This window comes from Taudactylus pleione, unplaced genomic scaffold, assembly GCF_031769625.1.
Source record: "Taudactylus pleione unplaced genomic scaffold, aTauple2 ptg002243l, whole genome shotgun sequence".
NCBI lineage: Eukaryota > Metazoa > Chordata > Amphibia > Anura > Myobatrachidae > Taudactylus > Taudactylus pleione.
The window spans coordinates 1-144,179 of record NW_028286635.1 but is presented as its reverse complement, the minus strand read 5'-3'; the positions used below and the strand labels follow the sequence as shown (position 1 = coordinate 144,179).

Genomic DNA, 144,179 nt, shown 5'->3' with positions numbered 1-144,179 from the left:
CCATCGTGTCCGGAAGATGTAAAGGATGCGGGCAGCGGGTGTCCGGCAGCAGCGGCTGAGGACGGAGATGCTGAGATCGCGGGAGGCAAGATGGCGGCGCCCAGTCCGTACATCGTGGATGCTAGCGGCGGCGTTATGGAGACGGAGGGCAGCGCTGATTTGCTAGCGGGTCCCATGACGGCGCCCGGCGGGGAGGCGGCCAGAGGATCAGGGCTGATGGTAACGGTGGCTGCGTCCAATAGGCAGGGGGAGGCGTCTCTCCTGGGGACGGTGACGGGCACTGACGGAGCCGGGGGCGTGGCGGTAACCATGGCAGCCGCTGACGCCGCTGCTGTGACAGCTGTCACGGATCCCGGCGGTCTATCTGCCAAGGTCCTGGACCCGAAGGTTGCGGAGGTAGGGCCGGCGCGGGCCGGCGGGGAGCGCACGGAGGCTGATCTATCCCACATACCTGCGGTGATGGGCTCCGGCTTTGTTCCCGTGGATGCGATGGGAGATCTGGCCAAAGGGGTGCAGGAGTGTGAAGAGCTGTCATCTGGCGGCGGCCATCTTGTTGGAGAGCAGGCCGGTGGGAAAAGCTGTAAACTGTCGGTGTCTGTCAAATGTAGCGGCAGCCATCTTGATGTGGTCCGCAGTAAAGTTAAAAGCTCTGCGAGCGGTCCAGTTTCCACAGGTAAAGAGGTGGAGAATAGTTCGGAGTCTCTGATGGTGGCGGCTGCTGAGGAGGCAGAATGTCGAGACCGAAGTGCTAAAAGACTGGGTGACAAGGCTGTTTCTGGCCCAGGGAAGGTGTCGAGCTTGGCACAAGGACTACCCAGTGTGGACAGATCTGTTCTAAGTGGGGAGCGTTTAACCTTGGTGGACACTATTTTTGGGGGTATCAATGTTCCTGCAAGGTCCATGGCCGCTGTGGATTTGATTATGTCAGATCAGGCCAGGAGGACAGGGTCAGGTGCTGGCGAAGGTGGTTCAGTTATGAGTAATGGTGTGGCTGTAGGGCAAGTGCCTTCTGCTCCAGGTATTGGTGTTCCTGGGGCCCAGGAGCAGGTCAGGCCGGGTCCGACATCATATGCAAATGTGGTGTCGGGCAGGACACCTGTGGTTCCAGTGTTTAGTGGTGGTGGTGGGGCCGCAATTAAAAGAAGGAATGTGGTCCAATTAAAATGGATAGGAGAAGGTGAGCCTCCGAGTAAGGCTACTTTTTTAGAGATGATATTTTCTCTGGGGTTCTCGCCGGGTGATTTGTTCGCCTGCATTCACCCGGTGAGGACCCCGGACTATGACGTAAGCTTTATGACATTAAGAGGGCTGCAGGCGTTTAGTACAAAATGGGAAAGCAAGAAAAAAGAGCACCCATTTTGTAAATTTAAGTCACTGATGGTGTCACGCCAGGATCGTGTGAAGATTACGATTCTGGTACGTAATGAATCCTTGCCAGAGGCGGACATATTGTTCTGGCTCTCAAGGCACTGTCTGATATTGTCCTCTGGTCTAGAAAAATTTGACCATACGAAGGGAGTATGGGGGGGGGCCTATGCAGCATTTGTTCGACTGCAGCAGGTAGGAATAGAAACAAGGCATATTCCTTCTGCTGCTTTCATTGGCCGGGATAGAATCCAGGTGTTCTATCCCGGTCAGCCCCGAGTCTGCCACAAATGCGGAAGTTTTCGGCACTTCTTGAACGACTGTTCAGTTGTGAAGTGTGCACTATGTAGCGAGTCGGGGCATAGCTCTAAAGAATGCAATAGGGTGAGGTGTAATCTGTGCGGGATGGTTGGCCACCCATACAGCCGTTGCCCATCAGCCTCCCACAATGCAGGGGTGGGGGTAGGTGTGCAGATGAGAGTTGAGTCAGAGGAGGCAGTAGGTGAAGAGCTGGTGACTGGGCAAGTGAGTGGGGAGGATGCTGGATTTGAGACAGCGGTAGAAAGGAATGGCGGGAGGAGTGAGAGTGAGTTGGAGGTGGAGCAGGAGCCGGTTAGACCTGTGAATAGCCCTGCGGTAGGTGGTCAGGCATCTAATGAGGTCAGCAAATTAGGCCCGAGCAGAGTGGTGGCTCCATTCACGCTAGTTGAGCAGAGGAAAAGGAGGAGAAGGAAGAAAAACAAGCAAAGTGATGGCGACCTGGTATTGTCAAACAGGTTTAAGTTTTCTACTTCAGATGAAGAAGATGATAAGGAGGAGGAGGGTGAAATAGTGAGGGATGGAGGTAAAAATTTAGTGTTTGTCCCTGATAAGGCCACGAGGAAAAAGGTTGGTAGAAAGTCTACCTTTGGGGAGGCTGCAGAAGGGGCTAAGCCTAGGGAATCTAGACAGGAAGGGGCCGGTGGAGGCAAGGTTCTGAGGAAGACTAGGAACCTGACTACAGAGTCCACTAGTGAAGGTCCAGAATGGGATCCGGCGGGAACGAGGTTGGGGGATAGAGTAGTGGTGGCAGGGGGAAAGTTGGTAGAGGGGCAGGGTGCGGGGTTTTCAGGTGAAGTGTCTGTGGTGGATGAAACCCCAGAGCCAGGGCCTGGGGGTGCTTGTTCTCAGGAGGTTCCCGAGAAGGCCCCTCCTGAAACCATGTTAGGGGGTTTGACGGCCCCAAAGCCTCCGGACCCGGGTACATCTCCTGAAAAGGTGTTGGGTGAGGTGGTGGGGGACGGGACTGAGAGGACTGGTGGGGCGGCTGGGTCCAGTGACCCACAGGTTGAGGCCATGGCCTCAGAGGCTCCTATCAGTACGAATGTGGTGGAGGGTGATATGATTGAGGTTGTCTTGCCGTGTGGTGAGGATATCCCGTTTGGGTTATCCTGTAAGCGGACAGGTTCCTCTGGGGAGGAATCTGTTCGGCAGACAAAGAAAAAGTAAGATGGAGTCCTACTTCTATAATTCTGAACTATGGCTCTGCATCCCATACGATGTGCCACCATTAATGTGGCTTCCGTTCTTTCCGATCATGCTCGTTACATGGCCTTTGATTTTTTTGACACGGTTGATGTTGATTTTTTGTTTTTGCAGGAGACCTGGGTGGGAGACTTGTCCACTCTCCATAGGGCGAAAGCCCAGTGGAGACGTGGTCAGTCTTTCTGGTCTCTTGCGGCCGAGCCATACGGTGGGGTGGCGGTGCTTTTTACCGGCATGGTAACCATACACCGAATTATAGAGCTGCAGGTAGGTAGATGCATGATTTTGGATGTTAACCTAAGAGGGCACGACTTGAGGCTGATTAATGTCTATGGACCACAATCGGCCTGGGATAGGAAATGCCTTTTTGGGTTGATAAAACCATTTCTTTTTACAGCTCAGCAGATTGTCTTTGGCGGCGACTTCAACACCGTCGTTAGGCCTAAAGACAGGGGAGGCACAAGGACAACCCTGAGCTATGATGCAAATTTTTTAGTGAGTATGATAAGAGAGGCTGGTCTGGTTGATGTGCACATTCGCCATTATCCAGACCTCACGGGTTACACTTATTATTGTGGTAGTCGTAGATCTAGAATAGATAGGTTTTTTGTTAAGGAGTCTTCAAAAACTTTGCCTCCAGAGGTGAAGCCAGTAGAATTCTCCGATCACGTTTTTCTGAGTGTGACTTTGAATGCTTCGAAAACCCCTCAGAAAGGACGGGGCCTTTGGTGCTTGAATTCTGAACTCCTAAGGGAGGAAAGGGTCAGTCAGTCCTTCAGAGACTTCTTTCAACTACAGGAGACACTTCTGGAGGCTGGTTGGAGTAGATCTGAGTGGTGGGAGGTATGTAAAAAGAGGACTCGGGTGTTCTTTCAGAGGCTGGTAGCCCGGAGAAACTTGAGAAAAAGGTGCATCATTCACAGATTGAGGAGGAAATTGGATTTCTTAATCTCTGAGCGTGGAGATGGTGGGGAAATCTCCCGGGTGAAGGCTCAGCTGAGGGAATTTCAGTATAATCGTCTGGCCTCTTTGATTCTGGAGAGGGATTATGGTAAATACCACTCGCCTGATCCTTACCAGAGTTGCAGGAGGTCAGTTGATTTGAGGGAGGTCAGAGGCCTGTATGATGACCAGGGTACTCTCTGTGAGGATAGGGAGGGTATCTTGGGAGTCATCGGGTCCTACTATTCCAACCTTCTGTCTGAGCAGCCGCTCATCGGAGAGAGGATGGAGACATTCCTGAGGGAAACACCGGGGCTCAAAGAACTTGATGCCTCTTTTGACTCCTTGGGTGGTGATGTGACGGTGGAGGAAGTCAAGAAAGCAATTGGTGGTTTGTCCATCAAGAAGTCCCCAGGACCAGATGGTTTGACATCTGAGTTTTATAAAGCCTTTGTTGACATCTTGGCTCCCCGTCTTATGGAGGTGTATAATGAGTGCCTGGGTGAGGGGTCGCTCCCGTCCTCCATGAGGTCCTCCGCCCTCATATTACTGTCCAAAGGAAAGGATCCATCCCGTATTGAAAACTGGCGCCCCATCGCCCTTCTTAATACGGACAGGAAGATTCTGGCGAAAATATTCTTCAATAGGCTGATGGAAATTTCCGGGCTGGTACTGTCTCCATCTCAGCATTGTACTGTGAAGGGCCGAAGCACATTTAGTGCTGTCCTTGGTGTCCGGGAGGCCATGGAACGATGCCGTGCTGAAAAGTGGGGCAAGTACTTACTGGCATTGGATCAGTCCAAGGCCTTTGATCGGGTGAGCCATAAGTACCTGTGGGCTGTACTGGAAAGGTATGGTCTTCCAGCAAGGGTTATTGATTGGCTTCGAGTGTTATATAATCAGGCCGAGAGTTTCCCACTTGTCAATGGTTGGGTAGGCCCTGCCTTTAGGGTTGACTCCGGTGTCCGTCAGGGATGCCCCCTGAGCCCTCTTCTATATGTGTTCGCAATTGATCCTTTCATAAGGAGGATTGATTGTGGCACTGTGGGAGGGGTGCAGCTGGGCCCGGAGACTCCTCTGAGGGTGGTGGCCTATGCAGATGATGTCACAGTTGTCCTGTCATCCGTGGCAGAGGCATGTGAAGTGGAACACCTTATCTCTGAGTACTCTGAAGCTTCGAGCTCTAGAGTGAACCACGATAAGTGTGAAGCTTTATGGATGGGGGAGGAAGGTGATGAGTTTGACCTTCCGGACAGCCTTCCCCGGGCCAGTCCTGAAATTAAGATCTTAGGCATTAGATTTGGCCGTGGTGACTATGCCACTCGAAACTGGGAGAGGAGGTTGGAAGATGCTGCCAAGAAGGTGCGGGCTTGGAGAAGGTGGAAGCTTTCTTTCAGGGAAAGGGTTCACTTGATCAAGACTTACCTGATTCCAGTTTTCTTGTATGTCAGTTACGTATGTTTTCTGCCGCAATCTTTATGGACCAGGATAAACTCCTTGTTCTTTCTTCTTTTGTGGGGGAACGGGATGAACATCGTCAAGAGGGGTATAACCTACAGGTTGAGGGAAGAGGGCGGGCTTGACATGGTCAGCCCCGTGGTGTTTTTTGCCACAACGTTCTTGAAGCTCAATCTTGGTAGTCTGCTTTCAGAGACTCCCCCTCAATGGGTAGAGAGTTTTAGAGCCTGGGTGCTTCCCTTTCTTGATCTGTGGGTAGATGGAGGCCATGTCAGAACTCTCAGAGTCAGAAGTGGGTACCTTCCAATCTATGTCATATTGTGCTTGAAGGTGACAAGGCGTTGGGGGCTGGAGGTGCGAGATGTCAAAACCTTCTCCAGGAAGCAGTTGGGGAGAAGCATTTTGCGCTCTCACTTTTATGCTCCGCTGTCACTGAGGGACTGCCCGGGCATAGTCTGCTCAAATGGGATCTCTTTGTTGTTGTCGGAGAGAGTCCCTTTGAAGTTTAGGGACATTGCTTGGCTTTCCTTTCAAGGGAGGCTCTATGTGAGGGGAAATATCAAGAGTAGAAGTGCTGATGACCGTGATTGTCCACGCGAGGATTGTCTAGGGGAGGAGGAGACCATGGACCACTTCCTCTTGAGATGTCCCTTCACTATAGAGGTGTGTAAGTCAGTCTCAAGGGCCTTACGCATCCCGTGCCTTTCGGGGCTTAGTTACCCTGAGTGGGTTTACGGTGCCTTCAAATGGTATGGAAGGTTTAATTTGACCACGATTTTTATAGTTAGTCTAGCGGTTAGGTACAACTTATGGAATGCACGGTGCTTACTTCCATTGAGACAAAAAGTCCTTCCCTGTGCAGAGGTGGTGGGCAGTATTCTACACGAGGTGAAGAGGTTGATGGATATGGACAGGGAGAGATTGGATGCTACCGGGTGGTCTAGAAGGTGGAGGCACCTGAAGACCCCTTGATAGGTGGTGGGCAATCTCTTTCTGTTTTCATTCTAAAAGGCTTTTCTGTTCTTTTGCACCCCTTCAGCTTGGTAGTATTTTGGTCATGTTTTTTTAAGGAATGGTTTGCGTGTATCTAAAAGCTCCTCTTACTTTCTCTTTGTTAAATGGAGTTAGTGTTGGTAGTTTAGTTTTAAATGGGTGATGGGATAGGTTAGGTTTAGTATGGTGTAATGTTGGTGATGGGTTAGTTATATATTGTCCTGTTTTTGGTGGTATGAGTGCGTGTCCTACATGTTACAGCGTTAGGCCTCAGGTGTAGGCCTTCTCTTTTTTTTCTTAAGGGGGGGTTAGTTGTTTATGTATTTACTTTGTACCAAAGATGGTTTATTTGTTAAGGCATGTTAAGCCTGATCCTTCTAAGTTAAGAATGGATTATTTTATCGTGTTCTGTATATACATTTGTTCAGAACTGCTTTTAAAAGTTTTTTACTATTTTGTATGTAAAAGGGTTATGCTTGTTGCATTTTTTTCCATTAAAGAGAATTGACCAAGACCCACAAATGTGATGTGAAATGTTTTTTCTCCCATGTTGCGTTTAAGAGAAAGCTGCAAATGCTCGTTTTTGGCCATAATGCATTGAAACCAATGGAAACAACAAAAGCACATACTTTGTGATATCTCCTCTTGTAGCAATCACAGACAGCTTAAAAATTCACATAATGTGTTGCAGACCAAGACCCACAAATGTTATGTGAAATGGTTGTTCTCCCATGTTGCATTTAAGAGAAAACAGCAAATGCTCGTTTTAGGCCAAAATGCATTGAAACCAATGGAAACAACAAAAGCGCATACTTTGTGATATCTCCTCTTGTAGCAAACACAGACAGCTCAAAATTTCCCAGAATGTGTTGAAGACCAAGACCCAGAAATGTGATGTGAAATGGTTTTTCTCCCATGTTGCGTTTAAGAGAAAACAGCAAATGCTCGTTTTTGGCCCAAATGCATTGAAACCAATGAAAACAACAAAAGCACATACTTTGTGATATCTCCTCTTGTAGCAAACACAGACAGCTCAAAATTTCACAGAATGTGTTGAAGACCAAGACCCACAAATGTGATGTGAAATGGTTTTTCTCCCATGTTGCGTTTAAGAGAAAACAGCAAATGCTCGTTTTTGGCCCAAATGCATTGAAACCAATGGAAACAACAAAAGCGCATACTTTGTGATATCTCCTCTTGTAGCAAACACAGACAGCTCAAAATTTCACAGAATGTGTTGAAGACCAAGACCCACAAATGTGATGTGAAATGGTTTTTCTCCCACGTTGCGTTTAAGAGAAAAAAGCAAATGCTCGTTTTAGGCCAAAATGCGTGGAAACCAATGGAAACAACAAAAGCGCATACTTTGTGATATCTCCTCTTATAGCAAAAAGACAGCTCAAAATTTCACAGAATGTGTTGAAGACCAAGACCCACAAATGTGATGTGAAATGTTTTTTCTCCCATGTTGCATTTAAGAGAAAACAGCAAATGCTCGTTTTAGGCCAAAATGCATTGAAACCAATGGAAACAACAAAATCACGTACTTTGTGATATCTCCTCTTGTAGCAAACACAGACAGCTCAAATATCTCACAGAATGTGTTGAAGACCAAGACCCAAAAAATGTGATGTGAAATGGTTTTTCTCCCATTTTGCATTGAAGAGAAAACAGCAAATGCTCGTTTTAGGCCAAAATGCATTGAAATCAATGGAACAACAAAAGGGCAAACTTTTTGATATCTCCTCTTGTAGCAAACACAGACAGCTCAAAATTTCACAGAATGTGTTGAAGACCAAGACCCACAAATGTTATGTGAAATGGTTTTTCTCCCATGTTGCGTTTAAGAGAAAACAGCAAATGCTAATTTTAGGCCAAAATGCATTGAACCAATGGAAACAACAAAAGCGCATACTTTGTGAAATCTCCTCTTGTATCAAACTCAGACAGCTCAAAATTTCACAGAATGTGTTGAAGACCAAGACCCACAAATGTTATGTGAAATGGTTTTTCTCCCATGTTGCATTTAAGAGAAAACACCAATTGCTTGTTTTTGGCCAAAATGCATTGAAACCAAAGGAAACAACAAAAGCGCATACTTTGTGATATCATCTCTTGTAGCAAACACAGACAGCTCAACATTTCACAGAATGTGTTGAAGACCAAGACCCACAAATGTTTTGTGAAATGACGGTCTCCCATGTTGTGTTTATGAGAAAACAGCAAATGCTTGTTTTATGCCAAAATGCATTGAAACCAATGGAAACAACAAAAGCGCATACTTTGTGCTATCTCCTCTTGTAGCAAACACAGACAGCTCAAAATTTCCCAGAATGTGTTGAAGACCAAGACCCAGAAATGTGATGTGAAATGGTTTTTCTCCCATGTTGCGTTTAAGAGAAAACAGCAAATGCTCGTTTTTGGCCCAAATGCAATGAAACCAATGAAAACAACAGAAGCACATACTTTGTGATATCTCCTCTTGTAGCAAACACAGACAGCTCAAAATTTCCCAGAATGTGTTGAAGACCAAGACCCATAAAGGTGATGTGAAATGGTTTTTCTCCCACATTGTGTTTAATAGAAAACAACAAATGCTCATTTTAGGCCAAAATGCTCGGAAACCTATGGAAACAACAAAAGTGCATACTTTGTGATATCTCCTCTTGTTGCAAACACAGACAGCTCAAAATTTCACAGAATGTGTTGAAGACCAAGACCCACAAATGTGATGTGAAATGGTTTTTCTCCCTTTTTGCGTTTAAGAGAAAACATCAAAAGCTCATTTTAGGCCAAAATGCATTGAAACCAATGGAAACAACAGAAGCGCATACTTTGTGATATCTCCTCTTGTAGCAAACACAGACAGCTCAAAATTTCACAGAATGTGTTGAAGACCAAGACCCCCAAATGTGATGTGAAATGGTTTTTCTCCCATGTTGCGTTTAAGAGAAAACAGCAAATGTTCTTTTTAGGCCAAAATGCATTGAAACCAATGGAAACAGCAAAAGCGCATATTTGTGATATCTCCTCTTGTAGCAAACACAGACAGCTCAAAATTTCACAGAATGTGTTGAAGACCAAGACCCACATATGTGATTTGAATTGGTTTTTCTACCATGTTGCATTTAAGAGAAAACAGCAAATGCTCGTTTTAGGCCAAAATGCATTGAAACCAATGAAAACATCAAAAGCGCATACTTTGTGATATCTCCTCTTGTAGCAAACACACACAGCTCAAAGTTTCACAGAATGTGTTGAAGACCAAGACCCACAAATGTGATGTGAAATGGTTTTTCTCCCATGTTGCGTTTAAGAGAAAGCTGCAAATGCTCGTTTTTGGCCATAATGCATTGAAACCAATGGAAACAACAAAGCGCATACTTTGTGATATCTTCTCTTGTAGCAAACACTGACAGCTCAACATTTCACAGAATGTGTTGAAGACCAAGACCCACCAATGTGATGTGAAATGGTTTTTCTCCCACATTGCGTTTAAGAGAAAACAGCAAATGCTCATTTTAGGCCAAAATGCTCGGAAACCTATGGAAACAACAAAAGTGCATACTTTGTGATATCTCCTCTTGTAGCAAACACAGACAGATCAAAATTTCACAGAATGTGTTGAAGACCAAGACCCACAAATGTGATGTGAAATGGTTTTTCTCCCTTGTTGTGTTTAAGAGAAAACATCAAAAGCTCATTTTAGGCCAAAATGCATTGAAACCAATGGAAACAACAAAAGTGCATACTTTGTGATATCTCCTCTTGTAGCAAACACAGACAGCTCAAAATTTCACAGAATGTGTTGAAGACCAAGACCCCCAAATGTGACATGAAATGGTTTTTCTCCCATGTTGCGTTTAAGAGAAAACAGCAAATGCTCGTTTTAGGCCAAAATGCATTGAAACCAATTGAAACAACAAAAGCTCATACTTTGTGATATCTCCTCTTGTAGCAAACACAGACAGCTCAAAATTTCACAGAATGTGTTGAAGACCAAGACCCACAAATGTGATGTGTAATGGTTTTTCTCCCACGTTGCGTTTAAGAGAAAACAGCAAATGCTCGTTTTAGGCCAAAATGCGTGGAAACCAATGGAAACAACAAAAGCGCATACTTTGTGATATCTCCTCTTATAGCAAAAAGACAGCTCAAAATTTCACAGAATGTGTTGAAGACCAAGACCCACAAATGTGATGTAAAATGGTTTTTCTCCCATGTTGCGTTTAAGAGAAAACAGCAAATGCTCGTTTTAGGCCAAAATGCATTGAAACCAATGGAAACAACAAAATCGCGTACTTTGTGATATCTCCTCTTGTAGCAAACACAGACAGCTCAAAATTTCAAAGAGTGTGTTGAAGACCAAGACCCACAAATGTGATGTGAAATGGTTTTTCTCCCATTTTGCATTTAAGAGAAAACAGCAAATGCTCGTTATAGGCCACAATGCATTGAAACCAATGAAAACAACAAAAGGGCAAACTTTGTGATATCTCCTCTTGTAGCAAACACAGACAGCTCAAAATTTCACAGAATGTGTTGAAGACCAAGACCCACAAATGTGATGTGTAATGGTTTTTCTCCCACGTTGCGTTTAAGAGAAAACAGCAAATGCTCGTTTTAGGCCAAAATGCGTCGAAACCAATGGAAACAACAAAAGCGCATACTTTGTGATATCTCCTCTTATAGCAAAAAGACAGCTCAAAATTTCACAGAATGTGTTGAAGACCAAGACCCACAAATGTGATGTAAAATGGTTTTTCTCCCATGTTGCATTTAAGAGAAAACAGCAAATGCTCGTTTTAGGCCAAAATGCATTGAAACCAATGGAAACAACAAAATCGCGTACTTTGTGATATCTCCTCTTGTAGCAAACACAGACAGCTCAAAATTTCACAGAGTGTGTTGAAGACCAAGACCCACAAATGTGATGTGAAATGGTTTTTCTCCCATTTTGCATTTAAGAGAAAACAGCAAATGCTCGTTTTAGGCCACAATGCATTGAAACCAATGAAAACAAGAAAAAAGGGCAAACTTTGTGATATCTCCTCTTGTAGCAAACACAGACAGCTCAAAATTTCACAGAATGTGTTGAAGACCAAGACCCACAAATGTTATGTGAAATGGTTTTTCTCCCATGTTGCGTTTAAGAGAAAACAGCAAATGCTCGTTTTAGCCAAAATGCATTGAACCAATGGAAACAACAAAAGCGCATACTTTGTGAAATCTCCTCTTGTAGCAAACACAGACAGCTCAAAATTTCACAGAAAGTGTTGAAGAACAAGACCCACAAAAGTGATGTGAAATGGTTTTTCTCCCACATTGCGTTTAAGAGAAAACAGCAAATGCTCGTTTTAGGCCAAAATGCATTGAAACCAATGGAAACAACAAAAGCGCATACTTTGTGATATCTCCTCTTGTAGCAAACACAGACTGCTCAAAATTTCACAGAATGTGTAGAAGACCAAGACCCATAAATGTTATGTGAAATTGTTTTTCTCCCATGTTGCATTTAAGAGAAAACACCAAATGCTTGTTTTAGGCCAAAATGCATTGAAACCAATGGAAACAACAAAAGCGCATACTTTGTGATATCATCTCTTGTAGCAAACACAGACAGCTCAACATTTCACAGAATGTGTTGAAGACCAAGACCCACAAATGTTTTGTGAAATGAAGGTCTCCCATGTTGTGTTTATGAGAAAACAGCAAATGCTCGTTTTAGGCCAAAATGCATTGAAACCAATGGAAACAACAAAAGCGCATACTTTGTGATAGCTCCTCTTGTAGCAAACACAGACAGCTCAAAATTTCCCAGAATGTGTTGAAGACCAAGACCCACAAATGTGATGTGAAATGGTTTTTCTCCCACATTGCCTTAAAGAGAAAACAGCAAATGCTCGTTTTAGGCCAAAATGCATTGAAACCAATGGAAACAAAAAAAACGCATGCTTTGTGATATCATCTCTTGTAGCAAACACAGACAGCTCAAAATTTCACAGAATGTGTTTCAGACTAAGACCCACAAATGTGATGTGAAATGGTTTTTCTACCATGTTGGATTTAAGAGAAAACAGCAAATGCTCGTTTTAGGCCAAAATGCATTCAAACCAATGAAAACAACAAAAGCGCATAGTTTGTGATATCTCCTCTTGTAGCAAACACAGACAGCTCAAAGTTTCACAGAATGTGTTGAAGACCAAGACCCACAAATGTGACATGAAATGGTTTTTCTAACATGTTGCATTTAAGAGAAAACAGCAAATGCTCGTTTTAGGCCAAAATGCATTTAAACCAATGGAAACAGCAAAAGCACATATTTGTGATATCTCCTGTTGTAGCAAACACAGACAGCTCAAAATTTCACAGAATGTGTTGAAGACCAAGACCCACATATGTGATTTAAAATGGTTTTTCTACCATGTTGCATTTAAGAGAAAACAGCAAATGCTCGTTTTAGGCCAAAATGCATTGAAACCAATGAAAACAACAAAAGCGCATACTTTGTGATATCTCCTCTTGTAGCAAACACACACAGCTCAAAGTTTCACAGAATGTGTTGAAGACCAAGACCCACAAATGTGATGTGAAATGGTTTTTCTCCCATGTTGCGTTTAAGAGAAAGCTGCAAATGCTCGTTTTTGGCCATAATGCATTGAAACCAATTGAAACAACAAAGCGCATACTTTGTGATATCTACTCTTGTAGCAAACACTGACAGCTCAACATTTCACAGAAAGTGTTGAAGACCAAGACCCACCAATGTGATGTGAAATGGTTTTTCTCCCATGTTGCGTTTAAGAGAAAACAGCAAATGCTCGTTTTACGCCAAAATGCATTGAATCCAATTGAAACAACAAAAGCTCATACTTTGTGATATCTCCTCTTGTAGCAAACACAGACAGCTCAAAATTTCACAGAATGTGTTGAAGACCAAGACCCACAAATGTGATGTGAAATGGTTTTTCTCCCACATTGCCTTAAATAGAAAACAGCAAATGCTCGTTTTAGGCCAAAATGCATTGAAACCAATGGAAACAAAAAAAACGCATGCTTTGTGATATCTCCTCTTGTAGCAAACACAGACAGCTCAAAATTTCACAGAATGTGTTTCAGACCAAGACCCACAAATGTGATGTGAAATGGTTTTTCTCCCACATTGCATTTAAGAGAAAACAGCAAATGCTCGTTTTAGGCCAAAATGCATTGAAACCAATGGAAACAGCAAAAGCGCATACTTTGTGATATATCCTCTTGTAGCAAACACACACAGCTCAAAGTTTCACAAAATGTGTTGAAGACCAAGACCCACAAATGTGATGTGAAATGGTTTTTCTCCCATGTTGCGTTTAAGAGAAAGCTGCAAATGCTCGTTTTTGGCCATAATGCATTGAAACCAATGGAAACAACAAAGTGCATACTTTGTGATATCTTCTCTTGTAGCAAACACTGACAGCTCAACATTTCACAGAATGTGTTGAAGACCAAGACCCACCAATGTGATGTGAAATGGTTTTTCTCCCACATTGCGTTTAAGAGAAAACAGCAAATGCTCATTTTAGGCCAAAATGCTCGGAAACCTATGGAAACAACAAAAGTGCATACTTTGTGATATCTCCTCTTGTAGCAAACACAGACAGATCAAAATTTCACAGAATGTGTTGAAGACCAAGACCCCCAAATGTGACATGAAATGGTTTTTCTCCCATGTTGTGTTTAAGAGAAAACAGCAAATGCTCGTTTTAGGCCAAAATGCATTGAAACCAATTGAAACAACAAAAGCTCATACTTTGTGATATCTCCTCTTGTAGCAAACACAGACAGCTCAAAATTTCACAGAATGTGTTGAAGACCAAGACCCACAAATGTGATGTGAAATGGTTTTTCTCCCACATTGCCTTAAATATAAAACAGCAAATGCTTGTTTTAGGCCAAAATGCATTGAAACCAATGGAAACAAAAAAAACGCATGCTTTGTGATATCTCCTCTTGTAGCAAACACAGACAGCTCAAAATTTCACAGAATGTGTTTCAGACCAAGACCCACAAATGTGATGTGAAATGGTTTTTCTCCCACATTGCATTTAAGAGAAAACAGCAAATGCTCGTTTTAGGCCAAAATGCATTGAAACCAATGGAAACAGCAAAAGCGCATACTTTGTGATATATCCTCTTGTAGCAAACACAGACAGCTCAAAATTTCACAGAATGTGTTGAAGACCAAGACCCACAAATGTGATGTGAAATGGTTTTTCTACCATGTTGGATTTAAGAGAAAACAGCAAATGCTCGTTTTAGGCCAAAATGCATTCAAACCAATGAAAACAACAAAGCGCATAGTTTGTGATATCTCCTCTTGTAGCAAACACAGACAGGTCAAAGTTTCACAGAATGTGTTGAAGACCAAGACCCACAAATGTGACATGAAATGGTTTTTCTAACATGTTGCATTTAAGAGAAAACAGCAAATGCTCGTTTTAGGCCAAAATGCATTGAAACCAATGGAAACAGCAAAAGCGCATATTTGGGATATCTTCTCTTGTAGCAAACACAGACAGCTCAAAATTTCACAGAATGTGTTGAAGACCAAGACCCACAAATGTGATGTGAAATGGTTTTTCTACCATGTTGGATTTAAGAGAAAACAGCAAATGCTCGTTTTAGGCCAAAATGCATTCAAACCAATGAAAACAACAAAAGCGCATAGTTTGGGATATCTCCTCTTGTAGCAAACACAGACAGCTCAAAGTTTCACAGAATGTGTTGAAGACCAAGACCCACAAATGTGACGTGAAATGGTTTTTCTAACATGTTGCATTTAAGAGAAAACAGCAAATGCTCGTTTTAGGCCAAAATGCATTGAAACCAATGGAAACAGCAAAAGCGCATATTTGTGATATCTCCTCTTGTAACAAACACAGACAGCTCAAAATTTCACAGAATGTGTTGAAGACCAAGACCCACATATGTGATTTGAAATGGTTTTTCTACCATGTTGCATTTAAGAGAAAGCTGCAAATGCTCATTTTTGACAATAATGCATTGAAACCAATGGAAACAACAAAGCGCATACTTTGTGATATCTTCTCTTGTAGCAAACACTGACAGCTCAACATTTCACAGAATGTGTTGAAGACCAAGACCCACCAATGTGATGTGAAATGGTTTTTCTCCCATGTTGCGTTTAAGAGAAAACAGCAAATGCTCATTTTAGGCCAAAATGCTCGGAAACCTATGGAAACAACAAAAGTGCATACTTTGTGATATCTCCTCTTGTAGAAAACACAGACAGATCAAAATTTCACAGAATGTGTTGAAGACCAAGACCCACAAATGTGATGTGAAATGGTTTTTCTCCCTTGTTGTGTTTAAGAGAAAACATTAAAAGCTCATTTTAGGCCAAAATGCATTGAAACCAGTGGAAACAACAAAAGTGCATACTTTTTGATATCTCCTCTTGTAGCAAACACAGACAGCTCAAAATTTCACAGAATGTGTTGAAGACCAAGACCCCCAAATGTGATATGAAATGGTTTTTCTCCCATGTTGCGTTTAAGAGAAAACAGCAAATGCTCGTTTTAGGCCAAAATGCATTGAAACCAATTGAAACAACAAAAGCTCATACTTTGTGATATCTCCTCTTGTAGCATACACAGACAGCTCAAAATTTCACAGAATGTGTTGTAGACCAAGACCCACAAATGTGATGTGAAATGGTTTTTCTCCCACGTTGCGTTTAAAAGAAAACAGCAAATGCTCGTTTTAGGCCAAAATGCGAGGAAACCAATGGAAACAACAAAAGCGCATACTTTGTGATATCTCCTCTTATAGCAAAAAGACAGCTCAAAATTTCACAGAATGTGTTGAAGACCAAGACCCACAAATGTGATGTAAAATGGTTTTTCTCCCATGTTGCGTTTAAGAGAAAACAGCAAATGCTCGTTTTAGGCCAAAATGCATTGAAACCAATGGAAACAACAAATTCGCGTACTTTGTGATATCTCCTCTTGTAGCAAACACAGACAGCTCAAAATTTCACAGTATGAGTTGAAGACCAAGACACACAAATGTGATGTGAAATGGTTTTTCTCCCATTTTGCATTTAAGAGAAAACAGCAAATGCTCGTTTTAGGCCACAATGCATTGAAACCAATGAAAACAACAAAAGGGCAAACTTTGTGATATCTCCTCTTGTAGCAAACACAGACAGCTCAAAATTTCCCAGAATGTGTTGAAGACCAAGACCCAGAAATGTTATGTGAAATGGTTTTTCTCCCATGTTGCGTTTAAGAGAAAACAGCAAATGCTCGTTTTAGCCAAAATGCATTGAACCATTGGAAACAACAAAAGCGCATACTTTGTGAAATCTCCTCTTGTAGCAAACACAGACAGCTCAAAATTTCACAGAAAGTGTTGAAGAAAAAGACCCACAAAAGTGATGTGAAATGGTTTTTCTCCCACGTTGCGTTTAAGAGAAAACAGCAAATGCTCGTTTTAGGCCATAATGCATTGAAACCAATGGAAACAAGAAAAGCGCATACTTTGTGATATCTCCTCTTGTAGCAAACACAGACTGCTCAAAATTTCACAGAATGTGTTGAAGACCAAGAGCCATAAATGTTATGTGAAATTGTTTTTGTCCCATGTTGCATTTAAGAGAAAACACCAAATGCTTGATTTTGGCCAAAATGCATTGAAACCAATGGAAACAACAAAAGCGCATACTTTGTGATATCATCTCTTGTAGCAAACACAGACAGCTCAACATTTCACAGAATGTGTTGAAGACCAAGACCCACAAATGTGATGTGAAATGATGGTCTCCCATGTTGTGTTTATGAGAAAACAGCAAATGCTCGTTTTAGGCCAAAATGCATGGAAACCAATGGAAACAACAAAAGCGCATACTTTGTGATAGCTCCTCTTGTAGCAAACACAGACAGCTCAAAATTTCCCAGAATGTGTTGAAGACCAAGACCCACAAATGTGATGTGAAATGGTTTTTCTCCCACATTGCCTTAAAGAGAAAACAGCAAATGCTCGTTTTAGGCCAAAATGCATTGAAACCAATGGAAACAAAAAAACGCATGCTTTGTGATATCTCCTCTTGTAGCAAATACAGACAGCTCAAAATTCACAGAATGTGTTTCAGACTAAGACCCACAAATGTGATGTGAAACGGTTTTTCTCCCACATTGCGTTTAAGAGAAAACAGCAAATGCTCGTTTTAGGCCAAAATGCATTGAAACCTATGGAAACAGCAAAAGAGCATACTTTGTGATATATCCTCTTGTAGCAAACACAGACAGCTCAAAATTTCACAGAATGTGTTGAAGACCAAGACCCACAAATGTGATGTGAAATGGTTTTTCTACCATGTTGGATTTAAGAGAAAACAGCAAATGCTCATTTTAGGCCAAAATGCATTCAAACCAATGAAAACAACAAAAGCACATAGTTTGTGATATCTCCTGTTGTAGCAAACACAGACAGCTCAAAGTTTCACAGAATGTGTTGAAGACCAAGACCCACAAATGTGACGTGAAATGGTTTTTCCAACATGTTGCATTTAAGAGAAAACAGCAAATGCTCGTTTTAGGCCAAAATGCATTGAAACCAATGGAAACAGCAAAAGCGCATATTTGTGATATCTCCTCTTGTAGCAAACACAGACAGCTCAAAATTTCACAGAATGTGTTGAAGACCAAGACCCACCAATGTGATGTGAAATGGTTTTTCTCCCACATTGCATTTAAGAGAAAACAGCAAATGCTCATTTTAGGACAAAATGCTCGGAAACCTATGGAAACAACAAAAGTGCATACTTTGTGATATCTCCTCTTGTAGCAAACACATACAGATCAAAATTTCACAGAATGTGTTGAAGACCAAGACCCACAAATGTGATGTGAAATGGTTTTTCTCCCTTGTTGTGTTTAAGAGAAAACATCAAAAGCTCATTTTAGGCCAAAATGCATTGAAACCAATGGAAACAACAAAAGCGCATACTTTGTGATATCTCCTCTTGTAGCAAACACAGACAGCTCAAAATTTCACAGAATGTGTTGAAGACCAAGACGCCCAAATGTGATATGAAATGGTTTTTCTCCCATGTTGCGTTTAAAAGAAAACAGCAAATGCTCGTTTTAGCCAAAATGCATTGAACCAATGGAAACAACAAAGCGCATACTTTGTGATATCTACTCTTGTAGCAAACACACACAGCTCAAAGTTTCACAGAATGTGTTGAAGACCAAGACCCACAAATATGATGTGAAATAGTTTTTCTCCCATGTTGCGATTAAGAGAAAGCTGCAAATGCTCGTTTTTGGCCATAATGCATTGAAACCAATGGAAACAACAAAGCGCATACTTTGTGATATCTACTCTTGTAGCAAACACTGACAGCTCAACATTTCACAGAATGTGTTGAAGACCAAGACCCACCAATGTGATGTGAAATGGTTTTTCTCCCACATTGCGTTTAAGAGAAAACAGCAAATGCTCATTTTAGGCCAAAATGCTCGGAAACTTATGGAAACAACAAAAGTGCATACTTTGTGATATCTCCTCTTGTAGCAAACACAGACAGATCAAAATTTCACAGAATGTGTTGAAGACCAAGACCCACCAATGTGATGTGAAATGGTTTTTCTCCCATGTTGCGTTTAAGAGAAAACAGCAAATGCTCGTTTTAGGCCAAAATGCATTGAAACCAATTGATACAACAAAAGCTCATACTTTGTGATATCTCCTCTTGTAGCAAACAGAGACAGCTCAAAATTTCACAGAATGTGTTTCAGACCAAGACCCACAAATGTGATGTGAAATGGTTTTTCTCCCACGTTGCGTTTAAGAGAAAACAGCAAATGCTCGTTTTAGGCCAAAATGCATTGAAACCAATGGAAACAGCAAAAGCGCATACTTTGTGATATCTCCTCTTGTAGCAAACACAGACAGCTCAAAATTTCACAGAATGTGTTGAAGACTAAGACCCACAAATGTGATGTGAAATGATTTTTCTCCCACATTGCCTTAAAGAGAAAACAGCAAATGCTCGTTTTAGGCCAAAATGCATTGAAACCAATGGAAACAAAAAAAAACGCATGCTTTGTGATATCTCCTCTTGTAGCAAACACAGACAGCTCAAAATTTCACAGAATGTGTTGAAGACCAAGACCCACATATGTGATTTGAAATGTTTTTTCTATCATGTTGCATTTAAGAGAAAACAGCAAATGCTCATTTTAGGCCAAAATGCATTGAAACCAATGAAAACAACAAAAGCACATACTTTGTGATATCTCCTCTTGTAGCAAACACACACAGCTCAAAGTTTTACAGAATGTGTTGAAGACAAAGACCCACAAATGTGATGTGAAATGGTTTTTCTCCCATGTTGCGTTTAAGAGAAAGCTGCAAATGCTCGTTTTTGGCCATAATGCATTGAAACCAATGAAAACAACAAAGCGCAAACTTTGTGATATCGACTCTTGTAGCAAACACAGACAGCTCAAAATTTCACAGAATGTGTTGAAGACCAAGACCCACAAATGTTATGTGAAATGGTTTTTCTCCCATGTTGCGTTTAAGAGAAAACAGCAAATGCTCGTTTTAGCCAAAATGCATTGAACCAATGGAAACAACAAAAGCGCATACTTTGTGAAATCTCCTCTTGTAGCAAACACAGACAGCTCAAAATTTCACAGAAAGTGTTGAAGAACAAGACCCACAAAAGTGATGTGAAATGGTTTTTCTCCCATGTTGCGTTTAAGAGAAAACAGCAAATGCTCATTTTAGGCCAAAATGCATTGAAACCAATGGAAACAACAAAAGCGCATACTTTGTGATATCTCCTCTTGTAGCAAACACAGACTGCTCAAAATTTCACAGAATGTATTGAAGACCAAGACCCATAAATGTTATGTGAAATTGTTTTTCTCCCATGTTGCATTTAAGAGAAAACACCAAATGCTTGTTTTAGGCCAAAATGCATTGAAACCAATGGAAACAACAAAAGCGCATACTTTGTGATATCATCTCTTGTAGCAAACACAGACAGCTCAACATTTCACAGAATGTGTTGAAGACCAAGACCCACAAATGTTTTGTGAAATGAAGGTCTCCCATGTTGTGTTTATGAGAAAACAGCAAATGCTCGTTTTAGGCCAAAATGCATTGAAACCAATGGAAACAACAAAAGCGCATACTTTGTGATAGCTCCTCTTGTAGCAAACACAGACAGCTCAAAATTTCCCAGAATGTGTTGAAGACCAAGACCCACAAATGTGATGTGAAATGGTTTTTCTCCCACATTGCCTTAAAGAGAAAACAGCAAATGCTCGTTTTAGGCCAAAATGCATTGAAAACAATGGAAACAAAAAAAACGCATGCTTTGTGATATCTCCTCTTGTAGCAAACACATACAGCTCAAAATTTCACAGAATGTGTTTCAGACTAAGACCCACAAATGTGATGTGAAATGGTTTTTCTCCCACATTGCGTTTAAGAGAAAACAGCAAATGCTCGTTTTAGGCCAAAATGCATTGAAACCAATGGAAACAGCAAAAGCGCATACTTTGTGATATATCCTCTTGTAGCAAACACAGACAGCTCAAAATTTCACAGAATGTGTTGAAGACCAAGACCCACAAATGTGACGTGAAATGGTTTTTCTAACATGTTGCATTTAAGAGAAAACAGCAAATGCTCGTTTTAGGCCAAAATGCATTGAAACCAATGGAAACAGCAAAAGCACATATTTGTGATATCTCCTCTTGTAGCAAACACAGACAGCTCAAAATTTCACAGAATGTGTTGAAGACCAAGACCCACATATGTGATTTAAAATGGTTTTTCTACCATGTTGCATTTAAGAGAAAACAGCAAATGCTCGTTTTAGGCCAAAATGCATTGAAACCAATGAAAACAACAAAAGCGCATACTTTGTGATATCTCCTCTTGTAGCAAACACACACAGCTCAAAGTTTCACAGAATGTGTTGAAGACCAAGACCCACAAATGTGATGTGAAATGGTTTTTCTCCCATGTTGCGTTTAAGAGAAAGCTGCAAATGCTCGTTTTTGGCCATAATGCATTGAAACCAATTGAAACAACAAAGCGCATACTTTGTGATATCTACTCTTGTAGCAAACACTGACAGCTCAACATTTCACAGAAAGTGTTGAAGACCAAGACCCACCAATGTGATGTGAAATGGTTTTTCTCCCATGTTGCGTTTAAGAGAAAACAGCAAATGCTCGTTTTACGCCAAAATGCATTGAAACCAATTGAAACAACAAAAGCTCATACTTTGTGATATCTCCTCTTGTAGCAAACACAGACAGCTCAAAATTTCACAGAATGTGTTGAAGACCAAGACCCACAAATGTGATGTGAAATGGTTTTTCTCCCACATTGCCTTAAATAGAAAACAGCAAATGCTCGTTTTAGGCCAAAATGCATTGAAACCAATGGAAACAAAAAAAACGCATGCTTTGTGATATCTCCTCTTGTAGCAAACACAGACAGCTCAAAATTTCACAGAATGTGTTTCAGACCAAGACCCACAAATGTGATGTGAAATGGTTTTTCTCCCACATTGCATTTAAGAGAAAACAGCAAATGCTCGTTTTAGGCCAAAATGCATTGAAACCAATGGAAACAGCAAAAGCGCATACTTTGTGATATATCCTCTTGTAGAAAACACAGACAGCTCAAAGTTTCACAGAATGTGTTGAAGACCAAGACCCACAAATGTGACATGAAATGGTTTTTCTAACATGTTGCATTTAAGAGAAAACAGCAAATGCTCGTTTTAGGCCAAAATGCATTGAAACCAATGGAAACAGCAAAAGCGCATATTTGGGATATCTCCTCTTGTAGCAAACACAGACAGCTCAAAATTTCACAGAATGTGTTGAAGACCAAGACCCACAAATGTGATGTGAAATGGTTTTTCTACCATGTTGGATTTAAGAGAAAACAGCAAATGCTCGTTTTAGGCCAAAATGCATTCAAACCAATGAAAACAACAAAAGCGCATAGTTTGGGATATCTCCTCTTGTAGCAAACACAGACAGCTCAAAGTTTCACAGAATGTGTTGAAGACCAAGACCCACATATGTGATTTGAAATGGTTTTTCTACCATGTTGCATTTAAGAGAAAGCTGCAAATGCTCATTTTTGACAATAATGCATTGAAACCAATGGAAACAACAAAGCGCATACTTTGTGATATCTTCTCTTGTAGCAAACACTGACAGCTCAACATTTCACAGAATGTGTTGAAGACCAAGACCCACCAATGTGATGTGAAATGATTTTTCTCCCACATTGCGTTTAAGAGAAAACAGCAAATGCTCATTTTAGGCCAAATTGCTCAGAAACCTATGGAAACAACAAAAGTGCATACTTTGTGATATCTCCTCTTGTAGAAAACACAGACAGATCAAAATTTCACAGAATGTGTTGAAGACCAAGACCCACAAATGTGATGTGAAATGGTTTTTCTCCCTTGTTGTGTTTAAGAGAAAACATCAAAAGCTCATTTTAGGCCAAAATGCATTGAAACCAGTGGAAACAACAAAAGTGCATACTTTTTGATATCTCCTCTTGTAGCAAACACAGACAGCTCAAAATTTCACAGAATGTGTTGAAGACCAAGACCCCCAAATGTGATATGAAATGGTTTTTCTCCCATGTTGCGTTTAAGAGAAAACAGCAAATGCTCGTTTTAGGCCAAAATGCATTGAAACCATTTGAAACAACAAAAGCTCATACTTTGTGATATCTCCTCTTGTAGCATAAACAGACAGCTCAAAATTTCACAGAATGTGTTGTAGACCAAGACCCACAAATGTGATGTGAAATGGTTTTTCTCCCACGTTGCGTTTAAAAGAAAACAGCAAATGCTCGTTTTAGGCCAAAATGCGAGGAAACCAATGGAAACAACAAAAGCGCATACTTTGTGATATCTCCTCTTATAGCAAAAAGACAGCTCAAAATTTCACAGAATGTGTTGAAGACCAAGACCCACAAATGTGATGTAAAATGGTTTTTCTCCCATGTTGCGTTTAAGAGAAAACAGCAAATGCTCGTTTTAGGCCAAAATGCATTGAAACCAATGGAAACAACAAATTCGCGTACTTTGTGATATCTCCTCTTGTAGCAAACACAGACAGCTCAAAATTTCACAGTATGAGTTGAAGACCAAGACACACAAATGTGATGTGAAATGGTTTTTCTCCCATTTTGCATTTAAGAGAAAACAGCAAATGCTCGTTTTAGGCCACAATGCATTGAAACCAATGAAAACAACAAAAGGGCAAACTTTGTGATATCTCCTCTTGTAGCAAACACAGACAGCTCAAAATTTCACAGAAAGTGTTGAAGAACAAGACCCACAAAAGTGATGTGAAATGGTTTTTCTCCCACGTTGCGTTTAAGAGAAAACAGCAAATGCTCGTTTTAGGCCAAAATGCATTGAAACCAATGGAAACAACAAAAGCGCATACTTTGTGATATCATCTCTTGTAACAAACACAGACAGCTCAACATTTCACAGAATGTGTTGAAGACCAAGACCCACAAATGTGATGTGAAATGATGGTCTCCCATGTTGTGTTTATGAGAAAACAGCAAATGCTCGTTTTAGGCCAAAATGCATGGAAACCAATGGAAACAACAAAAGCGCATACTTTGTGATAGCTCCTCTTGTAGCAAACACAGACAGCTCAAAATTTCCCAGAATGTGTTGAAGACCAAGACCCACAAATGTGATGTGAAATGGTTTTTCTCCCACATTGCCTTAAAGAGAAAACAGCAAATGCTCGTTTTAGGCCAAAATGCATTGAAACCAATGGAAACAAAAAAACGCATGCTTTGTGATATCTCCTCTTGTAGCAAATACAGACAGCTCAAAATTTCACAGAATGTGTTTCAGACCAAGACCCACAAATGTGATGTGAAACGGTTTTTCTCCCACATTGCGTTTAAGAGAAAACAGCAAATGCTCGTTTTAGGCCAAAATGCATTGAAACCAATGGAAACAGCAAAAGCGCATACTTTGTGATATATCCTCTTGTAGCAAACACAGACAGCTCAAAATTTCACAGAATGTGTTGAAGACCAAGACCCACAAATGTGATGTGAAATGGTTTTTCTACCATGTTGGATTTAAGAGAAAACAGCAAATGCTCGTTTTAGGCCAAAATGCATTCAAACCAATGAAAACAACAAAAGCACATAGTTTGTGATATCTCCTGTTGTAGCAAACATAGACAGCTCAAAGTTTCACAGAATGTGTTGAAGACCAAGACCCACAAATGTGACGTGAAATGGTTTTTCCAACATGTTGCATTTAAGAGAAAACAGCAAATGCTCGTTTTAGGCCAAAATGCATTGAAACCAATGGAAACAGCAAAAGCGCATATTTGTGATATCTCCTCTTGTAGCAAACACAGACAGCTCAAAATTTCACAGAATGTGTTGAAGACCAAGACCCACCAATGTGATGTGAAATGGTTTTTCTCCCACATTGCGTTTAAGAGAAAACAGCAAATGCTCATTTTAGGACAAAATGCTCGGAAACCTATGGAAACAACAAAAGTGCATACTTTGTGATATCTCCTCTTGTAGCAAACACATACAGATCAAAATTTCACAGAATGTGTTGAAGACCAAGACCCACAAATGTGATGTGAAATGGTTTTTCTCCCTTGTTGTGTTTAAGAGAAAACATCAAAAGCTCATTTTAGGCCAAAATGCATTGAAACCAATGGAAACAACAAAAGCGCATACTTTGTGATATCTCCTCTTGTAGCAAACACAGACAGCTAAAAATTTCACAGAATGTGTTGAAGACCAAGACGCCCAAATGTGATATGAAATGGTTTTTCTCCCATGTTGCGTTTAAGAGAAAACAGCAATTGCTCGTTTTAGGCCAAAATGCGTGGAAACCAATGGAAACAACAAAAGCGCATACTTTGTGATATCTCCTCTTATAGCAAAAAGACAGCTCAAAATTTCACAGAATGTATTGAAGACCAAGACCCACAAATGTGATGTAAAATGGTTTTTCTCCCATGTTGCGTTTAAGAGAAAACAGCAAATGCTCGTTTTAGCCAAAATGCATTGAAACAATGGAAACAACAAAGCGCATACTTTGTGATATCTACTCTTGTAGCAAACACACACAGCTCAAAGTTTCACAGAATGTGTTGAAGACCAAGACCCACAAATATGATGTGAAATAGTTTTTCTCCCATGTTGCGATTAAGAGAAAGCTGCAAATGCTCGTTTTTGGCCATAATGCATTGAAACCAATGGAAACAACAAAGCGCATACTTTGTGATATCTACTCTTGTAGCAAACACTGACAGCTCAACATTTCACAGAATGTGTTGAAGACCAAGACCCACCAATGTGATGTGAAATAGTTTTTCTCCCATGTTGCGATTAAGAGAAAGCTGCAAATGCTCGTTTTTGGCCATAATGCATTGAAACCAATGGAAACAACAAAGCGCATACTTTGTGATATCTACTCTTGTAGCAAACACTGACAGCTCAACATTTCACCGAATGTGTTGAAGACCAAGACCCACCAATGTGATGTGAAATGGTTTTTCTCCCACATTGCGTTTAAGAGAAAACAGCAAATGCTCATTTTAGGCCAATATGCTCGGAAACTTATGGAAACAACAAAAGTGCATACTTTGTGATATCTCCTCTTGTAGCAAACACAGACAGATCAAAATTTCACAGAATGTGTTGAAGACCAAGACCCACCAATGTGATGTGAAATGGTTTTTCTCCCATGTTGCATTTAAGAGAAAACAGCAAATGCTCGTTTTAGGCCAAAATGCATTGAAACCAATTGATACAACAAAAGCTCATACTTTGTGATATCTCCTCTTGTAGCAAACAGAGACAGCTCAAAATTTCACAGAATGTGTTTCAGACCAAGACCCACAAATGTGATGTGAAATGGTTTTTCTCCCACGTTGTGTTTAAGAGAAAACAGCAAATGCTCGTTTTAGGCCAAAATGCATTGAAACCAATGGAAACAGCAAAAGCGCATACTTTGTGATATCTCCTCTTGTAGCAAACACAGACTGCTCAAAATTTCACAGAATGTGTTGAAGACCAAGACCCATAAATGTTATGTGAAATTGTTTTTCTCCCATGTTGCATTTAAGAGAAAACACCAAATGCTTGTTTTAGGCCAAAATGCATTGAAACCAATGGAAACAACAAAAGTGCATACTTTGTGATATCATCTCTTGTAGCAAACACAGACAGCTCAACATTTCACAGAATGTGTTGAAGACCAAGACCCACCAATGTTTTGTGAAATGATGGTCTCCCATGTTGTGTTTATGAGAAAACAGCAAATGCTCGTTTTAGGCCAAAATGCTTTGAAACCAATGGAAACAGCAAAAGCGCATATTTGTGATATCTCCTCTTGTAGCAAACACAGACAGCTCAAAATTTCACAGAATGTGTTGAAGACCAAGACCCACATATGTGATTTGAAATGTTTTTTCTACCATGTTGCATTTAAGAGAAAACAGCAAATGCTCGTTTTAGGCCAAAATGCATTGAAACCAATGAAAACAACAAAAGCACATACTTTGTGATATCTCCTCTTGTAGCAAACACACACAGCTCAAAGTTTTACAGAATGTGTTGAAGACCAAGACCCACAAATGTGATGTGAAATGGTTTTTCTCCCATGTTGCGTTTAAGAGAAAGCTGCAAATGCTCGTTTTTGGCCATAATGCATTGAAACCAATGAAAACAACAAAGCGCATACTTTGTGATATCGACTCTTGTAGCAAACACTGACAGCTCAACATTTCACAGAAAGTGTTGAAGACCAAGACCCACCAATGTGATGTGAAATGGTTTTTCTCCCATTTTGCGTTTAAGAGAAAACAGCAAATGCTCGTTTTAGTCAAAAATGCATTGAAACCAATTGAAACAACAAAAGCTCATACTTTGTGATATCTCCTCTTGTAGCAAACACAGACAGCTCAAAATTTCACAGAATGTGTTGAAGACCAAGACCCACAAATGTGATATGAAATGGTTTTTCTCCCACATTGCCTTAAAGAGAAAACAGCAAATGCTCGTTTTAGGCCAAAATGCATTGAAACCAATGGAAACAAAAAAAACGCATGCTTTGTGATATCTCCTCTTGTAGCAAACACAGACAGCTCAAAACTTCACAGAATGTGTTTCAGACCAAGACCCACAAATGTGATGTGAAATGGTTTTTCTTCCACATTGCATTTAAGAGAAAACAGCTAATGCTCGTTTTAGGCCAAAATGCATTGAAACCAATGGAAACAGCAAAAGCGCATACTTTGTGATATATCCTCTTGTAGCAAACACAGACAGCTCAAAATTTCACAGAATGTGTTGCAGACCAAGACCCACATATGTGATTTGAAATGGTTTTTCTACCATGTTGCATTTAAGAGAAAACAGCAAATGCTCGTTTTAGGCCAAAATGCATTGAAACCAATGAAAACAACAAAAGCGCATACTTTGTGATATCTCCTCTTGTAGCAAACACACACAGCTCAACGTTTCACAGAATGTGTTGATGACCAAGACCCACAAATGTGATGTGAAATGGTTTTTCTCCCATGTTGCGTTTAAGAGAAAGCTGCAAATGCTCGTTTTTGGCCAAAATGCATTGAAACCAATGGAAACAACAAAAGCGCATACTTTGTGATATCTACTCTTGTAGCAAACACAGACTTTTTAAAATTTCACAGAATGTGTTGAAGACCAAGACCCATAAATGTTTTGTGAAATTGTTTTTCTTCCATGTTGCATTTAAGAGAAAACAGCAAATGCTCATTTTAGGCCAAAATGCTCGGAAACCTATGGAAACAACAAAAGTGCATACTTTGTGATATCATCTCTTGTAGCAAACACAGACAGCTCAACATTTCACAGAATGTGTTGAAGACCAAGACCCACAAATGTTTTGTGAAATGATGGTCTCCCATGTTGTGTTTATGAGAAAACAGCAAATGCTCGTTTTAGGCCAAAATGCATTGAAACCAATGGAAACAACAAAAGCGCATACGTTGTGTTATCTCCTCTTGTAGCAAACACAGACAGCTCAAAATTTCCCAGAATGTGTTGAAGACCAAGACCCACAAATGTGATGTGAAATGGTTTTTCTCCCACATTGCCTTAAAGAGAAAACAGCAAATGCTCGTTTTAGGCCAAAATGCATTGAAACCAATGGAAACAAAAAAAACGCATGCTTTGTGATATCGACTCTTGTAGCAAACACTGACAGCTCAACATTTCACAGAAAGTGTTGAAGACCAAGACCCACCAATGTGATGTGAAATGGTTTTTCTCCCATTTTGCGTTTAAGAGAAAACAGCAAATGCTCATTTTAGTCAAAAATGCATTGAAACCAATTGAAACAACAAAAGCTCATACTTTGTGATATCTCCTCTTGTAGCAAACACAGACAGCTCAAAATTTCACAGAATGTGTTGAAGACCAAGACCCACAAATGTGATATGAAATGGTTTTTCTCCCACATTGCCTTAAAGAGAAAACAGCAAATGCTCGTTTTAGGCCAAAATGCATTGAAACCAATGGAAACAAAAAAAACGCATGCTTTGTGATATCTCCTCTTGTAGCAAACACAGACAGCTCAAAACTTCACAGAATGTGTTTCAGACCAAGACCCACAAATGTGATGTGAAATGGTTTTTCTTCCACATTGCATTTAAGAGAAAACAGCTAATGCTCGTTTTAGGCCAAAATGCATTGAAACCAATGGAAACAGCAAAAGCGCATACTTTGTGATATATCCTCTTGTAGCAAACACAGACAGCTCAAAATTTCACAGAATGTGTTGCAGACCAAGACCCACATATGTGATTTGAAATGGTTTTTCTACCATGTTGCAGTTAAGAGAAAACAGCAAATGCTCGTTTTAGGCCAAAATGCATTGAAACCAATGAAAACAACAAAAGCGCATACTTTGTGATATCTCCTCTTGTAGCAAACACACACAGCTCAAAGTTTCACAGAATGTGTTGATGACCAAGACCCACAAATGTGATGTGAAATGGTTTTTCTCCCATGTTGCGTTTAAGAGAAAGCTGCAAATGCTCGTTTTTGGCCATAATGCATTGAAACTAATGGAAACAACAAAGTGCATACTTTGTGATATCTACTCTTGTAGCAAACACTGACAGCTCAACATTTCACAGAATGTGTTGAAGACCAAGACCCACCAATGTGATGTGAAATGGTTTTTCTCCCACATTGCATTTAAGAGAAAACAGCAAATGCTCATTTTAGGCCAAAATGCTCGGAAACCTATGGAAACAACAAAAGTGCATACTTTGTGATATCTCCTCTTGTAGCAAACACAGACAGATCAAAATTTCACAGAATGTGTTGAAGACCAAGACCCACAAATGTGATGTGAAATGGTTTTTCTCCCTTGTTGTGTTTAAGAGAAAACATCAAAAGCTCATTTTAGGCCAAAATGCATTGAAATCAATGGAAACAACAAAAGCGCATACTTTGTGATATCTCCTCTTGTAGCAAACACAGACAGCTCAAAATTTCACAGAATGTGTTGAAGACCAAGACCCCCAAATGTGATATAAAATGGTTTTTCTCTCATGTTGCGTTTAAGAGAAAACAGCAAATGCTCATTTTAGGACAAAATGCGTGGAAACCAATGGAAACAACAAAAGCGCATACTTTGTGACATCTCCTCTTATAGCAAAAAGACAGCTCAAAATTTCACAGAATGTGTTGAAGACCAAGACCCACAAATGTGATGTAAAATGGTTTTTCTCCCATGTTGCGTTTAAGAGAAAACAGCAAATGCTCGTTTTAGCCAAAATGCATTGAACCAATGGAAACAACAAAAGCGCATACTTTGTGATATCTCCTCTTGTAGCAAACACACACAGCTCAAAGTTTCACAGAATGTGTTGAAGACCAAGACCCACAAATATGATGTGAAATGGTTTTTCTCCAATGTTGCGTTTAAGAGAAAGCTGCAAATGCTCGTTTTTGGCCATAATGCATTGAAACCAATGGAAACAACAAAGCGCATACTTTGTGATATCTCCTCTTGTAGCAAACACAGACTGCTCAAAATTTCACAGAATGTGTTGAAGACCAAGACCCATAAATGTTATGTGAAATTGTTTTTCTCCCATGTTGCATTTAAGAGAAAACACCAAATGCTTGTTTTAGGCCAAAATGCATTGAAACCAATGGAAACAACAAAAGTGCATACTTTGTGATATCATCTCTTGTAGCAAACACAGACAGCTCAACATTTCACAGAATGTGTTGAAGACCAAGACCCACCAATGTTTTGTGAAATGATGGTCTCCCATGTTGTGTTTATGAGAAAACAGCAAATGCTCGTTTTAGGCCAAAATGCTTTGAAACCAATGGAAACAGCAAAAGCGCATATTTGTGATATCTCCTCTTGTAGCAAACACAGACAGCTCAAAATTTCACAGAATGTGTTGAAGACCAAGACCCACATATGTGATTTGAAATGTTTTTTCTACCATGTTGCATTTAAGAGAAAACAGCAAATGCTCGTTTTAGGCCAAAATGCATTGAAACCAATGAAAACAACAAAAGCACATACTTTGTGATATCTCCTCTTGTAGCAAACACACACAGCTCAAAGTTTTACAGAATGTGTTGAAGACCAAGACCCACAAATGTGATGTGAAATGGTTTTTCTCCCATGTTGCGTTTAAGAGAAAGCTGCAAATGCTCGTTTTTGGCCATAATGCATTGAAACCAATGAAAACAACAAAGCGCATACTTTGTGATATCGACTCTTGTAGCAAACACTGACAGCTCAACATTTCACAGAAAGTGTTGAAGACCAAGACCCACCAATGTGATGTGAAATGGTTTTTCTCCCATTTTGCATTTAAGAGAAAACAGCAAATGCTCGTTTTAGTCAAAAATGCATTGAAACCAATTGAAACAACAAAAGCTCATACTTTGTGATATCTCCTCTTGTAGCAAACACAGACAGCTCAAAATTTCACAGAATGTGTTGAAGACCAAGACCCACAAATGTGATATGAAATGGTTTTTCTCCCACATTGCCTTAAAGAGAAAACAGCAAATGCTCGTTTTAGGCCAAAATGCATTGAAACCAATGGAAACAAAAAAAATGCATGCTTTGTGATATCTCCTCTTGTAGCAAACACAGACAGCTCAAAACTTCACAGAATGTGTTTCAGACCAAGACCCACAAATGTGATGTGAAATGGTTTTTCTTCCACATTGCATTTAAGAGAAAACAGCTAATGCTCGTTTTAGGCCAAAATGCATTGAAACCAATGGAAACAGCAAAAGCGCATACTTTGTGATATATCCTCTTGTAGCAAACACAGACAGCTCAAAATTTCACAGAATGTGTTGCAGACCAAGACCCACATATGTGATTTGAAATGGTTTTTCTACCATGTTGCATTTAAGAGAAAACAGCAAATGCTCGTTTTAGGCCAAAATGCATTGAAACCAATGAAAACAACAAAAGCGCATACTTTGTGATATCTCCTCTTGTAGCAAACACACACAGCTCAACGTTTCACAGAATGTGTTGATGACCAAGACCCACAAATGTGATGTGAAATGGTTTTTCTCCCATGTTGCGTTTAAGAGAAAGCTGCAAATGCTCGTTTTTGGCCAAAATGCATTGAAACCAATGGAAACAACAAAAGCGCATACTTTGTGATATCTACTCTTGTAGCAAACACAGACTTTTTAAAATTTCACAGAATGTGTTGAAGACCAAGACCCATAAATGTTTTGTGAAATTGTTTTTCTTCCATGTTGCATTTAAGAGAAAACAGCAAATGCTCATTTTAGGCCAAAATGCTCGGAAACCTATGGAAACAACAAAAGTGCATACTTTGTGATATCATCTCTTGTAGCAAACACAGACAGCTCAACATTTCACAGAATGTGTTGAAGACCAAGACCCACAAATGTTTTGTGAAATGATGGTCTCCCATGTTGTGTTTATGAGAAAACAGCAAATGCTCGTTTTAGGCCAAAATGCATTGAAACCAATGGAAACAACAAAAGCGCATACGTTGTGTTATCTCCTCTTGTAGCAAACACAGACAGCTCAAAATTTCCCAGAATGTGTTGAAGACCAAGACCCACAAATGTGATGTGAAATGGTTTTTCTCCCACATTGCCTTAAAGAGAAAACAGCAAATGCTCGTTTTAGGCCAAAATGCATTGAAACCAATGGAAACAAAAAAAACGCATGCTTTGTGATATCGACTCTTGTAGCAAACACTGACAGCTCAACATTTCACAGAAAGTGTTGAAGACCAAGACCCACCAATGTGATGTGAAATGGTTTTTCTCCCATTTTGCGTTTAAGAGAAAACAGCAAATGCTCGTTTTAGTCAAAAATGCATTGAAACCAATTGAAACAACAAAAGCTCATACTTTGTGATATCTCCTCTTGTAGCAAACACAGACAGCTCAAAATTTCACAGAATGTGTTGAAGACCAAGACCCACAAATGTGATATGAAATGGTTTTTCTCCCACATTGCCTTAAAGAGAAAACAGCAAATGCTCGTTTTAGGCCAAAATGCATTGAAACCAATGGAAACAAAAAAAACGCATGCTTTGTGATATCTCCTCTTGTAGCAAACACAGACAGCTCAAAACTTCACAGAATGTGTTTCAGACCAAGACCCACAAATGTGATGTGAAATGGTTTTTCTTCCACATTGCATTTAAGAGAAAACAGCTAATGCTCGTTTTAGGCCAAAATGCATTGAAACCAATGGAAACAGCAAAAGCGCATACTTTGTGATATATCCTCTTGTAGCAAACACAGACAGCTCAAAATTTCACAGAATGTGTTGCAGACCAAGACTCACATATGTGATTTGAAATGGTTTTTCTACCATGTTGCAGTTAAGAGAAAACAGCAAATGCTCGTTTTAGGCCAAAATGCATTGAAACCAATGAAAACAACAAAAGCGCATACTTTGTGATATCTCCTCTTGTAGCAAACACACACAGCTCAAAGTTTCACAGAATGTGTTGATGACCAAGACCCACAAATGTGATGTGAAATGGTTTTTCTCCCATGTTGCGTTTAAGAGAAAGCTGCAAATGCTCGTTTTTGGCCATAATGCATTGAAACTAATGGAAACAACAAAGTGCATACTTTGTGATATCTACTCTTGTAGCAAACACTGACAGCTCAACATTTCACAGAATGTGTTGAAGACCAAGACCCACCAATGTGATGTGAAATGGTTTTTCTCCCACATTGCATTTAAGAGAAAACAGCAAATGCTCATTTTAGGCCAAAATGCTCGGAAACCTATGGAAACAACAAAAGTGCATACTTTGTGATATCTCCTCTTGTAGCAAACACAGACAGATCAAAATTTCACAGAATGTGTTGAAGACCAAGACCCACAAATGTGATGTGAAATGGTTTTTCTCCCTTGTTGTGTTTAAGAGAAAACATCAAAAGCTCATTTTAGGCCAAAATGCATTGAAATCAATGGAAACAACAAAAGCGCATACTTTGTGATATCTCCTCTTGTAGCAAACACAGACAGCTCAAAATTTCACAGAATGTGTTGAAGACCAAGACCCCCAAATGTGATATAAAATGGTTTTTCTCTCATGTTGCATTTAAGAGAAAACAGCAAATGCTCATTTTAGGACAAAATGCGTGGAAACCAATGGAAACAACAAAAGCGCATACTTTGTGACATCTCCTCTTATAGCAAAAAGACAGCTCAAAATTTCACAGAATGTGTTGAAGACCAAGACCCACAAATGTGATGTAAAATGGTTTTTCTCCCATGTTGCGTTTAAGAGAAAACAGCAAATGCTCGTTTTAGCCAAAATGCATTGAACCAATGGAAACAACAAAAGCGCATACTTTGTGATATCTCCTCTTGTAGCAAACACACACAGCTCAAAGTTTCACAGAATGTGTTGAAGACCAAGACCCACAAATATGATGTGAAATGGTTTTTCTCCAATGTTGCGTTTAAGAGAAAGCTGCAAATGCTCGTTTTTGGCCATAATGCATTGAAACCAATGGAAACAACAAAGCGCATACTTTGTGATATCTACTCTTGTAGCAAACACTGACAGCTCAACATTTCACAGAATGTGTTGAAGACCAAGACCCACCAATTTGATGTGAAATGGTTTTTCTCCCACATTGCGTTTAAGAGAAAACAGCAAATGCTCATTTTAGGCCAAAATGCTCGGAAACCTATGGAAACAACAAAAGTGCATACTTTGTGATATCTCCTCTTGTAGCAAACACAGACAGATCAAACTTTCACAAAATGTGTTGAAGACCAAGACCCACAAATGTGATGTGAAATGGTTTTTCTCCCTTGTTGTGTTTAAGAGAAAACATCAAAAGCTCATTTTAGGCCAAAATGCATTGAAACCAATGGAAACAACAAAAGCGCATACTTTGTGATATCTCCTCTTGTAGCAAACACAGACAGCACAAAATTTCACAGAATGTGTTGAAGACCAAGACCCCCAAATGTGATATGAAATGGTTTTTCTCCCCTGTTGCGTTTAAGAGAAAACAGCAAATGCTCGTTTTAGGCCAAAATGCATTGAAACCAATTGAAACAACAAAAGCTCATACTTTGTGATATCTCCTCTTGTAGCAAACACAGACAGCTCAAAATTTCACAGAATGTGTTGAAGACCAAGACCCACAAATGTGATGTGAAATCGTTTTTCTCCCACGTTGCGTTTAAGAGAAAACAGCAAATGCTCGCTTTAGGCCAAAATGCATGGAAACCAATGGAAACAACAAAAGCGCATACTTTGTGATATCTCCTCTTGTAGCAAACACAGACAGCTCAAAATTTCACAGAATGTGTTGAAGACCAAGACCCACAAATGTTATGTGAAATGGTTTTTCTCCCATGTTGCGTTTAAGAGAAAACAGCAAATACTCATTTTAGCCAAAATGCATTGAACCAATGGAAACAACAAAAGCGCATACTTTGAGAAATCTCCTCTTGTAGCAAACACAGACAGCTCAAAATTTCACAGAAAGTGTTGAAGAACAAGACCCACAAAAGTGATGTGAAATGGTTTTTCTCCCACGTTGCGTTTAAGAGAAAACAGCAAATGCTCGTTTTAGGCCAAAATGCATTGAAACCAATGGAAACAACAAAAGCGCATACTTTGTGATAGCTCCTCTTGTAGCAAACACAGACAGCTCAAAATTTCACAGAATGTGTTGAAGACTAAGACCCACAAATGTGATGTGAAATGATTTTTCTCCCACATTGCCTTAAAGAGAAAACAGCAAATTCTCGTTTTAGGCCAAAATGCATTGAAACCAATGGAAACAAAAAAAACGCATGCTTTGTGATATCTCCTCTTGTAGCAAACACAGACAGCTCAAAATTTCACAGAATGTGTTTCAGACCAAGACCCACAAATGTGATGTGAAATGGTTTTTCTCCCACATTGCATTTAAGAGAAAACAGCAAATGCTCGTTTTAGGCCAAAATGCATTGAAACCAATGGAAACAGCAAAAGCGCATATTTGTGATATCTCCTCTTGTAGCAAACACAGACAGCTCAAAATTTCACAGAATGTGTTGAAGACCAAGACCCACAAATGTGATGTGAAATGGTTTTTCTCCCATGTTGCGTTTAAGAGAAAGCTGCAAATGCTCGTTTTTGGCCATAATGCATTGAAACCAATGAAAACAACAAAGCGCATACTTTGTGATATCGACTCTTGTAGCAAACACTGACAGCTCAACATTTCACAGAAAGTGTTGAAGACCAAGACCCACCAATGTGATGTGAAATGGTTTTTCTCCCACATTGCGTTTAAGAGAAAACAGCAAATGCTCATTTTAGGCCAAAATGCTCGGAAACCTATGGAAACAACAAAAATGCATACTTTGTGATATCTCCTCTTGTAGCAAACACAGACAGATCAAAATTTCACAGAATGTGTTGAAGACCAAGACCCACAAATGTGATGTGAAATGGTTTTTCTCCCTTGTTGTGTTTAAGAGAAAACATCAAAAGCTCATTTTAGGCCAAAATGCATTGAAATCAATGGAAACAACAAAAGCGCATACTTTGTGATATCTCCTCTTGTAGCAAACACAGACAGCTCAAAATTTCACAGAATGTGTTGAAGACCAAGACCCCCAAATGTGATATAAAATGGTTTTTCTCTCATGTTGCGTTTAAGAGAAAACAGCAAATGCTCATTTTAGGCCAAAATGCGTGGAAACCAATGGAAACAACAAAAGCGCATACTTTGTGATATCTCCTCTTATAGCAAAAAGACAGCTCAAAATTTCACAGAATGTGTTGAAGACCAAGACCCACAAATGTGATATGAAATGGTTTTTCTCCCCTGTTGCGTTTAAGAGAAAACAGCAAATGCTCGTTTTAGGCCAAAATGCATTGAAACCAATGGAAACAACAAAATCGCGTACTTTGTGATATCTCCTCTTGTAGCAAACACAGACAGCTCAAAATTTCACAGAATGTGTTGAAGACCAAGACCCACAAATGTTATGTGAAATGGTTTTTCTCCCATGTTGCGTTTAAGAGAAAACAGCAAATACTCATTTTAGCCAAAATGCATTGAACCAATGGAAACAACAAAAGCGCATACTTTGAGAAATCTCCTCTTGTAGCAAACACAGACAGCTCAAAATTTCACAGAAAGTGTTGAAGAACAAGACCCACAAAAGTGATGTGAAATGGTTTTTCTCCCACGTTGCGTTTAAGAGAAAACAGCAAATGCTCGTTTTAGGCCAAAATGCATTGAAACCAATGGAAACAACAAAAGCGCATACTTTGTGATATCTACTCTTGTAGCAAACACAGACTTTTTAAAATTTCACAGAATGTGTTGAAGACCAAGACCCATAAATGTTTTGTGAAATTGTTTTTCTTCCATGTTGCATTTAAGAGAAAACACCAAATGCTTGTTTTAGGCCAAAATGCATTGAAACCAATGGAAACAACAAAAGCGCATACTTTGTGATATCATCTCTTGTAGCAAACACAGACAGCTCAACATTTCACAGAATGTGTTGAAGACCAAGACCCACAAATGTTTTGTGAAATGATGGTCTCCCATGTTGTGTTTATGAGAAAACAGCAAATGCTCGTTTTAGGCCAAAATGCATTGAAACCAATGGAAACAACAAAAGCGCATACGTTGTGTTATCTCCTCTTGTAGCAAACACAGACAGCTCAAAATTTCCCAGAATGTGTTGAAGACCAAGACCCACAAATGTGATGTGAAATGGTTTTTCTCCCACATTGCCTTAAAGAGAAAACAGCAAATGCTCGTTTTAGGCCAAAATGCATTGAAACCAATGGAAACAAAAAAAACGCATGCTTTGTGATATCTCCTCTTGTAGCAAACACAGACAGCTCAAAATTTCACAGAATGTGTTGAAGACCAAGACCCACAAATGTAATGTGAAATGGTTTTTCTCCCACATTGCGTTTAAGAGAAAACAGCAAATGCTCGTTTTAGGCCAAAATGCATTGAAACCAATGGAAACAGCAAAAGCACATACTTTGTGATATATCCTCTTGTAGCAAACACAGACAGCTCAAAATTTCACAGAATGTGTTGAAGACCAAGACCCACAAATGTGATGTAAAATGGTTTTTCTACCATGATGGATTTAAGAGAAAACAGCAAATGCTCGTTTTAGGCCAAAATGCATTCAAACCAATGAAAACAAGAAAAGCGCATAGTTTGTGATATCTCCTCTTGTAGCAAACACAGACAGCTCAAAGTTTCACAGAATGTGTTGAAGACAAACACCCACAAATGTGATGTGAAATGGTTTATCTAACATGTTGCATTTAAGAGAAAACAGCAAATGCTCGTTTTAGGCCAAAATGCATTGAAACCAATGGAAACAGCACAAGCGCATATTTGTGATATCTCCTCTTGTAGCAAACACAGACAGCTCAAAATTTCACAGAATGTGTTGAAGACCAAGACCCACATATGTGATTTGAAATGGTTTTAGTACCATGTTGCATTTAAGAGAAAACAGCAAATGCTCGTTTTAGGCCAAAATGCATTGAAACCAATGAAAACAACAAAAGCGCATACTTTGTGATATCTCCTCTTGTAGCAAACACACACAGCTCAAAGTTTCAAAGAATGTGTTGAAGACCAAGACCCACAAATGTGATGTGAAATGGTTTTTCTCCCATGTTGCGTTTAAGAGAAAGCTGCAAATGCTCGTTTTTGGCCATAATGCATTGAAACCAATGGAAAAAAAAAAAGCGCATACTTTGTGATATCTACTCTTGTAGCAAACACTGACAGCTCAACATTTCACAGAATGTGTTGAAGACCAAGACCCACCAATGTGATGTGAAATGGTTTTTCTCCCACATTGCGTTTAAGAGAAAACAGCAAATGCTCATTTTAGGCCAAAATGCTCGGAAACCTATGGAAACAACAAAAGTGCATACTTTGTGATATCTCCTCTTGTAGCAAACACAGACAGATCAAAATTTCACAGAATGTGTTGAAGACCAAGACCCACAAATGTGATGTGAAATGGTTTTTCTCCCTTGTTGTGTTTAAGAGAAAACATCAAAAGCTCATTTTAGGCCAAAATGCATTGAAATCAATGGAAACAACAAAAGCGCATACTTTGTGATATCTCCTCTTGTAGCAAACACAGACAGCTCAAAATTTCACAGAATGTGTTGAAGACCAAGACCCCCAAATGTGATATAAAATGGTTTTTCTCTCATGTTGCGTTTAAGAGAAAACAGCAAATGCTCATTTTAGGCCAAAATGCGTGGAAACCAATGGAAACAACAAAAGCGCATACTTTGTGATATCTCCTCTTATAGCAAAAAGACAGCTCAAAATTTCACAGAATGTGTTGAAGACCAAGACCCACAAATGTGATGTAAAATGGTTTTTCTCCCATGTTGCGTTTAAGAGAAAACAGCAAATGCTCGTTTTAGCCAAAATGCATTGAACCAATGGAAACAACAAAAGCGCATACTTTGTGATATCTCCTCTTGTAGCAAACACACACAGCTCAAAGTTTCACAGAATGTGTTGAAGACCAAGACCCACAAATATGATGTGAAATGGTTTTTCTCCAATGTTGCGTTTAAGAGAAAGCTGCAAATGCTCGTTTTTGGCCATAATGCATTGAAACCAATGGAAACAACAAAGCGCATACTTTGTGATATCTACTCTTGTAGCAAACACTGACAGCTCAACATTTCACAGAATGTGTTGAAGACCAAGACCCACCAATTTGATGTGAAATGGTTTTTCTCCCACATTGCGTTTAAGAGAAAACAGCAAATGCTCATTTTAGGCCAAAATGCTGGGAAACCTATGGAAACAACAAAAGTGCATACTTTGTGATATCTCCTCTTGTAGCAAACACAGACAGATCAAACTTTCACAGAATGTGTTGAAGACCAAGACCCACAAATGTGATGTGAAATGGTTTTTCTCCCTTGTTGTGTTTAAGAGAAAACATCAAAAGCTCATTTTAGGCCAAAATGCATTGAAACCAATGGAAACAACAAAAGCGCATACTTTGTGATATCTCCTCTTGTAGCAAACACAGACAGCACAAAATTTCACAGAATGTGTTGAAGACCAAGACCCCCAAATGTGATATGAAATGGTTTTTCTCCCCTGTTGCGTTTAAGAGAAAACAGCAAATGCTCGTTTTAGGCCAAAATGCATTGAAACCAATTGAAACAACAAAAGCTCATACTTTGTGATATCTCCTCTTGTAGCAAACACAGACAGCTCAAAATTTCACAGAATGTGTTGAAGACCAAGACCCACAAATGTGATGTGAAATCGTTTTTCTCCCATGTTGCGTTTAAGAGAAAACAGCAAATGCTCGTTTTAGGCCAAAATGCATTGAAACCAATGGAAACAACAAAATCGCGTACTTTGTGATATCTCCTCTTGTAGCAAACACAGACAGCTCAAAATTTCACAGAATGTGTTGAAGACCAAGACCCACAAATGTTATGTGAAATGGTTTTTCTCCCATGTTGCGTTTAAGAGAAAACAGCAAATACTCATTTTAGCCAAAATGCATTGAACCAATGGAAACAACAAAAGCGCATACTTTGAGAAATCTCCTCTTGTAGCAAACACAGACAGCTCAAAATTTCACAGAAAGTGTTGAAGAACAAGACCCACAAAAGTGATGTGAAATGGTTTTTCTCCCACGTTGCGTTTAAGAGAAAACAGCAAATGCTCGTTTTAGGCCAAAATGCATTGAAACCAATGGAAACAACAAAAGCGCATACTTTGTGATATCTACTCTTGTAGCAAACACAGACTTTTTAAAATTTCACAGAATGTGTTGAAGACCAAGACCCATAAATGTTTTGTGAAATTGTTTTTCTTCCATGTTGCATTTAAGAGAAAACACCAAATGCTTGTTTTAGGCCAAAATGCATTGAAACCAATGGAAACAACAAAAGCGCATACTTTGTGATATCATCTCTTGTAGCAAACACAGACAGCTCAACATTTCACAGAATGTGTTGAAGACCAAGACCCACAAATGTTTTGTGAAATGATGGTCTCCCATGTTGTGTTTATGAGAAAACAGCAAATGCTCGTTTTAGGCCAAAATGCATTGAAACCAATGGAAACAACAAAAGCGCATACGTTGTGTTATCTCCTCTTGTAGCAAACACAGACAGCTCAAAATTTCCCAGAATGTGTTGAAGACCAAGACCCACAAATGTGATGTGAAATGGTTTTTCTCCCACATTGCCTTAAAGAGAAAACAGCAAATGCTCGTTTTAGGCCAAAATGCATTGAAACCAATGGAAACAAAAAAAACGCATGCTTTGTGATATCTCCTCTTGTAGCAAACACAGACAGCTCAAAATTTCACAGAATGTGTTGAAGACCAAGACCCACAAATGTAATGTGAAATGGTTTTTCTCCCACATTGCGTTTAAGAGGAAACAGCAAATGCTCGTTTTAGGCCAAAATGCATTGAAACCAATGGAAACAGCAAAAGCACATACTTTGTGATATATCCTCTTGTAGCAAACACAGACAGCTCAAAATTTCACAGAATGTGCTGAAGACCAAGACCCACAAATGTGATGTAAAATGGTTTTTCTACCATGTTGGATTTAAGAGAAAACAGCAAATGCTCGTTTTAGGCCAAAATGCATTCAAACCAATGAAAACAAGAAAAGCGCATAGTTTGTGATATCTCCTCTTGTAGCAAACACAGACAGCTCAAAGTTTCACAGAATGTGTTGAAGACAAACACCCACAAATGTGATGTGAAATGGTTTATCTAACATGTTGCATTTAAGAGAAAACAGCAAATGCTCATTTTAGGCCAAAATGCATTGAAACCAATGAAAACAACAAAAGCGCATACTTTGTGATATCTCCTCTTGTAGCAAACACACACAGCTCAAAGTTTCAAAGAATGTGTTGAAGACCAAGACCCACAAATGTGATGTGAAATGGTTTTAGTACCATGTTGCATTTAAGAGAAAACAGCAATTGCTCGTTTTAGGCCAAAATGCGTGGAAACCAATGGAAACAACAAAAGCGCATACTTTGTGATATCTCCTCTTATAGCAAAAAGACAGCTCAAAATTTCACAGAATGTGTTGAAGACCAAGACCCACCAATGTGATGTGAAATGGTTTTTCTCCCACATTGCGTTTAAGAGAAAACAGCAAATGCTCATTTTAGGCCAAAATGCTCGGAAACTTATGGAAACAACAAAAGTGCATACTTTGTGATATCTCCTCTTGTAGCAAACACAGACAGATCAAAATTTCACAGAATGTGTTGAAGACCAAGACCCACCAATGTGATGTGAAATGATTTTTCTCCCATGTTGCGTTTAAGAGAAAACAGCAAATGCTCGTTTTAGCCAAAATGCATTGAACCAATGGAAACAACAAAGCGCATACTTTGTGATATCTACTCTTGTAGCAAACACACACAGCTCAAAGTTTCACAGAATGTGTTGAAGACCAAGACCCACAAATATGATGTGAAATAGTTTTTCTCCCATGTTGCGATTAAGAGAAAGCTGCAAATGCTCGTTTTTGGCCATAATGCATTGAAACCAATGGAAACAACAAAGCGCATACTTTGTGATATCTACTCTTGTAGCAAACACACACAGCTCAACATTTCACAGAATGTGTTGAAGACCAAGACCCACCAATGTGATGTGAAATGGTTTTTCTCCCACATTGCGTTTAAGAGAAAACAGCAAATGCTCATTTTAGGCCAAAATGCTCGGAAACTTATGGAAACAACAAAAGTGCATACTTTGTGATATCTCCTCTTGTAGCAAACACAGACAGATCAAAATTTCACAGAATGTGTTGAAGACCAAGACCCACCAATGTGATGTGAAATGATTTTTCTCCCATGTTGCGTTTAAGAGAAAACAGCAAATGCTCGTTTTAGGCCAAAATGCATTGAAACCAATTGATACAACAAAAGCTCATACTTTGTGATATCTCCTCTTGTAGCAAACAGAGACAGCTCAAAATTTCACAGAATGTGTTTCAGACCAAGACCCACAAATGTGATGTGAAATGGTTTTTCTCCCACGTTGCGTTTAAGAGAAAACAGCAAATGCTCGTTTTAGGCCAAAATGCATTGAACCCAATGGAAACAGCAAAAGCGCATACTTTGTGATATCTCCTCTTGTAGCAAACACAGACAGCTCAAAATTTCACAGAATGTGTTGAAGACAAAGACCCACAAATGTGATATGAAATGGTTTTTCTCCCACATTGCCTTAAAGAGAAAACAGCAAATGCTCGTTTTAGGCCAAAATGCATTGAAACCAATGGAAACAAAAAAAACGCATGCTTTGTGATATCTCCTCTTGTAGCAAGCACAGACAGCTCAAAACTTCACAGAATGTGTTTCAGACCAAGACCCACAAATGTGATGTGAAATGGTTTTTCTTCCACATTGCATTTAAGAGAAAACAGCTAATGCTCGTTTTAGGCCAAAATGCATTGAAACCAATGGAAACAGCAAAAGCGCATACTTTGTGATATATCCTCTTGTAGCAAACACAGACAGCTCAAAATTTCACAGAATGTGTTGCAGACCAAGACCCACATATGTGATTTGAAATGGTTTTTCTACCATGTTGCATTTAAGAGAAAACAGCAAATGCTCGTTTTAGGCCAAAATGCATTGAAACCAATGAAAACAACAAAAGCGCATACTTTGTGATATCTCCTCTTGTAGCAAACACACACAGCTCAAAGTTTCACAGAATGTGTTGATGACCAAGACCCACAAATGTGATGTGAAATGGTTTTTCTCCCATGTTGCGTTTAAGAGAAAGCTGCAAATGCTCGTTTTTGGCCATAATGCATTGAAACTAATGGAAACAACAAAGTGCATACTTTGTGATATCTACTCTTGTAGCAAACACTGACAGCTCAACATTTCACAGAATGTGTTGAAGACCAAGACCCCCAAATGTGATATGAAATGGTTTTTCTCCCATGTTGCGTTTAAGAGAAAACAGCAATTGCTCGTTTTAGGCCAAAATGCGAGGAAACCAATGGAAACAACAAAAGCGCATACTTTGTGATATCTCCTCTTATAGCAAAAAGACAGCTCAAAATTTCACAGAATGTATTGAAGACCAAGACCCACAAATGTGATGTAAAATGGTTTTTCTCCCATGTTGCGTTTAAGAGAAAACAGCAAATGCTCGTTTTAGCCAAAATGCATTGAACCAATGGAAACAACAAAGCGCATACTTTGTGATATCTACTCTTGTAGCAAACACACACAGCTCAAAGTTTCACAGAATGTGTTGAAGACCAAGACCCACAAATATGATGTGAAATAGTTTTTCTCCCATGTTGCGATTAAGAGAAAGCTGCAAATGCTCGTTTTTGGCCATAATGCATTGAAACCAATGGAAACAACAAAGCGCATACTTTGTGATATCTACTCTTGTAGCAAACACTGACAGCTCAACATTTCACAGAATGTGTTGAAGACCAAGACCCACCAATGTGATGTGAAATGGTTTTTCTCCCACATTGCGTTTAAGAGAAAACAGCAAATGCTCATTTTAGGCCAAAATGCTCGGAAACTTATGGAAACAACAAAAGTGCATACTTTGTGATATCTCCTCTTGTAGCAAACACAGACAGATCAAAATTTCACAGAATGTGTTGAAGACCAAGACCCACCAATGTGATGTGAAATGGTTTTTCTCCCATGTTGCGTTTAAGAGAAAACAGCAAATGCTCGTTTTAGGCCAAAATGCATTGAAACCAATTGATACAACAAAAGCTCATACTTTGTGATATCTCCTCTTGTAGCAAACAGAGACAGCTCAAAATTTCACAGAATGTGTTTCAGACCAAGACCCACAAATGTGATGTGAAATGGTTTTTCTCCCACGTTGCGTTTAAGAGAAAACAGCAAATGCTCGTTTTAGGCCAAAATGCATTGAACCCAATGGAAACAGCAAAAGCGCATACTTTGTGATATCTCCTCTTGTAGCAAACACAGACTGCTCAAAATTTCACAGAATGTGTTGAAGACCAAGACCCATAAATGTTATGTGAAATTATTTTTCTCCCATGTTGCATTTAAGAGAAAACACCAAATGCTTGTTTTAGGCCAAAATGCATTGAAACCAATGGAAACAACAAAAGTGCATACTTTGTGATATCATCTCTTGTAGCAAACACAGACAGCTCAACATTTCACAGAATGTGTTGAAGACCAAGACCCACAAATGTTTTGTGAAATGATGGTCTCCCATGTTGTGTTTATGAGAAAACAGCAAATGCTCGTTTTAGGCCAAAATGCATTGAAACAAATGGAAACAACAAAAGCGCATACTTTGTGATAGCTCCTCTTGTAGCAAACACAGACAGCTCAAAATTTCACAGAATGTGTTGAAGACTAAGACCCACAAACGAGATTTGAAATGTTTTTTCTACCATGTTGCATTTAAGAGAAAACAGCAAATGCTCGTTTTAGGCCAAAATGCATTGAAACCAATGAAAACAACAAAAGCACATACTTTGTGATATCTCCTCTTGTAGCAAACACACACAGCTCAAAGTTTTACAGAATGTGTTGAAGACCAAGACCCACAAATGTGATGTGAAATGGTTTTTCTCCCATGTTGCGTTTAAGAGAAAGCTGCAAATGCTCGTTTTTGGCCATAATGCATTGAAACCAATGAAAACAACAAAGCGCATACTTTGTGATATCGACTCTTGTAGCAAACACTGACAGCTCAACATTTCACAGAAAGTGTTGAAGACCAAGACCCACCAATGTGATGTGAAATGGTTTTTCTCCCATTTTGCGTTTAAGAGAAAACAGCAAATGCTCGTTTTAGTCAAAAATGCATTGAAACCAATTGAAACAACAAAAGCTCATACTTTGTGATATCTCCTCTTGTAGCAAACACAGACAGCTCAAAATTTCACAGAATGTGTTGAAGACAAAGACCCACAAATGTGATATGAAATGGTTTTTCTCCCACATTGCCTTAAAGAGAAAACAGCAAATGCTCGTTTTAGGCCAAAATGCATTGAAACCAATGGAAACAAAAAAAACGCATGCTTTGTGATATCTCCTCTTGTAGCAAGCACAGACAGCTCAAAACTTCACAGAATGTGTTTCAGACCAAGACCCACAAATGTGATGTGAAATGGTTTTTCTTCCACATTGCATTTAAGAGAAAACAGCTAATGCTCGTTTTAGGCCAAAATGCATTGAAACCAATGGAAACAGCAAAAGCGCATACTTTGTGATATATCCTCTTGTAGCAAACACAGACAGCTCAAAATTTCACAGAATGTGTTGCAGACCAAGACCCACATATGTGATTTGAAATGGTTTTTCTACCATGTTGCATTTAAGAGAAAACAGCAAATGCTCGTTTTAGGCCAAAATGCATTGAAACCAATGAAAACAACAAAAGCGCATACTTTGTGATATCTCCTCTTGTAGCAAACACACACAGCTCAAAGTTTCACAGAATGTGTTGATGACCAAGACCCACAAATGTGATGTGAAATGGTTTTTCTCCCATGTTGCGTTTAAGAGAAAGCTGCAAATGCTCGTTTTTGGCCATAATGCATTGAAACTAATGGAAACAACAAAGTGCATACTTTGTGATATCTACTCTTGTAGCAAACACTGACAGCTCAACATTTCACAGAATGTGTTGAAGACCAAGACCCCCAAATGTGATATGAAATGGTTTTTCTCCCATGTTGCGTTTAAGAGAAAACAGCAATTGCTCGTTTTAGGCCAAAATGTGAGGAAACCAATGGAAACAACAAAAGCGCATACTTTGTGATATCTCCTCTTATAGCAAAAAGACAGCTCAAAATTTCACAGAATGTATTGAAGACCAAGACCCACAAATGTGATGTAAAATGGTTTTTCTCCCATGTTGCGTTTAAGAGAAAACAGCAAATGCTCGTTTTAGCCAAAATGCATTGAACCAATGGAAACAACAAAGCGCATACTTTGTGATATCTACTCTTGTAGCAAACACACACAGCTCAAAGTTTCACAGAATGTGTTGAAGACCAAGACCCACAAATATGATGTGAAATAGTTTTTCTCCCATGTTGCGATTAAGAGAAAGCTGCAAATGCTCGTTTTTGGCCATAATGCATTGAAACCAATGGAAACAACAAAGCGCATACTTTGTGATATCTACTCTTGTAGCAAACACTGACAGCTCAACATTTCACAGAATGTGTTGAAGACCAAGACCCACCAATGTGATGTGAAATGGTTTTTCTCCCACATTGCGTTTAAGAGAAAACAGCAAATGCTCATTTTAGGCCAAAATGCTCGGAAACTTATGGAAACAACAAAAGTGCATACTTTGTGATATCTCCTCTTGTAGCAAACACAGACAGATCAAAATTTCACAGAATGTGTTGAAGACCAAGACCCACCAATGTGATGTGAAATGGTTTTTCTCCCATGTTGCGTTTAAGAGAAAACAGCAAATGCTCGTTTTAGGCCAAAATGCATTGAAACCAATTGATACAACAAAAGCTCATACTTTGTGATATCTCCTCTTGTAGCAAACAGAGACAGCTCAAAATTTCACAGAATGTGTTTCAGACCAAGACCCACAAATGTGATGTGAAATGGTTTTTCTCCCACGTTGCGTTTAAGAGAAAACAGCAAATGCTCGTTTTAGGCCAAAATGCATTGAAACCAATGGAAACAGCAAAAGCGCATACTTTGTGATATCTCCTCTTGTAGCAAACACAGACTGCTCAATATTTCACAGAATGTGTTGAAGACCAAGACCCATAAATGTTATGTGAAATTGTTTTTCTCCCATGTTGCATTTAAGAGAAAACACCAAATGCTTGTTTTAGGCCAAAATGCATTGAAACCAATGGAAACAACAAAAGTGCATACTTTGTGATATCATCTCTTGTAGCAAACACAGACAGCTCAACATTTCACAGAATGTGTTGAAGACCAAGACCCACAAATGTTTTGTGAAATGATGGTCTCCCATGTTGTGTTTATGAGAAAACAGCAAATGCTCGTTTTAGGCCAAAATGCATTGAAACCAATGGAAACAACAAAAGCGCATACTTTGTGATAGCTCCTCTTGTAGCAAACACAGACAGCTCAAAATTTCACAGAATGTGTTGAAGACTAAGACCCACAAATGTGATGTGAAATGATTTTTCTCCCACATTGCCTTAAAGAGAAAACAGCAAATTCTCGTTTTAGGCCAAAATGCATTGAAACCAATGGAAACAAAAAAAACGCATGCTTTGTGATATCTCCTCTTGTAGCAAACACAGACAGCTCAAAATTTCACAGAATGTGTTTCAGACCAAGACCCACAAATGTGATGTGAAATGGTTTTTCTCCCACATTGCGTTTAAGAGAAAACAGCAAATGCTCGTTTTAGGCCAAAATGCATTGAAACCAATGGAAACAGCAAAAGCGCATATTTGTGATATCTCCTCTTGTAGCAAACACAGACAGCTCAAAATTTCACAGAATGTGTTGAAGACCAAGACCCACATATGTGATTTGAAATGTTTTTTCTACCATGTTGCATTTAAGAGAAAACAGCAAATGCTCGTTTTAGGCCAAAATGCATTGAAACCAATGAAAACAACAAAAGCACATACTTTGTGATATCTCCTCTTGTAGCAAACACACACAGCTCAAAGTTTTACAGAATGTGTTGAAGACCAAGACCCACAAATGTGATGTGAATGGTTTTTCTCCCATGTTGCGTTTAAGAGAAAGCTGCAAATGCTCGTTTTTGGCCATAATGCATTGAAACCAATGAAAACAACAAAGCGCATACTTTGTGATATCGACTCTTGTAGCAAACACTGACAGCTCAACATTTCACAGAAAGTGTTGAAGACCAAGACCCACCAATGTGATGTGAAATGGTTTTTCTCCCATTTTGCGTTTAAGAGAAAACAGCAAATGCTCGTTTTAGTCAAAAATGCATTGAAACCAATTGAAACAACAAAAGCTCATACTTTGTGATATCTCCTCTTGTAGCAAACACAGACAGCTCAAAATTTCACAGAATGTGTTGAAGACCAAGACCCACAAATGTGATATGAAATGGTTTTTCTCCCACATTGCCTTAAAGAGAAAACAGCAAATGCTCGTTTTAGGCCAAAATGCATTGAAACCAATGGAAACAAAAAAAACGCATGCTTTGTGATATCTCCTCTTGTAGCAAACACAGACAGCTCAAAACTTCACAGAATGTGTTTCAGACCAAGACCCACAAATGTGATGTGAAATGGTTTTTCTTCCACATTGCATTTAAGAGAAAACAGCTAATGCTCGTTTTAGGCCAAAATGCATTGAAACCAATGGAAACAGCAAAAGCGCATACTTTGTGATATATCCTCTTGTAGCAAACACAGACAGCTCAAAATTTCACAGAATGTGTTGCAGACCAAGACCCACATATGTGATTTGAAATGGTTTTTCTACCATGTTGCATTTAAGAGAAAACAGCAAATGCTCGTTTTAGGCCAAAATGCATTGAAACCAATGAAAACAACAAAAGCGCATACTTTGTGATATCTCCTCTTGTAGCAAACACACACAGCTCAAAGTTTCACAGAATGTGTTGATGACCAAGACCCACAAATGTGATGTGAAATGGTTTTTCTCCCATGTTGCGTTTAAGAGAAAGCTGCAAATGCTTGTTTTTGGCCATAATGCATTGAAACTAATGGAAACAACAAAGTGCATACTTTGTGATATCTACTCTTGTAGCAAACACTGACAGCTCAACATTTCACAGAATGTGTTGAAGACCAAAACCCACCAATGTGATGTGAAATGGTTTTTCTCCCACATTGCGTTTAAGAGAAAACAGCAAATGCTCATTTTAGGCCAAAATGCTCGGAAAACTATGGAAACAACAAAAGTGCATACTTTGTGATATCTCCTCTTGTAGCAAACACAGACAGATCAAAATTTCACAGAATGTGTTGAAGACCAAGACCCACAAATGTGATGTGAAATGGTTTTTCTCCCTTGTTGTGTTTAAGAGAAAACATCAAAAGCTCATTTTAGGCCAAAATGCATTGAAATCAATGGAAACAACAAAAGCGCATACTTTGTGATATCTCCTCTTGTAGCAAACACAGACAGCTCAAAGTTTCACAGAATGTGTTGAAGACCAAGACCCCCAAATGTGATATAAAATGGTTTTTCTCTCATGTTGCGTTTAAGAGAAAACAGCAAATGCTCATTTTAGGCCAAAATGCGTGGAAACCAATGGAAACAACAAAAGCGCATACTTTGTGATATCTCCTCTTATAGCAAAAAGACAGCTCAAAATTTCACAGAATGTGTTGAAGACCAAGACCCACAAATGTGATGTAAAATGGTTTTTCTCCCTTGTTGCGTTTAAGAGAAAACAGCAAATGCTCGTTTTAGCCAAAATGCATTGAACCAATGGAAACAACAAAAGCGCATACTTTGTGATATCTCCTCTTGTAGCAAACACACACAGCTCAAAGTTTCACAGAATGTGTTGAAGACCAAGACCCACAAATATGATGTGAAATGGTTTTTCTCCAATGTTGCGTTTAAGAGAAAGCTGCAAATGCTCGTTTTTGGCCATAATGCATTGAAACCAATGGAAACAACAAAGCGCATATTTTGTGATATCTACTCTTGTAGCAAACACTGACAGCTCAACATTTCACAGAATGTGTTGAAGACCAAGACCCACCAATTTGATGTGAAATGGTTTTTCTCCCACATTGCGTTTAAGAGAAAACAGCAAATGCTCATTTTAGGCTAAAATGCTCGGAAACCTATGGAAACAACAAAAGTGCATACTTTGTGATATCTCCTCTTGTAGCAAACACAGACAGATCAAACTTTCACAGAATGTGTTGAAGACCAAGACCCACAAATGTGATGTGAAATGGTTTTTCTCCCTTGTTGTGTTTAAGAGAAAACATCAAAAGCTCATTTTAGGCCAAAATGCATTGAAACCAATGGAAACAACAAAAGCGCATACTTTGTGATATCTCCTCTTGTAGCAAACACAGACAGCACAAAATTTCACAGAATGTGTTGAAGACCAAGACCCCCAAATGTGATATGAAATGGTTTTTCTCCCCTGTTGCGTTTAAGAGAAAACAGCAAATGCTCGTTTTAGGCCAAAATGCATTGAAACCAATTGAAACAACAAAAGCTCATACTTTGTGATATCTCCTCTTGTAGCAAACACAGACAGCTCAAAATTTCACAGAATGTGTTGAAGACCAAGACCCACAAATGTGATGTGAAATCGTTTTTCTCCCACGTTGCGTTTAAGAGAAAACAGCAAATGCTCGCTTTAGGCCAAAATGCATGGAAACCAATGGAAACAACAAAAGCGCATACTTTGTGATATCTCCTCTTATATCAAAAAGACAGCTCAAAATTTCACAGAATGTGTTGAAGACCAAGACCCACAAATGTGATGTAAAATGGTTTTTCTCCCATGTTGCGTTTAAGAGAAAACAGCAAATGCTCGTTTTAGGCCAAAATGCATTGAAACCAATGGAAACAACAAAATCGCGTACTTTGTGATATCTCCTCTTGTAGCAAACACAGACAGCTCAAAATTTCACAGAATGTGTTGAAGACCAAGACCCACAAATGTTATGTGAAATGGTTTTTCTCCCATGTTGCGTTTAAGAGAAAACAGCAAATACTCATTTTAGCCAAAATGCATTGAACCAATGGAAACAACAAAAGCGCATACTTTGAGAAATCTCCTCTTGTAGCAAACACAGACAGCTCAAAATTTCACAGAAAGTGTTGAAGAACAAGACCCACAAAAGTGATGTGAAATGGTTTTTCTCCCATGTTGCGTTTAAGAGAAAACAGCAAATGCTCGTTTTAGGCCAAAATGCATTGAAACCAATGGAAACAACAAAAGCGCATACGTTGTGTTATCTCCTCTTGTAGCAAACACAGACAGCTCAAAATTTCCCAGAATGTGTTGAAGACCAAGACCCACAAATGTGATGTGAAATGGTTTTTCTCCCACATTGCCTTAAAGAGAAAACAGCAAATGCTCGTTTTAGGCCAAAATGCATTGAAACCAATGGAAACAAAAAAAACGCATGCTTTGTGATATCTCCTCTTGTAGCAAACACAGACAGCTCAAAATTTCACAGAATGTGTTGAAGACCAAGACCCACAAATGTAATGTGAAATGGTTTTTCTCCCACATTGCGTTTAAGAGAAAACAGCAAATGCTTGTTTTAGGCCAAAATGCATTGAAACCAATGGAAACAGCAAAAGCACATACTTTGTGATATATCCTCTTGTAGCAAACACAGACAGCTCAAAATTTCACAGAATGTGTTGAAGACCAAGACCCACATATGTGATTTGAAATGGTTTTAGTACCATGTTGCATTTAAGAGAAAACAGCAAATGCTCATTTTAGGCCAAAATGCATTGAAACCAATGAAAACAACAAAAGCGCATACTTTGTGATATCTCCTCTTGTAGCAAACACACACAGCTCAAAGTTTCAAAGAATGTGTTGAAGACCAAGACCCACAAATGTGATGTGAAATGGTTTTTCTCCCATGTTGCGTTTAAGAGAAAGCTGCAAATGCTCGTTTTTGGCCATAATGCATTGAAACCAATGGAAACAACAAAGCGCATACTTTGTGATATCTACTCTTGTAGCAAACACTGACAGCTCAACATTTCACAGAATGTGTTGAAGACCAAGACCCACCAATGTGATGTGAAATGGTTTTTCTCCCACATTGCGTTTAAGTGAAAACAGCAAATGCTCATTTTAGGCCAAAATGCATTGAAACCAATGGAAACAACAAAAGCGCATACATTGTGATATCTCCTCTTGTAGCAAACACAGACAGCTCAAAATTTCACTGGATGTGTTGAAGACCTCGCCCCTAGAGGTCGCCTGTGATTCAGCTCTTAGGCCTCTGGAAGTGATTTGCAGCCAGGGACTGTCTGAAGTGTCCCTCCCCAGGGAGGATGGAGGGCCTGCCGGGAGATGGTGGAGGAGATCCCGGGGTCCTGGAAGTCTCTGAGGGCCCGGATCCTGGAGGTACAGCTTTGGAGATATATGAAGTTTTTTTTCTTATTTGGATTTAAGTCCGGACCTTACCTCCTATAAGGTATCACTTGTATATCACCTAATGCTTTGGATCCTGGTACTTGATCTGTGTCAAAAGTTTTTGTCATAAATGACGTTTTGAACTTATATTTTTAATTTTTGTGCAATAAATGTTGTTGGTTTTTTGAAATCTTTGTGTGTGATAAGATCCTCTATAAGTATAAAGAAACCTTGATGTGTGGATCCCAATCACTGGAGATGTGAGTTTGGGGTACGCCTCATATGATTTATTTTGTGTGACCATTTAAAGGTGATTTCCTTCCAAAGAAACCTTGATGTGCTCTGTTGCGTACCATTTGTGTGAGTCATTGGTACGCTATAATTTTGGAAGATATTGGTGGCGAGTCCCTTTCACTTTCTCTCTTGGGAACTATACAAACACCATTTCCACGATCAACACAAAAAGGGGGATATACTAATCGATTTATCAGTACTTCACATTGTGTGCCTTTTTCTTTTCTTTTGTCCCTGTGTATTCATCTCTCCTGTTACGGAGTAATTCTGAGAGGAGACAAAGGCACCATCTACATTGATCATTTGGACATTTCCTTTGAATTTTGGATTGTGAGCATCCATCTATTTGGAATTATTTGTATGTATCGAATTTGATCTCCCTTTCCTATTTTTATTCTATAATATTGTATTACCTGATTGGGCAGGACTTTGGTGAGTGGGATTGGGCAGATACTGTGTGTGCGCCGGAGTTCGACTTAAATTACTTTTTTGAGTACTAACTTATTAGCATTTGGAATCCTATACAAAGTCCATCCTGGAGAAAAACCCTATACCATAACACGACACAATATAAAGTGGTGCTATGAGCATTTTTACATAAGAATATATGAGCTGTGGCAATTGTAATGTAGCCTAGCTATGGAGCTGCACAATTGAGTCCATCCCCACAACCAAAACAAGCAGAATAAAGAGTGGGGCTCCGACTGCACTGCTGGGAGCCTTTACCCTGTATGAGAACTAAGGCCCTCATTCAGAGCCACTCGCTAGCGGCAGTACGCTCGTTCCGAGCGATGTTCGCACATCTGCGCATGCGTACGGTTTTTAGTACGCATGCGCGAACCAGTCAGTGTGGCCGAAAATCGTTGGTACGCAATATAGCGAGGGCCTGCTATTTTGAGTGACAGAATGAGGCGTATGTGGGTGGTAACAGGGGAAGGTGCTTGAAAACGGGGAATGGAGATCCGAACGCAGGCGTGCTTAAAGGTCAAAACGGGCGTTTTAAGGGTGTGCATAATTAATACAGCAGCGTCATTGACCACGTCACTTGGTTTTTTTAAACTCAGAACTGCTCGCAAAATAGCGGTTGAAAACACCAACCACAAGAATAGCGAGCAGTTCATACGCTGTACGATGTACTCGATTAATCTAATAAATAGCGGACATGACGTATGGTGCGTGCAGCCAGGGGGCATTTTTATCAAATAAACGATTGCATGTTTTGCTCGCTCGTTCAGACTTAGAGGTGGGAACAGACTGCAATTTGCGAATGGATCATTTGAATAGCCACCCCTTGTTTTTGAACGAACGACCGCAAATAGCGAACGGCTCTGAATCAGGCCCTAAATTCACTGTATAAACACATTTTGCAATTGCAGTTTAAAAACATCGGAAAAATGCATGTGTGCGTATATGTATATATGTATGTATGTGTGTATGTGTGTGCATGTGGCCCATCATGGATGGACTTACATGTATAATATCACACACAGACTTATATTTGAAAAGTAGCAAAGTTTCCTGAAACTCATACACACAATGTTAAACAGAACACAGTCAGCTTTTTAGTGATCCTTCCCAAAATCATACTGGCATGGCCACACACACACATAGATTCCCTTCCAGCTTAGTGCTGCTCGCTGAGTGCCCCACCGACCCTCAGACTCACACCGCAATTCAGTGCTGTTTCTCCCCGCATACATACATTTAAAAGCAATGGTCCCGTAACGCAAAAAGGATAATTATTACTTGGTTTAGTCGCAATGCTAGCATATAAAGAAATTAATGTTTTCTGTAACTATGGCTTAGTAAATGACAATTGGACCGTGTTTGGTGCCGTACTGATCTACTTTGTTCCCACAGCGTTCCAGTGGCATCGGTGAGAAGATCAGAACATGCGGCTATGAAATATGAATGTTAGAGAGAATAACTTCTTGAAATGTTGTATGCCATAGTTAGATTAGATTTATTATGCAGCGGGAAGGTGAACACAATCAGGCTGTTAGAGGCTGGGTTGTGTCTTTGCACTGACCTATGAATTGTACCGTAATGGAAGAAGCAAGAAGAGGAACCAATGAGAACCTGCCAACATATTCTATTGTATTGCTTATCCCAGTATGGGTATATATGTGAGTGCTCTGAAACAAGAGGCCAGTCTGCAGTGTTCCTGTTATGCTGTTCGGCGGAGGTCTCAATCTTGATGCCGGTATCTGGTCCCAGAGCGCACGTGTATGTATTGACTGCACCTTATGATCTAATGTTTGTACAATTTATTTTGCACTCATTGTTAGACCATAGCGTGGTAACATCTGTACTTTTACCTGAATAATAATCTTTAGTGCATTGGACCGCTATTCAACTGTCTTAGAGTTTTATTAATGGTATAATTAAACACAGCGCTATTTAGCGACATCTTGTGGTTTTAGAAGGTATAGGCAGGTTTTGTCTTAGAGGTTCTAGGCAGGTGAATCTTAGAGGTTTATAGGCAGGAATGTACTAAAGGTTTATTTACGATTCAACAAAACAAACTAGGAAGAGATTATCAGGGAGTAGTCAAAGTTAGTATCACATCATCTGCATATAGTGCTATTTTGTGATCTGTGTGTCTGACAGTGATGCCTGAGATAGTAGGATTGAGTCTAATTCTAGCAGCCAATGGTTCCATCACTAAGGCAAACAAAAGAGAGGATAGGGGGCAAACCTGGCGAGTGCCATTTTCTATGGTAAAGAGATCAGAAGACAAATCATTAACTAGCACAGATGCTGAAGGGTTATGGTATAAAGATGTGATACCCTTATAGAATGCACCCGTGAACCCATATATTGTTTGATGCATGAAAGGCCAGGTGACCCTGTCAAAGGCCTTTTCTGCATCAAGAGCCACCACCAGGGTTGACAAAGACCATTGTTGTGCAATATGAATAAGGTTAATTAGTCATCTTGTATAGTCTGCAGCTTGTCTATTTGGGATGAAACCCACTTGGTCTGGGGGTATAAGAGATGGAGGGGAGAATGGGACAGTGAGAGAGACGGCAAGGGAAAAAGGTACAGTGAGAGACGGCAGGGGATAAGGGGACAGGGGGAGATACTGCAGGGGAGAAAGTGACAGTGAGACAGACTGCAGGGGAGAAAGGGACAGAGAGACAGACTGCAGGGGAGAAAGGGACAGAGAGACAGACTGCAGGGGAGAAAGCGACAGCGACAGACTGCAGGGGAGAAAGGGACAGTAAAGGAGACTGCAGGGGAGAAAGGGACAGTGAGGGAGACTGCAGGGGAGAAAGGGACAGTGAAAGAGACTGCAGGAGAGAAAGGGACAGTGAGAGAGACTGCAGGCGAGAAGGTGAAAGTGAGACAGATTGCAGGGGAGAAAGGGACAGTGAAACAGATTGCAGAGGAGAAAGAGTCAGTGAGAGAGACTGCAGGGGAAACAGGGACAGAGAGAGACTGCAAAGGAAAGGGACAGTGAGAGAGACTGCAGGGGAGAAGGTGATGGTGAGACAGATTGCAGGGGAGAAAGGGACAGTGAAACAGATTGCAGAGGAGACAGTAACAGTGAGAGAGACTGCAAGAAAGACAGGGACAGAGAGAGACTGCAAAGGAAAGGGAGTACCTCTGTGGTGTGGTGTGCTCTGCAACTACAGTGCCAGCCTTCTTCTGTGCCATGCCAATGAAAGCAGAGGAAGGAAGAGAAGAGAGCTGGGGGCAGGGCTACTGCAGAGCCAAGGAAGTGATGCTGATCTGGTAGGCAAGTCTGTGAGAGGGATTTCCCAGGGCAGGTTCTTCCATCATAATCCGGCCCTTCTGCAGTCACTAATGATCCCAGCTAAGCAGTTTGTAGTTTACACCCACGGCCACACTCCATCTGCCCCTGTCCTAAACAGTTGTAACTCCTGAACCCCCCTGATGGCCCCGTCTGTATAAGCCGGCCCCTTCTCAGGCTAACTTTACTGTGCCACAGCCTGACACTGACAGCCAGGAGGTAGACGGGGGAACTTTCCCGACTGTCAGGCATAGTACACAGACAGCGCTGCTGCAGCCCTAGTTCTGCACAATTGTACTGGCCTGCGGGGCAGATGGGGGAGTTGAGCAAGGTGATTAAAATAGGTGAAGTATAGAGAATCCTGCAGCACATGTGGGGCATAAACAGAGGCTAGCATAATTGGAACTTGGTTATAAGTTCCTGTTAGAATAAGAGATCGGCCTTGGGCATCAGAAATGGAGTCTTGAACAATGATAGGAAGATCGCAGTGGAGCATGATAGTGGTACCCTGGTGTTTAGCCAACATCGAAAAGTAATAGATGTGGGTATATCATTTGCAGGCTAGAGAAGGGTGCAGGTCTTTGAGATGAGTCTCTTGCAGCATAATGATGTCAGGGTTGCATATGGAAAAATATTGAATTGCTATGGCACGTTTCGTAAGGGAGTTGAGACCGTTAACATTAAGGGTAAGAATCTTCAGTTTAATAGTGTGTAATATGTGTTAGAATAGAAAAAAGATAATAGGACATGCACTGACTGATGGTTAGAAAGAATAGGGTAGGAGTAAACAAAAATATAAACATTATGATGGGATATGGGGGTGGTAGTTAAGGGTGGTTGACCTTTACCTGTAACGGGGTCGGGTCTGTCATGGAAAGAGTAGGTATCATATAGATGCTCCTTTTGGTGGGGAATATAGCAAATGCTTAGTATCAAACATAGTGGGGCAGGAAGCATGTGTAAAGGGAAATAAAATAAATACAATAAATTGCAGTAGAGTAAATAGGAACAATAATTATAACTATAAACGTATAGCCTATGTTAGAGAGTTTGTGGGTTTTTCTTCCTTCTTTTGTTTGTTTGTAACTACAGTTTCTTGTTTTAATCTCATATGTCTGAAGCAAATATTCTATTTTTATCATTCACTAACAGATCATAAGTAAAATCTTAACTCGCAAAGTGTGCCCAGGAATCTTATACCTCTGAATCATTAGGATAACTTAGTTTCAATAAAACATTGCACACCAGATGTATTAAAGTAAAAGTGTATTCATATAATCAAATCTATGCTCATAAAGTCCACATACATAAGGTATATCATAAAACAGTATTTGAACTTCACAATATTATTCAAAATACAATACAAAATATACATAGATGATTAGAGAGAGAGAGAGAGAGAGAGAGAGAGAGAAAACCAAGATAGTTGTTAGAAAGCATGGTGGGAGATGAGTGTGTAAGTTCTGTGTGGGGGATGTTCTTTGTTGTTTTGTCCAAACCTCATGGTACAAAGATAAACCCCAGTTTGAAACTCCCATGACGCTATAGCTCTGTAATACCAATGTAATGCATCCAGTAATTCACATATCCATCCACCTCTTTCATTACACCAAACTACTATTATAAATATGCAAATTAGATATTGTATGCTGATTGCTAACAAAACACAGTAATAGGGGAAATAGACCTTAATGCTCTGGCAGATACAATATCTATTAGTGAAATGTGAAACTCATTTCACCTTAAAGCTATTTTTGGTATAAGGGACACCATTCTCACACACCACAACTGTGTGATATCTTCAGGTAAACATTGCATTATACTGTATAGTATTCCAGAATGCAGAACATAAGCTGATTCCAATGTTTAACAATATCAATTTACACCGACCTCACAATCCTACCAGAATACAGCCAGCATTCACTAGGCTGGGCTATTGTTTAGCACATGGTTCAATGGGGGGAGGGGAGATAAGCACATGGAATCCCTTTGTTTAAACCACATGGTGGCAGCCATATTATTATAACTATGATCACAATAAAAGTCATTCACAACCTGTATTGAATCAAGCATATAGTTCAAAGCCTTATCACCAAAGGGAGAAGCACAAGCCAGTCGCCATTCTCCTTCAACAAACCAGTCACCAGTTGACATCAAACTGAAATAACCACATCTAACCATCAACAATATATACTGTATGTACACTACAGCCAGCCATCCATATTTAAAACTAATATATGAATAGACAAAAACTCCACTATGAATCACTTTACTGTATGCTGCCCACAAAACACCACAAAAATACTATAACATCTACTGCATGTTAACACAGACTTACACATATTTAACCAAAGCTACAGTATGTAGTTAATCCATTGTATATATTTCTATATAGTTTTATACTTGGCATAAGAGCCGTGACTAGACTTTTTGGTGCCCTGTGCCCGAGAAAGCTTTGGTGCCCTCCCCCCTCATTTTTTTAAATAGGGACATAAGATAGTGCACCTGAAAAAGGGCCATGGCCTCATGGGAAAGGGTCAGGGCAGAGATAGGGGTACTCCTGGGGCAGCCGGGAAATGCTGAGAATAAAAGAAGAGAAAGCTACAAGTAAGAATGATAATAAACAGGAAAATTGACAGGCACAAACAGCGCCCCCTGCCCTGCGGTGCCCTGTGCCATGGCACAGATCGGACTACCTTAGTTATGGCCCTGCTTAGCATAGATTGAGAGGATAAATCTCCAGGCCTCCTGGTGATTGAAGCTGCATCTTTATGCTGGTCTTGCTGTAGCAGAGTAAGGGTGTTTACTCAGCTATCTGTTCCTATGAGAGTGTACTGCCTCCTGAGTGCCTGAGTGAGATGCTATTTTCCCCATCCTCCCATCACCTAGGAGTGGCTAAATCTTGGTCAACTGAAACCCTTGGGGGATGGTGTGAACCTTATTGAGTTAGGTATTAAGTCTGCAAGAAGCTCATGCCCAGAAGGCACTTGGACGCATGTATTGTGAGAGCTAGCTACATCTGTATTCAAATGCTAATGGACCAACCAAGCTAGTGTAGCTACAGATCTGCCCAGCTATAATGTGGCATCACAGCGTTATCTCTCACGCCATGCATGGCGCGCCACACACCACGCCATGAGTCGCGCCACAAAGAAAGTTTAGTAATGAAAAAAGTCATTACGTGTAATACAACTTTTTGCCCACCAGATGTCACTTTTCCAAAACTACATAGCGCATGCGTCTGATTTCATTACGTGTAATACAACATTTTGCCCACCAGGTGTCACTTTTCCTAAACTACATAGCGCATGCGTGTGATTTCCAATGTACCGTACGGTATATTCTGTTTCACCGCCCGATGATTGGTTGACAGAAGCGGTGATTCGGTACACTATACAGTATTACAGCATTTTCCACATGGAATCAGGAATGTACGGTATAATAAAGCGGTAGAAGAAGAAGAATGTCTAATAAAGTTTGAAATCATTAAGCTCTGTATTACCCACTGACTGTGCAGTTGAAATCATACTTACGTACTTGCGCAAATGTAAATACTGTCGGCACTGTCCCAGACTTAGACATTGTAGTGATTTCATTACTTTACAAACTACAGAACTCTAGTAATGGGTGAAGCGTGTGGCCTAGCGGTCTAATGCCTAGTCTCATTGCTTCTCCCCTCTTGTTCTGTGGGTTCGAGACCTTGAAAATCCTGTATGTTTTTTTTAATTATTTTTAAAATCTTCACTTAAAATATTCAGCATTCAATACAGTATATGTGGAGCGCATGCCCAGTGCTTCGGGAGTCAAACAGCAAGAATTGGATTTTTATTACTGTACATACAGTACTGTACCTTAGAATGCAAACTTGCATCAATGCCGGCGCTGACCCAGACGTGGACATTATAGTGATTTTTTTTTACCATCAAGTGGTAATGGGCTCTGTTAAAGAGAGTGGTCTCTGTATTACAAACTGACTGTTCGTTTAAACTGCAAAATTGCGTCAATGTCAGCGCATGCCCAGTGGATGGGTTGCAATGACAATGGAATGTGTGCCGCATGTCCAGTGTAGCCAAGCCATAAACCAAGTAGCGCTATGCCATGGCGCATGCCCAGTTGTCTGTATTGCTACAGTACTGTTGAATTTTCACACTTGTGCCATTCTGCACTGTCTGAGACTTACAGTATACACAATAGTAATTTCATGACTTCAGAAAGTGCTACAGTAGTGGGCTTTGTTTGGAGGGAAGTCTCTGTATTACAAACTGACTGTGCTCTAAAGCGCAAACTTGCGTCAGCTGTCCCAGACTTGGAAACTTTAGTGATTTAATGAGTTCAGTAACTGATAGTTGACTCTGTTTGAGAGAGAGGTCTCTGCATTACAAACTGACTCTGTGTTTAAACCGCAAAATTGCAGTTGGCACTGTGGTGACTTATAGCCAGTTCTGAGGGGTTACGGTACAAATAGGATCTCTGGCGCGTGCCCAGTGGCGGGGTTGCAATGCATTACCAGTGGTGCTGTGCCATAGCCATACCCTTGTAGCGCTATGCCATGGCATACAGTATGGAAGATCATACAGTAACGGGTCATGATTCACACAGTGAAAGTGGGATCTCCGTATTACACACTGACTGTGTAATAATAATATTAAAAATAAAAAGTGTAACCTTGACTGTCTAATAATAATAAAAAAAAGAAAAAAAAAAGTTTAACCTTCCAGGCTTCGAACCGGGTTGTACAGATGTCTGCAATGTAAAAGTTCGATTGCTTTCCTCTACGCTACAGATGCCTGAGTACTTCATTGTATGGTACTGTAGATGTCACATAAAGTACTGCAGAGGACAGATGCAATTCTTACCAGGAGAGACTTGTTTAGCAAAGGGTTAGGTGATCCGTCTTGCTTACACTTCTCTCCTTCTGTTCGAGACCTTGATTATTTATTTTTTAAAACGTTCACTATAGTACTGTAGTTCAGTATTGTTATCTAACCCTTACAAAACTCAATATATTATACTATATGTACTGTAGATGTGCCCAGCTACAGTACTGTAGTTTGTTGCTCCATACGGTACACCATATACCGCATTGCTAGTTGCGCGCTACACTGTGGCGTATTGAGTCTCATAGCATTGCGCATGCCCAGTTATCTGTATTATAGTAAGTACAATACTGTCGGCACTGTCCCGGACTTACGGTAGACATTGTGATTCCATGACCCTAGGAACTACAGTACAGTAGATGCAGTAGTTTAGGGGGCTAATGCCTAGCCCTACTGCATCTACCATTTTCTTGTCCCGCTGGTTTGAGACCTTTAAAATATATACTGTATATGGTAATTTTAGTTTAATACAGTACATGATCCATAAATTCTGCTATTTCTATGCCACAGTACTTTATGACAAAAAAGTGTAACCTTAACTGTGTAATAATAATAAAAAATAAAAAGTGTAACCTTTCAAGTTTCGAACCCGCAAAAGGGTTGTATAGGCAACGTAATGTATTGGCTTGATTATTTACCATTACACTACAGCCGCCTGCAATACCAAGGTTGCACCTGGCTTGAGTGTGTCCTACAATACTGTACGTCATCGTATCTCAGGCGCATGCCCAGATCCATACCCATGTAGCGCATTTTTTTTTTTTTTAATTCTTCGCTACTTTTGTTCTGTATTGTTATCCAACCCTTACTAAACTCAGTAAATTTACCCCCTAATATATAAAATGTACTAAGATGGGAGTTCTATTAAGAAGTGATGTTGCCCATAGCAACCAATCAGATTCCAGGTATTATCTTCTAGAATGTGCTACTGTAGATAAATGAGAAGTAGAATCTGATGGGCAACATACAATACAGTAACTTCTACCCCTACATGTTTAACTTTTCCCCCCTATTTTTTTTCTTCCGCCCCCAAAATGAAAGTGAATTTTTGGGGTGTTCTGACTGTTTTTTTTTTAATTATGCAGTTTACAGTACCTTTAGGGGACTGTCTTAAGGCTGCATGTTGAAGGCTTCCCGCAACGTTGCACCCCAATTCACCAATTTTTTCTGCCTGCTATTCATACAGTAGGTGAAACTTTTTCACATATTGTACTGTCTTACTGTACATTGCATTGACTTCCCACCTACGGTAGGTGGAAAAGCTTTCAAATTGAATACAGCGATAATTTTACGCCTGGCGAAATGATGTAATCGGTGAAACTTTTTTTTAGCCGATCACGTCTTTTCACTCCAATGGGTGAAAAAGTGCCAACCAATCTGCTCCCAACTATCATCTCACAGGCTGTGTTTGAAAAATGACAGTTGGGAGCTGATTGACTGACACCTTATTACTTTTTTATCACTTTTCACTCTGTCTCCTAACACTGCTTAGTACAGTAAATAGACCCCTTGGAGTGAAAAGATGAGACTGGCTAAAAAAAGTAAATAGACTCCAAAATTGAAAACGGCCCTCAGTGTGTACAGTACAGTATGTCTACTGTACAGTATACTACTGTAAGTGCCAGGCAGCTGTGAAATCACTGGGATGGGCAACAGGGATACTGTACAGTATATGACTGTGGGCGGCAACCCCCATCGGCTGGCGCGCCCCTGGTGAGTGAAATCCTGGCCAATAGGAAGATGTGCCCCTGCATCTGTGTGTTATTGACTTTTTGTACCTTTTTAATGACAGATGCACGTGTTGTGTCTCAGGCGCACTTAAAGACTAAATTACATACAGTACAAACACCAATTTTATAAATGAATGACAATTTTTATTTAACCTACAGTAACATGCTGTACAGAGGGGGGGGGAACTACTTTAGCTTTCCACCCCTGTAGTCCTCTACTGTCCCCCGCTTCTTTCTTCTGCTGCTGGCATGTCCAGGAGTTCCAAGCTGGACACGGACATGACTACTGTACAGTACCTAGGAGGAAAGAGATGACGTGAGAACAGTCCTTCCTCAATGCCGACCGATACGCCCTACTGGACCGAGGACTACACAAAGACATTAGGCTTTTAAGTTAAAATCATCTCGGGCACTTTTGGCCTCAGATCCAGAGTTTCACCTATACCAGAAGCAGACTCTACCTTGCATAGGAGTGCAAGGTCTACTGTACGCCCTGAAGAAAGGAGGATAGGCAGAGATGAACAGACAGTAAAAGATAGACACACAGGTACGGTACATACAGTACTCACTGGAGATACTCTTTTTCTTCGTCCCGCTCAATCCCACACAGAGGTCCCTGTAGGAGAGAGAATATGCCATACAAGGCCCTTTCCTGCTCTAATAGTGTCACACTAATCTACTGTAACATTAATATCAGCCCTACTGTATCTCACCAGCCTAACAAACTACAATATTAATGTACAGTACATTTGGCCTCACAGAGGGCCTACCAGTACCTGTTATGGTGGAAGAGGCTTTGAGGGGTGGAACTTCTTTAGCTCTTTTGCTTTTCACCCCTGTAGTCCTCTCCTGTCCTCCGCTTCTCTATTTACATGGGTCTTCTTCTCTTCAGACCTGTTGGTCTACTGTAGGTTGGGTTTAATGTTCCGTTGGCCTTACATAGGGCCTATCTGTTATGGTGGAAGAGGCTTTGAGGGGGGGAACTTCTTTAGCTCTTTTGCTTTCCACCCCTTTAGTCCTCTCCTGTCCTCAGCTTCTTCTGCCGCTGCCACGTTCTGGCCAGCGGCGGCACCGGGTCTTCCTGTCTTCTGACAAGTCCCTTCAAGTCGTGTTTGTTGATTGAAGATCTGTACTTGTATGCGTGACTGTCCTCCATGCATGTTTCCTTTGCATGCACAGCACCCCATTCAGCGTGTCCTTTATCCGGGTAAGTTCTTCTTTTCCAATCCTGAATCTTGTCCGGCATCTTGAGAGGATATCTTCTCTTAAATTGTTGGGGATATGCACTTTCTTCCGACTTCCATCAATGTTCACCCGCTTGGTCCAATTGCAATACAGGTCGTAGGGCACGTGTTCCTGAAATATTGCTTGCACATATTGATGCATCTCACAATTGACAGCTTTGTAAATTTCATTGTCCTTGTCAACGTTGATCACAGCCAGTGGTATATCCGGTAAGGGTGTTCCAAATACAGTCAGTGGTGCTGGGGTGCTCGACATGACAGGCGTTCCTGGTGAAAGTACAGGCATGCTTGCATTGTTGATCCTCGATTCTTCAACTGACCATTCAGGCAGGCAATATGATGCCACTGGTGTACTCTCCCACTGAGGCAGGCTGCATGATGGCACTGGTGTCATGTCCAAGTGCTCTGATGCCACTGTATTGGCCATATCTAGCAAATGGAAGGATGGGTCAGTCTCCAAGTTGAAATCGTCGTCATTATCCTCAGGCTCAAATTCATCCAGTGTGACCATTTCATACTGGATTGCCTGGTCATGTCTCTTCCTGGTACTCTGGGCAGCGGCCTCTTGCCATTCTTCTTTACTTTGCTGGATTGCTTCTTTCATTGCTTCTGCAATGGTGTCCTTCAGCCCTTCCTTCAGCTCTTCTTTCAATTTGTCAATTTTCGCTTCCAGTTGACCAACTTTTCCCACGAGGTCTCTCACCATCCTAGCACAGCTACATGTGCATGCATTATCTTCTTGGAATGACAGTTTTCGACAAGTTGGTGAGTGGGATACATCTTCAACAAGAGGCTCAAAGGTGTCCAATTCTTCGAGTCCATAAACCACTGGTGTTTGCTCCTGGTTCTGGACGTTCTTGGGTTGCTCAAAGTTCCCTGGTCCATTTTCTCCAATGTCCACTTGCAAAGAGTTGTTCTTGGGCTTTGCATTCTTCCTTGCCTTGACTAGAAGAGGTACCTGTAAATTTTCCTTATCTGTTTTCTTCTTGGAAGGTTTGCTTGTAGACAGTTGTGGGACTAGTGCACTCAGCCTTTTGGTCATTGGAAGTGGGCAAGATGAGTTTCCGGTGTTGTAAAAACCTTTGCTCTTCACCATTTTGACAGTTCAGTGCACTCTGAAATACACAAGTATAAAGACACTAAATACAATGTTAAGTAAAATACTGTAAATACATGTACTGTATACAGTAAATGTTTCACATTACAACACTGTAAACAATTATAGTACTCATACTGCACTTTCAAGAATGTGCTGCTACTGTACTCTATACAACTCCAGTAATAACCCTATCACACAGAAAAGCAAATTACAGTACTGTAGCATTTACAGTAAAGCACTTTACTGTACTTAGTGCAGCAATTTGCTGATCAGATTTTTACTGTGTGAAAGGGTCACTTTGACCTTACATTTAACCTGGTCATTTCAACCGTTTTTTTTCAACAGTAAATATACCGTAGATTCAATCAAATATACTGTAGTTCATACTGTACGGTACAGTACTGTACACAGTACTAAGCAGTGTTAGGAGACAGTGAAAAGAGATACGGTACTGTAAGGTACCGTACAGTACTGCACCAACCAATCAGTTCCCAACTTTAATTTTTCAATGTTGCATTTGAATAATTACATTTGGGAGCTGATTGGTTGGTAAAGTACTGTACCTTACAGTATCTCTTTTCACTGTCTCCTAACACTGTGCATGTGTTATACAGTATATACAGGTAAATATAGGAGATTACAGCGCCAACTGTTAAAGCACTAACCAATATTGTGAGATTGTATAGAGGCACAAGATAATAAATATGATAAATAATACAGGTGTCTAACAAACACTCCCTAATTATATACTGTACAGTACTGTACTGTATGGTAGGTGTCAGCTCATCAGTAATAAAATGTGTGAATATCTGAACTGATATACAGTACAGTACTGTAAAGTAGAGCACCAAATGTGCTATTTTTATAACATAAATCAAAACTTAGTGTGTACAGTACCTTTAGAACCATTAGTGTAAAAGTTAAATGTGCAAAGTGGTGCAATAATGCAATGATACAGTACTGTAGGTATAATATGTGCAAATAAGCATCTACAGGGATGGGTGAAGGATGGGGCATACCGAGGCAGCGGGACGTTAAACACAGCAATATTGCGACTGAAACTAAGATGGCTGCTGAGAAAAACAAGATGGTGGTGGGGACAGGACGGTCACTCACTGGAGCCTATGAGGGGCAGCAGGAGTCTAGGAAACGATCGGTGTGTGTGATAGTTACTCCATACACAAATAAGCATCTACGGGGATGGGTGAAGGATGGGGCATACCGAGGCAGCGGGATATTAAACACAGCAATTTTGCGACTGAAACTAAGAGCAAAACAAAACGGTACCGTATGCATTGAAACCCGCTACGCAAATCGGCGTCTAACACAGCAAACAGCAAAATGACCATGAACTATAACATAGCAAGCTACCGTACTTACAGTACCAGCGGGTTGATACTGTAGGAAACAGCCGTAGAAGCTCAGGGTACAGCAACAAAGGTGACTCGGAAGTCAGGCACAGTTGCAGAGGTAGATCACGGTAATGAGCAGCAACAACAGTGACTTAGAAGTCAGGCAGCATTGCAGATAGTAGTAGTATCTCAAGGGTTCGTACTGTTGATACGTGCCGATGAGGCAATCCGAGCAGCAAGTCCATACAGTTAAGTAGCAGATTCACTGTGTGAATAGCTAGTCCGGTCTGAGACGCTCTTTTATGCTACCAGAGACAAAGAAAACCTTGCCGCCGAAACTCTGCCATGCCATTGGACCACAAGGAAGTGCATTTTTCAAATACACCAATCAGCGGCCAGATTTTCAGCGGGAAGGAATTCTTTTGTCTCTGGTAGTATAATAGCATCTCAGACCGGCCTACCGATCCACACTGTGAATCTGTTTCTTAACCATACGGACTTGCTGCTCGTATCATCAGTACGAACCTTTGGGATACTACTGTCTGCAACCCTGCCTGACTTACGAGTTGCTGTTGTTGCTGCTCATTATCGTGATCTACTGTAACTCTGCCTGACTACCGAGTCACCTTTGTTGCTGTACCCTGAACTTCTATAGCTGTTTCATACAGTGTATCAACCCGCTGGTACTGTAAGTAGCTTACTACAGTACGGTACTGTACAGTATGCATGGTTCATGGTCATTTTGCTTTGTTTTGTCTCCTGTGAGTGACCATCCTGTCCCTGCCGCCATCTTGTTTTGCTCAGTGGCCATCTTAGTTTCAGTCACAATATTGCTGTGTTTAATGTCCCGCTGCCTCAGCATGCCCCATCCCCGTAGTCACTTATTTGCATATCGAGCTTCAATTAAACACACTGTATACCATTGATTGATTCTTAGCCACCCGTTGTCCCTCAGTCTCCCGTGAGTGACCGTCCGTCCCCGCCGCCATCTTGTTTTGCTCAGCGGCCATTTTAGTTTCAGTCGCAAAATTGCTGTGTTTAATATCCCATTGCCTTTGCATGCCCCATCCTTGTAGTCGCTTATTTGCATATCGAGCTTCAATCAAACACACTGTATACTATTGATCAATTCCTAGCCGCCCATTGTCCCTTATGGTCTCCCGTGAGTGACCGTCCTGTCCCCGCCACCATCTTGTTATGCTCAGCGGCCATCTTAGTTTCAGTCGCAAAATTGCTGTGTTTATTGTCCTGTTTGTCTCCTTCATACGGTAGATGCATCTTTGCGTATTAAGGGGCATACTGTATGTACTGTATGAAAGCTTGATGTGAGATTAAATTGGGAAATATATATAACTAATTAGCTCAAAACTATCATTTAGTAAACACAGCCTGCAAAATGAAATTTACTAGCTGGTTATACTGTACAGTACTGTATGTACCGGTACTGTATCTCACTATTTTATTTCACATCAAGCTTTGATACCGTACATGCCCCTTAATTTCCATTGAGCAGGCCACATTTCACATTTAAGATACTGAACATTAAATTGTGTACTGTATACTGTACTCAGGGCCTGATTCAGAGCTGAACGCTCTGACCAGAGTGCTCGCTCTGAATCAGGGCCCTCCCTGCAAATAAAGCGGCCTCAAGGCCGCTTGTATAGCTGTGGGTAACCACCCACAGCATATGCGAGCATCCATGATGATGGTCGCGATGGTCTTGACCATCGGGCTTGTGACAGAGGGTAGGGTAGGGCCTAATGTCAATCAACATCGACAGCATGCCCCCTTTGGTGCAAGACCCGGAGCGATGGAGAGCCCGTCGCTCACTGGGTCTTGTGCATGCGCACGATGGAGCTCCCTCTGTCATGCACAGTGGGGGAACATTGACCCCTTGCATGCATCCTGCCGCTCGTGAGCGGGTCTGAATGACCCCCTCAGTGTGTATACTCAGCAACAGTACTGTACTCTTGTTCTCTCCACTGATTTTGTCATCAAACATGGCAAAAATCAGCAAAGCCATCAGCAAGATAATTGCAAACATGAAAAAAGAACACAAAACAACACGACAGATCCAGGCCTGGCTGAAAGAGTGTGGTGTTCTTGTTAGTTTACAGACTGTGCGCTATCATGCATTTGAGAGAACGTGGACCAGATATAGATTTTCTTCTAAATGCACATGGTAGGCACTGTCCTTTACAGCAACCTTTTTTTATTATACTGTATGTTTCTAGATTGCTACTGTATTGTGTTCCAATTTCAACACTAACTGTCCAATAATTGCTATATGCTCTGTATGTGTTCTACCGTAGGAGCGTCAAAAAAATTGTGCACAAATTGACTTGTGAGGATGATGAACGTACAGCTTTACAAATAAAAATGTATTCTAAAAGCAGAATGTGACCTGGACATCTCCTGTTGCAGCATCAAATGGATGCGAAAGGAACTGGGATGGACTTACGGCCCTACAAGGTACTGTACATAAAATACTATATATATATATATATATATATATATATATATTAATAATGCACTGATTTTACATGACAGTAAACTAAAACTTGTTTTTATTCCACAGGATAAATCCCATGATAAGGGATGTTAATAAAGTAAAGAGAGTTGAACAAGCACGACGGTGGATAGAGAGTGGAGAGAATTTTAATGACATAATTTTCACAGATGAAACTTCGATTTCTCTCGAGAGGTTCTCAAGACTGTCCTTCCGGGAACTGGGCACATCTCTCACTTAAACCATGTCCGAAGCATCCGTTAAAGGTCCATGTATGGGGAGGTATATCTCGTTGGGGTGCAGGACCAATCTATATTTTTGAAGGTGCAGTACAGTAATGTTTGTTGTAAAAATTATTTACAGTCCTGTACAGTGTACACTTGTTACTGACAATAATTTCTCATCTCTTTAGGCATCATGGATAAGACCTTCTTCCAAGAAAAAATAGTAGATTGCTTTATGGTGCCATTTGTGAGAAAATGCTTTCCATCAGGACATTGATTATTCCAGGATAATGATCCAAAACATTCGGCTTCAAATTCTTGGAAGAGAGAGGGATAAATTGGGAACGCACATCACCAAAGTGAGTATTGTCCTATAGTACTGTATTAACTGTATATTATACAATAAAGTACCATTATGTACAGTACCGAGCAGTAATTATTCTAGTACACTTTTTATTAAAGTACAATACTGTGACTGAATATTTGATTTTTTTTACTTTCCTGTAGGTCACCGGACATGAATCCCATTGAATTGGTCTGGGCCCAGTTGAAGAGGTTCATCAGGTCTGATGTGAAACCAACAACTAAACAGGAACTTTTGGATGGGATAATGAAGTTTTGGAGAACAGTACTGACACATGCCCAGTGAAACAATTATATTGATCATCTCCATAGAGTCTTACCAGTTGTCATCGAAAGAAACGGTCAAGCAACTGCTATGTAGCTTATACTGTACTGTATATAATTTGTAGTGTAGAGGAGGGGTTTAACTTCCTCTTTTCAGTTTGTGATCCAGACTGCTAAGTACTGTAAACTGTGTCCATACTGTACTGTACGGTATGTACAGTATTGTGGTTGTGCTTTCTGTCCCTACATTATACAGTATACAGTAATCTCCTAATTTCTTTTATAAGCTCTTTATTTACAATACCTTTCTCTTACTGTACCTTATTTACTGTACTTCATACTTTTCCTCTTTTCCTTTCATTCTTTAATTTCATTAATTTCTCTCTTCCCCTCCCCGTCCTTGCGTTTCTGCTGTCACACACCTCTGTTCATTATGTCACTGCCCCTACACTGTATGCACAGCAGGTTCAATAGTGTACAGTATGTGCCTAGTCAGTGTGCAAGCCCACAGCTAATGGTTCAACCACCCCGTCCACTAGCTCCTACAGTACACCTACTTTAATGTACATTGCCCCCTGTTCCAAGGCACGCATTGGCATCGTCACAGATTGTGCTGCAGCTGCCAGTTTTTGCTACTGCGCTTCATGTTGCTGTTTGTATTGCAGATGTTTCAAGTTTTCAGGTTCCTTTGGTTCATATACAGTACAGTAGTAGTGGCTGCTTCAACATCCACATCCATAGTTGCTGACATGCAGTACTGTACATTAGTGGTTGCACCGTGCATTGAGAGACAGGCTTCTACTGTACATCTATGCTTGGAGCGGTGGTTCCTTTGACATCAGGATCAGGTGAGAAAAGCATTTTTGCTAGTGTTAGTGCTCTGTTATTGCATACAGACGAATCTTCTGATACTTCTAGCTCCCTGCCAGTTTGTTCTTTGGCAAACCCAGGGCCACCCGCTGCTAAAGTAGGGGTGTTTGAGTTACTGCATTTTCACTTTTGACCTCAAAATGACAGGTGGTGTTCACCTCCATCTGGGGCACCCAAATCCCGTCTTGTTTCCTGTATTTTTTTTTATCATTATATGGGCTGTGGGCCTAGGGGCACTGCTTAGAGTATTTTACCACCAGGCTTAATTATAATACAAATTCGTTATTTATAAATTTGTTGGCTGGTTAGTTAGGGCAAATATTAATGTGGAGAAGTAGATTAGTGTGACACTGTTAGAGCAGGAAAGGGCCCTGCACAGCATATTCTCTCTCCTACAGTACAGGGTGTGTGGGATCGAGCAGGATGAAGAACAAGAGCATCTCCGGTGAGAACCTGTGTGTCTGTCTTTTACTGTCTGTTCATCTCTGCCTATCCTCCTTTCTTCAGGGTGTACAGTAGACCTTTCACTCCGATGTGAGGTAAAGTCTGCACCTGGTATAGTTGAAACTGTGGATCTGAGGCCAAAAGTGCCAGTGATGATTTTAACTTAAAAGCCTAATGTTTTTGTGTAGTCCTCGGTCCGGTAGGGTGTATCGGTCGGCATTGAGGAAGGACTGTTCTCACGTCATCTCCTTCCTCTTAGGTACTGTACAGTAGTCCTGTCCATGTCCTGCTTGGAATTCCAGGGCCATATGAGCAACAAATGGGCTGATGGTGAGACGCATGCTATGGAAGTACACCTGCATGGCAGCAGGCACCACACCCCTCTTAGAAATGCACTAATAATGTCATAGTGTAATACAGTTGTTGAATAAAGACTTTGTAAAAAACAAAAAAGTTAAAAAAGTAGCAGGGCCGAAACTAGGATATCTGTCACCTGGTGCAAGGTACTGTAGCACCCTTCCTGTACCTGGATTTTGTATTTGCTCCTCCATAAGGCAGTGCACTAGTCAAAAGTCCCTTGTATAGTGACTTACATTATTCCACACACAAAAATGCCCATTACACATCATGCCACACACTGTAATGCCTATTACCAAAGTGCCACTTACTGTACATATTTGCCCGACAACATTGTATGCTCCACAGTAAGGCTTCTAATTACTTTATAATTACCTGCTTGTTGCAAGGGGGATTTCATGCACATTGCCAGGGGGTTTCACAGGAGAAGATCCAGCTTTCAACATCTTCTCCTGGCACTTGCGCTGGCCAAACAGACACTAGAGGTCCAGTAAGGACCTCTAGCATCTGTCTGCTCCTTGCTGGTGGCCATTTTTGGATGGCCATTTTCTGACTCTCCAGCCCCCAAGCCACCATGAGTCATTCCTTTTTTACCCCCTGCATTCCGGCACCTGGTGCATGTGCACCTCTAACCACACCCCCCCTAGTTGCAGCCCTGAGTAATGTATGCACAGTACTGCACTGAGGTCCTGATTCAGAGCCGCTCGTAAGCGGCCGCTCGTTTGTTCTGAGCGATGTTCGCACGTACAGGTTGTAATACGCAAGTGCGAACCAGTCAGTGTGGTCAAAATTCATGTGCTCTCAAAATAGCGAATGCCTGCTAATTTGATTGACAGGATGAGGCATTTGTGGGTGGTAACAGGGGAGGGTGCTTGAAAATGGGGAGTGGAGATCCAAACGCAGGCATGCCAAACAGTCAAAACGGGCATTTTAAGTGTGTGCATAATTAACAAAGCAGCATCATCGACCACGTCACTTGGTTGTCTTTTAGCCAGAACTGCTCGCATGATTGCAGTAGGAAAATACTACCACAAGAATAGCGAGCAGTTCATACGCCTTTCAATGCACTTGATAAATCTAATAAATACCAGAGATGACGTATGATGCGAGCGGCCAGGGGGCGTTTTTCTCAAAATAGTGGCCGCAGGTTTTGTTCGCTCGTTCAGACTTAGAGGCATCAACAGACCGCAAAGAGCGAGCACTTCATTTAAATAGCCAGCCCCTTTTTCTGAGCGAGCGTCCGCAAATTGCGTCCGGCTCTGAATCAGGCCCTCATTCCCAACCGCGGTCCTCAAGGCACACCAACAGTCCTGTAATTAGTGATATCCATGCTTAAGCACAGATGATTCAATCAAAGTAAGTGAGATACTAATTAAGTCACCTGGGCTCAAGTATGGCTTTTCTTAAGACATGGACTGTTAGTGTGCCTTGAGGACTGTGGTTGGGAAACCCTGCAGTACTGTATAATTTACTGCACAGTATAAATCTTTATTAATAAATTTGCCTGTGGCCTCTTTTCCTATTTTTACTGTTGTTGTGTATTTATTTAGTTTAAGCTTAAGGGGGTTATTTAATAAAGCTTAGACAGAGATAAAATTGTAGATAAATAGCACCAACCAATCAGATCCTAACTGTCACTTTACAAGCTGTGTTTTAAAAATGACAGTTACTGTAGTAGCTAATTGGTTGGTGCTACTGTATTGACTGTTTCTCCAATTTTATCTCTCTCCAAGCTTTATGAAATCATCCCTTAAGAGTGTTGTGCAATTAATAAAAGTACTGTATGGGTGACTTACTGTACTTTATTTTCTTACCGTATTGTTGCTACAGTATCAAATTAAAATACAGTATACTGTACTTTATTCACAGAACCAAGAAAAGACAGAAAACATTGTACTGTAAAAATAATTTTAATAAAACTCATAAATAAACAAAAATAATGTCACCAAGAAATTAAAAAATAAATCCAAAAGAAAGTGGCCCATCTGCCTATTCAGGCCCATTAAAAATAATATTTGTTCTGTGGGGAGAAAAAAAAGGGTACAGTATTAAATTACAACACTAGTCTATTATATTGTACAATCTTGACACTACTGTAAATACTGTACTCTACTGTACCTCGAGTCAGGCGTGGTCCCTGACTCCCTTGGGAGTCTCCCTGATGGAAGACTGTATTGGGAAAAAGAAAATATATTCACATTAACAGTGCTGTATTTAAATTTATACAGGTATAGTGCTACTGTACATGGTTTGTCTAGCTCCTAACAAAATACTGTACAGTACATAAATGAACAAAAACAATGGCTACAGTACTGTACACTAAAATACAGTACAATGCAGGAAAAGTACTGTACAGTCTAAACATTGCTACATTACATTGGTGACCCTGCACTGAACAACTGATTGTTCACAGTAGGCTCATCACATACTGACAAACGACTGCATGATTACAATGTCGTAATCGTACAGTGGTTTTCATATCTTTAAGTGGATGGGCACCTTTACAGTGATGTCCTTTCGAAAAAATAAAAACACAAAGTGTGTAAGGAGAAGAGGTTTGAGATGCGTCTTTGTAGTATAGAAGAGAAAGAGACACTGTGAAAATGAAAAAAAAATCAGATGTACAGTAGAAAACAATGTACAGTTGTGTAGGGTACAGTACTTATACGGCTTGTGAGGCCTGCTTGGCCTGGGATCAGGCTCCTGGGCGGTGGTGGGCCGTGACCGGGGCCTTCCATGTTCCCGTACTGTGGGGGAAAAAAAACAATATTCCTGTTACACAAGTACAGAAAGAATTAGTGTGTAAGGAGAAAAGGTTGGAGATGGGTCTTTGGAGTACAGGAGGAAGAGAGACACACTGTAAAAAGGAGAGCAATACAGTAGAACACAATGTACAGTACAGTAGTGCACGGTACTTACTCAGGGCGGCAGGCCGCCTTTTAAATGTTTGAAAGGACTGGGGCCCTTCTGTTGGTGATGCTGTTGAAAAAAAAAATATGTTACTTACTGTTACACAAGAGAGAGAAAAAGAGAGAGACTGACAAGTGAAAAAAAGGATAGAGATACGGTACAGTGCTGTAGAAAACAATGTGGTGTATTGTACTTACGCGGCATGGAGACACCACAGGGGCCAGGTGGTGGACTGGGTGGTGGTGGTGGTAGGACTGCGGAAAAAGAACAGTTTCCATCAAAACCATTTGGAAACAAATAAACTGTATAAATCTTGAACAGAGCCTCCATAACAACAAAAACAAAGACAGGCAGAGAGAGAAAAAGAAAGAAAGAGGGGGAGATGGAGAGAGAGAAAGACAGAGGGAGAGAGAAAGAGAAACAGAGAGAGAAAAAGAGAGTGAGAGAGGGGGGAGAGGGAGGGAGAGAAATAAAGAGAGAGAAGGGGGGAGAGAAAGACAGAGGGAGAAAGAAAGAGAGCGAGAAAGGGGCAGAGAGAAAAAGAAAGAGAGAGAGGGGGAGAGGGAGAGAGAGAAAGACAGAGGGAGAGAGAAAGAGAGAGAGAGAGAGAGGGGGGAGAGGGAGGGAAAGAAAAAGAGAGGGGGAGAGGGAGGGAGAGAAAGACAGAGGGAGAGAGAAAAAGAGAGAGAGGGGGAGAGAGAGGGAGAGAAAGACAGAGGGAGAGAGAGAGAGAGAGAGAGAGAAAAAGAGAGAGAGAGGGGAAGAGTGAGGGAGAGAGAGAGAGAGAGACTGACAAGGGAAGAAAAGGAGAGAGATACAGTGCTGTAGAAAACAATGTGGTGTACTGTACTTACGCAGCATGGAGACGCCACTGGTGCCAGGTGGTGTACTGGGTGGTGGTGTACTTGGTGGTGGTGGTGGTGGTAGGACTGTGGAAAAAGAACAGTTTCCATCGAAACCATTTGGAAACGAATAAACTGTATAAATCTTGAACAGAGCCTCCATAACAACAAAAACAAACACAGACACAGGGAGAAAAAGAAAGAGAGAGAGGGAGAGGGAGAGAGAGAAAGACAGAGGGAGAGAGAAAGAGAGAGAGAAAAAGAGAGAGAGAGGGAGGGAGAGAAAGAAAGAGAGGGGGAAAAAGAGAGAGAAAGAGAGGGAGGGGGAGAGAGAGAAATTGAGAGAAAAAGAGAGACAAAGGGAAAGAGAGAAAAAGATACAGTACTGTACTTAAGCGTACAGAGGCCAGGGAGCTGTGCCTCCGGTTGCTCCTGTTTGAATTTCTTTTACTGTGTGTTTAAGAAAAAAACGATTATACGGTAGAAAAAATAACACCTCCATAACACCAATACAAACTCACAAGAAATGAGAGTGATACAGTAGAAGACAATTTACAGTACTGTATACTGTAGTAGTGTAAGGTACAGTACTTACGCGGGCAAAAGCCTAAATTTGTGTCAGTGGGGGGCAGGCTTTCCTTGTTGCAGAACTGTGGGGGGAAAATAACAGAATGTTCCTGTTACACAAGTACAGTAGAGAAAGAATTACAGTAGAGCCTGATTCAGATGCGCGCAACCGGGTCGATTGTCCGGCAGTGCGCACGTGAGCCCCGGAACAAGTGAGATGGGTCTTTGTAGTACGGGAGGGAGAGAGAGACACTGTGAAAGTAAAAGAAGGAGTGCGATACTGTAGAAGACAATGTAAAGTAGTGTACGTACAGTACTTACACAAAATGGATTGCCTCCTTTTCCATTCCTCTATGTGCAGGTGCCCTTCTGTGCCTTGCACTGTGGGAATTTTTTTTTTTAATTTTGCATGAAAACAATATGTAAAAATGTCAATGTACTTTTTGCACACTTGCTGATGCCGGTAGCGAAGAAAGACAAGAGGGTGGGAGGGTTAACAATATCCATAGATTGACCTGCATGTACAGCCCACTGCGGATATCGTTGATGCCTTGGGGGAGTGCGCACATGCATTCTTGGTGATTTACTGCATACAGTACACACTAGATGATATGAACAACACTGTATAATGTACTGTACTGTATCATTGAACAATATTGTTAGCGTTCATCCAAATCGTCTAGCATGTATGTACCTAAATACAGGTCACCAAAACATACTGTAAAGTACTGGAAAATAAGAAAAACACAAGGACAGAAAGAATTAGCTTGTATTGAGAAGAGGTTGGAGATGCATGGAGAGAGAAAGAGACAGTAAGTATACAGTGGTAGAACAATGTAATGTACACTACTGTACTTACAGATCGGGGCAGGGCTGCTGCACTCTTCTACAACATAGCAGTCTTCTGTGTGTCAAAAAAAAACAAATGTGGACAAGTCAAAAAATTAATGAAAACACATGAGAGAGAGAAAAAAAGAGAGAAACAGACAGAGAAAGAAAAAGAGAGAGAACAATGTAGTGTACTGTACTTACACAGACTCTCACTGGGGCTGGCTGGGAGTACGGTCTCTGGAACTGTGGGGAAAAAAACATGTTATTTTCCCTGAAAACACATGAGAGAGTGAGAGAAAGAGAGAGGAGAAAGGGAGAGAGAGAGAGAAAGGGAGAGAGAGAGAAAGAAAGAGAGAGGGAGAGAGAGAGAGGGGAAGGGAGGGAGAGAGAAAAAGATAGAGGGGGAGAGGGGGATAGAGAGAGAGAGAGAAAGGGAGAGAGAGAGACAGAGAGAGGGAGGGAGGAAGAAAAAAAAAGAGAGAAAGGGAGACAAAGAGAGAGATAAAAAGAGAGAGGGAGAGGGAGCGACAGAGAGAGGGGGAGAGGGAGGGACAGAAAGAGGGGGAGAGGGAGGGACAGAGAGAGGTAGAGAAAGAGAGGGAGGGAGAAAGAGAGGGAGAGAGAAAGGGAGACAAAGGGAGAGAGAAAGAGAGAGAGAGAACAATGTATTGTACAGTACTGTACTTACGCAGACTCTCGCTGGGGCCTACTGGGTGTACGGTCTCTGGAACTGTGGGAAAAAAAACATGTAAAGAAGGAGAAAGATAGAGAGAAAAAGAGAGACAAAGGGAGAGAAAGAAAGAGAGAGAAACAAAGAGAGGGAGAGAGAAAGAGAGAGAAAAAGAGAGCGAAAGGGAGAGGGAGAGGGAGGAACAGGGAGAGGAGGAGAGGGAGGGACAGGAAGGGACAGAGAGAGGGGGAAAGGGAGGGACAGAGAGAGGTAGAGAAAGAGAGGGAGAGAGAGAGAGAAAGTGAGAGAGAGAAAAAAAGAGAGAGAGAGAACAATGTACTGTAGTGTACAGTACTGTACTTATGCAGACTCTTGCTGGGGCCTACTAGAGAGAGAAAGAGAGAGAGATACAGTACTGTAGAAAAAAATGTTTTGTTGTGTACTTACGTGGCCAGATGAGGCCACTGGGGCCAGGGATGTAGGCTTCCGTTGGTGATACTGTTGAAAAAAAATAATGTTACTATTACACAAGTACAGAAAAGAGAGACACTAAGAAAGAGAGAGAGAGATAAAGAGAGAGAGAAAGAGATACCGTAGGTCGAGAGAGACTGACAAGGGAAGAAAAGGAGAGATATACAGTGCTGTAGAAAACAAGGTGGTGTACTGTACTTACACGGCATGGGGCTTGTACAGGTACCTGCAGCCTCCTCATCGATGACGAGTCTGTCTGTATGTACAGTATAAGAAAAAAAAATATTAAACAAAAAATAAAAAAGGCAATAGCATGACACTATTGTGTCCATACTGTAACTGTTTTAATCATTACGACTGTCATTTGAGGAGGAGGCTGCAGAAGGTGGTGGTGGTGGAGGTAGGACTGTGGAAAAAGAACACTGTACTGTCAGTTTCCCTCAAAACCATTTTGAAACAAATAAACTGTACAAATCTTGACCAGATACTCCATAACACCAAAAACAAACACAAAAATGAGAGAGAGAGAGAACAGTGTACAGTCATGTGTACTGTACTTACTCCTACAATTCAGCCAACTGGGCCCGGCTGCTGGTGGTTGTGGTGGTGGCGGCGGTGGTGGTGATGGCAGGGGTGGTGGCGCTGCTGGGGCAGGGGTGGCTTCTCGCCCTGTGGGGAAAAATACATGTCGTCATTAAGGAGAATTTGAAAACAAGAGTTCAGACCTCTATTCCAAATTGGAGAGGGATTACAGTACAGTACTGTAGATGGCCTTAGGGAATTAGCTATTGATTAAAATACAAACCAATACAGTATACTGTAGTACAAAAACTACTGTAGTCTGTGAAGCTTGCATTGGGCCCAACATAAAACAGTATGGTACTGTACTGTACTGTATATAAAAAAAGATACAAATGTTTTGTGAAATGATGGTCTCCCATGTTGTGTTAATGAGAATACAGCAAATGCTCGTTTTAGGCCAAAATGCATTGAAACCAATGGAAACAACAAAAGCGCATACTTTGTGATAGCTCCTCTTGTAGCAAACACAGACAGCTCAAAATTTCCCAGAATGTGTTGAAGACCAAGACTCAGAAATGTGATGTGAAATGGTTTTTCTCCCATGTTGCGTTTAAGAGAAAACAGCAAATGCTCGTTTTTGGCCCAAATGCATTGAAACCAATAAAAACAACAGAAGCACATACTTTGTGATATCTCCTCTTGTAGCAAACACAGACAGCTCAAAATTTCACAGAATGTGTTGAAGACCAATACCAACAAATGTGATGTGAAATGGTTTTTCTCCCATGTTGCGTTTAAGAGAAAACAGCAAATGCTCATTTTAAGCCAAAATGCGTGGAAACCAATGGAAACAACAAAAGCGCATACTTTGTGATATCTCCTCTTATAGCAAAAAGACAGCTCAAAATTTCACAGAATGTGTTGAAGACCAAGACCTACAAATGTGACATGAAATGGTTTTACTACCATGTTGGATTTAAGAGAAAACAGCAAATGCTCGTTTTAGGCCAAAATGCATTGAAACCAAAGGAAACAGCAAAAGCGCATATTTGTGATATCTCCTCTTGTAGCAAACACAGACAGCTCAAAATTTCACAGAATGTGTTGAAGACCAAGACCCACAAATGTGATGTGAAATGGTTTTTCTCCCATGTTGCGTTTAAGAGAAAGCTGCAAATGCTCGTTTTTGGCCATAATGCATTGAAACCAATGGAAACAACAAAAGCACATACTTTGTGATATCTCCTCTTGTAGCAAACACAGACAGCTTAAAATTTCACATAATGTGTTGCAGACCAAGACCCACAAATGTTATGTGAAATGGTTGTTCTCCCATGTTGCGTTTAAGAGAAAACAGCAAATGCTCATTTTAGGCCAAAATGCATTGAAACAAATGGAAACAACAAAATCGCGTACTTTGTGATATCTCCTCTTGTAGCAAACACAGACATCTCAAAATTTCCCAGAATGTGTTGAAGACAAAGACCCAGAAATGTGATGTGAAATGGTTTTTCTCCCACATTGCGATTAATAGAAAACAGCAAATGCTCATTTTAGGCCAAAATGCTCGGAAACCTATGGAAACAACAAAAGTGCATCCTTTGTGATATCTCCTTTTGTAGCAAACACAGACAGATCAAAATTTCACAGAATGTGTTGAAGACCAAGACCCACAAATGTGATGTGAAATGGTTTTTCTCCCTTGTTGTGTTTAAGAGAAAACATCAAAAGCTCATTTTAGGCCAAAATGCATTGAAACCAATGGAAACAACAAAAGCGCATACTTTGTGATATCTCCTCTTGTAGCAAACACAGACAGCTCAAATTTTCACAGAATGTGTGGAAGACCAAGACCCACAAATGTGATATGAAATGGTTTTTCTCCCATGTTGCATTTAAGAGAAAACAGCAAATGCTCGTTTTAGGCCAAAATGCATTGAAACCAATTGAAACAACAAAAGCTCATACTTTGTGATATCTCCTCTTGTAGCAAACACAGACAGCTCAAAATTTCACAGAATGTGTTGAAGACCAAGACCCCCAAATATGATGTGAAATGGTTTTTCTCCCATGTTCCGTTTAAGAGAAAACAGCAAATGCTTGTTTTAGGCCAAAATGCATTGAAAGCAATTGAAACAACAAAAGTGCATACTTTGTGATATCTCCTCTTGTAGCAATCACAGACAGCTCAAAATTTCATAGAATGTGTTGAAGACCAATACCAACAAATGTGATGTGAAATGGTTTTTCTCCCATGTTGCGTTTAAGAGAAAACAGGAAATGCTCATTTTAGGCCAAAATGCGTGGAAACCAATGGAAACAACAAAAGCGCATACTTTGTGATATCTCCTCTTGTAGCAAACACAGACAGCTCAAAATTTCACAGAATGTGTTGAAGACCAAGACCCCCAAATATGATGTGAAATGGTTTTTCTCCCATGTTCCGTTTAAGAGAAAACAGCAAATGCTTGTTTTAGGCCAAAATGCATTGAAAACAACAAAAGCGCATACTTTGTGATATCTCCGCTTGTAGCAAACACAGACAGCTCAAAGCTTCACAGAATGTGTTGAAGACCAAGACCCACAAATGTGACGTGAAATGGTTTTTCTACCATGTTGCATTTAAGAGAAAACAGCAAATGCTCGTTTTAGGCCAAAATGCATTGAAACCAAAGGAAACAGCAAAAGCGCATATTTGTGATATCTCCTCTTGTAGCAAACACAGACAGCTCAAAATTTCACAGAATGTGTTGAAGACCAAGACCCACATATGTGACGTGAAATGGTTTTTCTCCCTTTTTGCATTTAAGAGAAAACAGCAAATGCTCGTTTTTGGCCCAAATGCATTGAAACCAATGGAAACAACAAAGCGCATACTTTGTGATATCTCCTCTTGTAGCAAACACAGACAGCTCAAAATTTCCGAGAATGTGTTGAAGACCAAGACCCATAAATGTGATGTGAAATGGTTTTTCTCCCACATTGCGATTAATAGAAAACAGCAAATGCTCATTTTAGTCCAAAATGCTCGGAAACCTATGGAAACAACAAAAGAGCATCCTTTGTGATATCTCCTTTTGTAGCAAACACAGACAGATCAAAATTTCACAGAATGTGTTGAAGACCAAGACCCACAAATGTGATGTGAAATGGTTTTTCTCCCTTGTTGTGTTTAAGAGAAAACAGCAAATGCTCGTTTTTGGCCCAAATGCATTGAAACCAATAAAAACAACAGAAGCACATACTTTGTGATATCTCCTCTTGTAGCAAACACAGACAGCTCAAAATTTCACAGAATGTGTTGAAGACCAATACCAACAAATGTGATGTGAAATGGTTTTTCTCCCATGTTGCGTTTAAGAGAAAACAGCAAATGCTCATTTTAAGCCAAAATGCGTGGAAACCAATGGAAACAACATACTTTGTGATATCTCCTCTTATAGCAAAAAGACAGCTCAAAATTTCACAGAATGTGTTGAAGACCAAGACCTACAAATGTGACATGAAATGGTTTTACTACCATGTTGGATTTAAGAGAAAACAGCAAATGCTCGTTTTAGGCCAAAATGCATTCAAACCAATGAAAACAACAAAAGCGCATACTTTGTGATATCTCCGCTTGTAGCAAACACAGACAGCTCAAAGCTTCACAGAATGTGTTGAAGACCAAGACCCACAAATGTGACGTGAAATGGTTTTTCTACAATGATGCATTTAAGAGAAAACAGCAAATGCTCGTTTTAGGCCAAAATGCATTGAAACCAAAGGAAACAGCAAAAGCGCATATTTGTGATATCTCCTCTTGTAGCAAACACAGACAGCTCAAAATTTCACAGAATGTGTTGCAGACCAAGACCCACAAATGTTATGTAAAATGGTTGTTCTCCCATGTTGCGTTTAAGAGAAAACAGCAAATGCTCATTTTAGGCCAAAATGCATTGAAACAAATGGAAACAACAAAATCGCGTACTTTGTGATATCTCCTCTTGTAGCAAACACAGACAGCTCAAAATTTCCCAGAATGTGTTGAAGACAAAGACCCAGAAATGTGATGTGAAATGGTTTTTCTCCCACATTGCGATTAATAGAAAACAGCAAATGCTCATTTTAGGCCAAAATGCTCGGAAACCTATGGAAACAACAAAAGTGCATCCTTTGTGATATCTCCTTTTGTAGCAAACACAGACAGATCAAAATTTCACAGAATGTGTTGAAGACCAAGACCCACAAATGTAATGTGAAATGGTTTTTCTCCCATGTTGCGTTTAAGAGAAAACAGCAAATGCTCGTTTTAGGCCAAAATGTTTGGAAACCAATGGAAACAACAAAAGCGCATACTTTGTGATATCTCCTCTTAAAGCAAAAAGACAGCTCAAAATTTCACAGAATGTGTTGGAGACCAAGACCCACAAATGTGATGTGAAATGGTTTTTCTCCCATGTTGCGTTTAAGAGAAAACAGCAAATGCTCGTTTTTGGCCAAAATGCATTGAACCAATGGAAACAACAAAAGCGCATACTTTGTGAAATCTCCTCTTGTAGCAAACACAGACAGCTCAAAATTTCACAGAATGTGTTGAAGAACAAGACCCACAAAAGTGATGTGAAATGGTTTTTCTCCCAAGTTGCGTTAAAAGAGAAAACAGCAAATGCTCGTTTTAGGCCAAAATGCATTGAAACCAATGGAAACAACAAAAGCGCATACTTTGTGATATCTCCTCTTGTAGCAAACACAGACAGCTCAAAATTTCACAGAATGTGTTGAAGACCAAGACCCACAAATGTTATGTGAAATTGTTTTTCTCCCATGTTGCATTTAAGAGAAAACACCAAATGCTTGTTTTAGGCCAAAATGCATTGAAACCAATGGAAACAACAAAAGCGCATACTTTGTGATAGCTCCTCTTGTAGCAAACACAGACAGCTCAAAATTTCCCAGAATGTGTTGAAGACAAAGACCCAGAAATGTGATGTGAAATGGTTTTTCTCCCATGTTGCGTTTAAGAGAAAACAGCAAATACTCGTTTCTGGCCCAAATGCATTGAAACCAATGAAAACAACAGAAGCACATACTTTGTGATATCTCCTCTTGTAGCAAACACAGACAGCTCAAAATTTCCGAGAATGTGTTGAAGACCAAGACCCATAAATGTGATGTGAAATGGTTTTTCTCCCACATTGCGATTAATAGAAAACAGCAAATGCTCATTTTAGGACAAAATGCTCGGAAACCTAAGGAAACAACAAAAGTGCATACTTTGTGATATCTCCTCTTGTAGCAAACACAGACAGATCAAAATTTCACAGAATGTGTTGAAGACCAAGACCAACAAATGTGATGTGAAATCGTTTTTCTCCCTTGTTGTGTTTAAGAGAAAACATCAAAAGCTCATTTTAGGCCAAAATGCATTGAAACCAATGGAAACAACAAAAGCGCATACTTTGTGATATCTCCTCTTGTAGCAAACACAGACAGCTCAAAATTTCACAGAATGTGTTGAAGACCAAGACCCCCAAATATGATGTGAAATGGTTTTTCTCCCATGTTCCATTTAAGAGAAAACAGCAAATGCTCGTTTTAGGCCAAAATGCGTTGAAACCAATAGAAACAACAAAAGCTCATACTTTGTGATATCTCCTCTTGTAGCAAACACAGACAGCTCAAAATTTCACAGAATGTGTTGAATGCCAAGACCCACAAATATGATGTGAAATGGTTTTTCTCCCATGTTGCGTTTAAGAGAAAACACCAAATGCTCGTTTTAGGCCAAAATGCATTGAAACCAATGGAAACAACAAAAGTGCATACTTTGTGATATCTCCTCTTGTAGCAAACACAGACGGCTTAAAATTTCACAGAATGTGTTGAAGACCAAGACCCACAAATGTGATGTGAAATGGTTTTTCTCCCATGTTGCATTTAAGAGAAAACAGCAAATGCTCGTTTTAGGCCAAATTGCATGGAAACCAATGGAAACAACAAAGCGCATACTTTGTGATATCTCCTCTTGTAGCAAACACAGACAGCTCAAAATTTCCGAGAATGTGTTGAAGACCAAGACCCATAAATGTGATGTGAAATGGTTTTTCTCCCACATTGCGATTAATAGAAAACAGCAAATGCTCATTTTAGGCCAAAATGCTCGGAAACCTATGGAAACAACAAAAGTGCATACTTTGTGATATCTGCTCTTGTAGCAAACACAGACAGATCAAAATATCCCAGAATGTGTTGAAGACCAAGACCCACAAATGTGATGTGAAAAGGTTTTTCTACCATGTTGCATTTAAGAGAAAACAGCAAATGCTCATTTTAGGCCCAAATGCATTGAAACCAATGGAAACAGCAAAAGCGCATATTTGTTATATCTCCTCTTGTAGCAAACACAGACAGCTCAAAATTTCACAGAATGTGTTGAAGACCAAGACCCACATATGTGATGTGAAATGGTTTTTCTACCATGTTGCATTTAAGAGAAAACAGCAAATGCTCGTTTTAGGCCAAAATGCAGTGAAACCAATGAAAACAACAAAAGCGCATTCTTTGTGATATCTCCTCTTGTAGCAATCACAGACAGCTCAAAATTTCCCAGAATGTGTTGAAGACCAAGACCCAGAAATGTGATGTGAAATGGTTTTTCTCCCATGTTGCGTTTAAGAGAAAACAGCAAATGCTCGTTTTTGGCCCAAATGCATTGAAACCAATGAAAACAACAGAAGCACATACTTTGTGATATCTCCTCTTGTAGCAAACACAGACAGCTCAAAATTTCAAAGAATGTGTTGAAGACCAAGACCCACAAATGTGATGTGAAATGGTTTTTCTCCCACGTTGCGTTTAAGAGAAAACAGCAAATGCTCGTTTTAGGCCAAAATGTGTGGAAACCAATGGAAACAACAAAAGCGCATACTTTGTGATATCTCCTCTTATAGCAAAAAGACAGCTCAAAATTTCACAGAATGTGTTGAAGACCAAGACCCACTAATGTGATGTGAAATGGTTTTTCTCCCATGTTGCATTTAAGAGAAAACAGCAAATGCTTGTTTTAGGCCAAAATTCATTGAAACCAATGGAAACAACAAAATCACGTACTTTGTGATATCTCCTCTTGTAGCAAACACAGACAGCTCAAATATTTCACAGAATGTGTTGAAGACCAAGACCCAAAAATGTGATGTGAAATGGTTTTTCTCCCATTTTGCATTGAAGAGAAAACAGCAAATGCTCGTTTTAGGCCAAAATGCATTGAAACCAATGGAAACAACAAAAGGGCAAACTTTGTGATATCTCCTCTTGTAGCAAACACAGACAGCTCAAAATTTCACAGAATGTGTTGCAGACCAAGACCCACAAATGTTATGTGAAATGGTTTTTCTCCCATGTTGCGTTTAAGAGAAAACACCAAATGCTCGTTTTAGGCCAAAATGCATTGAAACCAATGGAAACAACAAAAGTGCATACTTTGTGATATCTCCTCTTGTAGCAAACACAGACAGCTTAAAATTTCACAGAATGTGTTGAAGTCCAAGACCCACAAATGTTATGTGAAATGTTTTTTCTCCCATGTTGCGTTTAATAGAAAACAGCAAATGCTCGTTTTAGGCCAAATTGCATGGAAACCAATGGAAACAACAAAGCGCATACTTTGTGATATCTCCTCTTGTAGCAAACACAGACAGCTCAAAATTTCCGAGAATGTGTTGAAGACCAAGACCCATAAATGTGATGTGAAATGGTTTTTCTCCCACATTGCGATTAATAGAAAACAGCAAATGCTCGTTTTATGCCAAAATGCGTGGAAACCAATGGAAACAACAAAAGCGCATACTTTGTGATATCTCCTCTTATAGCAAAAAGACAGCTCAAAATTTCACAGAATGTGTTGAAGACCAAGACCCACAAATGTGATGTGAAATGGTTTTTCTCCCATGTTGCATTTAAGAGAAAACAGCAAATGCTTGTTTTAGGCCAAAATTCATTGAAACCAATGGAAACAACAAAATCACGTACTTTGTGATATCTCCTCTTGTAGCAAACACAGACAGCTCAAATATTTCACAGAATGTGTTGAAGACCAAGACCCAAAAATGTGATGTGAAATGGTTTTTCTCCCATTTTGCATTGAAGAGAAAACAGCAAATGCTCGTTTTAGGCCAAAATGCATTGAAACCAATGGAAACAACAAAAGGGCAAACTTTGTGATATCTCTTCTTGTAGCAAACACAGACAGCTCAAAATTTCACAGAATGTGTTGAAGACCAAGACCCACAAATGTGATGTGAAATGGTTTTTCTCCCATGTTGCATTTAAGAGAAAACACCAAATGCTTGTTTTAGGCCAAAATGCATTGAAACCAATGGAAACAACAAAAGCGCATACTTTGTGACATCATCTCTTGTAGCAAACACAGACAGCTCAACATTTCACAGAATGTGTTGAAAACCAAGACCCACAAATGTTTTGTGAAATGACGGTCTCCCATGTTGCGTTTAAGAGAAAACAGCAAATGCTCGTTTTTGGCCCAAATGCAATGAAACCAAAGAAAACAACAGAAGCACATACTTTGTGATATCTCCTCTTGTAGCAAACACAGACAGCTCAAAATTTCCCAGAATGTGTTGAAGACCAAGACCCATAAAGGTGATGTGAAATGGTTTTTCTCCCACATTGTGTTTAATAGAAAACAACAAATGCTCATTTTAGGCCAAAATGCTCGGAAACCTATGGAATCAACAAAAGTGCATACTTTGTGATATCTCCTCTTGTAGCAAACACAGACAGCTCAAAATTTCACAGAATGTGTTTCAGACCAAGACCCACAAATGTGATGTGAAATGGTTTTTCTACCATGTTGGATTTAAGAGAAAACAGCAAATGCTCGTTTTAGGCCAAAATGCATTCAAACCAATGAAAACAACAAAAGCGCATAGTTTGTGATATCTCCTCTTGTAGCAAACACACACAGCTCAAAGTTTCACAGAATGTGTTGAAGACCAAGACCCACAAATGTGACGTGAAATGGTTTTTCTAACAAGTTGCATTTAAGAGAAAACAGCAAATGCTCGTTTTTGGCCAAAATGCATTGAAACCAATTGAAACAACAAAAGCTCATACTTTGTGATATCTCCTCTTGTAGCAAACATAGACAGCTCAAAATTTCACAGAATGTGTTGAAGACCAAGACCCTCAAATGTGATGTGAAATGGTTTTTCACCAACATTGCTTTAAAGAGAAAACAGCAAATGCTCGTTTTAGGCCAAAATGCATTGAAACCAATGGAAACAAAAAAAACGCATGCTTTGTGATATCTCCTCTTGTAGCAAACACAGACAGCTCAAAATTTCACAGAATGTGTTTCAGACCAAGACCCACAAATGTGATGTGAAATGGTTTTTCTAACATGTTGCATTTAAGAGAAAACAGCAAATGCTCGTTTTTGGCCAAAATGCATTGAAACCAATGGAAACAGCAAAAGCGCATACTTTGTGATATATCCTCTTGTAGCAAACACAGACAGCTCAAAATTTCACAGAATGTGTTGAAGACCAAGACCAACAAATGTGATGTGAAATCGTTTTTCTCCCTTGTTGTGTTTAAGAGAAAACATCAAAAGCTCATTTTAGGCCAAAATGCATTGAAACCAATGGAAACAACAAAAGCGCATACTTTGTGATATCTCCTCTTGTAGCAAACACAGACAGCTCAAAATTTCACAGAATGTGTTGAAGACCAAGACCCCCAAATATGATGTGAAATGGTTTTTCTCCCATGTTCCGTTTAAGAGAAAACAGCAAATGCTCGTTTTAGGCCAAAATGCATTGAAACCAATAGAAACAACAAAAGCTCATACTTTGTGATATCTCCTCTTGTAGCAAACACAGACAGCTCAAAATTTCACAGAATGTGTTGAATGCCAAGACCCACAAATATGATGTGAAATGGTTTTTCTCCCATGTTGCGTTTAAGAGAAAACACCAAATGCTCGTTTTAGGCCAAAATGCATTGAAACCAATGGAAACAACAAAAGTGCATACTTTGTGATATCTCCTCTTGTAGCAAACACAGACAGCTTAAAATTTCACAGAATGTGTTGAAGACCAAGACCCACAAATGTTATGTGAAATGTTTTTTCTCCCATGTTGCGTTTAATAGAAAACAGCAAATGCTCGTTTTAGGCCAAAATGCATTGAAACCAATGGAAACAACAAAAGCACATACTTTGTGATATCTCCTCTTGTAGCAAACACAGACAGCTCAAAATTTCACAGAATGTGTTGAAGACCAAGACCAACAAATGTGATGTGAAATGGTTTTTCTCCCATGTTGCATTTAAGAGAAAACAGCAAATGCTCGTTTTAGGCCAAATTGCATGGAAACCAATGGAAACAACAAAGCGCATACTTTGTGATATCTCCTCTTGTAGCAAACACAGACAGCTCAAAATTTCCGAGAATGTGTTGAAGACCAAGACCCATAAATGTGATGTGAAATGGTTTTTCTCCCACATTGCGATTAATAGAAAACAGCAAATGCTCATTTTAGGCCAAAATGCTCGGAAACCTATGGAAACAACAAAAGTGCATACTTTGTGATATCTGCTCTTGTAGCAAACACAGACAGATCAAAATTTCCCAGAATGTGTTGAAGACCAAGACCCACAAATGTGATGTGAAAAGGTTTTTTTACCATGTTGCATTTAAGAGAAAACAGCAAATGCTCATTTTAGGCCCAAATGCATTGAAACCAATGGAAACAGCAAAAGCGCATATTTGTTATATCTCCTCTTGTAGCAAACACAGACAGCTCAAAATTTCACAGAATGTGTTGAAGACCAAGACCCACATATGTGATGTGAAATGGTTTTTCTACCATGTTGCATTTAAGAGAAAACAGCAAATGCTCGTTTTAGGCCAAAATGCAGTGAAACCAATGAAAACAACAAAAGCGCATTCTTTGTGATATCTCCTCTTGTAGCAATCACAGACAGCTCAAAATTTCCCAGAATGTGTTGAAGACCAAGACCCAGAAATGTGATGTGAAATGGTTTTTCTCCCATGTTGCGTTTAAGAGAAAACAGCAAATGCTCGTTTTTGGCCCAAATGCATTGAAACCAATGAAAACAACAGAAGCACATACTTTGTGATATCTCCTCTTGTAGCAAACACAGACAGCTCAAAATTTCAAAGAATGTGTTGAAGACCAAGACCCACAAATGTGATGTGAAATGGTTTTTCTCCCACGTTGCGTTTAAGAGAAAACAGCAAATGCTCGTTTTAGGCCAAAATGTGTGGAAACCAATGGAAACAACAAAAGCGCATACTTTGTGATATCTCCTCTTATAGCAAAAAGACAGCTCAAAATTTCACAGAATGTGTTGAAGACCAAGACCCACTAATGTGATGTGAAATGGTTTTTCTCCCATGTTGCATTTAAGAGAAAACAGCAAATGCTTGTTTTAGGCCAAAATTAATTGAAACCAATGGAAACAACAAAATCACGTACTTTGTAATATCTCCTCTTGTAGCAAACACAGACAGCTCAAATATTTCACAGAATGTGTTGAAGACCAAGACCCAAAAATGTGATGTGAAATGGTTTTTCTCCCATTTTGCATTGAAGAGAAAACAGCAAATGCTCGTTTTAGGCCAAAATGCATTGAAACCAATGGAAACAACAAAAGGGCAAACTTTGTGATATCTCCTCTTGTAGCAAACACAGACAGCTCAAAATTTCACAGAATGTGTTGCAGACCAAGACCCACAAATGTTATGTGAAATGGTTTTTCTCCCATGTTGCGTTTAAGAGAAAACACCAAATGCTCGTTTTAGGCCAAAATGCATTGAAACCAATGGAAACAACAAAAGTGCATACTTTGTGATATCTCCTCTTGTAGCAAACACAGACAGCTTAAAATTTCACAGAATGTGTTGAAGACCAAGACCCACAAATGTTATGTGAAATGTTTTTTCTCCCATGTTGCGTTTAATAGAAAACAGCAAATGCTCGTTTTAGGCCAAAATGCATTGAAACCAATGGAAACAACAAAAGCACATACTTTGTGATATCTCCTCTTGTAGCAAACACAGACAGCTCAAAATTTCACAGAATGTGTTGAAGACCAAGACCAACAAATGTGATGTGAAATGGTTTTTCTCCCATGTTGCATTTAAGAGAAAACAGCAAATGCTCGTTTTAGGCCAAATTGCATGGAAACCAATGGAAACAACAAAGCGCATACTTTGTGATATCTCCTCTTGTAGCAAACACAGACAGCTCAAAATTTCCGAGAATGTGTTGAAGACCAAGACCCATAAATGTGATGTGAAATGGTTTTTCTCCCACATTGCGATTAATAGAAAACAGCAAATGCTCATTTTAGGCCAAAATGCTCGGAAACCTATGGAAACAACAAAAGTGCATACTTTGTGATATCTGCTCTTGTAGCAAACACAGACAGATCAAAATTTCCCAGAATGTGTTGAAGACCAAGACCCACAAATGTGATGTGAAAAGGTTTTTCTACCATGTTGCATTTAAGAGAAAACAGCAAATGCTCATTTTAGGCCCAAATGCATTGAAACCAATGGAAACAGCAAAAGCGCATATTTGTTATATCTCCTCTTGTAGCAAACACAGACAGCTCAAAATTTCACAGAATGTGTTGAAGACCAAGACCCACATATGTGATGTGAAATGGTTTTTCTACCATGTTGCATTTAAGAGAAAACAGCAAATGCTCGTTTTAGGCCAAAATGCAGTGAAACCAATGAAAACAACAAAAGCGCATTCTTTGTGATATCTCCTCTTGTAGCAATCACAGACAGCTCAAAATTTCCCAGAATGTGTTGTAGACCAAGACCCAGAAATGTGATGTGAAATGGTTTTTCTCCCATGTTGCGTTTAAGAGAAAACAGCAAATGCTCGTTTTTGGCCCAAATGCATTGAAACCAATGAAAACAACAGAAGCACATACTTTGTGATATCTCCTCTTGTAGCAAACACAGACAGCTCAAAATTTCAAAGAATGTGTTGAAGACCAAGACCCATAAAGGTGATGTGAAATGGTTTTTCTCCCACATTGTGTTTAATAGAAAACAACAAATGCTCATTTTAGGCCAAAATGCTCGGAAACCTATGGAATCAACAAAAGTGCATACTTTGTGATATCTCCTCTTGTAGCAAACACAGACAGCTCAAAATTTCACAGAATGTGTTTCAGACCAAGACCCACAAATGTGATGTGAATTGGTTTTTCTACCATGTTGGATTTAAGAGAAAACAGCAAATGCTCGTTTTAGGCCAAAATGCATTCAAACCAATGAAAACAACAAAAGCGCATAGTTTGTGATATCTCCTCTTGTAGCAAACACACACAGCTCAAAGTTTCACAGAATGTGTTGAAGACCAAGACCCACAAATGTGACGTGAAATGGTTTTTCTAACATGTTGCATTTAAGAGAAAACAGCAAATGCTCGTTTTAGGCCAAAATGCATTCAAACCAATGGAAACAGCAAAAGCGCATATTTGTGATATCTCCTCTTGTAGCAAACACAGACAGCTCAAATTTTCACAGAATGTGTGGAAGACCAAGACCCCCAAATGTGATATGAAATGGTTTTTCTCCCATGTTGCGTTTAAGAGAAAACAGCAAATGCTCGTTTTAGGCCAAAATGCATTGAAACCAATTGAAACAACAAAAGCTCATACTTTGTGATATCTCCTCTTGTAGCAAACACAGACAGCTCAAAATTTCACAGAATGTGTTGAAGACCAAGACCCACAAATGTGATGTGAAATGGTTTTTCTCCCACGTTGCGTTTAAGAGAAAACAGCAAATGCTTGTTTTAGGCCAAAATGTGTGGAAACCAATGGAAACAACAAAAGCGCATACTTTGTGATATCTCCTCTTGTAGCAAACACAGACAGCTCAAAATTTCACAGAATGTGTTGAAGACCAAGACCCACAAATGTTATGTGAAATTGTTTTTCTCCCATGTTGCATTTAAGAGAAAACACCAAATGCTTGTTTTAGGCCAAAATGCATTGAAACCAATGGAAACAACAAAAGCGCATACTTTGTGAAATCATCTCTTGTAGCAAACACAGACAGCTCAACATTTCACAGAATGTGTTGAAGACCAAGACCCACAAATGTGATGTGAAATGGTTTTTCTCCCATGTTGCATTTAAGAGAAAACAGGAAATGCTTGTTTTAGGCCATAATGCATTGAAACCAATGGAAACAACAAAAGCGCATACTTTGTGATATCATCTCTTGTAGTAAACACGGACAGCTCAACATTTCACAGAATGTGTTGAAGACCAAGACCCACAAATGTTTTGTGAAATGATGGTCTCCCATGTTGTGTTTATGAGAAAACAGCAAATGATCGTTTCAGGCCAAAATGCATTGAAACCAATGGAAACAACAAAAGCGCATACTTTGTGATAGCTCCTCTTGTAGCAAACACAGACAGCTCAAAATTTCCGAGAATGTGTTTCAGACCAAGACCCATAAATGTGATGTGAAATGGTTTTTCTCCCACATTGCGATTAATAGAAAACAGCAAATGCTCATTTTAGGCCAAAATGCTCGGAAACCTAAGGAAACAACAAAAGTGCATACTTTGTGATATCTCCTCTTGTAGCAAACACAGACAGATCAAAATTTCACAGAATGTGTTTAAGACCAAGACCAACAAATGTGATGTGAAATGGTTTTTCTCCCTTGTTGTGTTTAAGAGAAAACATCAAAAGCTCATTTTAGGCCAAAATGCATTGAAACCAATGGAAACAACAAAAGCGCATACTTTGTGATATCTCCTCTTGTAGCAAACACAGGCAGCTCAAAATTTCACAGAATGTGTTGAAGACCAAGACCCCCAAATATGATGTGAAATGGTTTTTCTCACATGTTCCGTTTAAGAGAAAACAGCAAATGCTCGTTTTAGGCCAAAATGCTTTGAAACCAATGGAAACAACAAAAGAGCATACTTTGTGATATCTCCTCTTGTAGCAAACACAGACAGCTCAAAATTTCACAGAATGTGTTGAAGACAAAGACCAACAAATGTTATGTGAAATGGTTTTTCTCCCATGTTGCATTTAAGAGAAAACAGCAAATGCTCGTTTTAGGGCAAATTGCGTGGAAACCAATGGAAACAACAAAGCGCATACTTTGTGATAGCTCCTCTTGTAGCAAACACAGACAGCTCAAAATTTCCGAGAATGTGTTGAAGACCAAGACCCATAAATGTGATGTGAAATGGTTTTTCTCCCACATTGCGATTAATAGAAAACAGCAAATGCTCATTTTAGGCCAAAATGCTCGGAAACCTATTGAAACAACAAAAGCGCATACATTGTGATATCTCCTCTTGTAGCAAACACAGACAGCTCAAAATTTCACAGAATGTGTTGAAGACCAAGACCCACAAATGTGATGTGAAATGGTTTTTCTCCCACGTTGCGTTTAAGTTAAAACAGCAAATGCTTGATTAAGGCCAAAATGTGTGGAAACCAATGGAAACAACAAAAGCGCATACTTTGTGATATCTCCTCTTAAAGCAAAAAGACAGCTCAAAATTTCACAGAATGTGTTGGAGACCAAGACCCACAAATGTGATGTGAAATGGTTTTTCTCCCATGTTGCGTTTAAGTTAAAACAGCAAATGCTCGTTTTAGGCCAAAATGCATTGAACCAATGGAAACAACAAAAGCGCATACTTTGTGAAATCTCCTCTTGTAGCAAACACAGACAGGTCAAAATATCACAGAATGTGTTGAAGAACAAGACCCACAAAAGTGATGTGAAATGGTTTTTCTCCCAAGTTGCGTTAAAAGAGAAAACAGCAAATGCTCATTTTAGGCCAAAATGCATGGAAACCAATGGAAACAACAAAAGCGCATACTTTGTGATATCATCTCTTGTAGCAAACACAGACAGCTCAACATTTCACAGAATGTGTTGAAGACCAAGACCCACATATGTGATGTGAAATGATGGTCTCCCATGTTGTGTTTATGAGAAAACAGCAAATGCTCGTTTTTGGCCAAAATGCATTGAAACCAATGGAAACAACAAAAGTGCATACTTTGTGATAGCTCCTCTTGTAGCAAACACAGACAGCTCAAAATTTCCCAGAATGTGTTGAAGACCAAGACCCAGAAATGTGATGTGAAATGGTTTTTCTCCCACATTGCAATTAATAGAAAACAGCAAATGCTCATTTTAGGCCAAAATGCTCGGAAACCTATGGAAACAACAAAAGTGCATACTTTGTGATATCTGCTCTTGTAGCAAACACAGACAGATCAAAATTTCACAGAATGTGTTGAAGACCAAGACCCACAAATGTGATGTGAAATGGTTTTTCTCCCTTGTTGTGTTTAAGAGAAAACATTAAAAGCTCATTTTAGGCCAAAATGCATTGAAACCAATGGAAACAACAAAAGCGCAAACTTTGTGATATCTCCTCTTGTAGCAAACACTGACAGCTCAACATTTCACAGAATGTGTTGAAGACCAAGACCCACCAATGTGATGTGAAATGGTTTTTCTCCAACATTGCATTTAAGAGAAAACAGCAAATGCTCGTTTTAGGCCAAAATGCATTCAAACCAATGAAAACAACAAAAGTGCATACTTTGTGATATCTCCTCTTGTAGCAAACACAGACAGCTCAAAATTTCACAGAATGTGTTGAAGACCAAGACCCACATATGTGATTTGAAATGGTTTTTCTACCATGTTGCGTTTAAGAGAAAGCTGCAAATGCTCGTTTTTGGCCATAATGCATTGAAACCAATGGAAACAACAAAGCGCATACTTTGTGATATCTACTCTTGTAGCAAACACTGACAGCTCAACATTTCACAGAAAGTGTTGAAGACCAAGACCCACCAATGTGATGTGAAATGGTTTTTCTCCCATGTTGCGTTTAAGAGAAAACAGCAAATGCTCGTTTTAGGCCAAAATGCATTGAAACCAATTGAAACAACAAAAGCTCATACTTTGTGATATCTCCTCTTGTAGCAAACACAGACAGCTCAAAATTTCACAGAATGTGTTGAAGACCAAGACCCACAAATGTGATGTGAAATGGTTTTTCTCCCACATTGCCTTAAAGAGAAAACAGCAAATGCTCGTTTTAGGCCAAAATGCATTGAAACCAATGGAAACAAAAAAAACGCATGCTTTGTGATATCTCCTCTTGTAGCAAACACAGACAGCTCAAAATTTCACAGAATGTGTTTCAGACAAAGACCCACAAATGTGATGTGAAATGGTTTTTCTCCCACATTGCATTTAAGAGAAAACAGCAAATGCTCGTTTTAGGCCAAAATGCATTGAAACCAATGGAAACAGCAAAAGCGCATACTTTGTGATATATCCTCTTGTAGCAAACACAGACAGCTCAAAATTTCACAGAATGTGTTGAAGACCAAGACCCACAAATGTGATGTGAAATGGTTTTTCTACCATGTTGGATTTAAGAGAAAACAGCAAATGCTCGTTTTAGGCCAAAATGCATTCAAACCAATGAAAACAACAAAAGCGCATACTTTGTGATATCTCCTCTTGTAGCAAACACAGACAGCTCAAAGTTTCACAGAATGTGTTGAAGACCAAGACCCTCAAATGTGATGTGAAATGGTTTTTCTAACATGTTGCATTTAAGAGAAAACAGCAAATGCTCGTTTTAGGCCAAAATGCATTGAAACCAATGGAAACAGCAAAAGGGCATATTTGTGATATCTCCTCTTGTAACAAACACAGACAGCTCAAAATTTCACAGAATGTGTTGAAGACCAAGACCCACATATGTGATGTGAAATGGTTTTTCTACCATGTTGCATTTAAGAGAAAACAGCAAATGCTCGTTTTAGGCCAAAATGCATTGAAACCAATGAAAACAACAAAAGCGCATACTTTGTTATATCTCCTCTTGTAGCAAACACAGACAGCTCAAAATTTCACAGAATGTGTGGAAGACCAAGACCCCCAAATGTGATATGAAATGGTTTTTCTCCCATGTTGCGTTTAAGTTAAAACAGCAAATGCTCGTTTTAGGCCAAAATGCATTGAACCAATGGAAACAACAAAAGCGCATACTTTGTGAAATCTCCTCTTGTAGCAAACACAGACAGGTCAAAATATCACAGAATGTGTTGAAGAACAAGACCCACAAAAGTGATGTGAAATGGTTTTTCTCCCAAGTTGCGTTAAAAGAGAAAACAGCAAATGCTCATTTTAGGCCAAAATGCATGGAAACCAATGGAAACAACAAAAGCGCATACTTTGTGATATCATCTCTTGTAGCAAACACAGACAGCTCAACATTTCACAGAATGTGTTGAAGACCAAGACCCACAAATGTTTTGTGAAATGATGGTCTCCCATGTTGTGTTTATGAGAAAACAGCAAATGCTCATTTTAGGCCAAAATGCTCGGAAACCTATGGAAACAACAAAAGTGCATACTTTGTGATATCTCCTCTTAAAGCAAAAAGACAGCTCAAAATTTCACAGAATGTGTTGAAGACCAAGACCCACAAATGTGATGTGAAATGGTTTTTCTCCCTTGTTGTGTTTAAGAGAAAACATTAAAAGCTCATTTTAGGCCAAAATGCATTGAAACCAATGGAAACAACAAAAGCGCAAACTTTGTGATATCTCCTCTTGTAGCAAGCACAGACAGCTCAAAATTTCACAGAATGTGTTGAAGACCAAGACCCACAAATGTGACGTGAAATGGTTTTTCTACCATGTTGCATTTAAGAGAAAACAGCAAATGCTCGTTTTAGGCCAAAATGCATTCAAACCAATGAAAACAGCAAAAGAGCATATTTGTTATATCTCCTCTTGTAGCAAACACAGACAGCTCAAAATTTCACAGAATGTGTTGAAGACCAAGACCCACATATGTGATGTGAAATGGTTTTTGTACCATGTTGCATTGAAGAGAAAACAGCAAATGCTCGTTTTAGGCCAAAATGCAGTGAAACCAATGAAAACAACAAAAGCGCATTCTTTGTGATATCTCCTCTTGTAGCAAACACACACAGCTCAAAGTTTCACAGAATGTGATTGAAGCCCTAGGAGCAGGACGTGTATTTTTTGCTCTTAGGCCTTGTGGAAGATCTGTGAAGCCAGGGACTCTATTTTGTTCCCCTCCCCAGGAGGGATGGAGTCCTCTCCGGAGGATGTTGGAGGTGGCCCCCAGGCTTCTGGGCCTGGTGGAGGGCCTGATGAGTTAGGCCTAAAGCGAGCTGTGGTGCTGCTTACCCAGCTCACCCCCAGCGAGGTCGGCAGTGAGCCCAGCCGGGCTATCCAGGTGGAGGAACCTGGAGAGGGCCCCAAACCCTCGGGATCTGGTCCCCTGAGTGGAGTAACTCAGGGGAGCGCGGTGGTGCTTACCAGCCTGGAGGGTGAGGAGGGGCTTCTCTGCCCGGACGCCCAGGACCTGATGGAGGGGATGTCTGGCGATGAGTCGGAGCAGTTGTCAGACTTTACTGATGATGAAGATGGCGGTGAGGCTGTGGAGTCTGAGGACGAGTTTGCCGGCCTGGATATGGCTGAACTAAGGAGAGAGTCTAGGAGGGCACAGGCATGGATCTCTGCAAAACGGGTCAAAAGAAATTCCTGCCCCACTTGGCAAAAATCCATGCTTAAAAAGGAAATGGTGGAGCTGGAAGAAAAAGTGCAGAGAGTAAGAGCAAGGATAATATCATTAAAAGAGGCTGAGAAGGCTTCCCTACCTTTTTCAGCTGGTGTGGCTGTATGTCCTCCCGGTGGCGTGGCCGTAGGTACTCCCGGTGGTGTGGCCGTAGGAACTCCCGGTGGTGTGGCCGTAGGAACTCCCGGTGGTGTGGCCGTAGGGAACCCCGTTGGTGTGGCCTTAGAGAACCCCGTTGGTGTGGCTGTAGTCCCATCGTGTCCGGAAGATGTAAAGGATGCGGGCAGCGGGTGTCCGGCAGCAGCGGCTGAGGACGGAGATGCTGAGATCGCGGGAGGCAAGATGGCGGCGCCCAGTCCGTACATCGTGGATGCTAGCGGCGGCGTTATGGAGACGGAGGGCAGCGCTGATTTGCTAGCGGGTCCCATGACGGCGCCCGGCGGGGAGGCGGCCAGAGGATCAGGGCTGATGGTAACGGTGGCTGCGTCCAATAGGCAGGGGGAGGCGTCTCTCCTGGGGACGGTGACGGGCACTGACGGAGCCGGGGGCGTGGCGGTAACCATGGCAGCCGCTGACGCCGCTGCTGTGACAGCTGTCACGGATCCCGGCGGTCTATCTGCCAAGGTCCTGGACCCGAAGGTTGCGGAGGTAGGGCCGGCGCGGGCCAGCGGGGAGCGCACGGAGGCTGATCTATCCCACATACCTGCGGTGATGGGCTCCGGCTTTGTTCCCGTGGATGCGATGGGAGATCTGGCCAAAGGGGTGCAGGAGTGTGATGAGCTGTCATCTGGCGGCGGCCATCTTGTTGGAGAGCAGGCCGGTGGGAAAAGCTGTAAACTGTCGGTGTCTGTCAAATGTAGCGGCAGCCATCTTGATGTGGTCCGCAGTAAAGTTAAAAGCTCTGCGAGCGGTCCAGTTTCCACAGGTAAAGAGGTGGAGAATAGTTCGGAGTCTCTGATGGTGGCGGCTGCTGAGGAGGCAGAATGTCGAGACCGAAGTGCTAAAAGACTGGGTGACAAGGCTGTTTCTGGCCCAGGGAAGGTGTCGAGCTTGGCACAAGGACTACCCAGTGTGGACAGATCTGTTCTAAGTGGGGAGCGTTTAACCTTGGTGGACACTATTTTTGGGGGTATCAATGTTCCTGCAAGGTCCATGGCCGCTGTGGATTTGATTATGTCAGATCAGGCCAGGAGGACAGGGTCAGGTGCTGGCGAAGGTGGTTCAGTTATGAGTAATGGTGTGGCTGTAGGGCAAGTGCCTTCTGCTCCAGGTATTGGTGTTCCTGGGGCCCAGGAGCAGGTCAGGCCGGGTCCGACATCATATGCAAATGTGGTGTCGGGCAGGACACCTGTGGTTCCAGTGTTTAGTGGTGGTGGTGGGGCCGCAATTAAAAGAAGGAATGTGGTCCAATTAAAATGGATAGGAGAAGGTGAGCCTCCGAGTAAGGCTACTTTTTTAGAGATGATATTTTCTCTGGGGTTCTCGCCGGGTGATTTGTTCGCCTGCATTCACCCGGTAAGGACCCCGGACTATGACGTAAGCTTTATGACATTAAGAGGGCTGCAGGCGTTTAGTACAAAATGGGAAAGCAAGAAAAAAGAGCACCCATTTTGTAAATTTAAGTCACTGATGGTGTCACGCCAGGATCGTGTGAAGATTACGATTCTGGTACGTAATGAATCCTTGCCAGAGGCGGACATATTGTTCTGGCTCTCAAGGCACTGTCTGATATTGTCCTCTGGTCTAGAAAAATTTGACCATACGAAGGGAGTATGGGGGGGGGGCCTATGCAGCATTTGTTCGACTGCAGCAGGTAGGAATAGAAACAAGGCATATTCCTTCTGCTGCTTTCATTGGCCGGGATAGAATCCAGGTGTTCTATCCCGGTCAGCCCCGAGTCTGCCACAAATGCGGAAGTTTTCGGCACTTCTCGAACGACTGTTCAGTTGTGAAGTGTGCACTATGTAGCGAGTCGGGGCATAGCTCTAAAGAATGCAATAGGGTGAGGTGTAATCTGTGCGGGATGGTTGGCCACCCATACAGCCGTTGCCCATCAGCCTCCCACAATGCAGGGGTGGGGGTAGGTGTGCAGATGAGAGTTGAGTCAGAGGAGGCAGTAGGTGAAGAGCTGGTGACTGGGCAAGTGAGTGGGGAGGATGCTGGATTTGAGACAGCGGTAGAAAGGAATGGCGGGAGGAGTGAGAGTGAGTTGGAGGTGGAGCAGGAGCCGGTTAGACCTGTGAATAGCCCTGCGGTAGGTGGTCAGGCATCTAATGAGGTCAGCAAATTAGGCCCGAGCAGAGTGGTGGCTCCATTCACGCTAGTTGAGCAGAGGAAAAGGAGGAGAAGGAAGAAAAACAAGCAAAGTGATGGCGACCTGGTATTGTCAAACAGGTTTAAGTTTTCTACTTCAGATGAAGAAGATGATAAGGAGGAGGAGGGTGAAATAGTGAGGGATGGAGGTAAAAATTTAGTGTTTGTCCCTGATAAGGCCACGAGGAAAAAGGTTGGTAGAAAGTCTACCTTTGGGGAGGCTGCAGAAGGGGCTAAGCCTAGGGAATCTAGACAGGAAGGGGCCGGTGGAGGCAAGGTTCTGAGGAAGACTAGGAACCTGACTACAGAGTCCACTAGTGAAGGTCCAGAATGGGATCCGGCGGGAACGAGGTTGGGGGATAGAGTAGTGGTGGCAGGGGGAAAGTTGGTAGAGGGGCAGGGTGCGGGGTTTTCAGGTGAAGTGTCTGTGGTGGATGAAACCCCAGAGCCAGGGCCTGGGGGTGCTTGTTCTCAGGAGGTTCCCGAGAAGGCCCCTCCTGAAACCATGTTAGGGGGTTTGACGGCCCCAAAGCCTCCGGACCCGGGTACATCTCCTGAAAAGGTGTTGGGTGAGGTGGTGGGGGACGGGACTGAGAGGACTGGTGGGGCGGCTGGGTCCAGTGACCCACAGGTTGAGGCCATGGCCTCGGAGGCTCCTATCAGTACGAATGTGGTGGAGGGTGATATGATTGAGGTTGTCTTGCCGTGTGGTGAGGATATCCCATTTGGGTTATCCTGTAAGCGGACAGGTTCCTCTGGGGAGGAATCTGTTCGGCAGACAAAGAAAAAGTAAGATGGAGTCCTACTTCTATAATTCTGAACTATGGCTCTGCATCCCATACGATGTGCCACCATTAATGTGGCTTCCGTTCTTTCCGATCGTGCTCGTTACATGGCCTTTGATTTTTTTGACACGGTTGATGTTGATTTTTTGTTTTTGCAGGAGACCTGGGTGGGAGACTTGTCCACTCTCCATAGGGCGAAAGCCCAGTGGAGACGTGGTCAGTCTTTCTGGTCTCTTGCGGCCGAGCCATACGGTGGGGTGGCGGTGCTTTTTACCGGCATGGTAACCATACACCGAATTATAGAGCTGCAGGTAGGTAGATGCATGATTTTGGATGTTAACCTAAGAGGGCACGACTTGAGGCTGATTAATGTCTATGGACCACAATCGGCCTGGGATAGGAAATGCCTTTTTGGGTTGATAAAACCATTTCTTTTTACAGCTCAGCAGATTGTCTTTGGCGGCGACTTCAACACCGTTGTTAGGCCTAAAGACAGGGGAGGCACAAGGACAACCCTGAGCTATGATGCAAATTTTTTAGTGAGTATGATAAGAGAGGCTGGTCTGGTTGATGTGCACATTCGCCATTATCCAGACCTCACGGGTTACACTTATTATTGTGGTAGTCGTAGATCTAGAATAGATAGGTTTTTTGTTAAGGAGTCTTCAAAAACTTTGCCTCCAGAGGTGAAGCCAGTAGAATTCTCCGATCACGTTTTTCTGAGTGTGACTTTGAATGCTTCGAAAACCCCTCAGAAAGGACGGGGCCTTTGGCGCTTGAATTCTGAACTCCTAAGGGAGGAAAGGGTCAGTCAGTCCTTCAGAGACTTCTTTCAACTACAGGAGACACTTCTGGAGGCTGGTTGGAGTAGATCTGAGTGGTGGGAGGTATGTAAAAAGAGGACTCGGGTGTTCTTTCAGAGGCTGGTAGCCCGGAGAAACTTGAGAAAAAGGTGCATCATTCACAGATTGAGGAGGAAATTGGATTTCTTAATCTCTGAGCGTGGAGATGGTGGGGAAATCTCCCGGGTGAAGGCTCAGCTGAGGGAATTTCAGTATAATCGTCTGGCCTCTTTGATTCTGGAGAGGGATTATGGTAAATACCACTCGCCTGATCCTTACCAGAGTTGCAGGAGGTCAGTTGATTTGAGGGAGGTCAGAGGCCTGTATGATGACCAGGGTACTCTCTGTGAGGATAGGGAGGGTATCTTGGGAGTCATCGGGTCCTACTATTCCAACCTTCTGTCTGAGCAGCCGCTCATCGGAGAGAGGATGGAGACATTCCTGAGGGAAACACCGGGGCTCAAAGAACTTGATGCCTCTTTTGACTCCTTGGGTGGTGATGTGACGGTGGAGGAAGTCAAGAAAGCAATTGGTGGTTTGTCCATCAAGAAGTCCCCAGGACCAGATGGTTTGACATCTGAGTTTTATAAAGCCTTTGTTGACATCTTGGCTCCCCGTCTTATGGAGGTGTATAATGAGTGCCTGGGTGAGGGGTCGCTCCCGTCCTCCATGAGGTCCTCCGCCCTCATATTACTGTCCAAAGGAAAGGATCCATCCCGTATTGAAAACTGGCGCCCCATCGCCCTTCTTAATACGGACAGGAAGATTCTGGCGAAAATATTCTTCAATAGGCTGATGGAAATTTCCGGGCTGGTACTGTCTCCATCTCAGCATTGTACTGTGAAGGGCCGAAGCACATTTAGTGCTGTCCTTGGTGTCCGGGAGGCCATGGAACAATGCCGTGCTGAAAAGTGGGGCAAGTACTTACTGGCATTGGATCAGTCCAAGGCCTTTGATCGGGTGAGCCATAAGTACCTGTGGGCTGTACTGGAAAGGTATGGTCTTCCAGCAAGGGTTATTGATTGGCTTCGAGTGTTATATAATCAGGCCGAGAGTTTCCCACTTGTCAATGGTTGGGTAGGCCCTGCCTTTAGGGTTGACTCCGGTGTCCGTCAGGGATGCCCCCTGAGCCCTCTTCTATATGTGTTCGCAATTGATCCTTTCATAAGGAGGATTGATTGTGGCACTGTGGGAGGGGTGCAGCTGGGCCCGGAGACTCCTCTGAGGGTGGTGGCCTATGCAGATGATGTCACAGTTGTCCTGTCATCCATGGCAGAGGCATGTGAAGTGGAACACCTTATCTCTGAGTACTCTGAAGCTTCGAGCTCTAGAGTGAACCAAGATAAGTGTGAAGCTTTCTGGATGGGGAGGAAGGTGATGAGTTTGACCTTCCGGACAGCCTTCCCCGGGCCAGTCCTGAAATTAAGATCTTAGGCATTAGATTTGGCCGTGGTGACTATGCCACTCGAAACTGGGAGAGGAGGTTGGAAGATGCTGCCAAGAAGGTGCGGGCTTGGAGAAGGTGGAAGCTTTCTTTCAGGGAAAGGGTTCACTTGATCAAGACTTACCTGATTCCAGTTTTCTTGTATGTCAGTTACGTATGTTTTCTGCCGCAATCTTTATGGACCAGGATAAACTCCTTGTTCTTTCTTCTTTTGTGGGGGAACGGGATGAACATCGTCAAGAGGGGTATAACCTACAGGTTGAGGGAAGAGGGCGGGCTTGACATGGTCAGCCCCGTGGTGTTTTTTGCCACAACGTTCTTGAAGCTCAATCTTGGTAGTCTGCTTTCAGAGACTCCCCCTCAATGGGTAGAGAGTTTTAGAGCCTGGGTGCTTCCCTTTCTTGATCTGTGGGTAGATGGAGGCCGTGTCAGAACTCTCAGAGTCAGAAGTGGGTACCTTCCAATCTATGTCATATTGTGCTTGAAGGTGGCAAGGCGTTGGGGGCTGGAGGTGCGAGATGTCAAAACCTTCTCCAGGAAGCAGTTGGGGAGAAGCATTTTGCGCTCTCACTTTTATGCTCCGCTGTCACTGAGGGACTGCCCGGGCATAGTCTGCTCAAATGGGATCTCTTTGTTGTTGTCGGAGAGAGTCCCTTTGAAGTTTAGGGACATTGCTTGGCTTTCCTTTCAAGGGAGGCTCTATGTGAGGGGAAATATCAAGAGTAGAAGTGCTGATGACCGTGATTGTCCACGCGAGGATTGTCTAGGGGAGGAGGAGACCATGGACCACTTCCTCTTGAGATGTCCCTTCACTATAGAGGTGTGTAAGTCAGTCTCAAGGGCCTTACGCATCCCGTGCCTTTCGGGGCTTAGTTACCCTGAGTGGGTTTACGGTGCCTTCAAATGGTATGGAAGGTTTAATTTGACCACGATTTTTATAGTTAGTCTAGTGGTTAGGTACAACTTATGGAATGCACGGTGCTAACTTCCATTGAGACAAAAAGTCCTTCCCTGTGCAGAGGTGGTGGGCAGTATTCTACACGAGGTGAAGAGGTTGATGGATATGGACAGGGAGAGATTGGATGCTACCGGGTGGTCTAGAAGGTGGAGGCACCTGAAGACCCCTTGATAGGTGGTGGGCAATCTCTTTCTGTTTTCATTCTAAAAGGCTTTTCTGTTCTTTTGCACCCCTTCAGCTTGGTAGTATTTTGGTCATGTTTTTTTAAGGAATGGTTTGCGTGTATCTAAAAGCTCCTCTTACTTTCTCTTTGTTAAATGGAGTTAATGTTGGTAGTTTAGTTTTAAATGGGTGATGGGATAGGTTAGGTTTAGTATGGTGTAATGTTGGTGATGGGTAAGTTATATATTGTCCTTTTTTGGTGGTATGAGTGCGTGTCCTACATGTTACAGCGTTAGGCCTCAGGTGTAGGCCTTCTCTTTTTTTTCTTAAGGGGGGTTAGTTGTTTATGTATTTACTTTGTACCAAAGATGGTTTATTTGTTAAGGCATGTTAAGCCTGATCCTTCTAAGTTAAGAATGGATTATTTTATCGTGTTCTGTATATACATTTGTTCAGAACTGCTTTTAAAAGTTTTTTACTATTTTGTATGTAAAAGGGTTATGCTTGTTGCATTTTTTTCCATTAAAGAGAATTGACCAAGACCCACAAATGTGATGTGAAATGTTTTTTCTCCCATGTTGCGTTTAAGAGAAAGCTGCAAATGCTCATTTTTGGCCATAATGCATTGAAACCAATGGAAACAACAAAAGCACATACTTTGTGATATCTCCTCTTGTAGCAAACACAGACAGCTTAAAAATTCACATAATGTGTTGCAGACCAAGACCCACAAATGTTATGTGAAATGGTTGTTCTCCCATGTTGCATTTAAGAGAAAACAGCAAATGCTCGTTTTAGGCCAAAATGCATTGAAACCAATGGAAACAACAAAAGCGCATACTTTGTGATATCTCCTCTTGTAGCAAACACAGACAGCTCAAAATTTCCCAGAATGTGTTGAAGACCAAGACCCAGAAATGTGATGTGAAATGGTTTTTCTCCCATGTTGCGTTTAAGAGAAAACAGCAAATGCTAATTTTAGGCCAAAATGCATTGAACCAATGGAAACAACAAAAGCGCATACTTTGTGAAATCTCCTCTTGTATCAAACTCAGACAGCTCAAAATTTCACAGAATGTGTTGAAGACCAAGACCCACAAATGTTATGTGAAATGGTTTTTCTCCCATGTTGCATTTAAGAGAAAACACCAATTGCTTGTTTTTGGCCAAAATGCATTGAAACCAAAGGAAACAACAAAAGCGCATACTTTGTGATATCATCTCTTGTAGCAAACACAGACAGCTCAACATTTCACAGAATGTGTTGAAGACCAAGACCCACAAATGTTTTGTGAAATGACGGTCTCCCATGTTGTGTTTATGAGAAAACAGCAAATGCTTGTTTTATGCCAAAATGCATTGAAACCAATGGAAACAACAAAAGCGCATACTTTTTGCTATCTCCTCTTGTAGCAAACACAGACAGCTCAAAATTTCCCAGAATGTGTTGAAGACCAAGACCCAGAAATGTGATGTGAAATGGTTTTTCTCCCATGTTGCATTTAAGAGAAAACAGCAAATGCTCGTTTTTGGCCCAAATGCAATGAAACCAATGAAAACAACAGAAGCACATACTTTGTGATATCTCCTCTTGTAGCAAACACAGACAGCTCAAAATTTCCCAGAATGTGTTGAAGACCAAGACCCATAAAGGTGATGTGAATTGGTTTTTCTCCCACATTGTGTTTAATAGAAAACAACAAATGCTCATTTTAGGCCAAAATGCTCGGAAACCTATGGAAACAACAAAAGTGCATACTTTGTGATATCTCCTCTTGTTGCAAACACAGACAGCTCAAAATTTCACAGAATGTGTTGAAGACCAAGACCCACAAATGTGATGTGAAATGGTTTTTCTCCCTTTTTGCGTTTAAGAGAAAACATCAAAAGCTCATTTTAGGCCAAAATGCATTGAAACCAATGGAAACAACAGAAGCGCATACTTTGTGATATCTCCTCTTGTAGCAAACACAGACAGCTCAAAATTTCACAGAATGTGTTGAAGACCAAGACCCCCAAATGTGATGTGAAATGGTTTTTCTCCCATGTTGCATTTAAGAGAAAACAGCAAATGTTCTTTTTAGGCCAAAATGCATTGAAACCAATGGAAACAGCAAAAGCGCATATTTGTGATATCTCCTCTTGTAGCAAACACAGACAGCTCAAAATTTCACAGAATGTGTTGAAGACCAAGACCCACATATGTGATTTGAATTGGTTTTTCTACCATGTTGCATTTAAGAGAAAACAGCAAATGCTCGTTTTAGGCCAAAATGCATTGAAACCAATGAAAACATCAAAAGCGCATACTTTGTGATATCTCCTCTTGTAGCAAACACACACAGCTCAAAGTTTCACAGAATGTGTTGAAGACCAAGACCCACAAATGTGATGTGAAATGGTTTTTCTCCCATGTTGCGTTTAAGAGAAAGCTGCAAATGCTCGTTTTTGGCCATAATGCATTGAAACCAATGGAAACAACAAAGCGCATACTTTGTGATATCTTCTCTTGTAGCAAACACTGACAGCACAACATTTCACAGAATGTGTTGAAGACCAAGACCCACCAATGTGATGTGAAATGGTTTTTCTCCCACATTGCATTTAAGAGAAAACAGCAAATGCTCATTTTAGGCCAAAATGCTCGGAAACCTATGGAAACAACAAAAGTGCATACTTTGTGATATCTCCTCTTGTAGCAAACACAGACAGATCAAAATTTCACAGAATGTGTTGAAGACCAAGACCCACAAATGTGATGTGAAATGGTTTTTCTCCCTTGTTGTGTTTAAGAGAAAACATCAAAAGCTCATTTTAGGCCAAAATGCATTGAAACCAATGGAAACAACAAAAGTGCATACTTTGTGATATCTCCTCTTGTAGCAAACACAGACAGCTCAAAATTTCACAGAATGTGTTGAAGACCAAGACCCCCAAATGTGACATGAAATGGTTTTTCTCCCATGTTGCGTTTAAGAGAAAACAGCAAATGCTCGTTTTAGGCCAAAATGCATTGAAACCAATTGAAACAACAAAAGCTCATACTTTGTGATATCTCCTCTTGTAGCAAACACAGACAGCTCAAAATTTCACAGAATGTGTTGAAGACCAAGACCCACAAATGTGATGTGTAATGGTTTTTCTCCCACGTTGCGTTTAAGAGAAAACAGCAAATGCTCGTTTTAGGCCAAAATGCGTGGAAACCAATGGAAACAACAAAAGCGCATACTTTGTGATATCTCCTCTTATAGCAAAAAGACAGCTCAAAATTTCACAGAATGTGTTGAAGACCAAGACCCACAAATGTGATGTAAAATGGTTTTTCTCCCATGTTGCGTTTAAGAGAAAACAGCAAATGCTCGTTTTAGGCCAAAATGCATTGAAACCAATGGAAACAACAAAATCGCGTACTTTGTGATATCTCCTCTTGTAGCAAACATAGACAGCTCAAAATTTCACAGAGTGTGTTGAAGACCAAGACCCACAAATGTGATGTGAAATGGTTTTTCTCCCATTTTGCATTTAAGAGAAAACAGCAAATGCTCGTTTTAGGCCACAATGCATTGAAACCAATGAAAACAACAAAAGGGCAAACTTTGTGATATCTCCTCTTGTAGCAAACACAGACAGCTCAAAATTTCACAGAATGTGTTGAAGACCAAGACCCACAAATGTGATGTGTAATGGTTTTTCTCCCACGTTGCGTTTAAGAGAAAACAGCAAATGCTCGTTTTAGGCCAAAATGCGTCGAAACCAATGGAAACAACAAAAGCGCATACTTTGTGATATCTCCTCTTATAGCAAAAAGACAGCTCAAAATTTCACAGAATGTGTTGAAGACCAAGACCCACAAATGTGATGTAAAATGGTTTTTCTCCCATGTTGCATTTAAGAGAAAACAGCAAATGCTCGTTTTAGGCCAAAATGCATTGAAACCAATGGAAACAACAAAATCGCGTACTTTGTGATATCTCCTCTTGTAGCAAACACAGACAGCTCAAAATTTCACAGAGTGTGTTGAAGACCAAGACCCACAAATGTGATGTGAAATGGTTTTTCTCCCATTTTGCATTTAAGAGAAAACAGCAAATGCTCGTTTTAGGCCACAATGCATTGAAACCAAGGAAAACAACAAAAGGGCAAACTTTGTGATATCTCCGCTTGTAGCAAACACAGACAGCTCAAAATTTCACAGAATGTGTTGAAGACCAAGACCCACAAATGTTATGTGAAATGGTTTTTCTCCCATGTTGCGTTTAAGAGAAAACAGCAAATGCTCGTTTTAGCCAAAATGCATTGAACCAATGGAAACAGCAAAAGCGCATACTTTGTGAAATCTCCTCTTGTAGCAAACACAGACAGCTCAAAATTTCACAGAATGTGTTGAAGAACAAGACCCACAAAAGTGATGTGAAATGGTTTTTCTCCCACGTTGCGTTTAAGAGAAAACAGCAAATGCTCGTTTTAGGCCAAAATGCATTGAAACCAATGGAAACAACAAAAGCGCATACTTTGTGATATCTCCTCTTGTAGCAAACACAGACTGCTCAAAATTTCACAGAATGTGTTGAAGACCAAGACCCATAAATGTTATGTGAAATTGTTTTTCTCCCATGTTGCATTTAAGAGAAAACACCAAATGCTTGTTTTAGGCCAAAATGCATTGAAACCAATGGAAACAACAAAAGCACATACTTTGTGATATCATCTCTTGTAGCAAACACAGACAGCTCAACATTTCACAGAATGTGTTGAAGACCAAGACCCACAAATGTTTTGTGAAATGAAGGTCTCCCATGTTGTGTTTATGAGAAAACAGCAAATGCTCGTTTTAGGCCAAAATGCATTGAAACCAATGGAAACAACAAAAGCGCATACTTTGTGATAGCTCCTCTTGTAGCAAACACAGACAGCTCAAAATTTCCCAGAATGTGTTGAAGACCAAGACCCACAAATGTGATGTGAAATGGTTTTTCTCCCACATTGCCTTAAAGAGAAAACAGCAAATGCTCGTTTTAGGCCAAAATGCATTGAAACCAATGGAAACAAAAAAAACGCATGCTTTGTGATATCTCCTCTTGTAGCAAACACAGACAGCTCAAAATTTCACAGAATGTGTTGAAGACCAAGACCCACAAATGTGATGTGAAATGGTTTTTCTCCCACATTGCGTTTAAGAGAAAACAGCAAATGCTCGTTTTAGGCCAAAATGCATTGAAACCAATGGAAACAGCAAAAGCGCATACTTTGTGATATCTCCTCTTGTAGCAAACACAGACAGCTCAAAATTTCACAGAATGTGTTGAAGACCAAGACCCACAAATGTGATGTGAAATGGTTTTTCTACCATGTTGGATTTAAGAGAAAACAGCAAATGCTCGTTTTAGGCCAAAATGCATTCAAACCAATGAAAACAACAAAAGCGCATAGTTTGTGATATCTCCTCTTGTAGCAAACACAGACAGCTCAAAGTTTCACAGAATGTGTTGAAGACCAAGACCCACAAATGTGACATGAAATGGTTTTTCTAACATGTTGCATTGAAGAGAAAACAGCAAATGCTCGTTTTAGGCCAAAATGCATTGAAACCAATGGAAACAGCAAAAGCACATATTTGTGATATCTCCTCTTGTAGCAATCACAGACAGCTCAAAATTTCACAGAATGTGTTGAAGACCAAGACCCACATATGTGATTTCAAATGGTTTTTCTACCATGTTGCATTTAAGAGAAAACAGCAAATGCTCGTTTTAGGCCAAAATGCATTGAAACCAATGAAAACAACAAAAGCGCATACTTTGTGATATCTCCTCTTGTAGCAAACACACACAGCTCAAAGTTTCACAGAATGTGTTGAAGACCAAGACCCACAAATGTGATGTGAAATGGTTTTTCTCCCATGTTGCGTTTAATAGAAAGCTGCAAATGCTCGTTTTTGGCCATAATGCATTGAAACCAATTGAAACAACAAAGCGCATACTTTGTGATATCTACTCTTGTAGCAAACACTGACAGCTCAACATTTCACAGAAAGTGTTGAAGACCAAGACCCACCAATGTGATGTGAAATGGTTTTTCTCCCATGTTGCGTTTAAGAGAAAACAGCAAATGCTCGTTTTACGCCAAAATGCATTGAAACCAATTGAAACAACAAAAGCTCATACTTTGTGATATCTCCTCTTGTAGCAAACACAGACAGCTCAAAATTTCACAGAATGTGTTGAAGACCAAGACCCACAAATGTGATGTGAAATGGTTTTTCTCCCACATTGCCTTAAATAGAAAACAGCAAATGCTCGTTTTAGGCCAAAATGCATTGAAACCAATGGAAACAAAATTAACGCATGCTTTGTGATATCTCCTCTTGTAGCAAACACAGACAGCTCAAAATTTCACAGAATGTGTTTCAGACCAAGACCCACAAATGTGATGTGAAATGGTTTTTCTCCCACATTGCATTTAAGAGAAAACAGCAAATGCTCGTTTTAGGCCAAAATGCATTGAAACCAATGGAAACAGCAAAAGCGCATACTTTGTGATATATCCTCTTGTAGCAAACACAGACAGCTCAAAATTTCACAGAATGTGTTGAAGACCAAGACCCACAAATGTGATGTGAAATGGTTTTTCTACCATGTTGGATTTAAGAGAAAACAGCAAATGCTCGTTTTAGGCCAAAATGCATTCAAACCAATGAAAACAACAAAGCGCATAGTTTGTGATATCTCCTCTTGTAGCAAACACAGACAGGTCAAAGTTTCACAGAATGTGTTGAAGACCAAGACCCACAAATGTGACGTGAAATGGTTTTTCTAACATGTTGCATTTAAGAGAAAACAGCAAATGCTCGTTTTAGGCCAAAATGCATTGAAACCAATGGAAACAGCAAAAGCGCATATTTGGGATATCTCCTCTTGTAGCAAACACAGACAGCTCAAAATTTCACAGAATGTGTTGAAGACCAAGACCCACAAATGTGATGTGAAATGGTTTTTCTACCATGTTGGATTTAAGAGAAAACAGCAAATGCTCGTTTTAGGCCAAAATGCATTCAAACCAATGAAAACAACAAAAGCGCATAGTTTGGGATATCTCCTCTTGTAGCAAACACAGACAGCTCAAAGTTTCACAGAATGTGTTGAAGACCAAGACCCACAAATGTGACGTGAAATGGTTTTTCTAACATGTTGCATTTAAGAGAAAACAGCAAATGCTCGTTTTAGGCCAAAATGCATTGAAACCAATGGAAACAGCAAAAGTGCATACTTTGTGATATCTCCTCTTGTAGCAAACACAGACAGCTCAAAATTTCACAGAATGTGTTGAAGACCAAGACCCCCAAATGTGACATGAAATGGTTTTTCTCCCATGTTGCGTTTAAGAGAAAACAGCAAATGCTCGTTTTAGGCCAAAATGCATTGAAACCAATTGAAACAACAAAAGCTCATACTTTGTGATATCTCCTCTTGTAGCAAACACAGACAGCTCAAAATTTCACAGAATGTGTTGAAGACCAAGACCCACAAATGTGATGTGTAATGGTTTTTCTCCCACGTTGCGTTTAAGAGAAAACAGCAAATGCTCGTTTTAGGCCAAAATGCGTGGAAACCAATGGAAACAACAAAAGCGCATACTTTGTGATATCTCCTCTTATAGCAAAAAGACAGCTCAAAATTTCACAGAATGTGTTGAAGACCAAGACCCACAAATGTGATGTAAAATGGTTTTTCTCCCATGTTGCGTTTAAGAGAAAACAGCAAATGCTCGTTTTAGGCCAAAATGCATTGAAACCAATGGAAACAACAAAATCGCGTACTTTGTGATATCTCCTCTTGTAGCAAACATAGACAGCTCAAAATTTCACAGAGTGTGTTGAAGACCAAGACCCACAAATGTGATGTGAAATGGTTTTTCTCCCATTTTGCATTTAAGAGAAAACAGCAAATGCTCGTTTTAGGCCACAATGCATTGAAACCAATGAAAACAACAAAAGGGCAAACTTTGTGATATCTCCTCTTGTAGCAAACACAGACAGCTCAAAATTTCACAGAATGTGTTGAAGACCAAGACCCACAAATGTGATGTGTAATGGTTTTTCTCCCACGTTGCGTTTAAGAGAAAACAGCAAATGCTCGTTTTAGGCCAAAATGCGTCGAAACCAATGGAAACAACAAAAGCGCATACTTTGTGATATCTCCTCTTATAGCAAAAAGACAGCTAAAAATTTCACAGAATGTGTTGAAGACCAAGACCCACAAATGTGATGTAAAATGGTTTTTCTCCCATGTTGCATTTAAGAGAAAACAGCAAATGCTCGTTTTAGGCCAAAATGCATTGAAACCAATGGAAACAACAAAATCGCGTACTTTGTGATATCTCCTCTTGTAGCAAACACAGACAGCTCAAAATTTCACAGAGTGTGTTGAAGACCAAGACCCACAAATGTGATGTGAAATGGTTTTTCTCCCATTTTGCATTTAAGAGAAAACAGCAAATGCTCGTTTTAGGCCACAATGCATTGAAACCAAGGAAAACAACAAAAGGGCAAACTTTGTGATATCTCCTCTTGTAGCAAACACAGACAGCTCAAAATTTCACAGAATGTGTTGAAGACCAAGACCCACAAATGTTATGTGAAATGGTTTTTCTCCCATGTTGCGTTTAAGAGAAAACAGCAAATGCTCGTTTTAGCCAAAATGCATTGAACCAATGGAAACAACAAAAGCGCATACTTTGTGAAATCTCCTCTTGTAGCAAACACAGACAGCTCAAAATTTCACAGAAAGTGTTGAAGAACAAGACCCACAAAAGTGATGTGAAATGGTTTTTCTCCCACGTTGCGTTTAAGAGAAAACAGCAAATGCTCGTTTTAGGCCAAAATGCATTGAAACCAATGGAAACAACAAAAGCGCATACTTTGTGATATCTCCTCTTGTAGCAAACACAGACTGCTCAAAATTTCACAGAATGTGTTGAAGACCAAGACCCATAAATGTTATGTGAAATTGTTTTTCTCCCATGTTGCATTTAAGAGAAAACACCAAATGCTTGTTTTAGGCCAAAATGCATTGAAACCAATGGAAACAACAAAAGCACATACTTTGTGATATCATCTCTTGTAGCAAACACAGACAGCTCAACATTTCACAGAATGTGTTGAAGACCAAGACCCACAAATGTTTTGTGAAATGAAGGTCTCCCATGTTGTGTTTATGAGAAAACAGCAAATGCTCGTTTTAGGCCAAAATGCATTGAAACCAATGGAAACAACAAAAGCGCATACTTTGTGATAGCTCCTCTTGTAGCAAACACAGACAGCTCAAAATTTCCCAGAATGTGTTGAAGACCAAGACCCACAAATGTGATGTGAAATGGTTTTTCTCCCACATTGCCTTAAAGAGAAAACAGCAAATGCTCGTTTTAGGCCAAAATGCATTGAAACCAATGGAAACAAAAAAAACGCATGCTTTGTGATATCTCCTCTTGTAGCAAACACAGACAGCTCAAAATTTCACAGAATGTGTTGAAGACCAAGACCCACAAATGTGATGTGAAATGGTTTTTCTCCCACATTGCGTTTAAGAGAAAACAGCAAATGCTCGTTTTAGGCCAAAATGCATTGAAACCAATGGAAACAGCAAAAGCGCATACTCTGTGATATATCCTCTTGTAGCAAACACAGACAGCTCAAAATTTCACAGAATGTGTTGAAGACCAAGACCCACAAATGTGATGTGAAATGGTTTTTCTACCATGTTGGATTTAAGAGAAAACAGCAAATGCTCGTTTTAGGCCAAAATGCATTCAAACCAATGAAAACAACAAAAGCGCATAGTTTGTGATATCTCCTCTTGTAGCAAACACAGACAGCTCAAAGTTTCACAGAATGTGTTGAAGACCAAGACCCACAAATGTGACATGAAATGGTTTTTCTAACATGTTGCATTGAAGAGAAAACAGCAAATGCTCGTTTTAGGCCAAAATGCATTGAAACCAATGGAAACAGCAAAAGCACATATTTGTGATATCTCCTCTTGTAGCAATCACAGACAGCTCAAAATTTCACAGAATGTGTTGAAGACCAAGACCCACATATGTGATTTAAAATGGTTTTTCTACCATGTTGCATTTAAGAGAAAACAGCAAATGCTCGTTTTAGGCCAAAATGCATTGAAACCAATGAAAACAACAAAAGCGCATACTTTGTGATATCTCCTCTTGTAGCAAACACACACAGCTCAAAGTTTCACAGAATGTGTTGAAGACCAAGACCCACAAATGTGATGTGAAATGGTTTTTCTCCCATGTTGCGTTTAAGAGAAAGCTGCAAATGCTCGTTTTTGGCCATAATGCATTGAAACCAATTGAAACAACAAAGCGCATACTTTGTGATATCTACTCTTGTAGCAAACACTGACAGCTCAACATTTCACAGAAAGTGTTGAAGACCAAGACCCACCAATGTGATGTGAAATGGTTTTTCTCCCATGTTGCGTTTAAGAGAAAACAGCAAATGCTCGTTTTACGCCAAAATGCATTGAAACCAATTGAAACAACAAAAGCTCATACTTTGTGATATCTCCTCTTGTAGCAAACACAGACAGCTCAAAATTTCACAGAATGTGTTGAAGACCAAGACCCACAAATGTGATGTGAAATGGTTTTTCTCCCACATTGCCTTAAATAGAAAACAGCAAATGCTCGTTTTAGGCCAAAATGCATTGAAACCAATGGAAACAAAATAAACGCATGCTTTGTGATATCTCCTCTTGTAGCAAACACAGACAGCTCAAAATTTCACAGAATGTGTTTCAGACCAAGACCCACAAATGTGATGTGAAATGGTTTTTCTCCCACATTGCATTTAAGAGAAAACAGCAAATGCTCGTTTTAGGCCAAAATGCATTGAAACCAATGGAAACAGCAAAAGCGCATACTTTGTGATATATCCTCTTGTAGCAAACACAGACAGCTCAAAATTTCACAGAATGTGTTGAAGACCAAGACCCACAAATGTGATGTGAAATGGTTTTTCTACCATGTTGGATTTAAGAGAAAACAGCAAATGCTCGTTTTAGGCCAAAATGCATTCAAACCAATGAAAACAACAAAGCGCATAGTTTGTGATATCTCCTCTTGTAGCAAACACAGACAGGTCAAAGTTTCACAGAATGTGTTGAAGACCAAGACCCACAAATGTGACGTGAAATGGTTTTTCTAACATGTTGCATTTAAGAGAAAACAGCAAATGCTCGTTTTAGGCCAAAATGCATTGAAACCAATGGAAACAGCAAAAGCGCATATTTGGGATATCTCCTCTTGTAGCAAACACAGACAGCTCAAAATTTCACAGAATGTGTTGAAGACCAAGACCCACAAATGTGATGTGAAATGGTTTTTCTACCATGTTGGATTTAAGAGAAAACAGCAAATGCTCGTTTTAGGCCAAAATGCATTCAAACCAATGAAAACAACAAAAGCGCATAGTTTGGGATATCTCCTCTTGTAGCAAACACAGACAGCTCAAAGTTTCACAGAATGTGTTGAAGACCAAGACCCACAAATGTGACGTGAAATGGTTTTTCTAACATGTTGCATTTAAGAGAAAACAGCAAATGCTCGTTTTAGGCCAAAATGCATTGAAACCAATGGAAACAGCAAAAGCGCATATTTGTGATATCTCCTCTTGTAACAAACACAGACAGCTCAAAATTTCACAGAATGTGTTGAAGACCAAGACCCACATATGTGATTTGAAATGGTTTTTCTACCATGTTGCATTTAAGAGAAAGCTGCAAGTGCTCATTTTTGACAATAATGCATTGAAACCAATGGAAACAACAAAGCGCATACTTTGTGATATCTCCTCTTGTAGCAAATACAGACAGCTCAAAATTGCACAGAATGTGTTTCAGACCAAGACCCATAAATGTGTTGTGAAACGGTTTTTCTCCCACATTGCGTTTAAGAGAAAACAGCAAATGCTCGTTTTAGGCCAAAATGCATTGAAACCAATGGAAACAGCAAAAGCGCATACTTTGTGATATATCCTCTTGTAGCAAACACAGACAGCTCAAAATTTCACAGAATGTGTTGAAGACCAAGACCCACAAATGTGATGTGAAATGGTTTTTCTACCATGTTGGATTTAAGAGAAAACAGCAAATGCTCGTTTTAGGCCAAAATGCATTCAAACCAATGAAAACAACAAAAGCACATAGTTTGTGATATCTCCTCTTGTAGCAAACACAGACAGCTCAAAGTTTCACAGAATGTGTTGAAGACCAAGACCCACAAATGTGACGTGAAATGGTTTTTCCAACATGTTGCATTTAAGAGAAAACAGCAAATGCTCGTTTTAGGCCAAAATGCATTGAAACCAATGGAAACAGCAAAAGCGCATATTTGTGATATCTCCTCTTGTAGCAAACACAGACAGCTCAAAATTTCACAGAATGTGTTGAAGACCAAGACCCACCAATGTGATGTGAAATGGTTTTTCTCCCACATTGCGTTTAAGAGAAAACAGCAAATGCTCATTTTAGGACAAAATGCTCAGAAACCTATGGAAACAACAAAAGTGCATACTTTGTGATATCTCCTCTTGTAGCAAACACATACAGATCAAAATTTCACAGAATGTGTTGAAGACCAAGACCCACAAATGTGATGTGAAATGGTTTTTCTCCCTTGTTGTGTTTAAGAGAAAACATCAAAAGCTCATTTTAGGCCAAAATGCATTGAAACCAAAGGAAACAACAAAAGCGCATACTTTGTGATATCTCCTCTTGTAGCAAACACAGACAGCTCAAAATTTCACAGAATGTGTTGAAGACCAAGACGCCCAAATGTGATATGAAATGGTTTTTCTCCCATGTTGCGTTTAAGAGAAAACAGCAATTGCTCGTTTTAGGCCAAAATGCGTGGAAACCAATGGAAACAACAAAAGCGCATACTTTGTGATATCTCCTCTTATAGCAAAAAGACAGCTCAAAATTTCACAGAATGTATTGAAGACCAAGACCCACAAATGTGATGTAAAATGGTTTTTCTCCCATGTTGCGTTTAAGAGAAAACAGCAAATGCTCGTTTTAGCCAAAATGCATTGAACCAATGGAAACAACAAAGCGCATACTTTGTGATATCTACTCTTGTAGCAAACACACACAGCTCAAAGTTTCACAGAATGTGTTGAAGACCAAGACCCACAAATATGATGTGAAATAGTTTTTCTCCCATGTTGCGATTAAGAGAAAGCTGCAAATGCTCGTTTTTGGCCATAATGCATTGAAACCAATGGAAACAACAAAGCGCATACTTTGTGATATCTACTCTTGTAGCAAACACTGACAGCTCAACATTTCACAGAATGTGTTGAAGACCAAGACCCACAAATGTGATGTGAAATGGTTTTTCTACCATGTTGGATTTAAGAGAAAACAGCAAATGCTCGTTTTAGGCCAAAATGCATTGAAACCAATGGAAACAAAAAAAACGCATGCTTTGTGATATCTCATCTTGTAGCAAACACAGACAGCTCAAAATTTCACAGAATGTGTTTCAGACCAAGACCCACAAATGTGATGTGAAATGGTTTTTCTCCCACATTGCATTTAAGAGAAAACAGCAAATGCTCGTTTTAGGCCAAAATGCATTGAAACCAATGGAAACAGCAAAAGCGCATACTTTGTGATATATCCTCTTGTAGCAAACACAGACAGCTCAAAATTTCACAGAATGTGTTGAAGACCAAGACCCACAAATGTGATGTGAAATGGTTTTTCTACCATGTTGGATTTAAGAGAAAACAGCAAATGCTCGTTTTAGGCCAAAATGCATTCAAACCAATGAAAACAACAAAGCGCATAGTTTGTGATATCTCCTCTTGTAGCAAACACAGACAGGTCAAAGTTTCACAGAATGTGTTGAAGACCAAGACCCACAAATGTGACGTGAAATGGTTTTTCTAACATGTTGCATTTAAGAGAAAACAGCAAATGCTCGTTTTAGGCCAAAATGCATTGAAACCAATGGAAACAGCAAAAGCGCATATTTGGGATATCTCCTCTTGTAGCAAACACAGACAGCTCAAAATTTCACAGAATGTGTTGAAGACCAAGACCCACAAATGTGATGTGAAATGGTTTTTCTTCCATGTTGGATTTAAGAGAAAACAGCAAATGCTCGTTTTAGGCCAAAATGCATTCAAACCAATGAAAACAACAAAAGCGCATAGTTTGGGATATCTCCTCTTGTAGCAAACACAGACAGCTCAAAGTTTCACAGAATGTGTTGAAGACCAAGACCCACAAATGTGACGTGAAATGGTTTTTCTAACATGTTGCATTTAAGAGAAAACAGCAAATGCTCGTTTTAGGCCAAAATGCATTGAAACCAATGGAAACAGCAAAAGCGCATATTTGTGATATCTCCTCTTGTAACAAACACAGACAGCTCAAAATTTCACAGAATGTGTTGAAGACCAAGACCCACATATGTGATTTGAAATGGTTTTTCTACCATGTTGCATTTAAGAGAAAGCTGCAAATGCTCATTTTTGACAATAATGCATTGAAACCAATGGAAACAACAAAGCGCATACTTTGTGATATCTTCTCTTGTAGCAAACACTGACAGCTCAACATTTCACAGAATGTGTTGAAGACCAAGACCCACCAATGTGATGTGAAATGGTTTTTCTCCCACATTGCGTTTAAGAGAAACCAGCAAATGCTCATTTTAGGCCAAAATGCTCGGAAACCTATGGAAACAACAAAAGTGCATACTTTGTGATATCTCCTCTTGTAGAAAACACAGACAGATCAAAATTTCACAGAATGTGTTGAAGACCAAGACCCACAAATGTGATGTGAAATGGTTTTTCTCCCTTGTTGTGTTTAAGAGAAAACATCAAAAGCTCATTTTAGGCCAAAATGCATTGAAACCAGTGGAAACAACAAAAGTGCATACTTTTTGATATCTCCTCTTGTAGCAAACACAGACAGCTCAAAATTTCACAGAAAGTGTTGAAGAACAAGACCCACAAAAGTGATGTGAAATGGTTTTTCTCCCACGTTGCATTTAAGAGAAAACAGCAAATGCTCGTTTTAGGCCAAAATGCATTGAAACCAATGGAAACAGCAAAAGCGCATATTTGGGATATCTCCTCTTGTAGCAAACACAGACAGCTCAAAATTTCACAGAATGTGTTGAAGACCAAGACCCACAAATGTGATGTGAAATGGTTTTTCTTCCATGTTGGATTTAAGAGAAAGCTGCAAATGCTCGTTTTTGGCCATAATGCATTGAAACCAATGGAAACAACAAAGCGCATACTTTGTGATATCTACTCTTGTAGCAAACACTGACAGCTCAACATTTCACAGAATGTGTTGAAGACCAAGACCCACAAATGTGATGTGAAATGGTTTTTCTACCATGTTGGATTTAAGAGAAAACAGCAAATGCTCGTTTTAGGCCAAAATGCATTGAAACCAATGGAAACAAAAAAAACGCATGCTTTGTGATATCTCCTCTTGTAGCAAACACAGACAGCTCAAAATTTCACAGAATGTGTTTCAGACCAAGACCCACAAATGTGATGTGAAATGGTTTTTCTCCCACATTGCATTTAAGAGAAAACAGCAAATGCTTGTTTTAGGCCAAAATGCATTGAAACCAATGGAAACAGCAAAAGCGCATACTTTGTGATATATCCTCTTGTAGCAAACACAGACAGCTCAAAATTTCACAGAATGTGTTGAAGACCAAGACCCACAAATGTGATGTGAAATGGTTTTTCTACCATGTTGGATTTAAGAGAAAACAGCAAATGCTCGTTTTAGGCCAAAATGCATTCAAACCAATGAAAACAACAAAGCGCATAGTTTGTGATATCTCCTCTTGTAGCAAACACAGACAGGTCAAAGTTTCACAGAATGTGTTGAAGACCAAGACCCACAAATGTGACGTGAAATGGTTTTTCTAACATGTTGCATTTAAGAGAAAACAGCAAATGCTCGTTTTAGGCCAAAATGCATTGAAACCAATGGAAACAGCAAAAGCGCATATTTGGGATATCTCCTCTTGTAGCAAACACAGACAGCTCAAAATTTCACAGAATGTGTTGAAGACCAAGACCCACAAATGTGATGTGAAATGGTTTTTCTTCCATGTTGGATTTAAGAGAAAACAGCAAATGCTCGTTTTAGGCCAAAATGCATTCAAACCAATGAAAACAACAAAAGCGCATAGTTTGGGATATCTCCTCTTGTAGCAAACACAGACAGCTCAAAGTTTCACAGAATGTGTTGAAGACCAAGACCCACAAATGTGACGTGAAATGGTTTTTCTAACATGTTGCATTTAAGAGAAAACAGCAAATGCTCGTTTTAGGCCAAAATGCATTGAAACCAATGGAAACAGCAAAAGCGCATATTTGTGATATCTCCTCTTGTAACAAACACAGACAGCTCAAAATTTCACAGAATGTGTTGAAGACCAAGACCCACATATGTGATTTGAAATGGTTTTTCTACCATGTTGCATTTAAGAGAAAGCTGCAAATGCTCATTTTTGACAATAATGCATTGAAACCAATGGAAACAACAAAGCGCATACTTTGTGATATCTTCTCTTGTAGCAAACACTGACAGCTCAACATTTCACAGAATGTGTTGAAGACCAAGACCCACCAATGTGATGTGAAATGGTTTTTCTCCCACATTGCGTTTAAGAGAAACCAGCAAATGCTCATTTTAGGCCAAAATGCTCGGAAACCTATGGAAACAACAAAAGTGCATACTTTGTGATATCTCCTCTTGTAGAAAACACAGACAGATCAAAATTTCACAGAATGTGTTGAAGACCAAGACCCACAAATGTGATGTGAAATGGTTTTTCTCCCTTGTTGTGTTTAAGAGAAAACATCAAAAGCTCATTTTAGGCCAAAATGCATTGAAACCAGTGGAAACAACAAAAGTGCATACTTTTTGATATCTCCTCTTGTAGCAAACACAGACAGCTCAAAATTTCACAGAAAGTGTTGAAGAACAAGACCCACAAAAGTGATGTGAAATGGTTTTTCTCCCACGTTGCATTTAAGAGAAAACAGCAAATGCTCGTTTTAGGCCAAAATGCATTGAAACCAATGGAAACAGCAAAAGCGCATATTTGGGATATCTCCTCTTGTAGCAAACACAGACAGCTCAAAATTTCACAGAATGTGTTGAAGACCAAGACCCACAAATGTGATGTGAAATGGTTTTTCTTCCATGTTGGATTTAAGAGAAAACAGCAAATGCTCGTTTTAGGCCAAAATGCATTCAAACCAATGGAAACAGCAAAAGCGCATATTTGTGATATCTCCTCTTGTAACAAACACAGACAGCTCAAAATTTCACAGAATGTGTTGAAGACCAAGACCCACATATGTGATTTGAAATGGTTTTTCTACCATGTTGCATTTAAGAGAAAGCTGCAAATGCTCATTTTTGACAATGCATTGAAACCAATGGAAACAACAAAGCGCATACTTTGTGATATCTTCTCTTGTAGCAAACACTGACAGCTCAACATTTCACAGAATGTGTTGAAGACCAAGACCCACCAATGTGATGTGAAATGGTTTTTCTCCCACATTGCGTTTAAGAGAAACCAGCAAATGCTCATTTTAGGCCAAAATGCTCGGAAACCTATGGAAACAACAAAAGTGCATACTTTGTGATATCTCCTCTTGTAGAAAACACAGACAGATCAAAATTTCACAGAATGTGTTGAAGACCAAGACCCACAAATGTGATGTGAAATGGTTTTTCTCCCTTGTTGTGTTTAAGAGAAAACATCAAAAGCTCATTTTAGGCCAAAATGCATTGAAACCAGTGGAAACAACAAAAGTGCATACTTTTTGATATCTCCTCTTGTAGCAAACACAGACAGCTCAAAATTTCACAGAAAGTGTTGAAGAACAAGACCCACAAAAGTGATGTGAAATGGTTTTTCTCCCACGTTGCGTTTAAGAGAAAACAGCAAATGCTCGTTTTAGGCCAAAATGCATTGAAACCAATGGAAACAACAAAAGCGCATACTTTGTGATATCTCCTCTTGTAGCAAACACAGACTGCTCAAAATTTCACAGAATGTGTTGAAGACCAAGAGCCATAAATGTTATGTGAAATTGTTTTTCTCCCATGTTGCATTTAAGAGAAAACACCAAATGCTTGTTTTAGGCCAAAATGCATTGAAACCAATGGAAACAACAAAAGCGCATACTTTGTGATATCATCTCTTGTAGCAAACACAGACAGCTCAACATTTCACAGAATGTGTTGAAGACCAAGACCCACAAATGTGATGTGAAATGATGGTCTCCCATGTTGTGTTTATGAGAAAACAGCAAATGCTCGTTTTAGGCCAAAATGCATGGAAACCAATGGAAACAACAAAAGCGCATACTTTGTGATAGCTCCTCTTGTAGCAAACACAGACAGCTCAAAATTTCCCAGAATGTGTTGAAGACCAAGACCCACAAATGTGATGTGAAATGGTTTTTCTCCCATATTGCCTTAAAGAGAAAACAGCAAATGCTCGTTTTAGGCCAAAATGCATTGAAACCAATGGAAACAAAAAAACGCATGCTTTGTGATATCTCCTCTTGTAGCAAATACAGACAGCTCAAAATTTCACAGAATGTGTTTCAGACCAAGACCCACAAATGTGATGTGAAACGGTTTTTCTCCCACATTGCGTTTAAGAGAAAACAGCAAATGCTCGTTTTAGGCCAAAATGCATTGAAACCAATGGAAACAGCAAAAGCGCATACTTTGTGATATATCCTATTGTAGCAAACACAGACAGCTCAAAATTTCACAGAATGTGTTGAAGACCAAGACCCACAAATGTGATGTGAAATGGTTTTTCTACCATGTTGGATTTAAGAGAAAACAGCAAATGCTCGTTTTAGGCCAAAATGCATTCAAACCAATGAAAACAACAAAAGCACATAGTTTGTGATATCTCCTCTTGTAGCAAACACAGACAGCTCAAAGTTTCACAGAATGTGTTGAAGACCAAGACCCACAAATGTGACGTGAAATGGTTTTTCCAACATGTTGCATTTAAGAGAAAACAGCAAATGCTCGTTTTAGGCCAAAATGCATTGAAACCAATGGAAACAGCAAAAGCGCATATTTGTGATATCTCCTCTTGTAGCAAACACAGACAGCTCAAAATTTCACAGAATGTGTTGAAGACCAAGACCCACCAATGTGATGTGAAATGGTTTTTCTCCCACATTGCGTTTAAGAGAAAACAGCAAATGCTCATTTTAGGACAAAATGCTCAGAAACCTATGGAAACAACAAAAGTGCATACTTTGTGATATCTCCTCTTGTAGCAAACACATACAGATCAAAATTTCACAGAATGTGTTGAAGACCAAGACCCACAAATGTGATGTGAAATGGTTTTTCTCCCTTGTTGTGTTTAAGAGAAAACATCAAAAGCTCATTTTAGGCCAAAATGCATTGAAACCAATGGAAACAACAAAAGCGCATACTTTGTGATATCTCCTCTTGTAGCAAACACAGACAGCTCAAAATTTCACAGAATGTGTTGAAGACCAAGACGCCCAAATGTGATATGAAATGGTTTTTCTCCCATGTTGCGTTTAAGAGAAAACAGCAATTGCTCGTTTTTGGCCAAAATGCGTGGAAACCAATGGAAACAACAAAAGCGGATACTTTGTGATATCTCCTCTTATAGCAAAAAGACAGCTAAAAATTTCACAGAATGTATTGAAGACCAAGACCCACAAATGTGATGTAAAATGGTTTTTCTCCCATGTTGCGTTTAAGAGAAAACAGCAAATGCTCGTTTTAGCCAAAATGCATTGAACCAATGGAAACAACAAAGCGCATACTTTGTGATATCTACTCTTGTAGCAAACACACACAGCTCAAAGTTTCACAGAATGTGTTGAAGACCAAGACCCACAAATATGATGTGAAATAGTTTTTCTCCCATGTTGCGATTAAGAGAAAGCTGCAAATGCTCGTTTTTGGCCATAATGCATTGAAACCAATGGAAACAACAAAGCGCATACTTTGTGATATCTACTCTTGTAGCAAACACTGACAGCTCAACATTTCACAGAATGTGTTGAAGACCAAGACCCACAAATGTGATGTGAAATGGTTTTTCTACCATGTTGGATTTAAGAGAAAACAGCAAATGCTCGTTTTAGGCCAAAATGCATTGAAACCAATGGAAACAAAAAAAACGCATGCTTTGTGATATCTCCTCTTGTAGCAAACACAGACAGCTCAAAATTTCACAGAATGTGTTTCAGACCAAGACCCACAAATGTGATGTGAAATGGTTTTTCTCCCACATTGCATTTAAGAGAAAACAGCAAATGCTCGTTTTAGGCCAAAATGCATTGAAACCAATGGAAACAGCAAAAGCGCATACTTTGTGATATATCCTCTTGTAGCAAACACAGACAGCTCAAAATTTCACAGAATGTGTTGAAGACCAAGACCCACAAATGTGATGTGAAATGGTTTTTCTACCATGTTGGATTTAAGAGAAAACAGCAAATGCTCGTTTTAGGCCAAAATGCATTCAAACCAATGAAAACAACAAAGCGCATAGTTTGTGATATCTCCTCTTGTAGCAAACACAGACAGGTCAAAGTTTCACAGAATGTGTTGAAGACCAAGACCCACAAATGTGACGTGAAATGGTTTTTCTAACATGTTGCATTTAAGAGAAAACAGCAAATGCTCGTTTTAGGCCAAAATGCATTGAAACCAATGGAAACAGCAAAAGCGCATATTTGGGATATCTCCTCTTGTAGCAAACACAGACAGCTCAAAATTTCACAGAATGTGTTGAAGACCAAGACCCACAAATGTGATGTGAAATGGTTTTTCTTCCATGTTGGATTTAAGAGAAAACAGCAAATGCTCGTTTTAGGCCAAAATGCATTCAAACCAATGAAAACAACAAAAGCGCATAGTTTGGGATATCTCCTCTTGTAGCAAACACAGACAGCTCAAAGTTTCACAGAATGTGTTGAAGACCAAGACCCACAAATGTGACGTGAAATGGTTTTTCTAACATGTTGCATTTAAGAGAAAACAGCAAATGCTCGTTTTAGGCCAAAATGCATTGAAACCAATGGAAACAGCAAAACCGCATATTTGTGATATCTCCTCTTGTAACAAACACAGACAGCTCAAAATTTCACAGAATGTGTTGAAGACCAAGACCCACATATGTGATTTGAAATGGTTTTTCTACCATGTTGCATTTAAGAGAAAGCTGCAAATGCTCATTTTTGACAATAATGCATTGAAACCAATGGAAACAACAAAGCGCATACTTTGTGATATCTTCTCTTGTAGCAAACACTGACAGCTCAACATTTCACAGAATGTGTTGAAGACCAAGACCCACCAATGTGATGTGAAATGGTTTTTCTCCCACATTGCGTTTAAGAGAAACCAGCAAATGCTCATTTTAGGCCAAAATGCTCGGAAACCTATGGAAACAACAAAAGTGCATACTTTGTGATATCTCCTCTTGTAGAAAACACAGACAGATCAAAATTTCACAGAATGTGTTGAAGACCAAGACCCACAAATGTGATGTGAAATGGTTTTTCTCCCTTGTTGTGTTTAAGAGAAAACATCAAAAGCTCATTTTAGGCCAAAATGCATTGAAACCAGTGGAAACAACAAAAGTGCATACTTTTTGATATCTCCTCTTGTAGCAAACACAGACAGCTCAAAATTTCACAGAATGTGTTGAAGACCAAGACCCCCAAATGTGATATGAAATGGTTTTTCTCCCATGTTGCGTTTAAGAGAAAACAGCAAATGCTCGTTTTAGGCCAAAATGCATTGAAACCAATTGAAACAACAAAAGCTCATACTTTGTGATATCTCCTCTTGTAGCATACACAGACAGCTCAAAATTTCACAGAATGTGTTGTAGACCAAGACCCACTAATGTGATGTGAAATGGTTTTTCTCCCACGTTGCGTTTAAAAGAAAACAGCAAATGCTCGTTTTAGACCAAAATGCGAGGAAACCAATGGAAACAACAAAAGCGCATACTTTGTGATATCTCCTCTTATAGCAAAAAGACAGCTCAAAATTTCACAGAATGTGTTGAAGACCAAGACCCACAAATGTGATGTAAAATGGTTTTTCTCCCATGCTGCGTTTAAGAGAAAACAGCAAATGCTCGTTTTAGGCCAAAATGCATTGAAACCAATGGAAACAACAAATTCGCATACTTTGTGATATCTCCTCTTGTAGCAAACACAGACAGCTCAAAATTTCACAGTATGAGTTGAAGACCAAGACCCACCAATGTGATGTGAAATGGTTTTTCTCCCATTTTGCATTTAAGAGAAAACAGCAAATGCTCGTTTTAGGCCACAATGCATTGAAACCAATGAAAACAACAAAAGGGCAAACTTTGTGATATCTCCTCTTGTAGCAAACACAGACAGCTCAAAATTTCTCAGAATGTGTTGAAGACCAAGACCCAGAAATGTTATGTGAAATGGTTTTTCTCCCATGTTGCGTTTAAGAGAAAACAGCAAATGCTCGTTTTAGCCAAAATGCATTGAACCAATGGAAACAACAAAAGCGCATACTTTGTGAAATCTCCTCTTGTAGCAAACACAGACAGCTCAAAATTTCACAGAAAGTGTTGAAGAACAAGACCCACAAAAGTGATGTGAAATGGTTTTTCTCCCACGTTGCGTTTAAGAGAAAACAGCAAATGCTCGTTTTAGGCCAAAATGCATTGAAACCAATGGAAACAACAAAAGCGCATACTTTGTGATATCTCCTCTTGTAGCAAACACAGACTGCTCAAAATTTCACAGAATGTGTTGAAGACCAAGAGCCATAAATGTTATGTGAAATTGTTTTTCTCCCATGTTGCATTTAAGAGAAAACACCAAATGCTTGTTTTAGGCCAAAATGCATTGAAACCAATGGAAACAACAAAAGCGCATACTTTGTGATATCATCTCTTGTAGCAAACACAGACAGCTCAACATTTCACAGAATGTGTTGAAGACCAAGACCCACAAATGTGATGTGAAATGATGGTCTCCCATGTTGTGTTTATGAGAAAACAGCAAATGCTCGTTTTAGGCCAAAATGCATGGAAACCAATGGAAACAACAAAAGCGCATACTTTGTGATAGCTCCTCTTGTAGCAAACACAGACAGCTCAAAATTTCCCAGAATGTGTTGAAGACCAAGACCCACAAATGTGATGTGAAACGGTTTTTCTCCCACATTGCGTTTAAGAGAAAACAGCAAATGCTCGTTTTAGGCCAAAATGCATTGAAACCAATGGAAACAGCAAAAGCGCATACTTTGTGATATATCCTCTTGTAGCAAACACAGACAGCTCAAAATTTCACAGAATGTGTTGAAGACCAAGACCCACAAATGTGATGTGAAATGGTTTTTCTACCATGTTGGATTTAAGAGAAAACAGCAAATGCTCGTTTTAGGCCAAAATGCATTCAAACCAATGAAAACAACAAAAGCACATAGTTTGTGATATCTCCTCTTGTAGCAAACACAGACAGCTCAAAGTTTCACAGAATGTGTTGAAGACCAAGACCCACAAATGTGACGTGAAATGGTTTTTCCAACATGTTGCATTTAAGAGAAAACAGCAAATGCTCGTTTTAGGCCAAAATGCATTGAAACCAATGGAAACAGCAAAAGCGCATATTTGTGATATCTCCTCTTGTAGCAAACACAGACAGCTCAAAATTTCACAGAATGTGTTGAAGACCAAGACCCACCAATGTGATGTGAAATGGTTTTTCTCCCACATTGCGTTTAAGAGAAAACAGCAAATGCTCATTTTAGGACAAAATGCTCGGAAACCTATGGAAACAACAAAAGTGCATACTTTGTGATATCTTCTCTTGTAGCAAACACATACAGATCAAAATTTCACAGAATGTGTTGAAGACCAAGACCCACAAATGTGATGTGAAATGGTTTTTCTCCCTTGTTGTGTTTAAGAGAAAACATCAAAAGCTCATTTTAGGCCAAAATGCATTGAAACCAGTGGAAACAACAAAAGTGCATACTTTTTGATATCTCCTCTTGTAGCAAACACAGACAGCTCAAAATTTCACAGAATGTGTTGAAGACCAAGACCCCCAAATGTGATATGAAATGGTTTTTCTCCCATGTTGCGTTTAAGAGAAAACAGCAAATGCTCGTTTTAGGCCAAAATGCATTGAAACCAATTGAAACAACAAAAGCTCATACTTTGTGATATCTCCTCTTGTAGCATACACAGACAGCTCAAAATTTCACAGAATGTGTTGTAGACCAAGACCCACTAATGTGATGTGAAATGGTTTTTCTCCCACGTTGCGTTTAAAAGAAAACAGCAAATGCTCGTTTTAGACCAAAATGCGAGGAAACCAATGGAAACAACAAAAGCGCATACTTTGTGATATCTCCTCTTATAGCAAAAAGACAGCTCAAAATTTCACAGAATGTGTTGAAGACCAAGACCCACAAATGTGATGTAAAATGGTTTTTCTCCCATGCTGCGTTTAAGAGAAAACAGCAAATGCTCGTTTTAGGCCAAAATGCATTGAAACCAATGGAAACAACAAATTCGCGTACTTTGTGATATCTCCTCTTGTAGCAAACACAGACAGCTCAAAATTTCACAGTATGAGTTGAAGACCAAGACCCACCAATGTGATGTGAAATGGTTTTTCTCCCATTTTGCATTTAAGAGAAAACAGCAAATGCTCGTTTTAGGCCACAATGCATTGAAACCAATGAAAACAACAAAAGGGCAAACTTTGTGATATCTCCTCTTGTAGCAAACACAGACAGCTCAAAATTTCCCAGAATGTGTTGAAGACCAAGACCCAGAAATGTTATGTGAAATGGTTTTTCTCCCATGTTGCGTTTAAGAGAAAACACCAAATGCTTGTTTTAGGCCAAAATGCATTGAAACCAATGGAAACAACAAAAGCGCATACTTTGTGATATCATCTCTTGTAGCAAACACAGACAGCTCAACATTTCACAGAATGTGTTGAAGACCAAGACCCACAAATGTGATGTGAAATGATGGTCTCCCATGTTGTGTTTATGAGAAAACTGCAAATGCTCGTTTTAGGCCAAAATGCATGGAAACCAATGGAAACAACAAAAGCGCATACTTTTTGATAGCTCCTCTTGTAGCAAACACAGACAGCTCAAAATTTCCCAGAATGTGTTGAAGACCAAGACCCACAAATGTGATGTGAAATGGATTTTCTCCCACATTGCCTTAAAGAGAAAACAGCAAATGCTCGTTTTAGGCCAAAATGCATTGAAACCAATGGAAACAAAAAAACGCATGCTTTGTGATATCTCTTCTTGTAGCAAATACAGACAGCTCAAAATTTCACAGAATGTGTTTCAGACCAAGACCCACAAATGTGATGTGAAACGGTTTTTCTCCCACATTGCGTTTAAGAGAAAACAGCAAATGCTCGTTTTAGGCCAAAATGCATTGAAACCAATGGAAACAGCAAAAGCGCATACTTTGTGATATATCCTCTTGTAGCAAACACAGACAGCTCAAAATTTCACAGAATGTGTTGAAGACCAAGACCCACAAATGTGATGTGAAATGGTTTTTCTACCATGTTGGATTTAAGAGAAAACAGCAAATGCTCGTTTTACGCCAAAATGCATTCAAACCAATGAAAACAACAAAAGCACATAGTTTGTGATATCTCCTCTTGTAGCAAACACAGACAGCTCAAAGTTTCACAGAATGTGTTGAAGACCAAGACCCACAAATGTGACGTGAAATGGTTTTTCCAACATGTTGCATTTAAGAGAAAACAGCAAATGCTCGTTTTAGGCCAAAATGCATTGAAACCAATGGAAACAGCAAAAGCGCATATTTGTGATATCTCCTCTTGTAGCAAACACAGACAGCTCAAAATTTCACAGAATGTGTTGAAGACCAAGACCCACCAATGTGATGTGAAATGGTTTTTCTCCCACATTGCGTTTAAGAGAAAACAGCAAATGCTCATTTTAAGACAAAATGCTCGGAAACCTATGGAAACAACAAAAGTGCATACTTTGTGATATCTCCTCTTGTAGCAAACACATACAGATCAAAATTTCACAGAATGTGTTGAAGACCAAGACCCACAAATGTGATGTGAAATGGTTTTTCTCCCTTGTTGTGTTTAAGAGAAAACATCAAAAGCTCATTTTAGGCCAAAATGCATTGAAACCAATTGAAAAAAACAAAAGCGCATACTTTGTGATATCTCCTCTTGTAGCAAACACAGACAGCTCAAAATTTCACAGAATGTGTTGAAGACCAAGACGCCCAAATGTGATATGAAATGGTTTTTCTCCCATGTTGCGTTTAAGAGAAAACAGCAATTGCTCGTTTTAGGCCAAAATGCGTGGAAACCAATGGAAACAACAAAAGTGCATACTTTGTGATATCTCCTCTTATAGCAAAAAGACAGCTCAAAATTTCACAGAATGTATTGAAGACCAAGACCCACAAATGTGATGTAAAATGGTTTTTCTCCCATGTTGCGTTTAAGAGAAAACAGCAAATGCTCGTTTTAGCCAAAATGCATTGAACCAATGGAAACAACAAAGCGCATACTTTGTGATATCTACTCTTGTAGCAAACACACACAGCTCAAAGTTTCACAGAATGTGTTGAAGACCAAGACCCACAAATATGATGTGAAATAGTTTTTCTCCCATGTTGCGATTAAGAGAAAGCTGCAAATGCTCGTTTTTGGCCATAATGCATTGAAACCAATGGAAACAACAAAGCGCATACTTTGTGATATCTACTCTTGTAGCAAACACTGACAGCTCAACATTTCACAGAATGTGTTGAAGACCAAGACCCACCAATGTGATGTGAAATGGTTTTTCTCCCACATTGCGTTTAAGAGAAAACAGCAAATGCTCATTTTAGGCCAAAATGCTCGGAAACTTATGGAAACAACAAAAGTGCATACTTTGTGATATCTCCTCTTGTAGCAAACACAGACAGATCAAAATTTCACAGAATGTGTTGAAGACCAAGACCCACCAATGTGATGTGAAATGGTTTTTCTCCCATGTTGCGTTTAAGAGAAAACAGCAAATGCTCGTTTTAGGCCAAAATGCATTGAAACCAATTGATACAACAAAAGCTCATACTTTGTGATATCTCCTCTTGTAGCAAACAGAGACAGCTCAAAATTTCACAGAATGTGTTTCAGACCAAGACCCACAAATGTGATGTGAAATGGTTTTTCTCCCACGTTGCATTTAAGAGAAAACAGCAAATGCTCGTTTTAGGCCAAAATGCATTGAAACCAATGGAAACAGCAAAAGCGCATACTTTGTGATATCTCCTCTTGTAGCAAACACAGACTGCTCAAAATTTCACAGAATGTGTTGAAGACCAAGACCCATAAATGTTATGTGAAATTGTTTTTCTCCCATGTTGCATTTAAGAGAAAACACCAAATGCTTGTTTTAGGCCAAAATGCATTGAAACCAATGGAAACAACAAAAGTGCATACTTTGTGATATCATCTCTTGTAGCAAACACAGACAGCTCAACATTTCACAGAATGTGTTGAAGACCAAGACCCACAAATGTTTTGTGAAATGATGGTCTCCCATGTTGTGTTTATGAGAAAACAGCAAATGCTCGTTTTAGTCAAAAATGCATTGAAACCAATTGAAACAACAAAAGCTCATACTTTGTGATATCTCCTCTTGTAGCAAACACAGACAGCTCAAAATTTCACAGAATGTGTTGAAGACCAAGACCCACAAATGTGATATGAAATGGTTTTTCTCCCACATTGCCTTAAAGAGAAAACAGCAAATGCTCGTTTTAGGCCAAAATGCATTGAAACCAATGGAAACAAAAAAAACGCATGCTTTGTGATATCTCCTCTTGTAGCAAACACAGACAGCTCAAAACTTCACAGAATGTGTTTCAGACCAAGACCCACAAATGTGATGTGAAATGGTTTTTCTTCCACATTGCATTTAAGAGAAAACAGCTAATGCTCGTTTTAGGCCAAAATGCATTGAAACCAATGGAAACAGCAAAAGCGCATACTTTGTGATATATCCTCTTGTAGCAAACACAGACAGCTCAATATTTCACAGAATGTGTTGCAGACCAAGACCCACATATGTGATTTGAAATGGTTTTTCTACCATGTTGCATTTAAGAGAAAACAGCAAATGCTCGTTTTAGGCCAAAATGCATTGAAACCAATGAAAACAACAAAAGCGCATACTTTGTGATATCTCCTCTTGTAGCAAACACACACAGCTCAAAGTTTCACAGAATGTGTTGATGACCAAGACCCACAAATGTGATGTGAAATGGTTTTTCTCCCATGTTGCGTTTAAGAGAAAGCTGCAAATGCTCGTTTTTGGCCATAATGCATTGAAACTAATGGAAACAACAAAGTGCATACTTTTTGATATCTAATCTTGTAGCAAACACTGACAGCTCAACATTTCACAGAATGTGTTGAAGACCAAGACCCCCAAATGTGATATGAAATGGTTTTTCTCCCATGTTGCGTTTAAGAGAAAACAGCAATTGCTCGTTTTAGGCCAAAATGCGTGGAAACCAATGGAAACAACAAAAGCGCATACTTTGTGATATCTCCTCTTATAGCAAAAAGACAGCTCAAAATTTCACAGAATGTATTGAAGACCAAGACCCACAAATGTGATGTAAAATGGTTTTTCTCCCATGTTGCGTTTAAGAGAAAACAGCAAATGCTCGTTTTAGCCAAAATGCATTGAACCAATGGAAACAACAAAGCGCATACTTTGTGATATCTACTCTTGTAGCAAACACACACAGCTCAAAGTTTCACAGAATGTGTTGAAGACCAAGACCCACAAATATGATGTGAAATAGTTTTTCTCCCATGTTGCGATTAAGAGAAAGCTGCAAATGCTCGTTTTTGGCCATAATGCATTGAAACCAAAGGAAACAACAAAGCGCATACTTTGTGATATCTACTCTTGTAGCAAACACTGACAGCTCAACATTTCACAGAATGTGTTGAAGACCAAGACCCACCAATGTGATGTGAAATGGTTTTTCTCCCACATTGCGTTTAAGAGAAAACAGCAAATGCTCATTTTAGGCCAAAATGCTCGGAAACTTATGGAAACAACAAAAGTGCATACTTTGTGATATCTCCTCTTGTAGCAAACACAGACAGATCAAAATTTCACAGAATGTGTTGAAGACCAAGACCCACCAATGTGATGTGAAATGGTTTTTCTCCCATGTTGCGTTTAAGAGAAAACAGCAAATGCTCGTTTTAGGCCAAAATGCATTGAAACCAATTGATACAACAAAAGCTCATACTTTGTGATATCTCCTCTTGTAGCAAACAGAGACAGCTCAAAATTTCACAGAATGTTTCAGACCAAGACCCACAAATGTGATGTGAAATGGTTTTTCTCCCACGTTGCGTTTAAGAGAAAACAGCAAATGCTCGTTTTAGGCCAAAATGCATTGAAACCTATGGAAACAGCAAAAGCGCATACTTTGTGATATCTCCTCTTGTAGCAAACACAGACTGCTCAAAATTTCACAGAATGTGTTGAAGACCAAGACCCATAAATGTTATGTGAAATTGTTTTTCTCCCATGTTGCATTTAAGAGAAAACACCAAATGCTTGTTTTAGGCCAAAATGCATTGAAACCAATGGAAACAACAAAAGTGCATACTTTGTGATATCATCTCTTGTAGCAAACACAGACAGCTCAACATTTCACAGAATGTGTTGAAGACCAAGACCCACAAATGTTTTGTGAAATGATGGTCTCCCATGTTGTGTTTATGAGAAAACAGCAAATGCTCGTTTTAGGCCAAAATGCATTGAAGCCAATGGAAACAACAAAAGCGCATACTTTGTGATAGCTCCTCTTGTAGCAAACACAGACAGCTCAAAATTTCACAGAATGTGTTGAAGACTAAGACCCACAAATGTGATGTGAAATGATTTTTCTCCCACATTGCCTTAAAGAGAAAACAGCAAATTCTCGTTTTAGGCCAAAATGCATTGAAACCAATGGAAACAAAAAAAACGCATGCTTTGTGATATCTCCTCTTGTAGCAAACACAGACAGCTCAAAATTTCACAGAATGTGTTTCAGACCAAGACCCACAAATGTTATGTGAAATGGTTTTTCTCCCACATTGCGTTTAAGAGAAAACAGCAAATGCTCGTTTTAGGCCAAAATGCATTGAAACCAATGGAAACAGCAAAAGCGCATATTTGTGATATCTCCTCTTGTAGCAAACACAGACAGCTCAAAATTTCACAGAATGTGTTGAAGACCAAGACCCACATATGTGACTTGAAATGTTTTTTCTACCATGTTGCATTTAAGAGAAAACAGCAAATGCTCGTTTTAGGCCAAAATGCATTGAAACCAATGAAAACAACAAAAGCACATACTTTGTGATATCTCCTCTTGTAGCAAACACACACAGCTCAAAGTTTTACAGAATGTGTTGAAGACCAAGACCCACAAATGTGATGTGAAATGGTTTTTCTCCCATGTTGCGTTTAAGAGAAAGCTGCAAATGCTCGTTTTTGGCCATAATGCATTGAAACCAATGAAAACAACAAAGCGCATACTTTGTGATATCGACTCTTGTAGCAAACACTGACAGCTCAACATTTCACAGAAAGTGTTGAAGACCAAGACCCACCAATGTGATGTGAAATGGTTTTTCTCCCCATTTTGCGTTTAAGAGAAAACAGCAAATGCTCGTTTTAGTCAAAAATGCATTGAAACCAATTGAAACAACAAAAGCTCATACTTTGTGATATCTCCTCTTGTAGCCAACACAGACAGCTCAAAATTTCACAGAATGTGTTGAAGACCAAGACCCACAAATGTGTTATGAAATGGTTTTTCTCCCACATTGCCTTAAAGAGAAAACAGCAAATGCTCGTTTTAGGCCAAAATGCATTGAAACCAATGGAAACAAAAAAAACGCATGCTTTGTGATATCTCCTCTTGTAGCAAACACAGACAGCTCAAAACTTCACAGAATGTGTTTCAGACCAAGACCCACAAATGTGATGTGAAATGGTTTTTCTTCCACATTGCATTTAAGAGAAAACAGCTAATGCTCGTTTTAGGCCAAAATGCATTGAAACCAATGGAAACAGCAAAAGCGCATACTTTGTGATATATCCTCTTGTAGCAAACACAGACAGCTCAAAATTTCACAGAATGTGTTGCAGACCAAGACCCACATATGTGATTTGAAATGGTTTTTCTACCATGTTGCATTTAAGAGAAAACAGCAAATGCTCGTTTTAGGCCAAAATGCATTGAAACCAATGAAAACAACAAAAGTGCATACTTTGTGATATCTCCTCTTGTAGCAAACACACACAGCTCAAAGTTTCACAGAATGTGTTGATGACCAAGACCCACAAATGTGATGTGAAATGGTTTTTCTCCCATGTTGCGTTTAAGAGAAAGCTGCAAATGCTCGTTTTTGGCCATAATGCATTGAAACTAATGGAAACAACAAAGTGCACACTTTGTGATATCTACTCTTGTAGCAAACACTGACAGCTCAACATTTCACAGAATGTGTTGAAGACCAAGACCCACCAATGTGATGTGAAATGGTTTTTCTCCCACATTGCGTTTAAGAGAAAACAGCAAATGCTCATTTTAGGCCAAAATGCTCGGAAACCTATGGAAACAACAAAAGTGCATACTTTGTGATATCTCCTCTTGTAGCAAACACAGACAGATCAAAATTTCACAGAATGTGTTGAAGACCAAGACCCACAAATGTGATGGGAAATGGTTTTTCTCCCTTGTTGTGTTTAAGAGAAAACATCAAAAGCTCATTTTAGGCCAAAATTCATTGAAATCAATGGAAACAACAAAAGCCCATACTTTGTGATATCTCCTCTTGTAGCAAACACAGACAGCTCAAAATTTCACAGAATGTGTTGAAGACCAAGACCCCCAAATGTGATATAAAATGGTTTTTCTCTCATGTTGCGTTTAAGAGAAAACAGCAAATGCTCATTTTAGGCCAAAATGCGTGGAAACCAATGGAAACAACAAAAGCGCATACTTTGTGATATCTCCTCTTATAGCAAAAAGACAGCTCAAAATTTCACAGAATGTGTTGAAGACCAAGACCCACAAATGTGATGTAAAATGGTTTTTCTCCCATGTTGCGTTTAAGAGAAAACAGCAAATGCTCATTTTAGCCAAAATGCATTGAACCAATGGAAACAACAAAAGCGCATACTTTGTGATATCTCCTCTTGTAGCAAACACACACAGCTCAAAGTTTCACAGAATGTGTTGAAGACCAAGACCCACAAATATGATGTGAAATGGTTTTTCTCCAATGTTGCATTTAAGAGAAAGCTGCAAATGCTCGTTTTTGGCCATAATGCATTGAAACCAATGGAAACAACAAAGCGCATACTTTGTGATATCTACTCTTGTAGCAAACACTGACAGCTCAACATTTCACAGAATGTGTTGAAGACCAAGACCCACCAATTTGATGTGAAATGGTTTTTCTCCCACATTGCGTTTAAGAGAAAACAGCAAATGCTCATTTTAGGCCAAAATGCTCGGAAACCTATGGAAACAACAAAAGTGCATACTTTGTGATATCTCCTCTTGTAGCAAACACAGACAGATCAAACTTTCACAGAATGTGTTGAAGACCAAGACCCACAAATGTGATGTGAAATGGTTTTTCTCCCTTGTTGTGTTTAAGAGAAAACATCAAAAGCTCATTTTAGGCCAAAATGCATTGAAACCAATGGAAACAACAAAAGCGCATACTTTGTGATATCTCCTCTTGTAGCAAACACAGACAGCACAAAATTTCACAGAATGTGTTGAAGACCAAGACCCCAAAATGTGATATGAAATGGTTTTTCTCCCCTGTTGCGTTTAAGAGAAAATAGCAAATGCTCGTTTTAGGCCAAAATGCATTGAAACCAATTGAAACAACAAAAGCTCATACTTTGTGATATCTCCTCTTGTAGCAAACACAGACAGCTCAAAATTTCACAGAATGTGTTGAAGACCAAGACCCACAAATGTGATGTGAAATCGTTTTTCTCCCACGTTGCGTTTAAGAGAAAACAGCAAATGCTCGCTTTAGGCCAAAATGCATGGAAACCAATGGAAACAACAAAAGCGCATACTTTGTGATATCTCCTCTTATATCAAAAAGACAGCTCAAAATTTCACAGAATGTGTTGAAGACCAAGACCCACAAATGTGATGTAAAATGGTTTTTCTCCCATGTTGCGTTTAAGAGAAAACAGCAAATGCTCGTTTTAGGCCAAAATGCATTGAAACCAATGGAAACAACAAAAACGCATACTTTGTGATATCTCCTCTTGTAGCAAACACAGACAGCTCAAAATTTCACAGAATGTGTTGAAGACCAAGACCCACAAATGTGATGTAAAATGGTTTTTCTACCATGTTGGATTTAAGAGAAAACAGCAAATGCTCGTTTTAGGCCAAAATGCATTCAAACCAATGAAAACAAGAAAGCGCATAGTTTGTGATATCTCCTCTTGTAGCAAACACAGACAGCTCAAAGTTTCACAGAATGTGTTGAAGACCAAGACCCACAAATGTGATGTAAAATGGTTTTTCTCCCATGTTGCGTTTAAGAGAAAACAGCAAATGCTCGTTTTAGCCAAAATGCATTGAACCAATGGAAACAACAAAGCGCATACTTTGTGATATCTACTCTTGTAGCAAACACACACAGCTCAAAGTTTCACAGAATGTGTTGAAGACCAAGACCCACAAATATGATGTGAAATAGTTTTTCTCCCATGTTGCGATTAAGAGAAAGCTGCAAATGCTCGTTTTTGGCCATAATGCATTGAAACCAATGGAAACAACAAAGCGCATACTTTGTGATATCTACTCTTGTAGCAAACACTGACAGTTCAACATTTCACAGAATGTGTTGAAGACCAAGACCCACCAATGTGATGTGAAATGGTTTTTCTCCCACATTGCGTTTAAGAGAAAACAGCAAATGCTCATTTTAGGCCAAAATGCTCGGAAACTTATGGAAACAACAAAAGTGCATACTTTGTGATATCTCCTCTTGTAGCAAACACAGACAGATCAAAATTTCACAGAATGTGTTGAAGACCAAGACCCACCAATGTGATGTGAAATGGTTTTTCTCCCATGTTGCGTTTAAGAGAAAACAGCAAATGCTCGTTTTAGGCCAAAATGCATTGAAACCAATTGATACAACAAAAGCTCATACTTTGTGATATCTCCTCTTGTAGCAAACAGAGACAGCTCAAAATTTCACAGAATGTGTTGAAGACCAAGACCCACCAATGTGATGTGAAATGGTTTTTCTCCCACGTTGCGTTTAAGAGAAAACAGCAAATGCTCGTTTTAGGCCAAAATGCATTGAAACCAATGGAAACAGCAAAAGCGCATTCTTTGTGATATCTCCTCTTGTAGCAAACACAGACTGCTCAAAATTTCACAGAATGTGTTGAAGACCAAGACCCATAAATGTTATGTGAAATTGTTTTTCTCCCATGTTGCATTTAAGAGAAAACACCAAATGCTTGTTTTAGGCCAAAATGCATTGAAACCAATGGAAACAACAAAAGTGCATACTTTGTGATATCATCTCTTGTAGCAAACACAGACAGCTCAACATTTCACAGAATGTGTTGAAGTCCAAGACCCACAAATGTTTTGTGAAATGATGGTCTCCCATGTTGTGTTTATGAGAAAACAGCAAATGCTCGTTTTAGGCCAAAATGCATTGAAACCAATGGAAACAACAAAAGCGCATACTTTGTGATAGCTCCTCTTGTAGCAAACACAGACAGTCTTCAACACATTCTGTGAAATTTTGAGCTGTCTGTGTTTGCTACAAGAGGAGCTATCACAAAGTATGCGCTTTTGTTGTTTCCATTGGTTTCAATGCATTTTGGCCTAAAACGAGCATTTGCTGTTTTCTCATAAACACAACATGGGAGACCATCATTTCACAAAACATTTGTGGGTCTTAGTCTTCAACACATTCTGTGAAATTTTGAGCTAAGACCCACAAATGTGATGTGAAATGATTTTTCTCCCACATTGCGTTTAAGAGAAAACAGCAAATGCTCGTTTTAGGCCAAAATGCATTGAAACCAATGGAAACAAAAAAAAACGCATGCTTTGTGATATCTCCTCTTGTAGCAAACACAGACAGCTCAAAATTTCACAGAATGTGTTGAAGACCAAGACCCACATATGTGATTTGAAATGTTTTTTCTACCATGTTGCATTTAAGAGAAAACAGCAAATGCTCGTTTTAGGCCAAAATGCATTAAACCAATGAAAACAACAAAAGCACATACTTTGTGATATCTCCTCTTGTAGCAAACACACACAGCTCAAAGTTTTACAGAATGTGTTGAAGACCAAGACCCACAAATGTGATGTGAAATGGTTTTTCTCCCATGTTGCATTTAAGAGAAAGCTGCAAATGCTCGTTTTTGGCCATAATGCATTGAAACCAATGAAAACAACAAAGCGCATACTTTGTGATATCGACTCTTGTAGCAAACACTGACAGCTCAACATTTCACAGAAAGTGTTGAAGACCAAGACCCACCAATGTGATGTGAAATGGTTTTTCTCCCATTTTGCGTTTAAGAGAAAACAGCAAATGCTCGTTTTAGTCAAAAATGCATTGAAACCAATTGAAACAACAAAAGCTCATACTTTGTGATATCTCCTCTTGTAGCAAACACAGACAGCTCAAAATTTCACAGAATGTGTTGAAGACCAAGACCAACAAATGTGATATGAAATGGTTTTTCTCCCACATTGCCTTAAAGAGAAAACAGCAAATGCTCGTTTTAGGCCAAAATGCATTGAAACCAATGGAAACAAAAAAAACGCATGCTTTGTGATATCTCCTCTTGTAGCAAACACAGACAGCTCAAAACTTCACAGAATGTGTTTCAGACCAAGACCCACAAATGTGATGTGAAATGGTTTTTCTTCCACATTGCATTTAAGAGAAAACAGCTAATGCTCGTTTTAGGCCAAAATGCATTGAAACCAATGGAAACAGCAAAAGCGCATACTTTGTGATATATCCTCTTGTAGCAAACACAGACAGCTCAAAATTTCACAGAATGTGTTGATGACCAAGACCCACAAATGTGATGTGAAATGGTTTTTCTCCCATGTTGCGTTTAAGAGAAAGCTGCAAATGCTCGTTTTTGGCCATAATGCATTGAAACTAATGGAAACAACAAAGTGCATACTTTGTGATATCTACTCTTGTAGCAAACACTGACAGCTCAACATTTCACAGAATGTGTTGAAGACCAAGACCCCCAAATGTGATATGAAATGGTTTTTCTCCCATGTTGCGTTTAAGAGAAAACAGCAATTGCTCGTTTTAGGCCAAAATGCGTGGAAACCAATGGAAACAACAAAAGCGCATACTTTGTGATATCTCCTCTTATAGCAAAAAGACAGCTCAAAATTTCACAGAATGTATTGAAGACCAAGACCCACAAATGTGATGTAAAATGGTTTTTCTCCCATGTTGCGTTTAAGAGAAAACAGCAAATGCTCGTTTTAGCCAAAATGCATTGAACCAATGGAAACAACAAAGCGCATACTTTGTGATATCTACTCTTGTAGCAAACACACACAGCTCAAAGTTTCACAAAATGTGTTGAAGACCAAGACCCACAAATATGATGTGAAATAGTTTTTCTCCCATGTTGCGATTAAGAGAAAGCTGCAAATGCTCGTTTTTGGCCATAATGCATTGAAACCAATGGAAACAACAAAGCGCATACTTTGTGATATCTACTCTTGTAGCAAACACTGACAGCTCAACATTTCACAGAATGTGTTGAAGACCAAGACCCACCAATGTGATGTGAAATGGTTTTTCTCCCACATTGCGTTTAAGAGAAAACAGCAAATGCTCATTTTAGGCCAAAATGCTCGGAAACTTATGGAAACAACAAAAGTGCATACTTTGTGATATCTCCTCTTGTAGCAAACACAGACAGATCAAAATTTCACAGAATGTGTTGAAGACCAAGACCCACCAATGTGATGTGAAATGGTTTTTCTCCCATGTTGCGTTTAAGAGAAAACAGCAAATGCTCGTTTTAGGCCAAAATGCATTGAAACCAATTGATACAACAAAAGCTCATACTTTGTGATATCTCCTCTTGTAGCAAACAGAGACAGCTCAAAATTTCACAGAATGTGTTTCAGACCAAGACCCACAAATGTGATGTGAAATGGTTTTTCTCCCACGTTGCGTTTAAGAGAAAACAGCAAATGCTCGTTTTAGGCCAAAATGCATTGAAACCAATGGAAACAGCAAAAGCGCATACTTTGTGATATCTCCTCTTGTAGCAAACACAGACTGCTCAAAATTTCACAGAATGTGTTGAAGACCAAGACCCATAAATGTTATGTGAAATTGTTTTTCTCCCATGTTGCATTTAAGAGAAAACACCAAATGCTTGTTTTAGGCCAAAATGCATTGAAACCAATGGAAACAACAAAAGTGCATACTTTGTGATATCATCTCTTGTAGCAAACACAGACAGCTCAACATTTCACAGAATGTGTTGAAGACCAAGACCCACAAATGTTTTGTGAAATGGTTTTTCTCCCATGTTGCGTTTAAGAGAAAACAGCAATTGCTTGTTTTAGGCAAAAATGCATTGAAACCAATGGAAACAACAAAAGTGCATTCTTTGTGATATCTCCTCTTGTAGCAATCAGAGACAGCTCAAAATTTCACTGGATGTGTTGAATCCCTCGGCGTGAGGTCACCCATTTCAGAGCTCCCTGGCCTCTGGTAGTATTTGAAGCCAGTGGTCTCTCCTGAGCATTTCCCCCAGCAGAGGATGGACCCTCCTGGGGAGGAGGATGATGGCGATCCCCAGGCTTCTGGTCCTGGAGGAGGGCCTGGTGGTGGGCCTAGCGATCCTGGTCTGAGGAGGGCTGTGGTGCTATTAACCCAGCTCTCCTCCAGAGAGGCCAGCGGTGACCTGGTGTTTGCGGGCCCGGTGGTGTTGGAGGGAGTCTCCAAACCGGAGGAGGCTGGTCCCCTGGGTGAAGTAACCCTGGGGAGCAAGGTGCTTACCAGTCTGGACGGTGAGGAGGAGGCTCTTTGTGCCGATGGCCAGGACCAGGACGCGGGGTTGTCCAGCGGTGAATCTGTGCTGAGCCAGGGGAGCTGCAGTGAGGCGGAGGGGGAGAGTGATGAGACGGAGGAAGAGTTCCTAGGCCTAGGGCCAGATGAGCTCAAGCGTGAGGTCCGGCGGGCTCAGGCCTGGATCTCAGTAAAAAAAAACAAAAGACATACTGCTAGGAGCTGGCAGAAGCCTATCCTTAGTATGGAGATTGAGGACCTGGGAAGAAAGGTGGAGAGGCTGAGAGGGAGAATCTCTCAGCTGCGTGAGGAGGAGAAAAAGCCAAAGACCTTACCTGGCTCTGATGCGGCTGCGGGAGCTCCGGTTTTCGTTCCAGGACGTGCCGGAGTAGCTGAGGATGGTCCGTGTTCGGGCGCTGTTGAGGCCGCTGCTGCAGAGTCGGAGGTGGCTGGACGCCCGGAGGATGCGAGGCCGGC

The 144,179-nt window shown here is 40.1% G+C and overlaps 1 protein-coding gene across 9 annotated transcripts; it reads right to left on the bottom strand.

Annotated features, from left to right (window-relative positions):
• Positions 1 to 63,870: 63,870 nt before the first annotated feature.
• On the bottom strand, positions 63,871 to 144,173 carry LOC148431489 (uncharacterized). Of its 9 annotated transcripts, none has more exons than XR_015877097.1 (13): positions 144,038 to 144,173; positions 79,263 to 79,370; positions 78,904 to 78,957; positions 78,678 to 78,728; positions 78,249 to 78,290; positions 77,762 to 77,803; positions 77,589 to 77,633; positions 77,051 to 77,110; positions 76,758 to 76,812; positions 76,564 to 76,612; positions 76,175 to 76,249; positions 74,529 to 75,574; positions 74,311 to 74,430 (listed from the first exon to the last, which is right to left on the bottom strand). XR_015877097.1 is itself a non-coding variant. In XM_088466002.1 (13 exons), exons 9-13 carry the CDS (start codon positions 76,323 to 76,325, stop codon positions 74,400 to 74,402), a joined length of 1,035 nt encoding a protein of 344 aa, XP_088322128.1. In that variant the 5' UTR covers positions 76,326 to 76,812; positions 77,051 to 77,110; positions 77,589 to 77,633; positions 77,762 to 77,803; positions 78,249 to 78,290; positions 78,678 to 78,728; positions 78,904 to 78,957; positions 79,263 to 79,370; positions 144,038 to 144,173; the 3' UTR covers positions 74,311 to 74,399. The 9 variants fall into 9 exon arrangements, 5 of the variants coding, with proteins under 5 accessions (XP_088322124.1, XP_088322125.1, XP_088322126.1 ...); XM_088466002.1 differs by having other exon boundaries at positions 74,529 to 74,579; positions 75,073 to 75,157; positions 75,330 to 75,389; positions 75,518 to 76,812; XR_015877096.1 differs by having other exon boundaries at positions 74,529 to 75,157; positions 75,330 to 75,574; positions 76,175 to 76,812.
• Positions 144,174 to 144,179: the final 6 nt, after the last annotated feature.

Bases quoted from the DNA above. Each gene is read 5' to 3' on its own strand.
- LOC148431489 (XM_088465998.1), bottom strand. From the start codon at position 66,024: ATGGTGAAGAGCAAAGGTTTTTACAACACCGGAAACTCATCTTGCCCA.